The 136,158-nt window shown below is 41.7% G+C and overlaps 2 protein-coding genes across 5 annotated transcripts in view; one reads left to right on the forward strand and one right to left on the reverse strand.

The window, feature by feature from the left end:
* The first annotated feature begins 9,356 nt into the window (after positions 1–9,356).
* On the forward strand, positions 9,357–43,618 carry tmem114 (transmembrane protein 114). The gene is made up of 4 exons (XM_076266731.1): positions 9,357–9,609; positions 9,697–9,774; positions 37,579–37,716; positions 43,356–43,618. Exons 1-4 carry the CDS (start codon positions 9,357–9,359, stop codon positions 43,616–43,618), a joined length of 732 nt encoding a protein of 243 aa, XP_076122846.1.
* A 61,737-nt stretch (positions 43,619–105,355) lies between these two features.
* The window catches only part of rbfox1 (RNA binding fox-1 homolog 1), a 230,591-nt gene continuing 199,788 nt past the window's right edge, over positions 105,356–136,158 (reverse strand). For 3 of the 4 annotated variants that reach the window (XM_076266200.1, XM_076266197.1, XM_076266199.1), the window contains 9 exons: positions 135,694–135,747; positions 134,397–134,489; positions 132,098–132,158; positions 130,577–130,630; positions 125,340–125,472; positions 123,514–123,553; positions 117,968–118,032; positions 108,409–108,484; positions 105,356–107,411 (listed from right to left, as the gene is read on the reverse strand). In XM_076266200.1, the coding sequence (XP_076122315.1) occupies positions 107,289–107,411; positions 108,409–108,484; positions 117,968–118,032; positions 123,514–123,553; positions 125,340–125,472; positions 130,577–130,630; positions 132,098–132,158; positions 134,397–134,489; positions 135,694–135,747 (699 nt within the window). In that variant the 3' untranslated portion in view covers positions 105,356–107,288. Of the gene's footprint in view, positions 107,412–108,408; positions 108,485–111,705; positions 111,759–117,967; positions 118,033–123,513; positions 123,554–125,339; positions 125,473–130,576; positions 130,631–132,097; positions 132,159–134,396; positions 134,490–135,693; positions 135,748–136,158 lie in introns of all 4 variants that reach the window. The other variant, XM_076266198.1, reaches the window with a different exon arrangement.

Below are 136,158 nucleotides of genomic sequence, written 5' to 3' on the forward strand. Positions count from 1 at the left end.
AGCAGTGCAGTGGGGTGCTTCATTTCGTTAAGTGCCTTCTCATGTTGGATGTGGATCCTCCATGATTTGAAACCAGGTTTTTGCAGTACTTGCATTTAGCCTAAGAGTTTTGCTCTCCTGGTCAAAGTGCATCCACACATTGTTCATCTTTTTGGTGCTCATGTTCAGAAACTTTGATCTTATTTGACAGGGAGGGTAGCCTATATTATAATAATTAATTATTTGTTGTTGTTTTGTTAACAATAGAAAATTTGCCTAGGTCTAATGCTACTCTGCTACAATGTTTATTACCACTACTATATACTAATAGTAGGCTACTAGGAATCTATTCTAATAGGTATTATAGGCAGCTAATAGGCAACTAATATTATTAGCCTATTAATCATAGCTATATATATATATATATCTATCATGTTAGGTAGCCTAATATAATATCATATATAATATAATATAATATAATATAATATAATATAAAATAGCCTAATATAATAGCATCAAAACCTCCACCCACTCACGGAAAGAAAGCAGTTTGAGCCAGACTGTTTATTTATTGTCTTAACCTAGCCTAAGCAATTGACTTTCAATGTAGACATAGAAACAGGAACGTAGAAATGCCCTGCAGTGAATAAATTATTATTATTGTTATTATTATTACTACTACTACTACTACTACTATTCTCATTACGCCTATTATTATTATCACCTTGACACGAGTAGAAACTAGGCTACTTGCTCGTCTACAGATCCACTCATGACAATGTAGCCGGCTGATTCGACTGACTCGCACTCATAACAACATAATGTAACCGGTCCGCCCGGCTGATCCAAATGACCCAGGTAGGCTAGCCTACTCAAGGAACTCCATACAGAGCTTGCAATGTTTCGGACATTGCAACTGTCTTCGCGACCTAATTGCATTTTAAAGTAGGCTATGGGTGCAGAATATATGTTATTTCAGAAGTGAAAGCATGGCTTTTGTTGTGGATTTTCTTTTAACCTTGACGAGGAGTTACTCACTCCTCTAAAGATCCACTCATGACAACGTAGCCGGCTGATTCGTCTGACTCGCACTCATAACAACAACGTAACTGGCCCGCTTGGCTGATCCGACTGGCTAGCCTACTCCATACAGAGCTTGCAATGTTTCGGACTGTCTTCGCGAGCTAATTGAATTTTAAAGTAGGCTATGCGTACAGAATATATGTTATTTCAGAAGTGAACGCATGGCTTTTGTTGTGGATTTTCTTTTAACCTCGAGGAGGAGTTACTCACTCCTCTAAAGATCCACTCATGACAACGTAGCCGGCTGATTCGGCTGACTTGCACTCATAACAACGTAACCGGCCCGCCCTGCTGATCCAACTGACCCGGCTAGCCTGAGCAGCTCCATACAGAGCTTGCAATGTTTCGGACTGTCTTCGCGACCTAATTGCATTTAAAAGTAGGCTATGCCTACGTGTAGAACATTGTATGTTATTTCAGAAGTAAAAGAATGGCTTTTGTTGTGGATTTGCTTTTCCCCTTGACGAGGAGTTACTCGCTCGTCTACAGATCCACTCATGACAAAGTAGCCGGCTGATTCAGCTGACTCGCACTCATAACAACATAACGTAACCGCCCGGCCCAGCGATCCGATTAACCCGGGTATACAAATCAGCTCCATTAAGAGCGTGCAATGTTTCGGACTGTCTGCGCGACCTAATTGCATTTTAATATGCTACATCTATACACCAAATCTAAAGTATGCCTAGGCTACATGCAGAACATTGAATGTTATTTAAGAGGTGAAGAATGGCTTTTGTTGTGGAATTGCTTTTCACTTTGAGGAGGATACTCGCTCGTCTACAGCCACTCATGACAACGTAGCCGTAGCCGACTCGTACTCAATGTAGCCTAACCGGCCGGCTGATCCGACTAACCCGGCTCTGCGGGAAGTTAACCAGTTATCTCAGACTGCCTGCTCACTCAGTCGCTTGAGTTGATTTGTGGAGTTGTGGTTATCCTACCTACGAAATTGTTACATTTTTGGCAGCTATGATGGCTAGTAGGCTAGCTAATGTTGCAAGAGGTTTGTGTGTGGCGCTGTTTATCGTTTTAGATTGAATTGTAGTAGGACTCAACTGATCCGAGTTAATGATACTAGAGACTCGCGACTCATGGGTTAATTTAAAGATACGGGTGAAAGATCCGAGTGAATCACGACTCAAACAGGCGTAGCTGTAAGCATGAAGCATGAGGTTCACAACTAACTAGGCCTACTATCTAATCACACATTGAATTAATCTAACAACTCTTATATGTACTGTATAACAGAAAATAATCTTATTACCCAAGACTTCACTGAATTTCTTATGTTTAAAGAATGTTTAAAAGCTAGAACATGAAATGAATGAAAACACTTTTGGCTGAGAGAACAGCTATCTATACAAATTGAACACTTTTGGCTGAGAGAACAGCTATCTATAGCTGAGTGTGATGCGTTTCACAAGTTAGCTTTGCTACTAATTTGACAGCCTTTCCTCATGAACCTATATAACATTGAGCCTACTAAGTTAAGCTATGTAAGGGATAACGGCCGCCGAGGTGTCCTGTTATACGGAATTAATGGACGAGGGCGAGGGGCAAAAACTCCCCGACGCGCAGCGGAACTGGACACACCTCGAAGGCCGTTATCCCGCTTATCACCCGGTTGCCACTGTAAACACTGTAAACACGCGGTTCTGTTTAAAAAGAAGCTCACTAGTTCAGCTTGTTGTACAACTTTAGCATGGACAGTTAGCTTGTTTACAGTTGATTCCATTGTTGGGAAGCCTGCAACCAAAAGATTCTAGAGCGCTGCAACCGCCCTCCTACTATGGTTGTTATAGTTACCATTCATAAGCATTGATATGGAACGGTGTCCTGTTATTCAGAATTAAAGGCCACCTGCCAGCCAATCAGAAAAGAGTATTTCTTCTCTCCGGGTGATAATAGCTCATAATAATTTTCGGATTAGTAGGCTATTGAAATGTTGTGGTAGGCTATAAACCAGGCATCATGTTATTTCTAATTTTGTGTTAATGCTGTTTTAGCACTGATAATCGCGGATTCGCGGTGGTATTGAAGTGTTTTGTAACCTTCAGGAGTTCATTTCATTTGTAGACTATTGCTTTCACATTGGGCTCACCTTTCTTGGGAAAGAAGGCTGTTAACACTTGTTTTCCCTCATTTCTTTTTTTCTCCCTTTCTTGCCTCTCTTTTCTTTTCTGGGAACCGGATTTGGCTTTCTTAGACACCGTGACAGTCTGCATTGCCGCTTCGGCAGAATGAAGGCTAGGCCTACTTCAAAAATGCACCTAGCAGGGGAAGGCGGACTGAACCCTTTCGTGCAAGGGAGAGGGTGCCTGCCCTCAAACAATGTTGGCTTGGACACAATTTAATACATCAATCAACTGATGCATTTACCCGAAATATTTGCATCTATATTAGTTAATAACATTTATTAAGATCTTTAAATTAAGGAAATTATTTATTATTAAGGAAAATAAAATTCAACTCCTTAGGGGCCCTCCCCCCACTTGGGGCCCGGGTAATTTATTCCCACTTGTCCCCCCACTACGACGCCCTTGGTCGCCAGCATAGCCTATTGACAATTTATGTTGTAAATAGGCCTACCTTATAAGCCTACCTGTAGCTTAGGGAAGCTAACAGCTTTCTATTAGGATCTAGTTTGTTAGTTACAGTTTTGTCATAACTCCCTGATGCATTTTTGCATTTAGAATAGCCAGAGCGTGAACAATATCGGGTGCCTATGGACTAGGCTTGGTGAACCCAGCCTGATCTGCCCGCTATTTATTTTTTGATTTCTTAAAAGATTGAGCTTGGTCTGGTGAAAGCCAGACTAGCCATGGACCTCAGTTACACAATGCAAGGGAACATGAATCAGCCTATATTTGCACGAACAATAACGGACAACAGCTCTTCAACTTTGGCCCGTTAAAATGTGTATGAACAGTCTAGCGACGCATTTCATCAAGGCCCATTTGGACATGTCAGTTATTTGCACCACTGGTTAGATGTAAAACAGCATTTCGTTTCAGACTACTGTTACTTAATTTGTGCATTAACAATAACGTTTCAGACTACTGTTACTTAATTTGTGCATTGACAATAAAGTATTACATGAACTAAAGATGACTAAAATCGTATGTAGAAGAAACATTCACAAAAAAATCCATCCATCCAAAAATGACCTTTGTTTTTGATAGCTGTTGAAAACGGCATGGAACTGACAGAGATGTTTTTGTAAATAAATAAATAAATAAATAAATAAATAAATAAATAAATAAATAACATTATGCTGATACCTTTTGCTTTTCCCAAATACAATGTAGCCTACAGGTGTAAGTGACCTTTCATCAATCCAGTTGCAATGGATGAACTGTGATGAACTGCCCTACTTGTGATTGTTTAGAGATTTTAAAGGTTTTATAACAATGCTACATCTTCTTTGGCTATTCTACAATCTATTCACCTTTTCAGCACCAGTAGGCTACTTTCTGTGCAGCCGCACACACACACTCAGGCATGCCAAACAAGCATACACAAAAGTTTCAAGAGTGGGGGATGGAGTAAAATATGGAGACAAATTGAAGTGTGATTTATTTTCGCGGAACGGGTGTACAGGACTGAGCGGCGGTTATATTTTGTACCGCTATGCGGTAATATTATATATAATAATTTTTAGAATTTGTAAAAATCTATCTTCTGCCAGCAGGGGGTGCTGCAGCACCCTCAGCACCCCCCTTCCCGCACCCTTGATTTCAAATACAAAATACTATTTTGTAATTGAAACACTTAAAGCTAAAACTATCATTAACTTGTTCAGAAAATTGAAATAGTCTGGCGAGGTGTGGCCACAGGTTGGCACATTCCCGGGATGGACCTGCTGCGTCTTCATCCATTGTTTCGTCCATGGTTTCATCTCTTATCTAAATCTGACCATGGAGTTGACTTTGGCGGAAAGCTGAAGGTGACTGCTGATAGGCTGTCCCAATCAGTGGCGCCTGCACAATCCAAACACGTTTGAAAGGGAAACAACAAATTGAGGGTTTCCGAGATTTTTCTTTTTTCCTTTTTTTAAGAAGAAGTAACGGGTATTCACGGTTATGGATAGAAATGTAGTGGAGTAAAGAGTACAATATTTGCCTCTCAAATGTACTTGAGTAAAGTCATGAGTACTCCCCAAAAATGATACTCGAGTAAAGTACAGATCCCTTAAAATTGTATTCAAGTACTGTACTCAAGTAAATGTACTCCGTTACTGTCCGGCTCTGCTAATCATAAAGACACCTTTCTCAGCAACTTTTCTGTTCAATTAGCAGAATTGGCATTATGATCCACCCGACGTTTCCCTGGTCTACCCCGTTAAACTTCAGGCTCTCGTGTTTTGCTGAATGATATACTCAGCAGATCACCCTAGTAGATAACCAGAGATGGTAAGCACAATTGCATTAGCTTAAAGGAACCATATGTAAGATTGTGGCCAAAACTGGTACTGCAATCACTTTCAAATTACTGTAGAGCGGTGTATCCCCTCCCCCTCCCCCCTGACTCGAGGTTGCCAACCCGGATGCCAAAACACTACTGACTTTGTGATAAGTAGATAGGTAGAGGGTGGCGCATCAGGCCAAAACACAACATGACATGACAAAACACAACATCAACATCAGTTGAGGGCTGCAACTTTTTAAATGGCAATATCCTGGCTGGACTACTGTTGTCAGTGATATAAGTATTTGAAATGAACATGATATCTTAATGTCTAGTGACATATCAGGGCCATTTTATGATTAATTGAAATACATTTCTTACATATGGCTCCTTTAAAACTATCTAGTCGAGTATAGCCTAACCTAAAACTAGCTTAATTAAAATGCCACAGCCCATACTAATTTTTCTTTTAGAATATAGATATTAAGAGAATAAATCATTATGCAAATACTTTTACTTTTAATACTTAACCCTTTCAGACCCCACGTCCATTGGAATGGACATGACATATTTTTGGGTCTAGACCAATGAAAATCTGTGATTTCACCATTTTAATTATGCTTTGTAACTGATTGGATCCTGATGACCCAATCAGAATGCAGTTAGGGCCTGTAACTTGATCTGAGAGCACTTCAGACATCAGACAAGACAAGCATGGCTCTGAAGCTAGATAGGAACAGGAGTAAACACATTTTTCCCCTCATAAATATGAATTTATGTTTATGATAGCCTAACCAATTTGCACTCAGTATAATTTTAACCATTGCAGGTGATGATATTTGAAGTTAGTTTGAATATATTTCATAACAGTGTAGTACAGGATTTTTTCAAAGTTTAATGTCCATCCCAATGGACATCAGGTGTTGGGAGATGTTAGCCAACACTCATTTAGGCACTCACCAGGCAATGTTCTGACATATCCTCAAGACCCAAGCTATAATTTTGAATGCTTTTTTTATTTATTTCAGCTATTTTGGATGAATGTGCACTCATTTTACTAAAATGTGTCGTCATTTTTACTAAATCGTGCTCTCATTTTATTAGATTGTGCACTGAATTCAGTCAAATGTGTGCTCGGTTTACTAAATAGTGTGTCCATTTTGCTAAATGGTGGGCTCATTTAGTCAAATTGTGCTATTTTTTTGTAAAATGAGTGCACATTTTAGTACAATGAGTGCACTATTTACTAAAAAAGAGTGATTTAGTAGACGAGCACACTATGTAGTAAAACGAGTGCACAATTTAGGGTGCGTTCGTAAATTCAATCTGACACTGAAAATAGAATAGCTCTCTGAAGTTCAAAAAACTAGTTTATTACATTTTACATAACATTTTAATATATTGTGTGCACGTTTTAGTAAATTGTGCGTATGTTTACTAAATTTAGTAAAACGAGTGCACTATTTAGTATAACAAGCGCATGATTTAGCAATATGTGCACACAATTTAGTAAAATGAGCATACGTTTTCTGGATATATACCAAAAATATCTTGCAATGACTGCTCTAGGGTTCCGTACTAACCATATTACAATCTATTCTTGTTAGTATAACAGTACCCAGAGTACGCTCTGGATGCTCTGAGAGTGTGACACTTTGAATAAACGAACGATAATTCCACCCACGGTCCAAATTTATAGTTAAAAGTTTTAGAGTTGGCTCAGAGCGCTTGGAGTGGCAATTTACAAACGCACTCTTAGTAAAATAAGTGCATAATTCAGTAAAACAAGCGTATATTATCTTGATATACAAAAACAATCTTACAATGACATCTCCTGGGGGGTGTCATTGCAAGATTTTCTATGTATTGAGAAAACATACACTCGTTTTACTAAATCATGTGCTCGCTTTACTAAATTGTGCGCTAATTATACTAGATTGTGCACACATTTTTGTGTATTGTGCGTTTGTTTAACTACAGTACATAGTGTGTTCATTTTACTAAATCGTGCTCTCGTTTTATTAAAAAGTACACTTATTTTACTAAATTGTGTGCTCTTTTTACAAAAATTCAAATGAGAATGTGATGAAATAAAATGAGTGCAATTTAGCAAATGAGCCCACAATGTAGTAAAATAAACACACTGTTTAGTAAAACAAGCACACGATTTACAAAATTGAGTGCACAATTTAGTAAAATGAGCACATACACTTTAGTAAAGCACATTGTGTGGACGCAATCTGGCACATTAGTTAATGTGCATGTTTTGACCTGCTCATAGACAATAATAGATAATAGATAAAAAACATTTAGACACATGCAAACATCCAGTTCCAAATGTTTAAGTCATATGTGATTATTACTTTCAATACTATATGTAAAAACATAGTGTTTTTTCCCTAAGTCCTCATGTCATTTTACACCTATTTAGTCGAGGCGTCCATTGTAATGGACATTAAAAAACAGTAATAAAGACATGATTTATCAAATAATTATTTTTTCCCCTTTATTTCTACATTGGAGAGGAGTAAAAATCAGCTGAATAAATTTTTTTATGCTTAACAGAAAAAAATCAGGTCTGAAGGGGTTAAAGTACATTTAAAAGCAGGTACTTTTTACTTTTACTTAAAGGAACCATATGTAAGAAATGTATTTCAAGAAAGGCTAAACTTAGGCTACCTTTAGTTTGTTAAATGTAAAGCCTAGCTTAATGTTACCTTTCTTGCCCATCTGAAATAACTCCTAGCTTTGCTCCTTCCCTCCTTTCTGTTTTTGTTGTTTTCAAAAACCTGTTATATCCGCGAAACTTTCCCCCCACCGACCACGGACCATCCAAGGCATTCAAAAGTAACGCATTCTATTAGCTATTCCAGGCGTCATGTTTAATAAGCTGCCCTTTTTTTGATGAACACATACAGAGTTTATAAATGATATCCTTTAATTTCATGTTTCCATATCATTATGACCTGATTCGAAATTATGTATTTATTCATGAATTAATTACAAAAGATTTAAAATTTAATTTTACACCTGTCCGCCATAGCCCTTTTCATCTCGCGTACCCCCTAGAAGCAGCTCGTGTACCACCGGGGGTACGCGTACCACAGTTTGGGAATCCCTGGTCTACAGTAACATAAATTAATTTATTGTATGGCCCCCCATGAACGGAATTCCAAAAAACTTGGCGTGCATTCAAAGGATGTCATAATGATCCTACACTTCCAATTGCGTGCAGTTTTGACCATGTCAGGTCAGAGATACCTGCGATTACAACATCTCATTTTTGCTTTTTCATTTTTAACTAGGTGGCGCTATACATGAAATGAGTGGTTATGAGATGGGTTGACATGGCCCCTTAAGACCAACATACAAAAAAAGGTGGTCCTCCTAGGCCCTACAATTCTAGAGATATTCACAGAAAACTGTGTCCGCCCACCCTCCTTTCGGGGGTCCAGTCCAGCAGGGGAGTGACGGATCAAAACGTGGCGGTCATAATTATGGCAGTCAGCTTCACTGCGCGGCGGTTATAATTATGGCAGCATTTATTGTGGTTTTGTGCTCTATACCCTTTTGACACCCTGTATAAAATCCTGGATATGCCACTAATTATTGGACACGCACAGAATCATATTCACTAACAGTGAAATTCAGTTGAAATAAGGTGATGTACGCAATGAACATTCAATCAATTGTGAGTAGCCTAGTGTGTGTGTGTGTGTGTGTGCAAGAGGCAGAGTGAGAGAGGAAGAGAGAGAGAGAGAGAGATGAGTGGATCACATTGCCATCTCCTGGTTAAGATTGGTGACTGCGAGCGTTCCTAGATATTGTCGCCGCTCATCCAGGGAGGGACTACCAGATAGGCTGAGACCAGAGTAAATGCAGAGATGTACAGCAAGTGCTCCTTCAGATCCTCACTCTCACCTCCATCTCCTGCACGCCAGTGCAGAAAGCACAGAGCGATGAGGCTGTCCCTGAGATCTCTCATCAGATTTGTAGGAAGTGTCGGACTCCTGAGCTTTGTATGTCTTCTGGTGGCCATTGGAACAAATTTTTGGTATATAATCCATGTCTCCGAACAGAGGCACAACTCCTCTGTGTCTCTAAGCTCTCACACTGGACTGTGGAGGACTTGTAACTGTAAGTTCACATTCTATCTCTTTCTCATTCAAAACTGTGTTTTTTCTGTACAAAGTTGAATTCAGGGAATTCTTCATTTTTTTGCAGTTCAAAGCCAATGTTCATCATTGGTCAATCCCTTTAAAAATACTGGAAACTTCACATATTCAGAAAGAGAGATATTAAGTAAGTATTACCCTTTTTTCTGTTATCAATGTAAAATAATGTTAAAATGAATATGGCTATAGAACTGCTATGTTGATTACATTGTAGTTATGTTCTTTATAATAACTGGAAGCACAAAAATGCCATTGTAAAAAATATTCAAATGCCTACGAAATGTTATTCATAACTCATTTATTGTTGGCACATCAAAAGTGAAAATAGTGGTGCCTTGAAAGTATAATTATTTTGTTCAGAACATTATGAGGACTAGCTATACTGAATATAATTAAGCATTCAAACGACATAGCACTCTTGTGATTACCGGTACAAGTCTTCTTTTACTCTCAGAAATAGCATTCCTCAGTCCACTTTTTCAAACACATGATCACACTCAGTTTATCATAATACATTACTCAGAACAGTGAGCTGGAACAATACTATGGAATAGAGGTAGAGGGAAGAATCCATATAAATCCCATAAATCTATTTTCAGATATTGGTATCAGTTATGTATGTTGTAACAATGTGACTGTAATTTCAAAGTAAAGCTTTTCTTTAAAGATGAGGATATGTATGTCAAATTATGTCTGGTCAAACCTTGGCACTGTGCGTGCATTAGGAAGAGAAGATCCCACTAATGCAGTAAAGTTGTTCTAAGATTGTTGATAGCACATAGACAGCACAACCTTAATACATCCTGGGAGGAGGAAATGAGATGAAACATTTCATACAAATTGCTGACAATTGCCATTGCCAAATAAGACACATGAATCTGAGCTGTCTCCTCATAATGATGTCTGAAAATAACACACCAAACTACTGTCATTTACTGAGCCCAATGCGCGTTTGAGGCAGCCACGTTTCACATGGGGAGAGAGAAAAACCTGTGGTGAGTGGTGCACTCCTAGGGACCAGACAGTTACTCACTGAGCCATGAGATGAAGTGTGTCTAAACCTTCCTGCGCTTTGCTTCCTCTAGCGGAGCTCAGCAGAGAGACCTGCCCAGCTGATAATTTCTAGCTAATGAAGCCCAGATGCAGCTGTAACAATATTAGCCTGTCGGGAAAGTCTCTCGTCACCGGGTGTGTTTGCAATGCGAAGGAACCGTGCGCTGTCCATGGTCCTGGAGCACCAGCATCATCATTACATTGCACATGGGTGTTGAAAATTCATTTTTATTAGCAATTCATATTTCAGAGTATGGCTCAATGACTTAGGGTATGGGTTCAGAAATGGCAGTACTTAATAATGAATGCAATCACAAACTCAAATGACAGTTAGAGTTATTTTAGTTGCATGTTTGCGATAAGGTTTAGTGAATTAGAAAATAAAGAAACAATGAATAAACATGGTTATAGTTCATCATGACAGACTAAGGGCAAAAATAATTTAGACTTAGAAGTGAGGATAGTTAAAAAAAGGAATGAGCCATCAATATTAATTATTAACTTATGGACATGGAGGAAACACTGTGCGTTGATGAGGGTATGCAATCAATTGATTTAATGTCAAGGTTCACAGTAAACCAAAAAAAGTAGTGGTTAATCAAAATATAAAATCTCTACTGTTATGTTTTGATAAAGGTCATGTCACATGATTGCAATCTTGATTGGAAGTTCACCGCAATACTTTAAACCTATTACTCCTGAGACTTCAGATAGGAGAACTGTGCACTTTGTATGGTAAAACAAAAATAGGAAGACAAAGGTTAATGACATATCCAAAGGTAATTATAAACTATAATTGAGTTACTGTACATGAGGTTGACTTCAATCAATTTATTTGCTTTGTACTTAATGTTTTACCCAGAAGACACTATGCAAAATAGGTTAGATGCCTTCGTTCAAATATAGACCAGGTTGAAATCACAAAAATGTGCCCAAATAAAAATCCTCAGGTATTTTTGAGTAAGTTGGCAAATAGACTTAGCCCAGGCAGCAAATTAAATTAAACATTTGCTGAAGCTAGGGTACATCTAGATTTCTAGGCTAAAATAGACTATTCTAGGAGTATTTTTTATGCTGAATCCATTTTTGCTGTTTGTCAAGCTGTATCTCTTACTTGAAACTTAGTAGAGTGTAAAATCCAAGATGACCGCCTCATACACCAAAATGAGCAAATTTATTCATTGAGTATTTATTGAGTAAAGGAAACAAACTGATCAAGTTAGTCATTCTGTCTTACAATATTTCTGGTAAACACTGACCTTGAGTATGTCCACTGGTGGTTGGCGGCAGGGGCGGAGCTAAGTGGTGGCCAGGGGGGGCCACGGCCACCACTGGTCAAAGCTTGGCCACCCTGCTGGCCCCCCCAGCTCCGTTCAGTGAAAAGTAAAAAAAAAAGAATTGCTGCCGTTTTCGACAACACTTTGCAAAGCAGGGACTGAACCAATTACTGCACTCTATCTACGACCATTGGCCCAGTCAGGAAGTGTAGCCTACGGTTCTGATCACATCGTGAGTAGGCTAGGCCTAGTGCAGCAACAGCAGCAGCGGCAAGTCATCTGTTAAAAACACTTGACAGTAGACTAGGCTAGCCTACTACTTAACCTCAGTAACAGGTGAGTTGATGAGTTGGAACATTAATGCTAGATGTTAGAATGTGTCACGAATCATAGCCAAGTGAGCTGCGTTGGGCTGTCCTTGTTAGGTAACCTAGGCTCTGACATTGATGTGTGAGGCTGATCAAAAATAATCGGATGCCCGCGGGAACGCTGTTACAAGAATATTTCGATAAAATTCGGGTGAAATGCAAGCATATTAGGAACATATCTCCAGATGGCTCCAGGTAGGCTAATAGGGCCTAGCCTATACTTTATAAATACATAATTTGCTGACTGCGTGTGGTTCTTGCCATAGCTGGTCAGGCACAGGCAGGCTGCTTTGCCTGAATTCTTTGTTACATTGCTCCGGAACTGTTCATCGCAGCGAGATGAAACCTTAACTGCGTGACAGAGCAGAAGTGGGGCTTTCCAACGAGACTTAACACTTGTCTGTGCGAGCAAGTATGAAAATAAAAATAAATATCATGTAATTAAATAAAATTGATTTATATTTACAGTTCACCTGCGCACCCATTATACTCTCGTTTGAATTACTCGCGAACCCGTGATCGCATAGATATGGCAAGCATATCAGAAGAAAGAGGAGACACAGGGCTATCTATTGGTACCAAGGTTATCGTTCCATCTGGGCTATAACAGACAACGTGACTGCAAAATAAAATAATGTACAAGAACCAACGCTGCACACCCATTACTCGTTTGAATTAGGCCCTACTCACGAACCCGTGATATGGCACGCATGTCAGGTGAAAGAGGAGACACAGAGCCATCATTTGATACCAAGTGCATCCGTCTGGGTTATAAAACAGACGAAATAACATCAAAATAATAACTTCATAGCTCGACTTACCCCACGTTTTTGTGTGTTGTGGTGGCAAAGCATGTTCATAATCCAACGCTATCATGTGTTTCTCTATGGCAAAGCATGTTCATAATCCGGTTTTGAGATCCTAGCAAATTCCTGCATGGCATCCAATTCGAGACTCACATTGCATCCCAATTTATTCGACAAAGAAACACCTTTTTGCCTTCACTTTGTTCATGACAATGCAGTAAAAAGTTGTTTTAGAATCATCATGAGTGTACACACAGAACATGCAAACTCGGGTTCATGTCAGGTCAGATCAGTTCGTGTCACAGATATGGAGCGCAGAAAGGGCATTTTTCATTACTTTGTCAATGGCACTTACAATGACCAGGATAACTGCTTATAACTAAAGGTAGTGAGAATGGCCAAAAATAGAGTAGCCATAGGGCTAAATAAAAAAAATGGCCAATGATATTGCCAGATTCAGAACAGTCTGCCCTATGCACACATGTGCCAGCTTGCAGTGGTGAGATACATGTCAAAATATAAGAATTTTTATAATACACTATTTGTATTTTTATTATTTAAAAATCAAAATGAAATCAATGCAAGTATTAATACATGAAATAGTGGCAGATCTGGGTAGCCTAGACTCTGTTAAAAAACAATATATAGCATGTGTGTATGGCACTTACATTGACCAGGATAAATGTTTCTAAGGTAGTGAAAAAGCCCTTAAAACAGTCTAGGGATTTAAGGGTTAATTTCTTAATTCAGAGCCATGTTACTTACAGCCAAGTACTTGGAGTGGATATTATAAATAAATATAGTTTGGCCATCAGTATGAGATCAAATATATACATACAATATTTGTAGTATTTATTATTGTTCTTTGAGTTAACATCATTTGAATAAAACTGATTAAGTAAGGTGCATTATCATAATACTTTTTATTGGCGTTGACCTGGCATTTATGGAAAATATGTTGGAGTGGCCAACAAACTGACCTGTGTATCAGTGTTGGCTTTGCACAATTTATTGCCATTATTAAAATAGGCTGTCCTAATCTTCAAAACTTTTTGAGTAGTTTTCAAATAGTAGTTTTGATTCCCAAGTGCCACCCCAACAAAAAGTCTGGACCCAGCTGGCCCCCCCTATAAAAAAATCCTGGCTACGCCCCTGGTTGGCGGTAGACTTTCTGAAGCTTGGGACTGTACAAACAGGAGTTCCCTTGCCTTAATTGTTCACGCTGGGTGCGCGAATATACCTTGCACACAAATAATTCAGCATCTTACACAGTTTGGTCATCCAGTTCGCCTTGACCTATGCCTGTGAGCAGAATGATGATGTTCTTTGTACTTCATGGGTATAATTCCACGACTGGAAAATGTTTGTGTCGGTTCATGTCGTTCTTTGAATATAGAAATTATTTCTGATAAAAAATACGACGTGTACGATTTCCTGACATTTTAGATGTCATTTTGGAGTTTCACCAGAGCCCGTCTACGGAGAGCCTGGCAACTCCGTATTAAGTCCCATTGTACCGAATTTTGGTTGCAGTTCCACCAGAGTTCCACTGGGGGCGATCGCCATGAGTGCAAAATGAATGGGAGTCAATGGAGCTAGACGGCTAAATTTGTCTCTTTCACCTGATTGTCGTTGATAAATCTCATATTTGATTGTAGTTTGTATAACTTCAACATGTATAAAAGTTGAATGAACAAGTACTAATGTCCTTTTGGTTTCTTACAGGTTGGGTCGTTGTTGCCCATAACACGCTAGCATTGTGCTAATGAATGACGTCATCGACATGTTTGAAAGGCTTTTTAGAACAATTAAGTGACTTTAAAAAATATAATACTCAACCAAGTGTATTTTCTTTGCCTCCTCTTTCGAATACAATATTCAAATTACTTGAAAAAAATTATATCCTGAGAAAAGTGGATTTTGAGGGGTACAGCTCCATAGACCATTCATTCTGCACTCGTGGACGAGCGCCCTCATGTGGAACCACAGAAGGAACTGCAACCAGTTCAGAAACCGGACGTTTTCCAAGCGTGGAAGATCTCCCCTTATTAGACATTCTCTGGTTTCACATAAGAGATACAGCTTGGCAAACAGCAAAAATGGATTCAGCAGAATAATATAAAAACTCCTAATATGAAAACAGCACATGAATTAAATAAATAAACATTATAATGAACAATGAATGTTGCATGCACTGCCCTTCAGATATTTACAGTAATTTAAACCATTGCATTTATAGATGCCAAGAAATTAAAAAAGGTGTATTTTAAGTAACTGGAAATAACACTGGAATGAACTGTGTAACATTACAAGTAAAAAAGCCACAATTAGCAGATGGATGCATTAGTACTGACACACATAGGCCTACTCTAAGGGCTGAGCTACACCAGGCGCGTAACTGAAGCGTTCTGTTCGCGTTGCGTCTGCTGCAACAATTAGCTTCCATTATAATCAATGGAAGTAGCTACACCAGACGTGACAGTGGGGCGTATGTTCGAAAAAAATAGACCATTCATCTAAAATGGATTTTACGCGTCGCGAACGGAACGCTTCAGTTACGCGCCTGGTGTAGCTCATACCTAAGCATCCAAACAGTAAATTCTTCTAAATACCTTTATGAATGACCTTGTCACACTACCCTGTCACACTACCCAAAGATTACTTGCATTGTCTGGACCCTGTTTATAAACATACAGTCCAGTTCTTCCCATAGCAGATCAATCAGGTTAACATAATGTGACTGGGCAAATCATTACACACACTTCAGCTGACTGTTCTCAGATACTTATTCTATATAAAAGTACATGATCTCATACAATATACTAGTATTATTAATGAAAAAATATGAAATGAGATAGTATGATAAATTATATATTGCATCAAGTGCACTTGAACCTTGTTAATTGTTCATTGATGATGTTTCTGTAAAATCCTCTGGTGCATGTTTGATGAATTTTCCCTGAATTCGATACAGGTTACCAACTGGCCCTAGCCTGGGTGAACCAAGACAAACCTAATTAGTAATTTTGGATAAGGATTCCATTGATTTCTGAATCACCAAAAACCCAGCATCCAATCCCAATTGCTTATCCGGCATGGGGCGGGCTTTATATGATGACAGATAGAGCAGTGCATTCAACGCAACCAATGGCTGTGCTGATGGCGATAGGGTTGAATAGATATATGTGTATTTTCTTTAGAATTGAGTAAACAACTGCATTTAAAACCTAAAAGCACCAATTACCGACCCTTTCGTTCGAAAATTCTAAAACAACAATGTTTTTAATACTTCAAAATAACATTTGATAAATGAACCTTACATTTTTCAGTAGCCATAGGTGTGTAGATTTGAACAAAATCTGGTTTGGTTTGTACTGGGGCTTTTACTGCCTGAAATATCCGATTTACAGTAGTGCTGGCCTGGTGGGTCCCCTATTTCCGACCTTTCTCACGGCACATCAACGGTTAGACCGAGAATTCTCATCGCAAATCAAAATTCCACTGGAGCTCCAAGTCGATTTATACACGCAGTCTTACAACACTGTTTACAGCTCTTCGAGTCATGGTAAAATGTCATTTTTTGTACATAGCTAATTTAGATATACTTATGCTTGCGTTTCTTTAGGAATCCGCCGTCTTGGTTTGTATAGAAATTAATATTAAGTGACATACACGTAAGAGGTCGGAAATACAGGAAGGTCGCTAATAGGTGACGTTGCAATACGTTAACAAGAATAATGCACCAATTTAAGTTTAATTTCACTGCTGGTTATGCCCCTGGAAGTCGTAAAATAGAAAGTTCGGAAACTGGTGTCAATGGGATCCATTCCCAGACAGACCAGCAGAGCAAATTTAAATTTGCTAACAGGTTCATCTGGGTTCACCACTCAGGCTAAACTGGCCCTTCTCCAAATCGGTTCTAGATCATCCACTGCCCTCCACATGCTTCACAGTGGGTGTGATGCTGTAAATTAGCATCCTCTCATTGACTGTCTCACTGGCTGCTGATTGAACCAAGAAATGTCAATGCCATTTTACAGAGTTGTAGTAGTCCGAGAGTCCGAGACTCATTAGCTAAATTTAGAGACTCGTGACTTGACTTGGACTTGAGCACTGAATGACTTGAACTTGGACTCAGACTCGTGCATTCGCACTCGCGATGACTCGTGTCGTGGCAGATATTCAGACTCGGGCCAGAAATTAAGTCCAAACATCTTGCCCACAACGTAACAAAAATACACCATTATAAGTGCTGAAGTCAAAAACTTGTCCCAAAAAGAAGGCGCAAAAGTCCGGCAGAGTTCCGTGAAAAAATTCCTTTAATGACTACATAGCGCAAAGCCTGAGTGGATCGCACGATCGCACTCTCGAACAAAGGTAGAACTCTCTTACTTATACCCCTCCAAAATGCTGACACAACACTACCCCGAATGAACTTTTCACCTTAAGTTTATGGAAAGTTCAGGGGTGTACAGTATAGAGTGATCACAGGTCATACATTGTGCATGGGTTAAATATCGTTCACCCCCTGCACTCTCCTACTGGTTGTTATGAGTAGAGCTCGCCCTGTGTAAGCGTTATCTTGCAGCCTCAAGGCCGACTTTGGTTTCTTCAAAAGGCCTAGGCTAAGGCAGCATGAGACACAGTGCAACAAAATGAGACACAGGGCAGCAAACAGAGACATAGGGATACAGAGCGCACGTAGGGGGAATTCTGGTAGAATAGCTTCAGTATGTTAATAGTATTAGTTAAACTTGTTATTTAAAATGTTATAAGAGTATTATGGTTAGGAATAACTTCAGTGTATTACTTGATTATGATTAAGGTTATATGAATACATGCTTTACAGTTTCAAACTCGTTCTCTCATCATGATGTCTACAACTAGGATAATTTTATACAACACTCGACTTTTTTTGTAATATATCATAAGGCTATAATTGTAGTATGTCATTAGGCTATAATTTGCTATATGACGTGAGAAGCGAGGTTCCATTCATTCATTTTCATTTGGGGCGTGCCCTGCCGTGCTTCTGTCTGTTAATTTGCTGCAGGCTATTATCGGATCGAAAGAAAAATAAACTAAAAGTTTTCCCGATCAAGATATAGCATACTTCTTAATTTTGGTACCATAACATATAGAAGCATAACATTAAATTGCCTAGTAGAGTGTCCATGTAGCGTGTCAATGTACAGTAGGCCTACGTGTCTACGCAAGTGAAACTGACAAACTGAACCTCTCGTGGGTAGCCCAGAAACAACTATATTTAAAACCACGAATGAAGTGGATTACTGTTACTGTTCAAATGAGCGATTTGATAGCCTAATCCACTGCACGAATTAAAAGGAAATAGCAACTTGTTCTATTTCTAACAGATGAATATCGTAGCAAATAGTAGCCTATGGCGATGACAGCTTAAAAAAAAACATTTATTTTACTCATCTCGCTGAAATGAACGTAGAATGTGGCCTGTTGCGCAAAGAAATTAATTAGGCAGATTATCTACATCTCCGTTAACCGATACGATACGCTCTTGGGGGAAACCCTATTCAGGGCGATCACCCATCCAGGGCTTCGGGCCTATTAGGGAGCATTTTGAGGTGCCGCAGAATAGCGCCGTGGCGCACAAGACATTCCTGCCCTGGCGGGAGGCGATCTCCCATCCAGCCCCCCCACTAGCTCCGATGGCGGTAAATCGGGAGAGACAGAGGCGCAGACATCGCCTGCAGCAGCAGCAGTAGCCAAGATCGGCCGGTCAGTCCCAGAGGAATAGTTTCTGGAACGGTGCATCTAGCACTCAAGCATTTTCGCTGGCTAATCACAGGGCGTGGTGTGTTGGTGAGGTCAGAAAATACAGCGAGGGTAGCCTATATCAATCGCCAAGGCGGCATTTGCTCCCCGCAGCTATGTGGTTCGGCAAAAAGGTTGCTGTAATGGGCGAGGTGTCACCTCCTCTCAGTCCGCGCAGTTCATGTTCCGGAAGAACAGAACAGGGCGGCAGATATGCTCACGAGGGGCCCCCAATCACTAGCCTGGCTCCGCCCTCCTACGTACTTCCGCTCAATTTTCATTTTCCTTCAGTAAGTCGTCTGGGTCTGTGGTATATTCCCATCAGCAAACAGAAGGAGTAGCTGAGAACGATGACGTTGAGGTTGTGCGCTAGTTTGAGCATGACATACGTTATGACCAAATGTTAGCGATTGGTTATGGCAGATCCAGAGTGGCTCTGGGCAGATCCAATAGTTTTAAACTTCAGCAGAGTACCCGCATTCAAGGAAGTTAAAGCTTAGCTATGGAAAGTGGCCAGACTCTCTGTACATTATGAAATATGTACGAGAGTTAGATAGATAGATATATACTTTATTGATCCCCAGGGGAAATTCAAGTTTGGTAGAAACCAGGCTACCCTATCACATTGGGAGAGGAATCTTCACCCACAGGTGGTGGAGGGGTTGTGGCAGCGCTTCGGGAAAGCTCATGTCGATCTCTTTGCCTCGCGCGACACGATACACTGTGTGTGTAATATCCACCACGCTATACCACCCCGTGCTACCTATTACATGGTACTTACAAACCTATGCCGCCACCTAGTGACAGAACCGAGATAAACATTCCCAACTACTACAGTGTGAAGTGGTTTTCTCTGACCGAGAGCGATGCTCTGCTGGGAGTGGATGCTCTGGCACACGAATGGCCGAAGGCCTTGCTGTATGCTTTCCCCCCCAAAGGCATTGATCCCAGCGATGTTGGAGAGAGTGAGGAGAGGCAGGCACGAAGTGATTCTGATAGCCCCTCATTGGCCCGATCAGATTTGGTTTCCAGTTTGACCCTTGTCTGGTCTCAACTCCTTCATGGACAAGAAATTATGTTCAAGCACTTGTTTTGGCCTCGCACAAACAAGCATACATTTGTCACTGTCTGAAGCTTAGATCAAATAGAAGTGGTCAGACAGTACGGACAGGACCAGCAATAGCAAAATAAACTACAAAATCACTACAAAGTCAGAGTCCAATAGCAAAGGAAACCTCAGAGGTTGGCAAAACGATCTTTCTTAGAAAAAACGCCATGCCTGATATAAAGCTGAAAATCACCACCTCAGAATGAGATAATATGGGTAAACTAGACTGCATTTCCGGCGGGAACTGCGAAAGTGTGCTCGCCCTGGTCCGGTCACCAACGTGAGCAGACAGTGGCATATGCTATGCTGAACCCGGCTTGATCTAAGCGTTTTAACAGTGCCTTTCAGTGTTATTCAGTAGGCTATTCAACTAATTGGCATGCGGAGTGAATGCGGTTAGTTGGATTTTATCTGTGGCCTGCCTTCGAATTTAGCTTCTATGACTAAAATCAAATCAATAAAATAAAACAACAGCAGTGATTGGCTGCAAAAATAAATAATGTCACGCGTCTTGCGCATCTGAAACTGGGCTGTCAGGTAACCTACAGAATTGAAATTATGAAATATGACCAAGGCATTAAAATGCTGCTTGTTTGTCAGGATACTTTTTCACTGATTTATTTAAAAAATATGAGATATGAGTGTGAATGTTATATATTTCATCCCCTAATTCTGTTTTACTGGTTTATTTGACAAATAATCTATATGGATTTGCTCTATAAAGACCTTATGTCTGTTTGGGATTGTTTTGAGAGCCTATTGATGTATCTCAGAATAAAGGAATGTCCACAACATTAGTGATGTTTTTTTTGTGTGTGTGAATGTATTTTACTTAACTCAGTAGCTGGATACTCATGAACGCATGTCTTTAATAGCCACAATAGGAGTAATGTTAGCAACACCGTATTTTGAGTGGCTCATAACGACCCAGTAGGGATGTAACGATTACCGGTATAATGGTAAACCACGATAAAAATGTTGACGATAACAATTACCGTTTTCATTTCAAATATCATGATTATCACAGTTGATTACCGCGGTGTGGAAACCGTGTGTTTAATCCTTCCCAGCTTCATCCGAGCCTGCTTTTGACATACAGTAGGCCTGGTACAATGGAACAAAACTGGTACCCTACTGATTCTGTACAGTTCTGTACAGTCATTCGGATTAGGTTACACCTGATTTTAAAAGGCGGAACTTTTCCACCGCAAAATGTGCACTGTACCATGTAGCCACTCTGCGTCTTTTCATGTTCGCGTCCACATTAAATTATTTCCACTCACGTTATCAGTAGAATACAGTAGCCTAAAGTTTTATTTTGAACGTTCACTTTGGTCTCACTCATTGCATCCAAAAAACAGAAATAGCAAACTCCAAGTTATGGTAGGGTAAGTTACGCTATAGGCACATAGCCAATTAAACATGAAGAAAAAAGTGAACGGGACACTTTTTGAAACTATTTCAGCTTGTGTAGGCCTATCAGTGCTTTCTGAACATATTGAACACACTTTTAGAAATACTGTGATAATACCGAAAACCGTGATAATTTTGGTCACTATAACCGTGAGGTTAAATTTTCATACCGTTACATCCCTACGACCCAGTGGTACATTAATCCCATTCAGATTGCCACTTATCTGTGATGTAAGAGTTAGGTTTAAGGTCTGGGGCAGGGATTTGACATTCTGTGACTTCTTCATTGAGGGCTTGCTTAGCAGCACTGTCCGCTTTCTCATTTCCCCTCAGACCAACATGGCCTGGGACTCAGCAAAAAACTACACTCAAGTTCTGGTTCTTTAGACATTCTAGTTTATCAAGATCAGCTTTGGTTGTATACTTTTTGGGTGACATTATAGCCTACTGGAAAGATTTTGAATTGCAATTTAATTTAATGCAATTTACTTTTACGATTAAATAAAATGAATGTATCCCTCTCACCCATAGCTTTCTATTTATTCACAAATGTACATAGGCCTACTGTAATTACATTTATAGATAGTTATTCTACTGATCTTCATAGGCTACTATTCATCCTGCACATAGACTTATTCTTACTACTCTTATAATGTTGTTTCTGCACTACAATGACACTGTTACCACACTGCACATAGCTGTATGTTATGTACATATCTGTTATATATTTGTCGTATTGAATATCCATATTTATTCTGTTTTATTATATTCTGTTAATACACTGCATATATCTATATTATTCTTTCTACTATTATAATGTTACTGCTACATCTACATACATTATTCTACTTATTGTATGAGGTAGGCCTAACTGCTAATACACCGCACATATTTATATTTAATTCATATTACTCTAAACCACCTTCTGTAAATCAACTGTATACTACTATCTACATTGCACATTGCATGTATACTGTACATGCATCACAGCTAGATCTTTGGTTGCTATGAAGGCCAGTCGTTCTAAATGGATGGTTGCTATGGCCAAAGGCCAGTTCTATCTCTGCTGTTGTCAAGCGGGCATATCCTTGAATTCTGATTAACCATAACTTATTTGAAACATCTCTATTTTAGGCCTACTTAGCCTACTTCCATACAGTGGGTCCCATTAAGAAGTGGCCACTTCATTCGCGCTTATCGTGATTCACGCAGCAACATTATTAAATGAATCTGTCACCATGTGCCTATGCCTACATTTGCAAAGAGGAGAACATTTTAATTTGATTCACAATGAAACGTTACATTTAGGCTAATGTAAACGTTGATAATGAGTAGTCTAGTTTTGGTTGTTGGTGGTGGTGTTACTGCATCCCTTAGTTATGTAATGCAAAATTGTTCCCTCGCGATTGGAAGCTCCTGTAGACGCATTTCAAAACATCGCGACATAAAATTACACAAAAACTCTTTGTGAATCGGTCTTCGGTCTGAGTTAGGAGTCCTCGCGACTTCTTTTAAGCTATCACAGACTCAGGTGCTAGCCTACTTTTAGGGCTAAAATGCTTCCTAAATTACTCTTAGTAAAAAAAATAGGAGTCCTAAAGTTATGAGTGACGAAGTGCATCCATCTCATATCAAATGACCATGGCATTACGCTAAGAAACATAAATCCCATACATAGCAACAGCTCCTCCCTATGACATAGCTAGCCACACAAGAAATGAATGATGTTAAATCTCTGCTTAGCACTTAACACTTAATTATAATTTTTCTGAATCCTTAGAGTCATGTCGGTATTGTTTGTATTTTGTATCTCTGTTAATCCCCGATGCCACAGGATTAAAAGAAAAAAGATGGGGGGCGCTGTGGCGCAGCAGGCTACAGCGCCCGTACCATATATGGGTCCGAGTGCCTATGGGGACTCAGGTTCGAATCCGACCTGCGGTCATTTCCCGATCCCACCCCATCTTTCTCTCTCCCACTTGCTTCCTGTCACTCTCCACTGTCCTATCCAACTAAAGGCAAAAAAGCCCCCCCCCCCCACAAAAAAAAGATGATTTAGGCAGAAATGGCAGAAAAATTTGTGTGATTGAAAGTTTGAAGAGCTCCAGGGTCGGCTGTATTTGTCCAAAGTGTTCACAAAAGGGCTTGAATGAAAGCAAATATGTCTTTAACAAAGGCCAATAGCAAGATCAAAAATGTGTTTTTTCAATGGGGGAGGGTAATTTTAACAGCTGATAACACTAATTTAGCTGTGACTCCAGAAGGGTTATCAGACAAAAATGTTAACTACAGACATGTCAAAAAGTATAAGCAACTTTTGCCACCTTGAGTGGTACCGACATCTCATCTGGCCCATGGACTAAAACTGCGCTAAAATTGTGTAGGCTATTTAACAGCCAGAATGTTTTTAAATGCCCAGGGGAGGCCCTTTTATGATCCACACTCTTACAAAATAGGCCTACTCCAACGTCCATCTAGCTCTTGTGAAGTCTACAACACTGCCTACAGAGTACAATTGTCAGCAGTCAATAACAGCATAGTGTGACTTAATGGCCTGTGTGATTGGGATGTGGATTGCTCATTTATTATGAGTAGGCCTATAGGCTATGGTATGGTATTCTCTCCGATATAATAAATACAACACATTGGGTTTAGCAAGAAATTTGGCAATACTACTTTCACACAAGTGATGGCACCCCTGCATGGAGACAGAAGATTGTCCGTTTTGCTTTTAAGGATTTCATCTGCAATGGGAAAAAATGGAACGACATGTAGGCTATGCTTACTTTAGTGCTGGACTTAGACTCGACTTTATCAATAGGGACTCGACTCTGACTTGACTCGGATGAGTAGTGGACTCGACTCGGACTTGACTTGGAATTTTTTTTTAATGACTTGGACTTGACTCGGACTTGAACACTGGGGACTCGAACCTGGACTCGGACTCGAGGCATAGTGATTTGACTACAAAACTGCCATTTTATTTACATTCAAAAGTTGATCAAATTGCTGCATAGTGAAAAAAGCAAGAAGACTATGAGGGTTGTTATACAATTCCATTATAATAATTTGTCACATTATCTGATCTGAACATTATATTTTGCATGATTATGACTGGGAATAATAGTAGAGTGATAACTCTCATATAGCAGAAAGCCCCAAATGCAATTTTTACACACTGTATGCTCCATCGCGAAGTGCTTGTGGCTAAAATAATTATTAGGATTAGCTTAATGTATTTTTTTTATATTTGCCGTAGTATTGTCGATGGGTTTAATAACACATCAAGGGGGTCCTTGGCCAGAACCTAGTGGTATTTGGGGGGGGGCTTGTCATGGAAAAGTTTGGGAACCCCTGCTATAATCCATAGCAACATAGATTATATATTATACAGTATATATCCATAGATTATACAGTATATGCTATAATATGCTATATTATAGATACTATAATTGGCTAAACATGATGAGAGCATGGATAACCCTTTCAAAATCATTAAAGGAATACGCCACCCCTAGGTGAAATTGGGTCTCTCCCCGCAGTCCCTAGAGTTGGATGAGTGAGCCAAAGCGTTTTATAGCCGACCCAGCCATTGTCCTAATCTAGAAATGGCCCGGTTAGCTTTAGCTTAGCGTAGTCGCTGTAATCCGGCGCTGTACAGGTTACGAGAAATAATTATAAAAAATCTTGAGTTATTTGTTTCACTTTTGCAACGACATGTTAGCTGGCAGCGCCGGATTACAGCGACTACGCTAAGCTAAAGCTAACCGGGCCATTTCTAGATTAGGACAATGGCTGGGTCGGCTATAAAACGCTTTGGCTCACTCATCCAACTCTAGGGACTGCGGGGAGAGACCCAATTTCACCTAGGGGTGGCGTATTTCTTTAAAAGATTGTTTTTTTACTTTTTCAATTTATTACAAACTCCAACTGAAAGAAGTTAGATTTAATCACAGAGTCTGTCGGTTCTTATACGCAGAAGCCGCATCAGAAGGGTCAGAGAAGTCGCCTGTTTGCCAAGTGCTATTACTATTGCACGCTATCTTTATTGGGTCTGCTGTTTACACTCTCAATAGGCAATCATTCTCCTAAGGGGGGGTTAGGAGAAAACAGTCAGAATGCAAAAGAATAAGAGAGGATTTATTTCTGAGACAACACTTTTCTAAAAGGAATTTGGGAGGCTTTGAACACAGTGGTCTAGGAAGGAGGAGAGGAAGTGTTGAATTAACCCAAAATTGTGTGATTCCACCTAGATGGGAAATTACTTGCCAGTAATCAGACTAACTCTAAAAAGGGAAGCAAGTATGAACTCTAGCTTGCTTGCTTAAAATATCTGCATAACTTCATAATAGATCAATTATGTACAGTATACCCTCCAGAATTATTGGCACCTCTGCTAAAGTTGACTATAAACCGGTATAAAAAGTAATATGTTGGTGATTTATTGTAATCTCACAATGAGTTTGTTTTAGTTAAAAATATGCATTTTTTATGAGATTTTCCTCAAAATACTATTTCTCAAAATAAATTTGCTTCCCTTCAGTCAACTTTAGCAGAGGTGCCAATAATTCTGGAGGGTACTGTAGGCTTTAAGAATAGATTTAAGTAAGGGTAAGGTGTTGATTGAAATGTGAAGAGCAGCAGGGTGTTGCCAGTGGTGGGTCTTGGGTAGAATCAGAGGATACTGAACATCACCCGCTGTAATTGAGTCCTAAAGCACCCTGCTGTGCCTTCAGGAGTGGGTGTGAATGAGAATTGTCAGCTGGTATCACTGACTCTTTCCTATTGAATGTCAGTTTGAATGCAGGTCTGTCAAAATAGTTACATCAGTGCAGTTCAAAAGCTAATGTTTGCGTTCAGTCATAGGCAGTTGGCTCATATGCCACTGCCTCTTCCTGTGCATTCATGTGTACTCTGTCATTGGAGGTTCTCACAGATGTTCTCTGAATGTGACTTGGCTTGGTGGGAATATTTCAGAGGCATTCAAGTGTGTGTTTGTGTGTGTGTGTGTGTGTGGTACCAATAGATTGACTGTGTGATGAACTGTCAGAGAGTGGCAAAGGGTAGAATGATAGTTTCTTTTTTAGGCGGTATTGTACATCTCTGGAAATGACCACATTCTGCCCTCTTGGTCATTTATTTTGTCTTGGAAACACAACTGAGGCCCACTATCAGGTCTTGTGAATCTGTATCTCAAAGTAGATCAATATAGAATGAAATATGAGTACTTTAGACCATTATTTGCCAGGTATGCTCATGCATTTTGTAAAATGCCCTAAGGAAACTCCCATAGAACTTTTGGTTATCCAAAATGCATACTGACAATAAAAGGCCTACTGTGTGGCAACCTCTTGGTGTAGAAGCATAATCCTGGTCTCAACTGAAAGGTAACACTTTGAGGTTTCTTGTAGACTATTTGGAATGTATGTCAGGGGTTCTGAGAATATAGAATGACTACACAAAATATGGAATGATTACACAAAAGTCTCTATTTTAGCATTTTCTTTGTTGGTTCAATGGATGTGTATAATATGGGACTATACATATGCACAACTAAGTAAGGGATAATGTATAGAATGTATAGAAGTCATATGCATATACACATATACATATGCACAACTAAGTAAGTGATATGAAATACCTGAAGAAGAAGCACAAACTCTGTTGCCATTGACAGCGGTAATTATATGTTTGCAGCGGTAATTACATGAAAATATTTTACCGTAGAACTTTGGGAAAGCCCATTCAAGTCAATGGAGCGTTGTACTTGCCTTGCGAAGAGCCGTGTAATAGTATTGGATAAAACAACATGAATGTTCAATTTCTAGGGATTCCTGTGAATATTTCAATACGCAATATGCTGCATCTACTTATTGCTAAGGGATATACTGTACACTGCAGATAGAAAATAGGGAAGCACCAAAGGCGGAGGAGGGGGAGGACATAGTAAGATTAATCTGACAATGTAAAGCACTATACAGATTGTACATGAAAAAGGTTGTCATAATGGATTCCCAAGAGTTTCCAAGCTTTTAAATTGTGTATAATATTACTATGCTACAAAGCAATATGGTGCATACAATTGATTTAGAATGCTGGGGGGAGGTGGGGGGCACTGCACTTGTCCCGCGGGACACCCGCAGTGTCTGACTTTAAAAGGCATCATCTGACAGAATTCCTGTAGCTTCTGTTAATTCACATGGAAGGATGGAGAAATATACATATAGATCTTGTCAGTCTGTTCCCAGAAGATATCCGGTTGAAATGTTCAAAACCAACGCAGATACTTTGAAATAGAAATGATTCAGACTTAAGAACAGAGTAATGTTCTACAAAATGTTGACTTTTAAACTTATTCTTAAATATGTGTTTGTCTTCAAGTTACCATTTAGCTCAATGTTGTTTTCTGTGCCACCGGAAATTCCTTGGGAACGTACATGTTTGTTTATGCAGTTGAAAGGGTCTATAGATGAGCACATTATTGCAAATTATTTATGGAAATAGTCTGCTTCCTCGCTGATTAATCTAATATATGTTTTAGGTTAGAAATCCGAAATCTCTTGAAACTCCTGCTTTTAGAGTGCTTTTACCACAGTTTGTATGACGGGGAACAATTAGAAATGTGTGGTGCACTCTTAAAACGAATGTGTTAGAAACAACACAAACTGTTGTCCCTATCTGGACATAGAGATGTGTTAAAAACAACACAGGTTGTGTTATTTTCAACACATTCGTTTTAAGAGTGTACAACAGTATAACAAAAGCAATGTGTTGCAAACAACGCAAACTGTGTTGTCCCTATCTGGACATAGAGATGTGTTAAAAAAAACAACACAAGTTGTGTTATTTTCAACACATTCATTTTAAGAGTGTGGTCACCTTTTCAACCAGTGGATTGTACTGTAGTCTAAAGTGGGTTTTAATGTGCACTCAATCACATAGGCTGCTTCACATACACGAACAGCTGCACTGTCAATGGATTGTTTTCCTCAAATACTTCTCCTTTTTTCTCCAAGCACGCTTTGGGTGATTATGACCAAACACTACTTGGCATGTCGGTATTTCGAGTGAGCACGAGAAAGAAAGAACAGTATAAGTATATAAGTATATATACTCTTTTGATTCCGTGAGGGAAATTTGGTCTCTGCATTTATCCCAATCCGTGAATTAGTGAAATACACACAGTGTACACACAGTGAGGTGAAGCACAAACTAATCCCGGTGCAGTGAGCTGCCTGCATCAACAGCGGCGCTCGGGGAGCAGTGTGGGGTTAGGTGCCTTGCTCAAGGGAACTTCAGCCGTGCCTACTGGTCGGGGTTCGAACCGGAATTCACAATTGATGTGGCAGTTTCAAAAGGCAGAATAAAAGTGATGTGGTCGATTCTACAAAGCATTGCCCACCTCTGCCCATGCTGAGGGGGGTTGTCAGGAGCACTGACCTCTTCTCTTTACACTATGCAGACCTGTCATCTGCCAGAATTTTTCAGGTGACTCTGCAGTTGTGGGATGTTAAACTGGTGGACAACTTTGTGGTGAGGTGTGGAAATAACTAACCACCTTAAATGTGACTAAGACTAAGAAGTAAGGAGATGGTAGTGGACTTGAGAGTGATTAAGCAACTCTCTTCTATGTCCAGTGTTACAAAACACTCCAAACACCTGCTTTTTGTGGAGTGTTGGGGTATTGTGTGTAGACTGATGAGGAAAAAAATGAATTGAATCTATTTTAAGATGAGTCTGAAACAAAACAAAATGTGGAAAACTTGAAAGGGTCTGAAAACGTTCCGGTTGCAATGTACACCGCAAATTATGGTCGACATAAAACTACTGTTCTATAATAGCACTGCTAGTGACATAGCAAGAGGCTAACAACCATATAATTAATGTTAGCCTATTTCATTACATGTAGGCCTACTGTATATAGACTAATATATTAGGCCTACTCATAAACAGACGCAATAGATGCATCTTTTGCTCGTTTCTCCTCTCCTTTGCTCTTTTTTCTTACCTGATGGCTTTAACAAATAGGAGCTTATTAGAAATGTATGCTATTCCTGAAGCACAAAATAGGAGCTTTCAGTCCATTGCCTCCCAGTCCTAATTGTAACATGTGCTCGATCGATGAGATGAGTAATGTGCAGAAGCAGAGCCTCAGGTGGATTACTGTATGTGCAGCTTGGTTGCTTGATAGAGCCAAGCCTGTTGTTACAGAAGCGGTGGGTTTTGAAGTTGTCCATTAAAAAACTAGTTGTACCGCATAGTGTGTGTGTGTGTATTCACTTGTTAGTGTGTGGGGGGATAATGGGGTGTGTGTGTGTGTGTGTTCATATGCGTGCTTGTGTGTGTGCATGCCTCTGAGTGTGTTTTTGTATGTGTGCCTGCATGTGTGTGTGTGTGTGCGCGCATGCGTGTGTATGTGTGTGCAGGGGCGTTGGACTGGGGGGGGGGGGAAGTGGGACTGATTACTAGGGCCCCAAGGGGGAAGAGGGCCCTTGAAAAGTCTCAAAAATATATTTTATTTTTCCTGAATATTTTCATTTCAAAATTAAATGCCATTTTGAATGTAAGAGTGTATTTGCTGAATAACTTGGTTGATTGACTGACTGAATTTTGTAAAGGTCACACTCACCCCTTGCTAAAGCGCAAAATGGTTTATTCTGCCTGCAGGATTATAGGTAGGCTATTCACAGTGATGCCAGTAACGCGTTACTTAGTAACGCGTTAGTCTATTTGTACCACTTTTTTCAGTAACGAGTAATCTAACGCGCTACTATTTACAAACCAGTAATCAGATTAAAGTTACTTATCTAAGTTACTGTGCGTTACTATTTTTGTCATTTTCCTTAATAAAAAGATATATTCTTTGCTTTCTTCTTGTCTTGGGGATTAATGTCATGTAGGCTATGTTCACGTTTTCAGCATGAGGACAATTCACGTGCAGCGACACAAACGAAAACAACAATGGAGGGAGAGAGAGAGAGATGCACATTTCATCAGTCATTACTTTGAGTTTGTGTCAGCTAAACATGACAACATTAAGGTACATTGTACATTCTGTGCTGGCGACAAAGTGCTGTCTAGCTAGACATCCCAAGTCTCCCGAACTTTTGGGAGTCTCCCACATATTGATAGCGGCTTCCTGACGCCCGCAAATTACATAAAATCTCCCGGAACCTAGAGCGAACAAGAGCACGCAAGCCAGACCGGACTTCAAATCAAAGATTCTAGAATCTTTGCTTCAAATCGCGTGTGCATAGCTTAATGCGCACACAAAGGAGAGGGAGAGAGAGAGAGGAGTGGTGCGTTTCTGCCTGAAGCGCATCCAAGACAGAGAGCATCCTGGTCTGTTTTGCTAAATCAACCAATCCGTTTTCAGTGCTTATATCTCTTTTCTCCCAAACATAATTAATCAGTTCAGTCAGTGTATCTAGGAACAGAAGCGTCATGGCAGCGTCAGTGCCCCTCAAAAAGGAAGATTTAAGACCCATTTCACATCAGACTACACAAAAGCGTACCCAATTGTCTCAAAAGATTAAAACATAATGATAATCTTGCACACTGCACTGTTTGTAACAGCAACTTTAGCATTGCTCACGGCGGGTTAAATGATTGCAAAAGACTTGTTGAGGTGAGTTTAACAAGTGTAATTTCATTTGCATATTACTCAGGCCTATAGGCTACAAGATGGCTAGTTGCCAAGGCTACATGAAAAAAAATCTACATATTTTACTATAACAATTTCTATCAATAGGCCTTCCTTATTTGGTGTACTTAGACATTATTGAACAAACATCTGAATTTCAGTATCTAAGTAGGTTAGGTTGGGATGTCTGCTATACATTGCTGTTAAAATGCACTTCCAGTATAGTGAGTATTAAAACCGGTTATCATTTTTATGTTGAGGCGTTGGGGGTGTTGTCGGCAGCTGCTGAAAGTAACTAATAAAGTAACTTGTAATCTAACATAGTTACTTTTAAAATCAAGTAATCAGTAAAGTAACTAAGTTACCTTTTAAAGGAGTAATCAGTAATCAGTAATCAGATTACTTTTTCAAGGTAACTGTGGCAACACTGGCTATTCACTTTTTATTGTTGTCAAATTGATGAAGATGTTTTTTTAAGTTGCTTGTATTTTGTCTATTTGCAAGTGTAAATGTGGCGAGGATTATATACTCTCCATACTCTCTATGGTCGACATAAAACTACTGTTGTATAATAGCACTGCTAGTGACATAGCGAGAGGCTAACAACCATTTAATTAATGTTAGCCTATTTCATTACATGTAGGCCTACTGTATATAGACTAATAGATTAGGCCTACTGATAAACAGACGCAATAGATGCATCTTTTGCTTGTTTCTCCTCTCTCCTCTTTTGCTTTGCTCTTTTTTCCTACCTGATGGCTTTAACAAATAGGAGCTTATTAGGAATATAAAATCATCTTTTGGAAATTGATCTTAATGCCTGAAGTAAAAAAAGAGGAAAATATCCAACCTTTAAGGACACCAATTTTCTTTGTGAATGAATAATGTATAATAAATAAATAAATAAATGTTCTTCCTTAAAATACAGGGGTCATAAATATTGGCACCCCTATGTTAAATTCCAATAGAGGCAGGCAGATTTTTATTTTTAAAGGCCAGTTATTTCATGGAGTTTTCTTCAAAGTGGTTGTATGCACGTCCCACCTCACTGAGGCCTTGATGCCTGATGAAGACCCTGGTAGGTCGAAACGTTAAAAACGTTATGTTTTTACCTCAATAAATTTAGTTCTTCTGGGAGATTGCAGTGTGCAGCTCTTCTTTCCCAGTTATTTCATGGATCCAGGATACTATGCATCCTGATAAAGTTCCCTTGGCCTTTGGAATTAAAATAGCCCCACATCATCACATACCCTTCACCATACCTAGAGATTGGCATGGTTTTATTTCAGTTAGCCTGGTTTGATTTGCATTGAGCTCAATAAGCATCACACACACACACACACACACACACGTTTCATGCTTAGGAGTTTAACAGGTGTCACCATTGGCCTACATTATTCAAAGCTGCAGTTGCTCAGGAGCTACTCTAGTGATGTTGTCTATGTGAAGAGATCAAACTCCCTATAGATTTGCTTAAAATTGTGTTATGAAAAATGGTTGAATACCAGAAGGCTGTATTGTAATATGCTATAATCAATGAATGTAATATATTTTAAGTCTCAATTTACCAACACGGACCCCATAGCATTTTAGGAGGTCCAGAATTATTTTCTGTCATAGTGCCCACATTTCTAACAGCGCGTGTATGCGTGTAAGTGTGTGCGTGCCTGTGTGTGTTCATTGGACCACGTCTGCTAACACAAAAGCGTTTCGGACTGATGACGGCTTAGGCAGAAACACGCTTGTGTTAGCAGACATGGTCCAATAAAAAAATTATAAGCATTAGCCTATGAGAAAAAGCTTGGGAGTGTTTTTTCACATTATGGGCCCTATCATGACATTCTAAAGTGCATCGTCACTCGTCAAAAGTCTATTCAAATTTAGTAGGATGTCCAGTTCACATTGGGAGGGGTTTCGTTCTCAAAAGTGGAGCGCATGGCGTAACAAGGTGTTCCTAGGTCTTTTAATCAGTCATATAGGTGTGTTTGGGGCGTAACATCATTTTAAACCAATGAGAATGGCGATATGTCAAATAAATGCATCGGTATTTTGGCATTCAAAGGCGCATTTGAAGGAGGCTGCTTGCGAGACCGTATGGAATAGTCTTTCTTAAACCATGCTTTACTAAAACCTAGCATAGCCTTCACGCATTTGCACTCGTCTATTATTTAAACTCATTGGCAAAGTGAAACTAACTTCACCAAGGAGTCAGTCAACGACAAGACAGTTATATGCAGTTACTTTCACTATTGACTGACAATGGGTTACCATCGAAAACATAGGCTGGAAAAAGCAACACTTATCCTAATGTTGCTCAAATGACTGAATAAAACAACATTTATCCTGCAGAGGAGTTGCTTATATCTCGTGCGTCTTCAGCTGTGCTCCATACGTGTCTCTCGCCTCTCCCCTAATCACTTTTAACCGTCATTACCAATTTGCAAATGATGGTGAATAACTACTCATCATGAGATGTACAGTATTTTGTAATATCTTTATTCTAATTATGTTTCCCATTGTAATCGTGCAATTTGTAATGCTTTGCATGGACGTGCGCTGGTGTGCGTTCATGAATGATATAAGGATGGTGCGTGCACCTGCCAATATGACTGTTGACATGCGCTCTTAAAATAGCATATGAACAACTCGCCATTGACTTCTGACAGGTTTAGGTGGTGTATGATAGCGATTTTTAGACAACGCGCTAGGTCCCTCCCTAGGTTGTTAATTGCCACACCCCTGGGCGCAATGCTTAAAAAATAAACACTCAAAATAACTAATTCAACTTCGCGCCGGTGAATAACGAACTTTACGCCATGCGCTGGTGACCCAAAATACAGCCCTATGTTGTTAAGAGGAAAAACTAATCAACCTGCTATATCTTCCCCTAACATCCCCTGCTACCCCAGCACAAACAAAGACTTCTCTCAAACTTATAGTGCTGCTGAACAAAAACTTAAAGGAGGTGATCTTTCATGATGAGAGCCTGCACTGCTGTAGCTGAGAGTGAGGAGAGTGCTTTTTGCTGAACTCAGGTCACCTCTAATTGCCATCAAAGTGTTCCCTTCCATTGTTGAGGAGAAAAGTACACCCTGCTTCCATAATATTTTTGAAGAATGGGGTAAGGCAGCCATCTCCAACAAATAGGAGCTTATTAAAAATATGCTATTCCTGAGGCACAAAATTGGACTTTCAGCCCATTGCCTCCCAGTCCTAATTGTAACATTTGTGAAGCAGAGCCTCAGGTGGATTTTGTGCAGCTTAGCTTGATAGAGCCAAGCCTGTTCAGAAGCAATCCATTGTCAGTAGCTAAATTAATAGGGACTTAATATTGCAAGCAGAGTACTGTATGTATGATGTATGTGAGTGATAACAGTGAATATGTGTGTGTGGGCGGGAGGGGAGTGGAGCAGTGACTGTGTGTGTGGGTAGGTGGGGGCAGTGTGCTGTAAGTATGTAGAGGATGTGTGTTGGAGAAGATCCTGAAGACAATGTGCTGTGTATGTAGGGAGGGGGGGGGCAGTGTGCAGAAAGTATGTAGAGGAGGCTTACTGTAGCAAGCAGTCTGCTGTATGTATGTGAGGTGATGACAGTGATGATGTAAGTGTGTGTGTTTTTTGTGTGTGTGTTGGGGATGGGGGTGGGGGGGGGGGGGGCAGAAAGGCTAGGCAATCAAGGACATGGGTAGATAGATGGAGGAGAAATTAAAAAAAAAAGTTCTATGGAGATGTGCAAAAGTTGGAGAAAGTCAGATATGTGTGTGTGTGTGTGTGTGTGTTTTGACGTGTGATGAAATAAGAAAATCAATAAAAGGTCTGTAGCATATAGAGAGGGATGTAAAATTGCTAAAAGTCATGCAGGTGTGTGTGTGTGTGTAGGGGGGGGGGGGGGTCATGAGTGCTGAGGAGTGAATGAGTGCAAAGTCAGTATAGTGTGAGTTCAGAGTTGGGAAATGTTTGAGAGTGCTGAGGAGTGAATGTGTGCAAAGTCGGTATAGTGTGAGTTCAGAGTTCGGATGGCCTGGGGATAAAAACTTCTCCTGAGTCTCTCAGTTCTGGCTTTGTGATTACATAGGCGTCTTCTTGATTTCAGCGGTAGGAATAATCCATTGTTAGGATGAGAAGAAGCCTTCAGAATCTTTTGGGCTCTTAGGAGTACTCTTCTGGAATAGATATCTTGTAGAGCAGGGAGTGCCAAACTCCACTCCAGTGCCAAAAAGACAGAACATGGTCAAGCAAATAATTTTTGTTTCATAAAAATGTATTTGTTTTATGATGTAACCTTTGCAGATGATTTCTCATCTTTTGCTACTGGGAATGTCTAACCGTTCCAGGATACACAAATACGGGTCAGCTTAATGTAGGCTACAGTAGTTTACCTCCCAGCGTTAAACTCAGTGATTACGAATACTTCACAACTTGTATAGTAAAGTGACATTCGATGTAGACTTCATAAGATATTCATGAAATATTTACAAAGGCTGGAGACATTAAATGAATGGTATCCAGGTTACACAAATACGGGTCAGCTGAATGGCTAGTTTACCTTTGCGATTGTTGGACTTTTATTTTGACAAGTTGTCGTCATTCTGTCTTCCACATTCATGAAAGGTTTGGTATGAATGTCTCATGAAACAGTCATGAATGCTTTATGTGCAGTTTATGACAGCTGCTATGAATGTGTTATGAATTCACCCGTCAAGTAAAGTGCTACCAATTGATTTATTAATTAAAAAAAATGAAACATGATATGAAATATGCTTATAGATACATAGATAAATATGTTTATAGATATATTTCCTTCCTCTGTGAAAAAAAGGACAAAAAGTCTTGTTGTTGTTGAAGTTTAGCAGTTATAACTTTTCTTAGTTGGTGTTGTTTTTGTTTGTGTGTCTGCTTTGGCAACACTATACCACATGGTCATGCCAATAAAGCTCTTTTTGAATTTGAATTTGAATTTGAGAGAGAGAGAGAAAGTCAAGTCAAGTACAATCCACCTACACATGTCCAGGCAATTAACATGAATGAGGAGTTTGGGTATTGGTGATCATTTTTAAAATATTCACTTTAAAGTGACCTACCTCTCTGAACAGACAATAAAGCCATCACATTTCATCGCACATTGGGTACGTTATAGCCTCGGTGACACCAATTGAGATTGAGAGTGGGTCTGGAAAAAGTACAACTTCCAGCATGGGCGTTACTAGCAGTGAAATTAAACTCTTACCAAATTTCAGATGTGCAGCAATCTTGTAAACAAAGGTCATCATAGTACTTTAAAATGATTAAAATTATGCAGATGATATGGCACTAGTAGGTCTGTTTCACAAGGATGACAGTATCTGACTATGTTAAACATGTTTTTAAGCTAGAACAGTGGTGTAAGACCAGCTCACTTTTACTCAATGCAGGCAAAACAAAGGAACTAATTCTTAATCAAACAGGTGCTCCAACACCACTGATATTAAACAATCAAACTGTTGAAATTGTTAACTGTTTTAAGTATTTGAGAACATACATTGATGATAAGCTGAACTTCACTGAAAATGCTGATGCTATATGCAAAAAGGCCAGCCAAAGACTTTTAATTAGGAAATTAAAGGGATTTGGAGTCAGCTGTAATATTCTTGAGAGGACATATGTCAGTTTAATAGAGAGCGCCCTTTACCTATAACATTTCTGTCTGGTATGGTCACTTGACTTTACACAATAAGAACAAGCTGTCCAGAATTGTTAAAATGGCAGGGAAAATCATAGGGCGACCTAAAAAAAACACCAGATAATCTACACAGCACTGCAGTACACAGAAAAACCATGAACATACTAAATGATGATACCCACCCCCTCCACTCTAAAAAATATATACAAAAACTCTTTTATTCCAAATGCAATTACCATGGTCAACAACAAACAATGGAAAAGCTAGACAGAAGTAGCCAAGAGCACTAAATAGGCTGAAACTGGTGCTTTCTGCCTTGTTTCTGATGTGTATGCATGTGTGTGTGGGCTAGAGAGAGGAGGTACATGTGATGTGCTGTGTCAATCCTGTGGATATATGTCTATGTGTAATGGAATTAATGTGTCTACTCTATGTTTCCTATGTGTTTTACACTACTCTTACCAGTGACCAAAGATAATACCTGAAACCAAAGATAATTTTCATGCAGGCATGATAATAATAAAGTATATTCTATTCTATTCTATTGCTAAATATTTGTAATTTGGCCATTTATCATTGTGATAAATAACCAAATGGTGATTTTAAAATACCTCTTTTAACTGAACTTCACTATTATATGGGTATGTCATCTAAGCTGTATTATTTAATAAGATTGATAGAAAAATAACAATAGTTTGAGTGCAGACAATCTAAAACTCTAGCGTTGTAGAAGGCATGTTGTGAAGAAAGCAGCGGTGCTAACGAGGGGAATCGAAAACGTGGCCATGATCTGCTCTCTCTCTCTGTTCCTGCAGACCTGCACGTCACGTTCCTGGTGCTGCTGCCTCTGAGTGTTATCATCATGATGGTGAGCGCCGTGCTCGGCATCGTCAACCTGTTGGCGCGGGCACAATGGCTCCTGGTGGTGACGGGGATCTTGCTAATGTTTGGCGGTAAGCTTTCTTCACCTCTGACACTACCCCTCCTCCTCCCCATCCACAGATCTAATGGCTCCACAGATCTTACTGAGCTAGTGTTCACATTAGAGAGGGGTCAGTGACTGGTACCCAGTGCGGCAATCAATATCTTCCCTATATTTTTGTTCTGCAGGAAGGACTGTCACACTGATTTAAAATCATGAGCCCAACACAAAGTCCAATGCAGTACTGATACCGTGCTGAAGGCCGGTATTATTTTGAGCTTTCAATCAATCTGGTATGTCAAGCGCACACTTATTTGTCAATTGCAGGGACCAGCTATGCTTGTAGTTCAATACTAGGCCTACCATTTCACTCACAGATCACAAAACAATGATAGGCTACAATGGATAAGATCTCAAGACAGTGTAAGGCTCATGAAGACCATGGTAATATCACTGAAAACCACTCAACAGCACACAAGTTATTATGCTTGACATCTGACTGACTGACTGACTGTACAAGGATACAAGGAGTTTTAAATCATAGTAAAATGATGTGTGTGTGTAAGTGTGTAAGGGCCGTGTGACACAGATCATGCTAAAAGAAGTAAATGATAATGGATGACACGGCGTTCGGTTCACAGAAATAAATGCATGTTGGAGGTTGTAAAACGGCCTTGACATGCAGCGGAATACAATCCCGATTCCAAAAAAGTTGGGACATGGTACAAATTGTAAATAAAAACGGAATGCAATAATTTCCTAATCTCAAAAACCTATATTGTATTCAGAATAGAACATAGACAACATATCAAATGTTGAAAGTGAAACATTTTGTGCCACCACTTGTGCATAGTGCCCAGAATTTGGTGCTACGCCCCTGCTATTCTGGCAACGTCTCGTTTCATAATTTGATTGCATTTTTGTCCGCTTTTCATCACATTATTATGACCATTATTTTGCACGCTAAAATCTGATTCATCACAGGTAAACACAATAAAGAATGGGAACGTAAATTGGATTATGTATTCTAAGTTGTAATTCCTCTGTATGTCCTGTTGGTGACCTCAGTGAGAAGTACTGTTAAGACGCTCTTAGCCGGTAACGAATACTCTGGAGCACTCGTAGATCTACGAGTGTTTTCACGACGCTCTTAAGCTACGATGGTTTCGGGAAACAGTCGGCAAATCTTAAGACGTTCGTAAGAGGGACTTTACGACGCTCTTAGGCTTAAGATGCTTTCGGGGAACTGGGGCCCAGTCAGTCAATGCTAGCTTGAAGTTGTGTTGGAGTTGGTGGCTTTGGTGAAGATGTCTGGATCGGCATCTATGTGAAAACTGTAATTTGTCTTTGGTTGCCTGCTAGTTTAGTCTGACTTTTTATCTCTCTGAGTTTTGTGGAAATTATTGGTGAAATCAGACCATCAGACATTCTAAAATAGCCAACAAGCATTAGGGCACATAGATATACGGCAATACATCTGGTGACTTTTTAATAGCATGGTGGTGTGCTGTGACATTTTTTAAAAATAATTTTCTGTTGAGACCTTTTCTCATAGTGTAGGCCTACCGCGAAATAGCCTACGTTTGGCCAACACTGTAGGATAGCCTACTGTAGTTCCACGTGAGTAATCAGAGCAGCGCGGCACCTAACAGTTGCACTGTAACGTTAACGTTAGAGCTACAGCTAAATAGGAGAGCCATAGTCTCAGGGACGGATCATGGCTTGTGCCAAGTGTGCACGTACACAGGGGCCCTCAGCCAATGGGGGCCCTCGGATTAAAAAAAAAAATTGCCTTCTGTTAATTTGCGGCACAACTGAATGATGTTATAGAACCGCCGAAAAATAAACTAAATGTTTTCCTGATCAATAAATAATTCTTAATTCATAAAATATAGAGGCATAATATTAGGTTGAAGTGGTACAGACTATGAGTGCTCATTCAATGTGTATGCGTTTAACGTGAAATGTCTCCATGCAAGGTAGTGTCAAGCAGCAGTGAAGTGAAAACCTTATCATGCAGGTAGCCAATGTCACCTGAGTCAGACAGAAAACGGGCCCTGCTTGCTCTGTTAAAGTTTGTATGCCCCTTCCAAACTGCGTTAAAAGGGTATATTTAACAGCCAGAATTTCAAAATTTTCCCGGGGGAGACACCCCCGAACCCCCTGTAATATGATCAGCAGCACCACCTCTCACAAAATACTATCAACGTCCCTGCTACCGGTCCGTCAGAAATATGACAACTGTTGTCCGGTCCGTTTAATGAAAAATGTTGGGAACCCCTGCTGTAGACTGTTTGGACAGCAAAGGGAGATTACAGCCTAATAATAAAAACAGCTGCTGGAATTCATTTCTGTGTGGGCCTGTTATAATATATGACATAATGTAATGTAAATCATAAACTAATGTAAATCATTGTGTGAAATTGTGCACCAGCCTGCACAGCGACAGCAAAGAGAGACGCGCTGGCTGCACGCGCATGTCGCGGTCAGGGGGAGGGGGGGCCTTTTTTGATATTGTGCCATATTTGTTTAATCCGTCCCTGCATAGTCTGAAGCAAGTTTGCTGATGTCAGATTAAACTACTTAATGGTTTGGACACATCATTGTAGACCGGTGGCAGTGCTATATGTGCGTGCGAGTCATGAACATAAATTAGGCAACCGATAGCCTAAATATTTCAAAGTAGTCTGCACAAACCCATACTTGAGTACACTTGGTGTTCACTTTCAATATGGCATGCACTAAATTGCATGTCTTTACTGGACAGCAGCAGGCAGCAGTTTATAATGTACTTGTGAATATGGGTGGTAAATAAATAGCCTAGCAGCCTACTTTGCTGCTGAGGATGATCTGTTAACCAATAAGCAATCGGAGCATTAATTGTTTGTGTAACGAAGATTCTAGTGCTACACAGACTCGCGTAAGAGAGAGAAAACTATTCCCCCCACCATGAAATGCTGGGAAATTGCACACATTTTAACGCTGAAATGTAAAAAATCACGCCCCCCTATTATTATTTTTGTCAAAAAATAGTAATCATTGAAGGCCTAACCACTGAACGCACGGTTCGCCACTGATGTAGTGTACAGTCACTAAATGTACACATATTAAGTTATTGTATGGTCCCCCATGAACGGAATTCCACGAAATTTGGCATGCATTCAGAGAGTGTCGTAATGATCCTACACCTACAGTTTCGTTTTGACCATGTCAGCCAGAGATACCTGTGATTACCTCATTTTTGCTTTTTCATTTTTAACTAGGTGGCGCTACACATCAAAGGAGTAGTTATGGGATGGGTTGACATGGCTCCTTAAGACCAACATACAAAAATAAAATGTGGTCCTCCTAGGCCCTACGGTTCTCAAGATATTTATAGAAAATTATGTCTGCCCTACCCTCCTTTCGGGGGTCCTGTCCAGCGGGTGGTCTGATTGGCTATTAGCTTTTTGGGACATTCCAGGATTTTGGTACATTTCAGGGGTGCCCACTTCTGAAAAATTGATCTTCAATTTGATCATTTTTAGTCATATATTTATTAACTACAGGTAATAGACTATCAAAAAGTTTGATTCGTCAAGCTCAGGTATCGAAGCAGTTTTTTTACATTAAATGCTATGCTTGGTATGCAACTTAAAGTAACAGGGTTGTGAGTAACAGGGTTGCAAATCTAGGTTAAGTTGTGGTTTACCCCAGGAACAGATGCTAACTGTACAATTTAGCTATGTATACAAGATTAAGGACAAACATGGTTATATAAGTATATAAAGTAAATTTTGACTCTACTCAATATTAGTCGTACAATATGAGTAACAGAGTTGCGTTCACTGAGTGACACACGCAACTTGGACAAACATATTTGGAAAAAAATCCTGACAATTGTTAGAGCACTTCCCTTTGGTCTTGCCATGTGGGCAGAAAATGTCCTTGTGTTGTAACTTCCTTTGTGCCAGTAGACAAATATTTTTAACTCTTCCTTATGGTAACAGGGTTGCGCGCATGTTGTGGGACACAACTTAATAGCATAAAAACTGTAACATGCAATACAATGTAGATCAAAGAAACTGTTTTCATGAGTAAAGGAGATGAATATCAACAATATACAAGAGGAAGTAATTTATTTAGAGCTTATTTTAATTGTTAAATTTGGCAAAGGAGTTGGTCACCCAATGTGTGGGACAAGAGAAAATTGCCATTTTTTGAGGTGGTCCAAAGGTATTCGGTCTTTTGAATAATATCTAAGGAGCTTATTTTTCCACCAAATTTTACAGTTTGTCTTATAACAAGTACATTATTCACAAAAAATAGTCATTTAGATATTTTGGATATGTACATTTGAGATTTAAGTGGTGGGACAGGAAATGTACCAAAATCCTGGAATGTCCCTTTTATCGTTCTGAAAATCGATCTGAAAGTAATCTCCAACGATATCGTTCTTCATGTCATTATCGTTATAGTTTATGTGTGAACGTCGTCATTCATATTAAGGAGAACAATATTTATTTATAGTTATTGTTATCGTTCTTGGTGTGAATGGGCCTTAAGAACCTCTCAATGTAGCCTCCTTGATAGTATAGTATAGTATAGTATAGTATAGTATAGTATATACTCTTTTGATCCCGTGAGGGAAATTTGGTCTCTGCATTTATCCCAATCCGTGAATTAGTGAAACACACTCAGCACACACTAATCACGGTGCAGTGAGCTGCCTGCAACAACAGCGGCGCTCGGGGAGCAGTGAGGGGTTAGGTGCCTTGTTCAAGGGCACTTCAGCCGTGGTCGGCGTTCGAACCGGCAACCCTCCGGTTAAAAGTCCGAAGCGCTAACCAGTAGGCCACGGCTGCAGTATTGATGACGGGCCTATCAATACTGCTGGTGCCACATCCCCAGAGGAATAGGCATACTTAACAAGGCGATGCCTGACTCAACTCAAATGCCACCAAGTCAGGACGGAAATAATGCCACCCCAATTCCCCCGCCCAGCCAGAACACTACTTTAAATAACTTACAAGGAATACATTGACGTTATAGTCATCAAGGACATAGATCACACCTCTCTACAGTAGACCGTGAGTCGTTAAGGACCAACTCAGAGGACAAGCAAACTTGTCAATATTGGACATCGGGACATACCAGCGTAAGGGCAGTGTGAAACTGAGGCTGCCTATGTGTGTACTCATGTGTGGTTTTGCCTTTTCTACTTCAAAGTATGCACTGTTATCCAGAGCTGGAAATACCAAAATTGAAGTGACTCACAGATCTCAGTGCAATGTATTGAGCAAACACTGTTATCTAAAGTAAATTACGAAACAATATACTTTCATTACCAAAAAGAGGATGGGGGTATAACATGCACATTATAAGCTGATATAAGAAAGACAGAACAAATATATTTTCAAGTAACTCTTGAAGGTTTTACACTGAGGGACCAAAAAAATATTTTAAAAAGCCCTCTTCTGCTGCAGTGAGCTGGAAATGCCAAGCACGGTTCCTAGTGAAGGAAGCTATTGGTCCATTAGGGAGCATTAGGCCTTGAAAGCCATAGGTGACTTCTGACCTGGCCACTGCTAATGAAAGCATGAAAGCATTAATGGCTTGATCTTAAAGGGACTGTAATGGTGTAATGGTTACATTACTCTTTCTTTACCTGCGTCCATGTTTGTGTTGTAGCCCTGGTGACCATGTGCGGCGTGTGCGTCTATGTGGCCTACTGCGCCGCGGCCTACAGGGAGGCGATTAGGCTCCTCCTGTCCACCGGCGCCGATGGCTCCAAGTCCCTCGAGGATGGCATTGACATCCGCTTCGGCTGGTCTCTGGCCCTTGCCTGCGTGTCTCTTGTGGGTGAAGCCCTCACCGGTGCCGCCTTCCTGGCCACTGCCTGGATGCTGAGCCACCAGAGGACGGGAGAGGACCAGGGCATCGAAATCAAATAACCACCAATCAAATCAAAGATGACACGCCATCATCTGAACATTCGATTAGACCAAATGGCTCCTGTCTGTCTGGCAATGCCAGATACGGACCTCAGCCCTAAAGGCAACCCCAAGGACAGCAAAGAAGAAACTCCATTATGTGGGATTTCAGCAAGGTACACAAATGAAGCCCTGGGTCACATACTGTAAATAGATTCTGAACTTTTTCTGGATATAGCAACTCCGGCGTCATAGCTCTTGGGCATTTCATGTATCTGTTAGCGCAGCTCCAAGGAGGCTACAGAGATTAATGATATGGGTGTTGGGAGAGGTGTAAACACTCCACTGCTGGGCCCTTACACAAACACACATTCTGTCAGTGCATGCACATGCAGTCACATGGTGTTACACAGACACATGAATACAAACACACACACAAACACAGACACACACGCTTAAACAGACACACACACACACACACTTACACATAGACACATCACACGCATACTCATATATTCACACATGCACCCATACACACATATGTACATACATATGTATTCGGTTTTATGACAATACATTCACGACTTTCAAATATGTAATATTCATGACATGTCACCGGCACCCTAAAATGTACTTGATGTTCATGTCACATTAGTGTAATACAAAAACAACAGATTGTGATATTTCTGGAATGTTAATTACAGTTTAATAAGATGAGTACCTCTTCAATTAGAGAGGTCAACCAAATGGATCAGGATGTACTTGATGTTCATGTCACATTAGTGTAATACAAAAACAACAGATTGTGATATTTCTGGAATGTTAATTACAGTTTAACTCATTGAATGCCAAGCTGTTTTCGGAAGCTTTGTCCTAGAGTGCCAGCAATCTAGACCATTGTTGATGATCTTTGTACAGCCACTGCATATTCTGTGTTATAGCTATGAACACATACAATGGCTCGTTTAAAAGGTGAGACATTAAGCTCTCAGTGGGTGCAAACCGTGTATTTCTACACGCCTCTGTTCCTGAGAAATCCCAAACTAAACAGTGGCTAGTTTTCATCAAAATCGCTGTTTTTTTCTAGAAATGGAGATAAAACGTCTTTCATGAAATATGAAGTGTTGCCTGTAAACTTTCCGGGAAGTGATCAGCGAGACCTGGCGAGACTGCCACCTAGTGATAGACCCACGAAAATGGCCTGGTTTTGAGCTGACGTGCAAGCGTCACTGATTCGACCCAAAGCGGCAACCGAGTTATGATAAAATGTCCAGATAAAATGTCCAGATTGTGCATTTTCATGAGTTTTCGATCGTCATATATTTCATTTCCATTCATCACAGAGTTCCCAAAATCACATATTAGGTGTGTTAGAGTGTCTAGTTTCGTAATTTAAAAAAAAAAGAGCTAAAAACGTAATATTACGTTTTTGGCACTCAACGCATGGGAAGGAAAAACGTAATATTACGTTTTTGGCACTCAATGAGTTAATAAGATGAGTGCCTCTTGAATTAGAGAGGTCTACCAAATGGATCAGGATGTACTTGATGTTCATGTCACATTAGTGTTATATTATATTATGATATTTCTGGAATGTTAATTACAGTTTAATAAGATGAGTGCCTCTTGAATTAGCGAGGTCTACCAAATGGATCAGGAGTTTGGAATGGGCTGAATTCCTGAATTTTTGGTCAACGATTCCCAGGACACCGAAACACCAGGGCACATGAAACTTGGTGGGCATGTAGACCCACTAGACTTTTACGGTAAAATTTAGTTTGGTCCCCAATTATAATGGCCGATGAATAATTTTAAATTCAGTAAAGGAAACCCTGCATATTGATCCTTCTTTAGGCTGCCTTTCCAGTATAGCTTATGGTTTTATAGCTTTGTGGCTTGTGTATTCATGGTAGGATGATTTTCATGTGAAATGTATTCCCATTTCTTCTTGAAGTCAAAATAATCATTGGGCAGCTGTGGCCTACTGGTTAGCGATTCGGACTTGTAACCGGAGGGTTGTCGGTTCGAACCCTGACAATTAGGCACGGCTGAAGTGCCCTTGAGCAAGGCACCTAACCCCTCACTGCTCCCCGAGCGCCGCTGTTGTTGCAGGCAGCTCACTGCGCCGGGATTAGTGTGTGCTTCACCTCAGTGTGTTCACTGTGTGCTGAGTGTGTTTCACTAATTCACGGATTGGGATAAATGCAGAGACCAAATTTCCCTCACGGGATCAAAAGAGTATATATACTTACTTATACTTAAATCTGAGTATGTTTATAGGACATGCTTGTTTTTTACTGCAGGGACGTTAATCTTACACCAGCTTAATGTTATGTCCTTAGGTAAAACTAACCTTAGGAGGATAACTCCGGTATTTAGCACTTTTGAGTCCCTTTTCTGGTTTGTTTTGGATGAACTAGAGTTCCGGAGCAAAAACAACCTAGGGTCTGAGAGAAGACTTTTACCGGAGCAACACAGATGTATAAACTTCAGATTTTATTTTAAAGGAATTATCCGGAGTAAAATGCACTTTAGATCGATTTTCGGATGATTGGGGGTACATACGTTGAGTTGACATCAAAATTATGTAATTCGGATGTGTTTTGAGAAAGTTCGATAGTACCGTTTTCAGTCACAACTCGTAGCCTGGAAGTGAGCGGGGCATTTCAATTGCGCCGCTACAAAACGCTATTTTTATACCTCTTCTACAGTTCCAAACAACATAACACTTACGTGGTAGTGAGTAGAGGGTCCCTAAAGCCAAACCGAAGTATCCCGAGGTCTTTATGTGGTCGAATAGAGAGTCCAGAATGAATTTCATCAAGCCAGTACCTTTCCGGAAATTGCCGCCACCTTCAGGGGAAAGTCCGTAGGAGTCTTATTGCTGTGTAACACGCTCTGGAAATTCACAATTTCGTCGCCGTTTAAAAAAAAAAACATAGTCCAGTCCATACAACTTCATTTCAATTTCGAAAGAAATACTGTACTATGTTTTAAAAAAAAAAAAAAAAAAAACGGCGACGAAATTGTGAATTTCCAGAGCGTGTTACAACACACTCAGCAATAAGACTCCTACGGACTTTCCCCTGAAGGTGGCGGCAATTTCCGGAAAGGTACTGGCTTGATGAAATTCATTCTGGACTCTCTATTCGACCACATAAAGACCTCGGGATACTTCGGTTTGGCTCTAGGGACCCTCTACTCACTACCACGTAAGTGTTATGTTGTTTGGAACTGTAGAAGAGGTATAAAAATAGCGTTTTGTAGCGGTGCAATTGAAATGCCCCGCTCACTTCCAGGCTACGAGTTGTGACTGAAAACGGTACTATCGAACTTTCTCAAAACACATCCGAATGACATAATTTTGATGTCAACTCAACGTATGTACCCCCAATTATCCGAAAATCGATCTAAAGTGCATTTTACTCCGGATAATTCCTTTAAATGCCAACATAAGGGACTAACGTTTCGACGTTCTGCCACGTCTTCGTCAGAGTCTAGTATTTCGACAACCTAGGGTCTATTTCCAGAAGCTAAAAGGTTCAAACAGTTGTTTGAGAACATAATTACGTTAATTGGTGCAGTTTTGAGCAAGGCTGTCGTTTGCATTAACACCAAATTGTCTTACAATGCAAGTACAAAGGGCATAGACACTTCAAAAACAAACTATGTCTACAGACAAATCGAAGTATTGTAAACACTGAAAGTGTTTCGAAAGGTTATAAAAAATTTATTTTCTGAAGGGTGTGTTTGGGTCTCCTTATCAATGTTAATATTGATACTAGCCTATGTCACAGATTAGTATTCATGCATTTGTTTGAACGCAGATGGCTACTCTTCTATATACATTCATCGACTGTGGTTTGCACTGCATTCGTTAATCGACTTGTTAGGCCTTTCCTTCAAGATGGCAGCAACAGGAAGACAGCTAAGGTAGGCTAAAAAACACACCCCTCCGAAAATAACATTTTTATAACCTTTCGAAACCCTTACAAAGTTTACAATACTTTGATTTTTCTGTACAGAACCTCACCACACTACCTCAGATGTGTCATTCTATTTTAAACATTGTCAGTGGTGTAAAATAGAGTTTCTTTTTGACGTGTGTCTATGCCCTTTGCATAGCCTCAGCATAATAATATATGCTTTCTGGCAGTCTTTTAGGACCAAGAGATCAACATTAAATCAGACACCTCAGAGCAGCCCATCATATCACCATAGAATAAATTCAGGCCCCAGTGTCTCCAAGGATCAACCGTTACATGTGGTAGAGACGGTAGAAGAAACAAATATTTTCTTTGAGATAAGAAAGCCTTGTGACTACAAGTGTTTGCTTTGTCAGCGATCCCTTTGGCTGCAGAGATTGCCTCCAGGGAGGTTTCTTTCCGGAACTTGCTGTAGGTCCTTTTTAAATATTTAACACATTTCAGTTCCACCTCTCATAGGAAACACACCAGGATTCAAATAATGAATTCAGATACATTTTGTGAGCTCTAAGAAAAAAAATAATCGACTTGAAAAAGGTGATGCGTGCACAAGCTTCAATTAATATTCAAGGTTTGTGAGGCACAAAGGTTGAACCTACTCTAGGGAATACACACACACACTCACTCTCTCTCTCACACAGCCTCGCTTCACACGATTGACAGAGCACACCTAATTTAACAAATTGAGGAGCTTCATAATTACAACGGTTTCTATCTGTGCTGCATTCATAGGTATTGTACTACTAATGCAACATGTGGTGATTATCCTTGTCAGCCTGATGTGTAGCCTATAAGTATGATTTCGCAGGGGGCAGGGGGGATCAATACTTAGGCTACACATCAGGCTGATTGAGAAACTGTCTGACAAGGATAATCACCACCTGTTGCAGGAGTTTCTGAGTGACGCACCTTTGGTTACCTGACTTGTTCTTATCAAAAAGCCTACAGTTGTGGAGCAGTCCAAAGAATAGCGATTAAGCACACATTTGGTTCCATAGACGTCACAGCTCTGACAACCCTTTGAAGGTATAATGAAAAAGATGACGTGGCTATTATGGGCACGTACACATCAAATGAAAAACAAACCAGGGCAACAGCTGTTTCAACATTAATCGCTTAATTGTCTACCTCTTCCGGCTTCAGGTAGATAATACAATTGACCCTTGATTGCCACAGTTTTAGTGCTGTAGAGGTAGATATATAGATAGATAGATAGATAGATACTTTATTCATCCTGAAAGAAATTTTAGGTATCCAGTAAAGCTTATACAACCATAACACAACAAACACACATACACACATATCGCACATACATAAAAATCACTCAGGTCTGGTATGAACTGATGCATGCATTGACCATGATGAGGTGCTATAGAGTTTGTGCAATGGTGGTAGTGCAAAAGTGAACAGTGCAGGGAATGACAGTGTAATAACTTTGCTTGTTATTAAATATTAACTACAGTATGACTATGAAAAGACAAGAATGTAAACATAATAGAATTGCTTAACAAACAAGAAAAATAATATACTTTCTAGTTCCAGAGTCTGGGGGCTGCTACGGCAAAGGCTCTGTCCCCCTTGGTTTTTAGCCTGGACCTGGGCAAAGATAATTAATGCGTATCAAGATGGGTCATCCTAGTTCATGTCTATGAGGGCAAAGTGGAGTTCAGTCAGAGACGGGCTCTGGTTCAGTCCCCGCCTGCACAGGGGCGTGTCACTGACGTATGACTGACGTTTAAACGCCTCGGTTCCACGCCAGACAAAAGCCGGAGTACAAAACAAACTTGGTGTACACCTTCATTAATGTTGATTTTCTCCCGACTGGAAGGTTATACTGTCACGACATTCTCCTGAAATGGGGAGGAGGGTTTGGAGATCATGATAACGTGTCCGAAATGTGCATCCATTGCTTAGAAAAATAAGGCTTTGACAAATTCTGGGAAATTCTTGGATTCTGCCATAGACCTCAATGTTAAAAAGGGAGACCGATCACTGCATAAATGGGGGATAGTGGCCCCCTCTCGTGCGGGGCGTGTACTACTGCTACCCTATTTGCATACATTTCCAGGGACAGGAAATGGCCTCTCAGGAAGTATCTTCGTAATCAACCATCTTTGACCTGGGCACTTTTAACAGCAATTGGTCAGCTGACCGTAGTGCTCTGGAGGGGATGTGGTGGTGGAGAAGATCAGATAGGTACGTGGGGGCCAGACCATGGAGGGATTTGTAGACAGTCAGTAGAAGTTTAAAATCAAACTGGGGACAAACTATTGATTATTTCTTACCATAGTAGAGTGAATATTAAATCATCAGTTGCATGAGTGGGATTCAGAGGCAATGAATTAATTTCAAAGTTCACGTCGCAAAACACGCTCCATCCATCAACGAGAACGTGTACAGAGACAGAAGACAGCATCACAGTATGAATATTCAAGTCTTGTGTGACCTGGTTTAGCCCATGATGCATTTATTTTGCGAAATTCTTCTCTGTGGCAGAAAATGACCCAGTTGGCTGATGAACATACCTGGCTGGTTGTGTGTGTGTTTATTTGCGTGTGCCTGCTTGTGTGTGTCTTTATGTGTGTGCGTTTTTATGTGTGTGTGTGTATGCGTGTGAGTCTGTACATGCGTACCTGTGTGTGTGCATCTGCGTACGTATGCCTACAAATCTACTGTGTGTGTATGTAGATAGATAGATAGATAGATACTTTATTGATCCCCAAGGGGAAATTCAAGGGTCTCAGTAGCATACAGACATCACACACAACATGCACTTACAGCAGAAATGGTAAACATAAGTAAGTATAAACATATTACTAAACTCCACTGTACAATAAAGACAGTAGAAGATAAGAAAGATAAGAAAACTAATGTGTGTTTAGTATGTGTTTGTGTGTTTATGCGTGTGTGTGTGCATACCTCTGTGTGTGTGTCTGTGCTTTTGTGTGTGTTTATGTGTGTGCGCATTTATTTGTGTGTGTGTGCCTGCATGTACATGTATCTTTATGTGTGTGTTTGTGTCTGTTCATGAATGTGTGTGTGTACATTCATAGTCTACAGTACAGTCACTAAATGTACACATATAGTGCATACAGACATCCCAAGTCTCCCGCATATTGATAGCGGCTCCCTGACGCCCGCAAATTAGATAAAATCTCCTGGAATCTAGAGCAAGCGATCAAGAGCGCGCACGCGAGAGGGAGACCTAAAATCGCGTGTGCATCTGAGTGTAGCGCGCACACGACAGGGGAGAGAGAGAGGGGTGGCGAGTGTGTGTCTGAGAGCATCCTGATTGGCCTGTTTCGCTAAATCAACCAATCAGTTTTCGGTGTAGGCGGGCTTTTAATCTCTTTTCTCCCGAAGTAAATCAGTTCCGTGTATCACGGCTGAGTCAGTGCAGAGTCACCCCCAAAAAAGGAAAATGTAAGACATTTCAAAGTGTACCCTTGTTTATAAGAGTAAAAAATAATGATAGGCCTAGTCTTGCACGATGCACTGTTTGTAACAGTGTTAGCATTGCCCATGGTGGGTTAAATGATTGCAAAAAACATGTTGAGGTGAGTCTAGTGTCAATTCATGTGCATATTATTCAGGCCTATACTAGCTGGCTAGTTGCCAAGGCTACATGAAAAGACCAAACTGCAAGATCTACATATTTTATTTTCACAATTACAGTACATGCGTGTAAGTAGAAATATAATATTATATGTAATAATATGTAATTATAACAAATATAATATTATATGTAAATCAGTTTTATAGCCCAAGTATACTTGTATATACAAGGAATTTGGTCTCTGCATTTATCCCATCCATGAATTAGTGAACACACAGTGAGGTGAAGCACACAATGAGCACACATGAGGTGAAGCACAAACTAGTGTTCACTTGCTAAAGTGGCCCTCGGGGAGCAGTGAGGGGTCAGGTGCCTTGCTCAAGGGCACTTCAACTGTGGTTGTGGGCATGGGAGAGCAGTGCTCTTCAACCATATTCTAGTCAGAATATGAGCCTGATACTGCTCCATTGGGACGTAATTATGGGGCGTTTTTCAACCGATACAGGGGGGGAATGCCTCTGCACTCAATTGGATAGACCTAACCAATCAGAGCAACAAAATAGCTTACCGTGAGGTGTAGGAAGAAAACACACGAACCATCCTTCTCCTGTTGAACAGTGATATGCTACAAACATGTTAAACAGCTGGGAAAGGCTGTCGCAAATCCCTCGAACAGGTGGTCAATCAGAGATTTCAAACGAACAAGGGAACATGTCGCAATGCAACAGCGCTGTTTTCCCTTGATGAAAGTGAAACAACGAGTTTTCCCACATCTCAACTTTGGCCAAAGTTTTCAGAAATAATCATTTTCAGTGATACAATCTCATTAGCCTAAATAATATGAATTTTCAATATGGAGTCTTAAAAGCCCTGTATCCTTCTAGCCACAGCGTTTTTGTTTCAAACATAAGCCTAATCTAAGTGTGCTCAGATGACGTGATAGACCAGGCGCTGTTGCTCACCTGTCCATCATCGTAAAGCCTGATTTGATTTCCACTGGCCAGATTGCCTATCTAAGGGTTGTCATCGACGAGTACTTGTGTTTCCCAAGGCAAGCTTTTCCTGATAACCTATTGAAGCCAAGACATCACTATGTTAGCCAGTATATACAGCTAATAGTCCGGTTTGGACCATTCATTTGAGGACCTTAAGATTCGAGAGCAAACATAGCTACTTCAAGCAATGCGCCAGGAAACTTTAAGAACTTGTGTGCAACACTTGCAGAGAGGCATCAGCTCCTTCAAGCTTATTTACATTGCGGGAAATCTCTTTCCACCAGCTGTGATTGAGCTGTAGAGTGGCCGCTTTTGAACCCAGACTGATTTGGATCCAGAAGGTTGTTCTGTGAAAGGAAATCAGAGACCTGTTTGGAGACTGCTCGTTCAATGCCTTTGGATAAGACAAGGCAGGAGTGAGACAGAACGCTGTTGGAAATGTGAAAGGTTAGCGAAGCATTGATCACATGTGTGATAGCTGGTGCGATGGTCGGGCTAATGGACTGAAGTAGGCTCGTAGGTTGAGTAGCGATTCGAAGGTTGAGAAAAGTTTTCGAGTGTCTGTAGCGCTGTTGATTTTGTCATTGTAGAAAGCCGTCTTAGTAGCAGTGATGCTGGCTGAGAACGAGGTTAGGAGTGTCTGGTAGTTTTTTGAGGTCATCAGTTAGTTTGGATTTGTGCCATTTGATTTGGATTTGAGCAGTTAAGTTCGTCCATAAAGTCGGTAGGCAGATGACCAGCACGTAGAGTTTTGCTGGGGCAGTGGTATTCAAATGAGACATATGTTTGACAAATGTACATATTCATTTATTGTACGGGAATCGTTGACAAAATCACTGAAGGAAAAAAAAAATCCGGAAGAAAAAAACTGACTAAACCGCCACAAGAGCCTGCAAAAGTCAGTAATTGTGAGAATATGAACTAAACTAGAGGTGTTGAACACATGTAGTGCTATTGCCATCAAGTGGCTGAAAAAAATCATAGCAGCTAAAACTACACTACACATGTTGAGGAACAGCATCACTGTTGAGAGTGTGCCCGGTCTATTGTTTTGTCTTGTCATTAAAGACCTGTCTAAAGACAATTTATAAAGGAAAGATTTGCTTCATAAAGAAGTACAGTTCCCAACGAGAAAACACACCCTCTTAAATAACTTAAATATTTTTTTTCACATCAAAAACATTTATTTTCACGGTTTAAATTTAAATGTATAAGGTGGCCATGCTGGCTAGAATCAACTTTACATTGTGTGTGTGTGTGTGTATGTGCCTGCATGTGTGTGTGTGTATGTGCCTGCATGTGTGTGCGTGTATTTTTATGTGCTCGTGTTGTGCGTGTGTTCATGAGTGCGTGTGTGTGTGTGCATGCGTAGTGTACAGTCACTTAATGTACACATATCTAAGACGCGAGAAATTATATAGCCTCGGAAACATAGAGACGTCTAGCTATAGGCTATCCTCGCTTGAAAGAGCTTGTGTGGACAAATAGGGTGAAGAGTTAAATGGCAATGATATTATTACATACTCGTTAATCTGACTCCATTTGATTAATAATTTGTATCACCAATCAATTACCAAGTAACTAGTTTATCAGCTATGGAGGAGAATGGCATGGCACACTACGAGAATTGAAGATATATTGGTAGGCAAATGAACAATTTATTAGGCATTAAGCCTTAAAGGTAAATGTAACCAATAACACTTCAGTTAAAGGTAAAAGTAAAGTCATATGTTCTACTGTAACAAATTAGCAATTGGTAACAAAGAAAACTTAACCAATTCACAGAGGTAAACTTGACAAGTTAGAGATTACAGATACACCAGATAAAACAATACAAACCCAGAGATAGGGAAAGGGGGAGAGAGAAAGAGAGAGACAGAGAGAGGGGGAAAAGAGAGAGACCCAGAGAAGAGGTCCAAGATGGAAAAGAAGAAGCCAAGATGGAAAAGAAGCCAAGATGGAAAAGAAAGCCTCGAGGAGGACAAGAGCCTCCACTTATATCATTCACTTGGGCCACCCCGACTCATCAGAGCCTTTGTTGTCTGAGGTGGATGGGTGTGGCCCAGGTGGATATCATAACTTTATGCTACAGTGTAATTCTTAGTCTACAACTATGCACAGATACATTCAATTGTAACGAAACCATGATCAGACTGTTGCCCACATTACAAGTATTAATTCAAGACCAAACATGAATGTATTATTCACAACATATTTACAGAGCAATACTGTATGATAATGAGGTTGGCCTATCTCACCATAAGACATCAAGTAGGCCCAGGACTGAGTTACCTCTCAGTAGAGGGGCCAGAACAAGGAGCAAATGGTCACTTTATGCATGAGCGGGTGTTGGGGATCTTTGGCCATGGCCAGCTAAAACAATACAGATCAAACACAGGTATCCACACATGTAAATTGAATGCAAAAGGCATCATGGTCCCCCATGAATGGAATTCCATGACACTTGGCATGCATTCAGAGAGTTCCATAATGATCCTACACCTACAATTCCGTGCAGTTTTGACCATGTCATGCCAGAGATAGTGTACCTGCAATTACAACACCTCGTTTTTACTTTTTCATTTTTGACTTGGTGGCGCTATAGATCATATGAGTGTTTATGGGATGGGTTGACATGGCCCCCTCAAGACCAACATACAAAAAAATGTGGTCCTCCTAGGCCCTGCGGTTCTCGAGATAATAACAGAAGACTGTGTCCGCCCTACCATCCATGCCCACTAAGTTTTGTGTACCCTGGTCTTTCAGTGTCCCGGGAATTGTTGACACAAAATCACTAAAGAAAAAAAAAATCTGGAAGAGAAAAATATATGGTCATAATAAGGTGAAGAGCCTGCAAAAGTCAGAGTAATTGTGAGAATATTAACTAAACTTGAGGCATCAGGTCAGGTGTTGAAACACATATGTAGTGCTATTGCCATCTAGTGGCTGAAAAAAATCATAGCAGCTAAAACTACACCACATGCAGTAAAGCATCACTGTTGAGGGTGTATCCGGTCAATTATTTTGTCTTGTCATTAAAGACCTGTCTAAAGACAATTTATAAATACCAGAAAGTTCCAGAATTATGACTTGAATAGAAGTTAGTTAGTTATTAACAAATAATTGATATTTTTTTTAGAATACTTTGAGCACTGATGCAGTCAGCAGAGGCCTCTGAAATTGTTTGCAGGTAGGCCTACTATACATTTCAATCCGTTTTCGATGGCAAACGCGAAACAGCGCCAAAACAACCACCAGTGGATAAAAAGGGCATTACATGTGTACTGTTAAGACCCGCCATAGAGAATAAATGGGGGAAATTACGGAGGTTATAGTTTGACGATGTCGTACTCCCGTGCGGGCTGGATCCTATATACCACGGACATGTTTTGGGGGGCCACCTGCGCATCAATTCAGTGTCCTGCCTCGAGCAATGGACTTACAGACAGTAACAAACAGTAATGGCAAGTATTTGCTGAGCTTAAACCTGTAAGACTGCAAGACCTGTAAGTATTTATTTGAAAAAAATATGTAATAGCTTGACGAGCCAGACCCTAGGAACTCACCATTGGCAGTGCTCAATGCGAGGGGCGGGATAAACGGTTGTCTTTCAAATTCCCTCTGCACGCAATAGGATAGATAGTGTTATGTTCTCTTAGTAAATACTTACTTACGACCCGAGTGGAGGGTGGCTATTTGATTCAACTGAATAAACACTTAAACACTATGAAACGACCAGACAAACAACTCTTACGTCTTCTCTCAGGCTTTTACTGAACATCCAACTATAGAACGTTACACAGACATGAGTAATCAATCACCCTGGCGGTGATGTAACTAGACATACATAATAGAACACAGAGGGTGTGTTCGAAACGGGTAAAGTTGCTGCCTTTTAAGATATCTAACTGGGGAGCAAGGCAGCAAGTGCGGTTCGAAACCGAAAAAACAAATTCTGCTGCCTTTTAAGATATCTTAGAATTCCCAAATAACGGTCATTTTTGAAGGCAGCATTAGACATTCTCTGGCAGCATGGATGCACACTTCATGCTCCCTCCTACCCATAATCCCTTGGGCAACGTCTGAAACAGCTGTGAAAGGTAAACAAACATGGCGGATGACATCGGTAATGGCTGCTGAATCTGTTTAAAATGTAATTTGTGTGACCTTATTTTGCTTAGATTTGTAGATTACAGATTAGAAATAAACAATTTACTATCTGATTATGCCATTGTTGTAACCATTAATAGCGTCTGGTCTGATATATCTGCCGGCCGTAAAACTAATTTATACCGTTAGCCTGCTAGCTTACGTAAGCTAATTTAGTTTAAAGAAGCCCTATGCAAGTCTGGTCATTCCATCGCTGTTTCTGGGTTTTCGCCTGATTTTGGCTAGCATTTTTCACGACATAGCTCCCCCTGCAGCTTCGGTAGCAAGTGACTGCTACACTAAACCCCCACTAGCTAGCGAGCTAGCCATCAAGAAACCAAGCTAAACACATACAGGGCTCACAATAAAACGGTCGAGCAAACACATTGTTCAAGAGACTATCAAACCACATTACAAAAACGAAGTTCACCCAAGGGTAGGCTACTTACAATTTCAGCAGCAACAAAGCCAAGTCGGAGTCCGTTTTGCAGTCTTCTTAGAAACTACAATCTTACTACATTTTCAAGGCCTTCCGCCGAGTCACATCCGGATTTCTTCGGTCCGAGACCAGAAAGTTGCATATTCGGTTTTTCCACGGAGAAGCACTAGGGGGAGACGAAGCACCCACCAAACGACCCAAAAAGTGTTGTAGAACCATCAGAACGACTCTCAACCTGCATAATTAAGGTCATTTTTGCTAAAATTGTTGCATAGGGCCTCTTTAACGTCAGGCCTTTGCTAACATCATACCGTAGTGTCAACCAAAGATTCTAGAGTGCTACGCTCATTTTTAAAAGATGCATTTAATCCAAAGTCATGTCTAGTGAGACAGCTCTCTATGTAGGGAGGGAGGCAGTAGGCAGCTGTCTCCCGTTTCGAACACACCCAGAGTGTCTATTCTGAATCCACCACATCCCCCTTTTTCAAGCAGAGAACAGGGCATAGAGGTTAAACCATACTTACTCAATTGCATACTTTTAAAATCACATCAATATTCAACATACACTCAAATCTTACTCATTCAGTATCAAAATACACTTCTATGTAAATCATACACATTCAGTATCATTCGATTCTTCTTATGGTAAGTATTCCTTATCTTTAGAAATAAATAGAAACATTTCATACTGCAATCAAGGGTTACTCATTTCAAACATTCATCGGCCTCCAGTGAAACTTACTAGGCAATTAAAACATTTCTCTGCATCCTGCAAGTAAAACATCAAAACATTCAATAATACAACAATAACATAAAATCATTCAATGTAAAACCTGTGTAGAAACATTCAGTGTAATACATGTGCCTCTGTATTCTTTTTTTTTTTTCATTGTCTCATTTCTTTCTTTCTCTCATTTTTTATTTTTTTTTGGGACACACGTTTAAGACTGAAATGTTAGTCTTTTGATACCTCCATCACAAAGTCCTTGAACCTGGTAGGGCGTATCACTGCTCTACCACTTCTGGTGTGGCGCACAGAGGAGTCGTCTGCTTCAGCCGGAGGATCTTGCGATGGCGGGTCAGCTGGCATTCGTAGGTGACGCCTATTCCTTCTGAAGATCTGTCCTGTCTGTGTTTGCACGGTGTAAGACCGTGGCTTAGACCTCTTGTGTAGCACAAGAGCAGGTTCCCAACCACGCCGTGTGCTCATGTGCACTGTGGAACCCTGGGCCAGCTCTGGAAGTGGCTTGGTGTGACGGTTGTTGTGGTGCTGCTGACGGGATTGCAGATCTTGTAGTCGGGTGTGTATGTGTGTGCGTGGACTGCTGCAATAAAGCAGTGGAGCATGGAAGTGTGCTCCTCAGGACCCTTCCCATCAGCATCTGTGCAGGTGACTCGTTCAGACCTGTCACTGGCGTGTTTCTCAGTGACAGTAGCACAAGATGTGGGTCTGTACCCGTTTGCAGTGCTTTCTTCAGGGCATGTTTCACAGTCTTAACAGTCCTTTCTGCAAGTCCATTCGACTTTGGGTACCCTGGGCTAGAGTGTGTGAGTGTGAACCCCCATGCTGCAGCGAACGCCTTTATTTCGTAGCTGCCGAATGGAACATTGTCACTAACAATTTGCTTTGGGATACCATGTCTGGCGAAAACAGATTTCATCTTCTGTATCACCGTGTGTGCCGATTTGTTTGGAATGTTCAGCACTTCAGGGAATTTGGTTAAGTAGTCTACTAACAACAGATAGGACTGACCTCTCAGCTTGAAGATGTCGGTGCCTACCTTCATCCAAGGCAGCTCAGGAATGTCGTGCGCGATGATTGGCTCCCTCTGATGTTGTGGCTGCAGCTGCTGGCATGGCCCACACTTCTCAATCATGCACTCGATGTCACGAGCCAGTAGAGGGCTCTTCTTGCCTTGGCCTTTGTGTGTTGGATGCCTTGGTGAGCGAGGTGTAGCTTCTCCAAGATGACGTGTTTGAAGCTCTGGGGAATGATGATCTTGTCCCCCACCATCATGATGCCGTTCTCTGTGCAGATGTTGTGCCTCATTGGCCAGTAGCTGTGCAGGTTGTTGTCTACGCTGCGTCTCTTTCTTGGCCAGCCCTTGTCAAGTGTCTCACGCAAAGCCTGTAGCACGGGATCTGCTGCCGTTGCTTCCTTCAGCTGATTGAGAGTCTCTGTGCTCAGCGCATCTGTGGCTTGCAGGGTGTGCACAACCTTCTCGTCACACAGGTCGTCGATGTCGTCTGTCTCTTTGTTATCAGTTGCACGAGACAGCGTGTCCGCGATGTACATGTGCTTTCCTGGTGTGTAGGAGATGTTAAGATCATACTTTTGGAGTTGTAGCAGCATTCGTTGCAGTCGGGCCGGTGCTTTGGACAGCTGTTTCTTCACGATGATCTCTAGTGGCTTGTGATCTGACTGCACTGCTACCGTCTTGCCGTATATGTACTGGTAGAACTTCTTGGTTGCAAAGACTATCGCGAGTAACTCTTTCTCTATCTGTGCATACCTTTGCTCGGTTTCAGTGAGTGCTCTGGAAGCGTAGCACAGAGGGCGACCTGCTTGAAGAAGACACGCTACCCAGTCCATCTTTCGACAAGTCTGCTTGTATGGTCAGTGGGAGCCTGTGATCGTAGAACTTCAACACAGGTGCTTTGGTGAGGGCGGCCTTCCAAGCTCTCCAATGCAGCACTGTGATGCGCGCTCCACTGCCACACATCATCTTTCCGTAGCAGCTGTCTCAGAGGTGCTGTGAGTGTAGCTTCGTGGGGTATGTACTGTGCCAAGTATTTTGTCATACCAAGCAGTCGCTGCAGGCCTGGCGTGTCAACTGGAGGTGGCATGTTGGTGATTGCCTTGATCTTGCCGTCGTCAGGTCTGTGTCCCTCTGTGGTGATGATGTGACCCATGTACCTCACAGTGTTGACCTTGTACTGAATCTTGTCGCCGTTGAATCTCACATTGGCCTCTCGTGCTCTCGCCATGACTTTGCTCAGGATCTCGTCGTGTTCTTTTTCTGATGATGCAGCGATGATCATGTCGTCTGCGATCACGTGTACACCTGGGATGTCACCGAAAGTCTCATGGTTCTTCTGCTGGAACACCTCGCTCGCCGACTTGATGCCAAATGGGAGCCGAAGGAAGCGATATCGGCCCCATGGTGTGTTGAATGTACACAGCTTCGACGATGGTTCATTCAGCTTGATCTGCCAGTAGCCGTACTTTTCATCCAGGATGCTGAAGATGGTCTTTCCTGCAAGGTTGCTGCGCACGTCTTCAGGAGTGGGGATGGAGTAGTGCTGCCGCTTTATCACCATGTTGAGGTCACGAGGGTCCAAACACACCCTCAGCGCACCGTTCTTCTTCTCTGTGACGACTAAACTGTTCACCCACTCTGTTGGCTCTGTTACAGGTGTTATTACTGAGCGTTGTACCAGGTCTTGTAATGTCTCTTTCAGCTTGTCACGAATGGCGAGGGGAATGTTTCTGCACCCGTGGACCACTGGCGTGACTGATGAATCGATGTGGATGTGATGGACGCCGGGAAACTCACCTAGCCCCTTGAAGATGTCTGGATGCATCTCTAGCAGCTCTTCTCTGGTGACTGCAGGCTTTGTGGCGACTGTCTCGATCCTCCTCACCAGCTGTAGATCTTCACACGCTGCTCTGCCGAGGATGGGCATGTCTGATTGAGGTGACACGTAGAACTGCAGGGTGGCTTCTGTCTCGGCAGTCCGGCACTTCACCGACATGACACCTGCTGGGATGAGACGAGCGCCCCCGAACGCGACCAACACGGTGGACGTAGGCTTGACAGGCGGTGGACTTCGCATCTTCTTCACCACTGACAAAGGTAACACGTTTGCCTCTGCCCCCGTGTCCAGTTTGAATTTTACTGCTGCGCCGCCAACCGTGGCGTTTGTGTACCAGGCGTTGTCTTCAGCCTTGCTGCCTATGGCGTGTACACCCGCACTTGCGATCGTCCCGATGTATATGGACTCAAGCTCAGTCTCTATGTTGTGTACTGTCTTTGTTTTGGTCTTGCTGCTGGTGCCGGCGCTGTTAGCTCGACAAACTTTGGCGAAGTGGTTAGCCTTTCCACAGCTGTTACACACCACTCCGTACGCTGGGCACTGACGTGGATTATGTCTTCTCCCGCACCTACGACAGTCTCCCGTTGCCCTTTTCTTCTCGCTCTTGTTGTCACTTGATCGCTTCTGCCCTGTGCCCCTCTTTCAGTGTATGGCATCTATTTGGCTATCGTGACTGTGAGCCGCAGTCCCTTGCATCGCCTGTATGTGTGTCTTGGCTAATTCCGTAGCCCTACACTATTCTAAAGCTCGAGTTAACGTCAAGTCAGTTTCCCGCAAAAGTCTTTCCTTGAGATGACAGTTCTGTATGCTAAACACTAATTTGTCTCTAAGCATATCCCGTTCACTTATGCCAAACTCGCAGTCTTTACTTTTCTGTTTCAGCTCAGTCACAAACTTGTCAACTGAAATACCTTCTGTCATTGGATGTGTCCAGAATTGGTGCCGCTCGAAAACGATGTTTTTCTGTGGGCTACAGTAGTCCCAGAATGCCATTAGCACGTCCTCCATCGTCTCGTTCTCTCCATCCACCAGGCTAACGGTGAGTGTGTTCGCATCTTCGCCTATGGTGTGAAGTAGAATGTCGATTTTGACTTCTTCGGGCTTGTCCAATGAACCTGTTGCCGTCATGTACAGTTGGAATCTCTGTTCCCATCAACGCCAATTTTCAGCCAGATTGCCGGTCAGAAGAAGAGGTGACGGTGGCTTGAATTGCTCCATCTTCCGCGAGCCGTCAACTAGCCGTTCCCGCCACTATTCTAGTCAGAAACTCTTCAACAAATATTTCGGTTTAAGTGTCTCAGTTCCGCTATTCTGACACCATGTTATGTTCTCTTAGTAAATACTTACTTACGACCCGAGTGGAGGGTGGCTATTTGATTCAACTGAATAAACACTTAAACACTATATAATAAATGAAACGACCGGACAAACAACTCTTATGTCTTCTCTCAGGCTTTTACTGAACATCCAACTATAGAACGTTACACAGACATGAGTAATCAATCACCCTGGCGGTGATGGTAACTAGACATACATAATAGAACACAGAGTGTCTATTCTGAATCCACCACAGATAGTACTACAACTCATGAGTCCCATGCGTTTTCCCACCAGCGGAGCTAGTTGGCTGCTAGCAGGGCCGGCAGAAGGCAATCCTGCGCCCCCATGTTCATAGACTGTGTGCCACTTTCGACTGTGTGCTACCTTCGCAGAAGCCCCTGGCTGCAGCGTGCAGATCTGGGCTGGTTTCAATGTGGGGGAGCTCAACATTGCTACTTTCCAGCGCTACTGGACCGCATGGGAAAAATAAAAAAAATGTTGCGGGACAATTGCGACCAGGCCTGATGGAAAAATGGTAGCCTACAATTAAGCAATTAGGCTTTTCACGTAACATAAACATATTTTTTATTTATGGCTATTTATTTTTATTACAGGCTATTATACAGAAATCGGACTACTTATTATGACCGCCGCGCAGCGAAGCGGCGGTCTTATAGGTTTAGTCAGAATTTTTTCTTTTTTGCATGCCCAAATTTCCGTCAAAGATTCCCGGGACACTGAAAGACCGGGGTACACGAAACTTGGTGGGCATGTAACCCCACATGGATAGCATGGAACCATCGTTTTTGTTTTGATCTGTAGCCCCCCCGCTGGACTGCACCCCCCGAAAGGAGGGTAGGGCAGACACAGTTTTCTGTGAATATCTCGAGAACCGTAAGGTTTAGGAGGACCATTTTTTTTGTATGTTGATCTCAAGGGGCCATGTCAACCCATTCCATAACCACTCATTTCATGTATAGCGCCACCTAGTTAAACACAAAAAAGTAAAAATGAGGTGTTGAAATCGCAGGTATCTGTGACCTAACATAGTCAAAACTGCACGAAATTGGAAGTGTAGGATCATTATGACACCCTCTGAATGCACGCCAAGTTTCGTGGAATTCCGTTCATGGGGGGCCACACAATAAATTAATTTATGTTACTATACACCAACTGGCCTGTAGGTGGCCGGAGACAGTTTTCTGTGAATATCTCGAGAACCGTAGGGCCTAGGAGGTCCACCTTTTTTTTGTATGTTGGTCTTAAGGGGGCATGTCAACCCATCCCATTACCACTTATTTCATGTATAGCGCCACCTAGTTAAAAATTAAAAAGCAAAAAATTAGGTGTTTTCATCACAATATCTCTGGCTGAAAAGTTAAAAACTGCACGAAATTAAACGTGTAGGATCATTATGACACCCTCCGAATGCATGCCAAGTTGTGTGTACTTTCGTTCATGGGGGGCCTTACAATAAAATAATTTATGTGTACATTTAGTGACGTACACCAACAAGGATTCCTGGGACACTGAAAGACCGGGGTACACAAAACTTGGTGGGCATGTACCCCCACATGGATAGCATGGAACTGTCATTTTTCGTTTTGATCTGTAGCCCCCCCGCTGGACTGGACCCCCCGAAAGGAGGGTAGGGCAGACACAGTTCTCTGTGAATATCTTAGAACTGTAGGGCCTAGGATGACCATTTTTTTCCGTATGTTTGCCTCCAGGGGTCATGTTAACCCATTTCATGTTCACACATGTGCACAAACAGATACACACACACACACACATACATTCACAGTAATCATACGTATGACACATACTCACACAGTAGACATATGTACGCTTGCATGCACAGGCACATACGCAGGCACACACACAAGCACGCACACACACACACACACACATAACATAAACATAACACAAACAATCAAGAATTTCTCAGAATTATGGCTAGGCAAGATGGAGGTGGGGTTGTATAAAATGAATTTTACATGTGAAATCTATGAACTAATCATGTTTTGGTACTTGTTGTCTAGCAGATACCAATGAGAATTGAGTGTGGATAATGCAATTTAGTGAGACAGTTAGAATCATATAGGCCTTTCAGCGTGATTTCTTTTTGTGGAAAAAATGTGCTGGACTGGGCGGCGGTCATATTTTGTACCGCTCTGCGGTACATCTAGTTTAATATGATGCTGTCTGTTAGGTGTGCATTTAAACATGACATTAGGAACGCACTTCGAGTGTCGCTGTCTCATATCACCCCGCGATAGGACCATCTTATTGCGGGGTCTCGTGGTGAGATTCAGATTTTACCTTATTACATTGTCGTCCCTCTGCTACGTTCCACTGCTAGCAACCTGACGATTCAGGCTGAAGATCAGCACCCATACGCGGGAGAAAGGTTTTTCAACCTGTGCACTTTTCTGTATTCTGCAGCACTTTGAATGTCTCATTCATGACTGTTATTTAACCAATATCACTGAAAATGAATTACTGCTCCCGCATTTAAAGGGACACCAGGCAACGTTTTTGTGTTAATTACTCATCTTCGTAAGTCGGTATATGATTAAATGACTCATTACAGGGCGAATCAAGACTCTCTTGCCCGCCCCTACTGCCTGTAGGAAGAATATCCCGCTTGCAAGTTCAGTGTATCGTACCCACCGACCGAACCAGGATCAGTTTACATCCTGCATACAGCACAGAGGCAGGCTAACGAAGCGCTAGCGATTGTTGCAAACGTGTGTATAATGGCAGAGCCAGCGAAGAAGCAGCGAAAACCCTTGACAGAAGATGCAAAGAAAAGGAAAAGAGCTTCAGACCGAGCGAGGGGGAGTTTTGTAGAGAAAAAGCATCAAGCTTGCCTGGTGTCCCTTTAAACCGTCATTATTTGACAATCAATGTGTTTTCAATGTTGTAGTCTATAGCTTACCACGCTGTGGTGCCCCTGGTAGTTTGGCGCCCAGGGCAATTGCCCAGAATGCCCATGCCTTCACCCGGCCCTGGCTACTACTGTAGTTAATCAAATTTTTGCCAACTTGAAAAAAGCTTAACTCGCCAGCAGCTCTTTGTTTTCAAGTAGTAGGGGAATTCATGAAAAACCGCCTGGCCTGATCGAAGTTTGATTCTTCCAGCTTGCAAGCCAATGGAGTTACCTACTACCCTGGCTGCGTCTAGATTTCTAGGCTAATGTAATAATAGAAAAATCTGTCCACTCTGTTAGAGACAAACTCTCTAAATTATATTTTAGCAAATGTGATATTTTTTTAATTGTGCCTCCCCTTTTGTTTCCGACGGCCTTGACATTTAAAACGAGACATTGAGAACTTTGAGAAAGCACTGGTAGTTTATTTACAAGACGATTTATACAGACAGTACCTTGAGTACGTTTACCGTTCGCCACCATCTTGAATTTAGTCAGTAGCAGCAACTGGAATCCATGCATTTCCACAGAATTATTTTTGGAATCTGATCCCTTATCATACCTGTTCATTCATACTCGTCGCTTGACTTATCGTGACTAATTTCAAGATGGCGGCGAACGGCGATCACAATGGGCTAATTAACTTGATTTGCAACAAGTATCTGTATCAACTTCCAGCTGCTCAACTAGGCCCCATCAAAAAGCCAGTTAAACTGATTGCACCTGTATCAAATGATTTCTGCTCAATTAGGCCAACTCTCTCTGTGTATCTCCATTCTACAAGGATATAAGGCATATTCCATCCAACTTTCTATCCATTCATCCTCTTCAAACCATTCACTCATCCACCCATTAAACTATCCCATCAACATCCATTAAACAATCTGCCTATCAACATCCATTACACTATCTACATTTAACTTTTAAACTATATACTCTGTTCAACTATTTCCTCTGCCCACAACCGTTTCAAAATAAATGTCCTCACTACAATAATTCACTATTAAATCATTTAACTAAATCATTTAAAGTACTCAACTAACTAGAGGTGGATTTTGTTGTTTGCTCTCATGACACAGTTTGCGTCGTTCAGTTCGCCAAGATGATTCGTTGTGAATGGTTCGTTCTTTCGCATTACCGGTAGCCTACAACGTAGTTCAGCAGTGAATCATGGAATGCATCTCAGCTCCTCGTTTGTGAAAACGGTCAACACAACACTGTAATTGTAGCGGCAAATATAGCTGCAACTTCATGATTATGTGTACTTTTAGACAAAACAGCAGTAGCTAATGTGTTCATTCACCTTGACATTAAATTGACATATTGAAGGTAAATAGAGTAGACTACGGCTAGATCAGCTAATTTCTTTTTTAAAAATGTGTTCATTCATAAAGGAACAAAGACTCAGTAGGCTATGCCGACAAACATGTTTAAAGGCTTGGTAGAAAGATTATATTGATGAAAAGGTCCCCATTTTGCCTAGGCTACAGAGCCATAATCACTCTGCTTTTTCTGCTTCACTCTGCCAAGAACGAGTGACTGACTTAACGAGAACGACAGACCGAAGTGAAACAGGTGGGGGTCTTGGCGTGAGAACGAACGAACGAACGAACGAGACAGATTGAAGAGACATTTATTAACCTGGCATGACAGAAAATACAAAGACAGCATGCATTTACCATTAGACAGATATTTAAATGTAAATGCCAATATTGAAATGCAAAATGGAATTGTTAATGTAAACCATTATCGTTATTTTTTATCGTATGCTCTCCCACTAGTCTCACTAGCCCATTTGTTTTTTTCCCCCATGGAAACGGTACAGAAACGGTACAGAAACAATACAGACAACAGCATACGATTGGTTTGGCTCTCACCTTAGGAAGCTGGGCCATAGGCATTCACAGCAGCACTAGGTCAGTGTGATTTAGCGACGAATGAAAGAACGAACAAGAACTGGAAAGGCGAACCAGTTCAGGTCGTTCATTTTAAAGGAATTTAAAGTTCAAAGGAACTAGTTCGTTCACGACCGACCCACCTCTACAACTAACTGTTCAGCCATTTCAACTGTCAGTTGTTATCCACTATGACTCCTGCCAACTGTTTCCTCTGCCCGCAACTGTTTCCAAATAAAAGTTTGTTTTGCATTTTATGTTAATATACAGTATGTTTTGCATTTTCATGCACTGGTAATTTCCTCGAAATTACATTTTCTAGTTTTTTTATGTTCCCCGCTCAGGGTTAGGGTCCTATGTTCCCCGGTCTCATACAAAGCAGGTACATAGGAACGCTCCCACTGGGGGGAGGGGTGCTGTCTAAAGAGAAACTGGTTCTGGCTTTTATGGAGGTGTGAACACTTGAGCCCAACACTGCCATTACTGACAGCACCAAACTGTTATGGAATGCTGCTTCAGAGAATTTGTCAGGTTGTCAACAACTTGTCGTAGTTAGTGTAATATTTGACATCCTGCCTGTATTTATGATGTGCACTCATTCTGGGATATTGTTTATTTACCCCTCCATCACTACAGCTATGTGTCCCTTTGGACACACTTTGTGGCGGTAGAATTCGCAGACCCTGTAGAAGTACGGCATGCAGGCAGGTGATTGCATGCTGGCCATTGACATACTGCTCTCTGGGAATAATTACAGGAAGATTGCCTTTCTGTTCAAGTTCATGCAAATGGGGATGGTGGCTGAGCCTACCTTTTTCATGATTCAAAACGCCTACTGCTTTAACCCAGTCGAACAGTTGTGGCAAAAGATAAGAGCTGATGTTCTAACCCAGTGGTTCTCAAACTGTGGTAGGCAGACTCCTAGTGGTACTCCGGGAGTCTCCAAGATTTTTTTTTATGATATAATCCCTTCAAATTATATAAAAATATACATAATTCAAAATCCTTAACCACACAATCACTGAAGTTAAATTTAAACTATTCTTTGTCTTTCATGAAAAAAGTCGGACTATATTATATATTAGCCAATTGAGAGTGAGGAGTCACGTGCCGATTTGGGTTGATTTGGGCGGGGTCTGAGCCGGTCGGCCATGACGGTAGGAGACGCTATCGGTTGCCAGGGGCAATGCCTTCAGAACTTCACAGAGGCACGACTAAACATTCCAGAGCTCTTTAATGTTTGTGCATTTATTATTTCGGCGGGACAGAGACGGATCTACGAATACGAGAAAGAAAAGAAAGAAAGTAAAGCAATGCAAAAAGAGAAGGCGAAAAAAAGGGACCTTACAGGAACAAGCTCACACCAAGCGCAAAACAGCGGTATTTGGAGAAGCTCTCAGGCATCCAAAATATCGACCCATCCGAGCTCCCTGCAGCGGAATGGCAGAGACCTGGACCATTTACCTCCATGCACATATATGGACATTGTGAATTATCTTGTTTTTGGTGTAAGTTACTACACAATGCAGGAGTTTAAAAGCCACAAGTCTTTGGAAAGTTACGAGGCTTTCTGCTGTGTGGCTGGGTGCAGGACTTGGCCATCTACAAGCCTCCAGGTGCTGAAAACAGAGTTGTACTGGCAAAGGTAAGTTTCTTCACATGCGTATTCCATTGTTCCTATGTTTTCCATATGTATCGTGTGAAGTACTGGAGCAGTTTTTAATGCAGCAGTGACTTCCAGGCATGATAAAACAGTGCGGAATTGCGAGAACCTTCTCTACTACCGCGTTAACAGGAATCCTGCCAACATGGAGGAGAGGGTGAGGAGCCCGTGAGATACCGTGATATCGAGGGGAGTGGCTCTGTACCATGACGACAACACTCTCAATTAGAGCCAATAGGCCAAGGCTAGTTAAAGGAAAATTCTGGTATTTAGCACTTTGAGTCTCTTTTCTGGTTTGTTTGGGATGAACTAGAGTGGTGGACACTGAAATTTTGACGATTGGTCCTGTCTCGACTTTTCTGACTCGTTTTGAAACGCCTTTGACTACTTCAGAGTGGCTGTCTACAGGCATGCACAAATATGTCCTTAAAGGAATATTTGGAAAAATCTTCATTTTGCGTCATTGTCGGAGGAAGTGTGTGTGTGTGTGGGGGGGGGGGGTTCTGTTGAGATCACAGATCAGTGCCAGTGCAATTGACTTCACTGGCGGAGACCTGCAGAAAACATGGCCGAAGGTAGGCCCTACCGAATACGCAGACGGATGCAATATGGAAGATTGGGATTTTGAAGAAGTTATGGTAGAAACGGATGTTCGTGGCTATCTTTATGAGCCACAAAATAGCGACGAGCAGCTGAGGGCTATGGAGGAACAGGAGGCGGCTGAAGCTGCTGCCACAACAGCCAAGGCAGACAACCTGCCTGCCGCAGACGAGGAGCCCGACGAGGGGCGGATTGGTGGTGCCGGTGCTCTCACTGTGCGCCAATGGTCTGTCTGCTGCCGAGAATTCCAGCGGTGCAAATTTATTCTCGACGAAATCACGGAATCGGAAGATGACACGGACATGTGTGTTGTTGATCACCTGAGTTTCGCACCCCATATGGATAGTGGTGTCCTGGAGACCTACTTTAGAATACCTAAGGTCAACTGGAAACGGCAGCCAAAGGCTACAGGGCCAAATGGACGTCTTTATGTAAAGTAAGTTTATTTTCTTTGTTACTATGTCAAGGAGTAAGCTTGCTATCGTGGCATGTTCATTGCACAAATAGCTTGCAGTTATGCTAGCTACTGTGGCACGCTAGGCTAAAAGACCATCACTCACTTTGTGCTCAATGTTTTGTCCAGACAATTTCCCCTAACAGCCTACCGGCACTTTCTTGAGTGGGTCCTACAAGGATAAAGATTGGGCAGAGGTCGTCATGTCGTGTTACTTGCTTGTGTCGTGCTGGCTATCCGCCAGAAATACCCAGCTCCAGACGGCCAGTACTGCGGGCACCAAGAAGCGGAGGATGCTCAGGAGGAGCTATAGTTTCATTGTTTGTATGTAGTCATTCAACAGTTGTATTGTTTGTATATAGTTATTTAATTAAATGCTTAAAATTTACATTGTTGTAGTTCTTTCTTAGTAGTGTTGCTCCAAGTGTATTTGAGTTATTGAACGACCAACATTTCAAAACTGGAACTACCTAGCTACTGTTGACAAAGATAACAGAATGGTGGTCATACCTATAATTTCTATAAATGATGAAGTATTACAAGTATACATTGCATTATAAGTTTGTTGCATATCAGTTACCTCCTTCCAAGTTTATGATGCTAAACCTTGTTAAAGGCAGACAGGAAAGCAGGAGGGACATTTTGTTTTTAATTCACAAAAAAAGAATTGTGAAAGAATTGTGTCATGAACATCAAAACACACAAACAAAATTATCCACACTATAAAAAGAGGTATTGACCCTGTGATTGAGTATGTATAGTAAGGTGCTCAATGGCAGTGCAAACAGATAAGGCAGTGCAAGGATAAGATCAAAAGACCATATAAGACAAAGACATAAGACATGGTAATATTACAAAATATTTGGGAGGAATGGGTTAATGTACAGTGGGCAGTGCTTCGACTTGGCCTGCTTCCCTCGCGGTCCGTGCACAGGATCACGCGACTTTAATTTGTATTTTTTCAGTGACGCTGGACGCAACGACGCTGCAACAACCGGCAGAGGTCTCAAGTGAGCAGGGTGTCTCTAAAAAGAAATGGAACTAGAAAACCCTACACAGACTTCACTACAGACTTTAGCAGACTGGTTTAGAAATAATTTAATAGCCAGAAATATGCCTGCCCTGCCCTAATAAAGAAATATTTGGTTAACGGCGAGTGATCCCGTTTGCAGCCGTAGAAGAAACGCAGGACAAATTAAACATTCTGGTTTTCTCCAAGTGCAACGATAGACAGGCATCATTTGGACAAAATATAGAGCATTAACCTCCGTTGCTCAGCCAAATGCCTTCCTGTTACGTCCTGGTATCACGGAGTTATAGTCCATGAGCCACAGGTCCAAAAAGGGGCGTGTCACTACCACTTGGGGGGGCAAATTCTCACTATATTTTTCTGAAAGCTACATATCTCTGGAGTATAAAATAGTATGATAGCAAGTTGGATCTTGTAGCTTTGTGGCTGTACAGGCCTTCAAAGTTGACCTCTGATTTGAAAAAAGGAAATTTTTTGTTAGTTAGTTTTTGTTAAACCACTCATAAGAGCCCAGAAAAGAATTCAAACCTCATTATTACTGATGCATATGTGGTGTTTGATGTTGGCATACATATTTTGAATCATTATGTGATTTTGCCCTTCATTTTGGTTGATAAAATTCAAGATTTATGTGTAATAATGAGCAATTCTACGTTTTCAGAGACACAACGTGTTGCAGCACTAATTGAAATGCCCACTACCTCATTAATCAATGTATTTATACCTTCCTACCTCCCAGCAGTGACTTGAAATACAAATGATTACAAAGGTCTGCATTGCTATGCTATTTACTATTTGTAAATGTACTATTTGGAAACACCCCAAAAATCAGTGAATTAGTATTTTATTGAAACTACCCATAAGAGATATTCCAAGAGATCAAAACATCATGATTACCAATCACATATTACCTTTACATTCAAGGAATACCATATGAAAATTGTTCACATCACCACATGTACCCAGCTTAACATAAATATTATAATTTTATAATGCCCAGGGCACATGAAATACATACAGTAATTTCCTGTGTATTAGCCGTATTGTGTATAAGCCACAGGACAGTGTTTTATGCAAGTTAAAAGAAACAAAACCATATACCATATTAACTGACCCTGTGTATTAACCTCATAGCTGAAGAAATTTTGCAAAATCAATGTAAAAGCTGCAGCTAATAGTTGGGAAATTATGGTAATTGCATCACAGGTGCTAAAATGATCTACATTATAGATTTCAGTTGTACCTTTGACTAGTAAGAATGTGGGAATGAGATGTAGATGAACTGGTTGGTGAAAATATTCATATTTTACACATTGTTATCATTATGTACAATTATTATTATTATTATTATTATCATCATACTTAAAATTGTCTTTCATCTGATGTTAAAATCATTTCCATTGAAAAGAAATCATAACTATTTTCCAAGACTTGATCTACAAGTACATACATTTACAACAATTGAATCAATCCATTTTCAGAGGAACATGAGTTAATTTGCATATCTACAGCAGGCAAAGCAACACAAGAGGTTAGGGATGATCTGATTCAGGCTCATACTACAGGCAAAGATCATGACATAGAGGCTGGAGTCAGATACACCTAAGCACAAATTCCATGATACATTGACAAAGCAAAAATTAAAGACATTTACGAGTCAAAAAAGAAAATACAGGCACATGGCAAGGCCATCATGTTAAAGACTGGACATGAGAAGTCTTTTGTCACCCTCTTGGACCTTAACCATGGTCATTGGCGACACCTGAGGGGACCCCAAGGAAAACCTCTAAAGCAGCACTTGCAAAGCATTTGCAGAAACTTGCATCACTATCAGATAATCTTCCAGATGAATATAATACAGCAACAATCATTGATGGAATGTCTCTGGTCCAGAAGGTCAATAACAATGTCTCAACTTATGCAGACATTGCTGCTGCTATTGATAGCATGATCCGTAAAGAGGCAAAGCAGAGGCAGATATTTTTTTAGATTAAATTAGATTAGATTTAACTTTATTGTCATTGTGCAGAGAACAAGTACAGAGACAACAAAATGCAGTTTGCGTCTAACCAGAAGTGCAAAAAAGCAGAAAAGTGTAATGTGATATACACAGTATAGGCAGGTGGTGCATAGACAGGACAAGAAATATAGTGCAGTGTAGACAGTAGTATACAGTTGTTTTGCAGAAGGTGGTTTAGAGTAGCATAAATTAAATATAAATATGTGCAGTGTATTAGCAGTTACCTTATAAGAGCAGAATAAATATGGCTATGTACTGTAATATGAACAATGTATGAACAACATGTACAGGTATGTGCAATGTAGTGGCGGTACCATTATAGTAGTAAGAACAATATAGATATATGCAGTGTATTAACAGAATATATTACAGAAAAACTGAATAAATATGGATATTTAGTATGAACCATATAGACAGATATGTACAGTACGTACAGTATATACAGCTGTGTGGAGTGTGGTAACAGTACCATTGTAGTGCAGAAACAGTAAATAGATGGATGGGATAGATGGGTGGGATAGGGTAGTGCAGTTGTGTGTGTGTGTGTGTGTGTGGGGGGGGGATGTCCGCCTCCTTGTTGTACCTGTCAAGGTTGCCATGGTCGTGGACACCTCAACAGGCACAGGCAAGGAGGCATCAGGCGGGGGCGGGGCAGGGGGTGATGGGGGCTTAGTTCGTTGGATGTCACCGGGATGCAGAGCTAGAGTTCAGTAGGGTGACAGCCGCAGGAAAGAAGCTTCCTCTGAACCTGCTGGTTTGGATGCGGAGAGACCTGTAACGCCTCCCGGAGGAGAGTGGGGTGAACAGTCTGTGGTTGGGGTGAGAACAGTCTTTGATGATGCGCGCCTTACGCAAGCATCGCTTGCCCTGGATGGCCTCGATGGAGGGGAGTGAGGAACTGGTGATGTGTTGGGCAGTTTTCACCACCCTCTGCAGTGCTTTCCGGTCGTGGGCAGAGCAGTTGCCATACCAAACTGTGACACAGTTGGTGAGGATGCTCTCGATGTTGCAGCGGTAGACGTTCACCAGGATCTGAGGAGACAGATGGACCTCAGAAAGAAGAGACGCTGGTGAGCCTTTTTGATCAGGGTAGAGGTGTTGAGGGTCCAAGAGAGGTCCTCAGAGATGTGGACACCCAGAAACTTGAAGCTGGTGACATGCTCCACCTCAGTCCTGTTGATGAGAATGGGTGTGTGTGTGCTAGCTTTAGACTTCCTGAAGTCCACAATGAGCTCTTTGGTCTTCTTGGTGTTGAGAGTCAGGTTGTTATCAGAGCACCACCATGTTAGGTGCTGGACCTCCTCCCTGTAGGCCATCTCATCGTTTTTGCTGATGAGCCCAATCACTGTAGTGCCATCTGCAAACCTGACAATGGTGTTAGAGCCATGTACAGGTGTGCAGTCGTAGGTGAAGAGGGAGTAGAGGAGAGGGCTCAGCACACATCCCTGTGGTACACTGGTGTTCGATGGTTGAGGAGGTGCGATTATCTAACCTACCAGACTGAGGTCTGTTGGTTAGGAAGTCCAGAATCCATAAGTTTGTTTTTTCTTTTATCACATACACATATATTGGTAGATGTTTTTTCTTTACCTTGACATGTTTCGACGTATACTTCCGTCTTCATCAGAAGGTCACACGGTGGAGTAGTGTGACGCGTTTTTATCAGCTGATGTTGTTACGGAGGTGTGATCCACCTGTCAGTTTTTTGACAGGTGGACCACACCTCCTGCATGCCAGAGTCAACCGATACCACCGCTGGATAAAGGAGGCGATTGAAATAAAAAAGCGGAGCCTAAAGACGATGAACAGAGATCAAAGTCAAAGTCAAAGTCAGCTTTATTGTCAATTTCTTCACATGTTCCAGACATACAAAGAGATCGAAATTACGTTTCTCACTATCCCACGGTGGAGACAAGACATATTTTACCAATTTTAAGTCCACAGACAAACATAACATTCAAGTAAACAAAAAGTAAGTAAATAAGTAAATAAGAGGGCACATATAATGAAAAAATAAGAGCAGCAAAAAATGGTTGAAATTGTGCATAGACAGTCAATAAAATAAAATACTAGTGCAAAGTCAGGCCAATAAGAGGCTGAGGTAGTTCTGTTTGACCTAAGTAAGAAATAAAGTGGCATAGTGGTGCAAGTTATGTAAGAGCAGCAGAAGTGTTCTTCTCGCACCTCCTCACAACTCACAAAAGTAAAGCAGATAGAAAGAACTCGCGCAAATCTAGCCTACAACAGCAGACAGCTTCATGCGCGGGGGAGAGATCGCGCGCGCACACACGCACGCACGCACGCACGCACAGGTGCTTTTTATGATTGTTGGCTTCTGATGGTATCTTGCTAATTCACTGAACTGCATTAGGTGACACAAATCGTATTGCCTTTATCTTATAACTCCTTGTCTAAGCGACTACCAGGCCTATGGTTTTTAAAAGTCAGATGTTCCCTGACAAAGACATTCGAAAATTAAGAATGTTTATTGACTTGAAAAATACACAAATTTTTGCAAACTCCCTTCATTCAACCCTTGAAGACATCGCGGTCTGGTGCGCTATGTAGATCGTTTCTCGTACCATTTAATTTCTCAGAATTTAGGTCTACTAGGCCTACAATAACGTCATCACCAAATACATCTTTTATTTTTAGTTGATCAACCACAAAGAGTAGCATAGGCCTACTGTGCACAGTGCACTGACGACTGTAGCAGCCCAAGGTAACCAGTTGTTGTAGATGAGAGGCAACCCCTTGTTTCAGATAGCCTAGACAACATGTTACCTGGGTGTTGCCTACGTTATTAATTAATGGTAGCCTACATAGTTAATTGATTCGCGTAACATATTAGTTGGCTCAAAGAGTAGGGAATCAGGATGGAGAGTCACGCGTGTGTTGCTTTTGCGGGATCGAATCCAGTTTAATAGTTTTCAAAACATATTTTTTTACATGTCTTTTGTCCGAGTGGCTGTAATGTAGCCGAGTGCTCATGGCGTATGAAAAGCGACTTCAAACCACCTAAAACAACTTGTTTGTGAATGTCTGACAACTGCTGCAGCGCATGCACGCACAAAGAAACCAGTAGGTGGAGAAACCAGAAGGCACACAACACCGGAACGATTTTAAGGCTATTTCGCATAGGCTACTCAATGGTGCTATTTCACACGCATTATAGCGACCCCCACTCACCTGGGTTAGGTGGAAGGTGTTAATAGACGATTGGCGTAGCCTACGGTGGACTAGGGCTGTCAAAATTGCTCAAAAATGACATTCGAATATCCCCTCTAAAATAAACACATGTATTCGAATATATTGGAAAATCTAGGCTATATTATTTGCGCATTATGTTAGTGACGCGCATCATGTCATCTGTTTTTAACTTTTTGTATGGTTATTGCTTGACGGGGGATCCCAAGCAGCTTTCAGCCATAAGGCATTTCCTAATTTACCCGACACTGATATTCAAAATGTTGAAACTATTTCGGCATAGCCTATAAGCAGTTTAATTAAATGTAATGTTAGTTGTAAACAAACGGGCTACTTGGTGAGGCTTGGCCTCACAGATGCGCTCGTGCCTTAAATGGCAATACAAATCTTCACGATAGGCACGATAGGCCTATTAACTGACCGCCCGATTCACATTGGCTGGGGGGCAGGGGGGGCCATCAAACATTTGTTCCCAAGGGTCTATGAATTGTTAATCCGGCCCTGCCCCCAACGAACGCAACTTTCCACCTCTGAGACAGCTTTAAAGAAGTCTAGAGGACTCCTAACTCACTAAGACCTAGTTACTGTAGGCTGCACAAACCACAGGCCTTTTTTTGGGCAAGCCTGCATTCGAGGCAGACCTTCTGTTGAAGAATTTTATATAAATCCTGCGCTAACAGTAATCCTCCTACCCCCCGCTACCACAGCTGTGGATAGGGTGGCATGCTCACGCTTTATGTCTCCTTCTTGCAAACTAGGCCTATAGCCCAACCATTTACGTCTTGCCAGATATGCCTTCATATCTTTGGGCTTCATTCAGCATTTTGTTCTTCCACTGGATATGACTCTTCTACATTTGCTGCCTGCTGCATCCTTTCTGTTTGTATTGTTTAGAACATTTTTGACGTCTTGAGTTAATGCATTAAACATTGTTTGCTGGTAACCAGCCACAAATAGCCTACAGATTCTTGCGTGCGTACATTCTCTATTCTCTCCAAAATGTGCCCGTTCTATAGGCTGGCCAAGTGCGTAATTCTGCGGCATAAAGCAGATGTATTTGTTTATTGTACAGAAAAATAAAAATAACCTGTCAAGCAGTCAATTGACTACATTGCAGTCAATAAGTAGGGCAAATTACGAAACCAAAACATGGGGCATAGTTGTCTAAGCCTCTGCTGTGAGGCCAAACCCATGAACAAAGACGCATTGATATCGGCAAGAGTTTTTTTTGGCGAAACAAGCTCACAGCCGAACGAGTCATAGCACTGAAGGGAGAGGCAACTGGCATGTGATCTCCCCACGGGCCAATGGATGTACAAGTTTTCTCCTGTGCCTACGATATTTAATCCAGTGTTTTGTCAAGTTGGAAAATGTTATTCGTTTTAACGAATTTGTATGATAGTACCCTATACAAAAAGTACTTCATACTATCTTAATTGCTTTATACTCAATACTTGACCAATTGCTATTGCATTTGTCTATTGAAAGTGAGAATGTGGCATGTGATCTACTGTGTAGGCTTCATAAAATAAAATAAACAGATTGCTAATGGCCTACAAGCTGATCTGGGGTGCGTTTCCCGTACAACTACGGAGGTTAGCTTTTTACTAACAGGATGCATCGTTCAACTAACCAACATGTCAAACATCCCAAAACTGTCGTACTTACATAGTACTGTAAGTTTGGACCATGATAGTTTCCAAACTTCAGTAGTCTGGACTAAAGTGGCACCTGCACATACTTCTGTGGGCCGGTAAGGCCGGCAGATGACAGCCGCCGTTGCATAGCAGTTACCAGTCCCCTGTCCAAGAGTTCGAATCTGGGTTAAGATTTTGACAACAATATTGACATCGTTGTTTACCTAAGTTTATCTTTTGTGCAGATCATATTATCAAAATCAGAATCAGCCTTCTTGGCTTGCTTAAACTAACAAGGACCCCCCCCCCCCCTCCATGAAAATCAAAGGCTACATATTCTCAGCTGACTCGTCAAAAAGTGCGCACCACCTTATTATTATCTGCAGGTGTGTGACTTTTACTTACGTGCACATGGCTGCAAATTTACTTTTAATTTATGTATTTTCGGCCTTAGGCATTTTAAAATATGGATGTATGGTGGTTAGAAGTGTAAATATCAATTAGAAACCTAAATATATTTATAATTATTAATTTGCAAACAAATAACTGGCGTCAGTGACGTCTTTGACATGAAGATACCTGGAACTTTGCTTCTACTAGCATTCTACCACAGGTCGAGAGGTGTAGTTGTAACTACACAACTTTACGATAGTGGTTGCAAACGTTCGTTGCTACTATGGTTTTGGGAAACACTATCGTAGTGTAACGATGCATTGGACTATGTAAGTTCCAAATATGAATGTAATTCTGCGGCATAAAGCAGATGTATTTGTTTATTGTACAGAAAAATAAAAAAATGACATGTCAAGCAGTCAATTGACTACATTGCAGTTAAGAAGTAGGGCAAATTAATTTACGAAATAAAAACGTGGGTCGTCTAAGCCTCTATAGCGTAGCCTGTTAAAAACGTCACAGAAGCCTACCCAAGGCTACAGATTAATTCTGAACAGTTATTTCTCTACTGGCTCAATTATCACACCACTGTTTTGATTTGCGTAGTTACCCCAACACTGACAATAATGTAGACAGCAAATTTCGATTTTCGTTACCACCGTGTAGTCAAGCCTTAAGCCATACCCAAGTAGAGCGATGTACAGTGGCAGAGCGACGCACAGTGGCTGAAAGTGGTACTAAAGCTTCACGCCTCGTAATGCGCGACTGAAGTGGCCATTTGAAAGCGATGCCCACTATAGAGCTGACGTCTCAGCTGCAACATCATCATTCAAGAGCCGCTTCTTTCTTTGGCGGCTTTGGGACAGGGGCAATATTAGGTGGCAAAGGAGGTTGTGGTTGGGTGAGTGAGGCGGTTGAGTCCTTGAATGTTATGTTTGGGTTGCATCTGTTTTCTATGACCTTCTCAATTAGTGTCTGGATGAACTTGGTGGTGTGTGGCTTATAGATTTTCTTGACTATCTATTGCAGTGGTTCTCAACCTTTTTTGAGCAAACGCCCCCCTGACCTTACTTTGATCCTCTGCCCCCCCCCCCCCCCACAATAAAAAAAAAACCTACACCCCTGGGCTATAGGCCACTCACACTCATGCTATATTGCTTAAATAAAAAAACGAGCCCATTTCTGTGCTGTTTTGGTTTCTTCTGGAATTATAAGAAAATGTCCCTATGAGCCTATTTTATTATTAAGCAGATTTAGCCCACTGTTAGAAGCAATAGGAGACTGGTTGGGTAAAAAAAAAACATGTAAAAATTGATGTAATTTGCATTGTACTGTCGGCACTTTTTCTTGCTATCCGCCATGTTCGTTTGTGTTGTTTTATTAAAGATGAAAACGTCACAGTAAATTGTGTACATTTTTATTGGTTATTGAACTGTTAAGCCGCAAACTTGGGTTATGTTTATCAGCATTACTATAGAGATGACGATAGCTGGGGCTGGGGGGACATGAGTCCGGGCGTGTGCAGGCCCGAACTGCACTGTATGACCACTGAGCATAGATAAACAGTAAAAGTACTAATAGTAGTAATTAAGTAGTAAAAGTACTATAGTACTAATTAAACATGTTCAATAGGATATGTTCAAAACATGTGGGTTAAAAGGGTGTCAGTTATGTTTGAAGAGGGCCATCTTCTGAAGATCTTTCAAAAGCCTTTTATCAAAGACGAGCGACGTCAGGTCCTGATATGCCACCGAGTCCTTCTTCAGCCACATCTTCTTCTGCTCCTCATCTGTTAGAGGAGCATGGTCACAGTGATGCCGCTTTCCATCCGTCTCAGTCCATCGGTTTTCATTGACCACATGGTATGGAATGCACTTCCACCTGTTTTGTAGTGCCTTTCATCTGTTTCACCAACTTCAAGGGTACTGGCACTGGTATCAAGGCCAGAGGGGTATTCCAGAAAGGAGGTTTAACAAACACTGAGATAAAACTTAACCTCTGGGTTGTCTGAACCTATGGCGACTAAACCTGAGCTGTCGGTTCCAAAACACCGGTTACCAGTTAGTTCAATCAACCCTGTGTTAGATAACCTAGAGTTGTGCGCGTTCACGGCGAACTTATAAAGGCATCACCTATTGAGAGTCGAAACCATGAGTGAAACCGGCGAAAGGAAGAGCACCGTATTTTTCAGAAGCGGAGTAGTCGAGGCTTACGAGGGGGAGAGAACTGTAATAACAAAAAAAGAGCAATACTTAAGCGCCTGCGTCCGAGACCTTGCTTGGCAGAGAATAGCCTAACTGACCGTGTCACAGATTGAGTGGGCCATAGAATTCTTTGAGAATCCCAAATGTGATTTTCTATTTTAACGCGGGTCCTGCGGCTGTGGGTCAAGTTAAACTTTTGTGCTCCATCATCGGAAGGGTGAACGTCGGAAGTCATGGGTAGCCTATTGGACACATTTCGGTGCACATTTGGAAAATTTAATAAGTGATGCTGACCTGCCAGTTGGTGAAACTACACTTTAATGATCCTCGTGGGTTTGTGTCCAGGAAAACGAATGAAGTTGCGCAGGAACTGCTTTAGCGCAAGGCAAACTTTACGCACCGACCGACAGCTTGCCGATATGCTCTGCGTCTCCAACACTACAAAAACTCCCAGTCGGAGAGCGCGTGTAGTTTTTTCCCCTCAGTCATCTACTTCCTGAATTTTTGGTCAACGATACCCGGGACACCGAAACACCGGTGCACCTGAAAGGGTCTGTAGCCCCACTAGACTTTTACGGAAAAATTTTGTTTCGTCCCCGGGGGCCACCCCACCCCCCCACCCCGGGCCCCCCGAAACCCCAAAAATGCAGTTTTTCCTAAATAACTACCTGAACCGTGGCACCGAGGATGAAGACATTTTTATGGTCTGTTGGTCTCAAGGGCCCACGTCAACCTAGCCCATAATCACTCATTTGTGATTTGCACCCTCCCCAGTAAAAAATGAAAATGCAATATCATTCTGCTTTAATCGCCCCTCTCTGCACCAAATTTTATGTGTATGATTAACCTGACATTCTCTGGGGGTATGCCAAGTTTCGTAGAATTTCATCCATGGGGGGGTCTAAAAAAATTAAGTTATGTGTACATTTAGTGACTGTACACTCATTGGCCTGTAGATGGTGGTGCACACATATACACATGCACACACACACACACAGGCACGCACATACCATCAGTATCGGCAATTACAACGGGCGATACATAATTATAAATTATATATATATTACATATATAAAAAAAAAAAAGGAAAACCAAATATTCATCCTAATAATTTGGCTGCATTTCCAGTTTTGGCGTCACATAGTCGTTTGTCCACCAGATGGCGCATCGTTGCAGTGAGACATAATTTTGTTGGAAGTTAATCTAAAATGGGTTGGAAAAACACTACCAGTGTTGCCAATTTAGCGACTTTGTCGCTAGATTTAGCGACTTTTGGCCGTCTCTGGCGACTGAAAAGTGTATCTAGCGACTGACAACAAATCTGGCGACTTTTTCGTGTGTCTGGCGACTTTTGTTTTCTCTTTGCGTTATCCTTCGGCTTGCCCAGGCTGACTGCAGCAGCAGCTTAAAGCGTGAGAAAAATCTTCTCGCAAAGATGACAAACTCCCCTCTCTTGCCTGTTTCGTTAGTGAATTACATCGAATTTGCCCAAAGCGTTGCCCCATGATTATAAAAGAAATGACTGGCCTATATAGTATCAGCCCATTTTATTACAAGGAAGTAGATGTTCTATAGATCTAAGCTCAGACAACGCTCATTGGAAGGTGCAGCAACTTCGGGTGAAATTACAACAAGAGAGTCAACGAGACGAGAGCAATGACATGTTGACAGGGAAACAGGGACACGCTTGCCAGCATCGTTCAACAATTGAACAAAGGATGCAGCCTAGGCTACAACTTCATTCACAAGCAGCAGATAGTTAATCAAACATACATGTTAGAAAAACCTAGCATTCGTTTAGGCTATGTAGCCTAGGCCTAGCTTCAATGTTGTCAATGCAAGTTGATGCAGGACTGTCGGCTGAGTTAAAAAACATAATAATTCTATCGGTCTGTCCGAGTGACATTTAAGCCTATATTATATACTACATATATCCAAAATATAGCCATTACCGTAAGGGTACATTGCGTGTAGGCTACCCTATGGTCACATTATAATCAGACTTCAAGCAGTGCAAAGCAGATGCAGCAATGAATAGGTTGGAAACAGTGTTGCGCGGTCTGCCCGAAATTAAGCGGTCACCCGCGGTTATGAGTCATAAACAAAATATTTTAATGATATTCGGGTCATTTGCGGGCGGGTCAGTTAAAATTAATTAAATATATATTTTCTACAAATAGGCCTACTTAAAATATCACGAGAAAGCTAGCATCAATACAGTAAAGCATCAATACAGTAAAGTCAACAGTAAAGAAGCAAGACACGAGTTAAAATAATAAAGACACCCCTTCAGGAAAAGCGATATAGGCTATGGTTATGGTCTAGGCCTACTTCTTGCGAAGCCATTTAAAAGTATGACAGCCAAAACGGGCAGCCTGCAGGAATAAATGTTATGGCACAGACTACACAGCCATATCTACCGGTATGTATAGGTTCGCGCATGCATAAAAGTTACCTTAGTTCGTTGTGTTTGTGACTTTAAACAGTGGATGTGCTTTAGTAAAGCTTTGTGTTTCATTCAGCATTATAAACCAGTTCTTACGCTAACGTTTTGACCAGCAATGTATCTCTCTTGCCTACCTCGCCTCACCATTTCTGTTTTCGAAAGAAAGATGTATGTCCATGGCCTTCAAATCTTATCCTAGTGTTCTTATCCTTTGTGCGTTGCGTGCGTGCTTGCGCTCTTATTCTCATTCTTTCTCCTGCGCAAACATTATGTCCTGCATGCTTACTGCGTGTAGTTCTACTGCATCAAGTTTCGTAAATAAATTAGTTTGTTTTTACAGAAATGGCCTACTGTCACACTGCATGCAGCCTATAACCAAAAGCACACATTTTGTAAATAAGCGGGTCGGATCGCGGGTCGGGTATAATTTTGTCCTAATTAATATTCGCGGTCCGAGTTGCGGTCGGGTTGATTAAAATATCGGGCGACCGCGGGCCGCTTGTGACCAAACCCGCGCAACACTGGTTGGAAATGACTTTTCAGCCACCTGATGCTAGTGTAGTCTCTAGATGATAGGCTACAGAAAGTAAAGTGTAGCCTATCAATACATATACAAGTATATTAAATCAAATATATTTAAACTAGGCTCTTAAAGTTGCCTATATGAGTAGGAGAAAAGCAAACAGGAGTAAAAGGGAATTAAAGGGCCATCACCGTTTTTTTTTTGTTTTTTTTTTGGGGGGGGGGGGGTACGACGTGCTGACGTAATTAATATGCAAATTAGCGCGTGACGTCATCTAGCGACATTTAGCGACTTTTGGAGCTGGCTTTAGCTACTTTTCATTCGAAATAGTTGGCAACACTGGACACTACGCTTCCTACAAGGACAATAGTTTACCGCAGAGAACGTCTAATAAGAGTAGGATGATTTCTGCTTGACATGTAATTCCCATTTGTTCTTGAAGCCGAAATAAATCTGAGAATGTTTATCGAACATGCTTGGTTTTTACTGCAGGTAGGCTACGTTAATCTTAAATTATTAATAGCCTAGAGTAGGTAGGCTATTACCGTTAGCATGCTAACGGTAACATTATTTTACCTACTCTAGGCTATTACCGTTAGCATGCTAACGGTAACATTATTTTACCTACTCTAGGCTATTAATAACTTAAGATTAACGTAGCCTACCTGGTTGAGTGATGGAGGCCAATTTGATTATTGATGTATTTGTAGAAAACCATAAATGCGGTTATTTATAGGCTACCAAGAAAATTGATAACAGCACTAATTGCATCTTTCGACTCATGCTTATGACCATAACCTAGGCTACTAACAGGAGCTAACTGAGTTAGCCACAACACATTCTCTACGTCAGCGGTTCCCAAACTTTTTTCCCCGCGGACCACCTTCTACATCCTGACTCGGCTCGCGTACCCCCACCATCCAACACATAAAAAAGTAACTCATTCTATTGACGCATTCCAGGCATCGTTGTTTAATTAGCCGCCCTACATGATAACATAATCAAAATGTGCAACTGGTCTATGACCTCATTAGAACCACATTAGAATGGTTAGGTAGCATCTCACTGCAGACCACTGTGGCTTTGGGCAGTCTGTCTCCCAATCCATCATACTTTCGCTTTCTTCGCGCAGTCTTTTCTGTCTCGTTCTTTCTTTTATCCCCCTGCGCTCCATCTCCACCTTCATTAGTCTGCCCCCCATCCCATTCCACAGTTACCTGTGTCCTGCTCTGTTTCTCTCGCTTCTCCTCTTCGCTCGCTTTAATTAGGCCTTTTGGACAGTGTCCCTGTTTTTAGTCAGTTTTCCATGTTTACGCAGCCTTCTACCTAGCCTATACTTCAACGAAACTAACGCGCCAGATATTCTGGCTGCCCGCAGGAAATCACGTGTCTATTGTGTGTAGCTTATTTTTTTAATTATAACATACCCTATTATAGAGTTTACAAATGATTTCCTTTAATTTCATGTTTCCATATCATTATAACCCGATTCGAAATTATGTATTATTTATGAATGAATTAGAGTTTTAATTAAGTAATCATTTTTAACTCCTTTCCGCCATTGCCCTTTTCATCTCGCGTACCCCCTAGTGGCAGCTCGCGTACCACCGGGGGCACGCGTACCACAGTTTGGGAATCCCTGCTCTACGTGATGGTTTTGTAATGGAAAATATTAGGGCTGTAACGATTTACGATTTGAAACCGAAATCGCTACATTCATATCCACGATACTGTGTCGCGGTGTGAAAATGCAGAATCGCGACACACCCTTTCTAGTGTTTCACGCAGTGCTTTGCAGCTTATGCGGCCGCAAAAGCAACCCACAACTCCCGCTTTACTTATCGGTAGCCTACGTGTCCAAAAACAAACAAATAAATAAATAATTATTTCATACCTCTCCTTGCTTTCATTGTAGACTATGTGTGCAACTTTACCAAACAGAAGTAAACCCCCTCTCCTTGCCCCACTCTCTCTCGCGCTCCCTCCCTCTCACTCTCCCTCCCTCCCTCTCCTGCTCAATGAACACTCGCGACTTAAATAAAACATTCACAATCGTGAAAGCAAGGACACATAGACGACTAGCTAAATTACTATTAAATCCGCTTAGCATCATTAGCATGCTGCACATATTTGTTTAAAACTCTTGCATTGAAGTTGACTGATCATCTCAATACCAACGTTTCCAAAAAGGGCCTGTCCCAAGGAGAACAAGTATTACCTTGAAACTTAAACACACATGGGGAAACTGAACAGTCCAATCAGTAGACTATGATAGGCTAAACTATATGTTACTTTGTTTACAATATTTCCAGGCTTCAACCAGACAGCTGAATTAAAGAGGTAGAGTTGTAATAAAAAAATAGTAGGCCTAGGCTATAGGCTAATCTGCATAAAGTGTGCCGTCATAAATATCAGTCATTCAGAAAAATATTTTTATATCAGGATATAAAATAATAGATATATTATATTGTAATCCTCTGGTGTTCTAAGGGAGGCTATTAAAATGTTATTTAAAAAAAAAATTCTAGCCCCCCCCCCCTCCCAAAAAAAAAAGAAAAGAAAAAAAAAGAAAAATCGAGATTCGTATCGAACCGTGGGTCAAAAATCGTGATACAAACCGAATCGTGAGGTTGGTGTATCGTTACAGCCCTAGAAAATATAGGCTACCTGAAAGATAACCTGTCTATGATGCATCCTAAACACCGGGCTGGTAGCCTGGCGGGCCATCCTATATCATTGAAATGTATAGTCTGGCATCGAATCATTCACCTCGCTTAATCTAAGGGGCGGGCAGAGAATTGTCTTTCAAACTGCCTAGGCATGCAATAGGCCAGCGCTACAACCATATCCGTATCCGGTAGGCAAAACGGCAAATACATCCTTCTTCGAAAGGAATGACTTAAGTGCATTGTGTTGCTCAACTTTCAAAGAAAAGCACAAGTCCAACTCCTCCAAAGTTAACGCCAACGCCGATTCAAACAACCGCTCTTCGTTCGCCATAGCCACCTTCCTTGTTGTTCACCTTCACAGGACTGTCGTTATCCGGTTAAGCCCGCCTTAAGACTCTCTAACGAAACAGAGCGCTGTGATAGGAGAACATCCACGGTGTTAAGCCAATAGAAATCCCTATGGTTTGCTACTAGACGTACAGGCTGAGCAAATTAATTTGCCGCAGCTAGGGTGCGTCTAGATTTCTAGGCTACCGGGCTGGGACATTTAGCTCAAAGTCTCAAAAAGCATCCGAGTCAACGTTCATTCCCAAACACCCATATAGGCTACTTCAATCCTCTATTTTCAAAGGTGATTCAAGTAAGGAAGAGCATGGCTCAAAGTAAAGTAACTATGACTGAAACTACATAAATTCGTCGCAATGTAGATTTATTAACGCACCCGTGATCTATTCTACATCACCATTTAAACCAAATGTTTTAGAGCGCACGTTGAGAGATGTATCCAGGGCAGGGCTGTACCTACACCTATTTGTTGCACGTGCTACAAAAATCATTCTTTGCGATGGATGATTTAGTAGCCTACCAACGTTACACCGGTCCGATACAGTTTTGCCTGTGGCTATACCGTGAGACAGACGTTTTTTGTTTGTTCGAAGTGCGTGTTTAGGGTGTGAGAGGGGAGTGGATGTGCTTTGATTCCAGCTTGGTAGTAGTAGTCTATGCGATTAAACACGTGTGTGTGAAGTATCTAAACCAGGGATTCCCAAACTGTGGTACGCGAGCTGCCACTAGGGGGTACGCGAGATGAAAAGGGCAATGGCGGAAAGGAGTTAAATGATTAATTAATTTACTCTTACTCTTAATTAACTCTAATTAATTCATAAATAATACATAATTTCGAATCGGGTTATAATGATATGGAAACGTGAAATTAAAGGAAATCATTTGTAAACTCTATAATAGGGTATGTTATAATTAAAAAAATAAGCTACACACAATAGACACGTGATTTCCTGCGGGCAGCCAGAATATCTGGCGCGTTAGTTTCGTTGAAGTATAGGCTAGGTAGAAGGCTGCGTAAACATGGAAAACTGACTAAAAACAGGGACACTGTCCAAAAGGCCTATTTAAAGCGAGCGAAGAGGAGAAGCGAGAGAAACAGAGCAGGACACAGGTAACTGTGGAATGGGATGGGGGGCAGACTAATGAAGGTGGAGATGGAGCGCAGGGGGATAAAAGAAACAGACAGAAACGAGACAGAAAAGACTGCGCGAAGAAAGCGAAAGTATGATGGATTGGGAGACAGACTGCCCAAAGCCACAGTGGTCTGCAGTGAGATGCTACCTAACCATTCTAATGTGGTTCTCCACTGTTTTTTGTAACGTGAGAGCTCATAGACCAGCTGCACATTTTGATTATGTCATCATGTAGGGCGGCTAATTAAACAACGATGCCTGGAATGCGTCAATAGAATGAGTTGCATGGCTATCTCAATCGCAAAATTAAACAATATTTCTATCGGGCGCCTACCATAGACTAGGCTGGGTGAACTCAACCTGATCTGCCGGCGATTCCTTTTCGATTTCTTAAAAGATTGAGCTTGGTCTGGCGAAAGCCAGACTAACCATGGACCTCATAGTTGCTAAATGCAAGGGAACATGAATCAGCATATTATTTGCACAAACAATAACGGACAGTAAGCTCTTCAACTTGGCCCGTTAAAATGTGTATGAACAGTCTAGCAACGCATTTCATGAAGGTCCTTTTGGACATGTCAGCTATTTGCACCACTGGGTAAAACGGCATTTTGTTTTAGACTACTGGTATTTCATTTGTGCATTGACAATAAAGCTGAATATCATATGAACTAGATGACTAAACTTATGCATATGTAGAAGAAGAAACATTCACAAAAATCCATGACATGACCTCTCTTCTTGATAGCTGTTGAAAACTGCATGGAACTGACAGGGATTGTTTTGTTTAATAATAAATAAATAAATACATTATGCTGCTACCTTCTGCTTTTCCCAAATACAATGTAGCCTACAGGTGTACCTTTCATCAGTCCAGTTGCAATGGATGGACTGTGATGAACTGCCCTACTTGTGATTGTTTAGATATTTTAAAGGTTTTATAACAATGCTACAAATTTTTTGGCAAGTGCTACAAATCTGTTCACCTTTGCAGCGCCAGTAGGCTACTTTGCAAAGTACACATTCCAAACAAGCATACACAAACGTTTCAAGAGTGGGGGATGGAGTAGAAGATGGAGACAAATTAATTAATACGATTTATTTTCGCAGAATGGATGTACAGGACTGAGCGGTGGTCATATTTTGTACCGCTATGCGCTACATCTAGTTTTCGAGCTTTCTGGAACTAAAGGTTTACCGTTTACTCTGGGTTTACATACCCAGTTCAGTTCAGAGCCTATGTTACCATAGTTACTTACATAGCCTGATCATTTTTGAGCTTTCTGGAACTGAAATGCCAGGTTTACCGCTAACTCTGGGTTAACATACCCAGTTAAGCCAGTAAACCTGCTTTCTGGAATACCCCCCGGGTGTACTTGGGCATGGTGACTATAAAACAAACAAAGGGTTTCTTTTAAAACTATATTCTACTAATTTAAATCAGACAGTAGTCTTAGATATACTAGAGATAGGTGTAGCGGTGAAATAAGAGGTGGGTAGGCTAAACTGCAGTAAGGAAAAGCGCTACTGGATGTTTTAAAAAAAATAAATACATAAGACATTCAGAATATATGATAATGGTGAAGATTACTGTTTACTAGTGGTATGGCTACTAGTAGATAGTTCCATGAGTGCATACACTATTAGGAAGTGCATTGAATGTATTGAGTGCTGGATAAACTCTATCAAGAGGTGGATAAACTATTTCTGAAATTCAGTGGTGGGTAAACTGCGTTTACTTGCGATTAGCCTCCACTGCAGCCATGATTAGAAATAATATTATGTAGGCCAGCGGTCCCCAACTACCGGGCCGTGGGACATTCCTAACCGGGCCGTAGCCTACGACATGAGTTTAAAAAATGCATGCAAACTAAACTAAATTTAATTCGCAATAATGTCACGTTTTTACATGGCATAGGCCTCTATGCAGTCGTTTGATTGCACGCATGTTTGCATTTTGCAAGGTCTATTTTCTTACGTCTGTCTGTCCCGCCTTCAACACTTTACATTTTGTCTTCAGCGCTGCGCAGCCTCAGTCAGCTCACTTAACTTGATCAGTTCTTGGCAAACTAGTGTCACACGAAGTTAGCCTTGTGAAGCTTTTGAAGCTTCTTCCTGATTGTATCGCAAAATGATCCGAAGCATCAAAGCATCGAAGACAACACAGTGACATCTGGTGGTCAGCAGAAATGACAGCGGCTATGAATTCGACACGCCCGAACGAAGCTTACAACATGAACATGAAGGACAGAATGGACACATGACATGAGATGACTGAAAATTAAATAAATTAATTAGAACTAGGGTATAATGTTTGAATATAGCCTAGTGTGTTCAGCGTTTGAATGTATGTGTGTTCAGTCGGTTTTAACAAACTGCAGCATGAAATGCAGCCGTCTGCTATGTGGCAATATCAATTTACTTTAAATAAATAAAGTGTAGGCCTTATCCAATGAACTGTCATAGCCTACTCATAACCAAGAGGCATTATTTAGGTAGTGTGTTTTAGAACTAAACAGGCCGTTGTTAGAAATAAATAGTTCATGAACATCCATTCTTGCCGTATGCCTACGATACAGTAGAGGTAGCGATGAGGACGATAAATCTGGCGACGTGGGTTCAATCCCCGTGAGTCACTTTACGAGGAATTTTTATTAGGCTTATGCAATAACAAAAAATATTTGAAATTTGACTTCAAAACTTTAAAAAGTTCTTCAGCAACAATGATTGCTGAGTAACTAAGACACGTGACACAGGTTTTGTTAAATTACAGCAGTAGGCTACAGAGAATACAGCAGTGTTGCTCCTGTTGGGTATCAGCGCAGCAGCAAACTTTCGAAACCAGCAAAACCCTTCGGTGACGTTCGAAGCTTCGGACGTCACCAGTCACGTGCTTATTCCAATTTGATACAACCTCCAACACACCATGTCGAAACAATTTGCACAAGCTTCGGTGCCTCAGTGTCGAATGTCCCATCACTACTAATCCGATCAACTTTCTTGTCCATGCATGGTTCGAATCCCAGCTAGATCGCTAGTATTATTTTTTTCCATTCAGTATGTGTCATATTTGTGGATAATGCTTAAACGGACATGTATTAGACCTACAGTGGCGATGTTTTCAGCGATATCCGTTATATTGTCTCACTTGCAAACACTTCGTGAAAATGTAGCCTAAACCTGCACTATCGGAGGCAGAGCAGATTAAGAAGTAGGCAGGGTCTTGTTGAATATTCACTGATTTTATGCAAATATCACCAGTTAACCTGCTCACCTATAGGCCTACAGGCTACAGAATTATGGCTTGCATCAGGTATAATATAGCCCACTGGCATAGCATAATTTACTGTCACTGAGCCTACCAAATCTGCATGACCCTTTATCAACAGTAGGACATGTCATTCATTAAAGAGTATAACTAAAAATGGCATTTTCAAGGTGATAAGCTATGTAGCCTAAATACTTTGCATGGGAAGCGAACCTGTGAACACGCAAGAATATAATTCCTTTCCCATGCTATCTCGCTATGTGTTACACCATTACAGTGTAAATAACACAGAGTAGCGAGATTCCTCGAGCCACACCATGGGCGGACTGGCCATCTGGCATACCGGGCATTTTCCCGGTGGGCCGACGCACCTTTTGGGCCGATAAAATATGCCATATATATAATTTAATCATTCATGGCCAATGATCGGCCCAAAGGAAGGACAATCAGCGGCCCATTGGTTACATTTCCATATTGACACTTGACTGATCCAATAACAGCTCACGTCAGGCCCCACCCCTCGCATTTTGGCTCAGAGCCAGGATTCTGTGAGCGCATCAAAAGTTAGTCAAAATTGCCTACACGAAATTGCGGCGGGTGCCGGTAGTGATAATAGTGCAATATTGCAAGTAGGCTAGCATATTTTAACATGTTGAAGTTCGTTGAGTTTGAACGAGGATGTAAGTAGGGCTGCACGATATTAGGAAAACATGCGATATGCGATAACATTATTGAGTACTGCGATAACGATATAACTTGCGATATTTAAATATTTAATGTTTTTCTCCATTCTACTTGCTGCTAACAGACTGTAGGGTTGGGGGGGGGGGGGGTAAATGTATAATTACAGAAATAAATGTATAATTTTCTACATAAACAATATAAATATACTGCTCAAAAAAATTAAGGGGACACTTCAATCATACACTGGATTGGTGCTCTGACACTGTTTGGTTCAAGAAAAACTTTTAAGGCGAGTGTTTTATTTTGCAAGAACTGGCAGACATTCTAATGTAGTTTGAGAATGGAGAGAAGGGTGGAAGGGTTTTAACAATTGTGAAAAACTGTAAGTGTTCCTTTAATTTTTTTGAGCAGTATATTAGGCCTATGTAGCCTAGGCTTTATATGGCCTGATGAAAGTGGACAGCTAAGATACTGACTAGGCCAGTGGTTCCCAAACTTTTAACAGGCATGTACCCTGAGACATTATGATCTTCCGGAGTACCCCCAACACCACCAATTGTTCACAAGTTTTTTTTTTAATTGTTTTATTAATATTTATTTGTATCACTTTTGTCGAGAATAGTGAATAGGATCCTAAACATATGATAGAAATCTCATCAATAGTCAACATATGATAGGCCTACAAATGTGCTGAATATAATGATTTTAAATAGATCTGCACCTAATCTCACACACAATCGTCTTGTTGAATGCAGTGATCTTACCTGCTAGTGCTCGTCTTTGCCTTGTAACTGGAGATTTAACTCATTGAGCTTTCCAAATATATCGCTAAGATAGGCCAGCTTAGTCAAGAAATGTTCATTAGTGAACGTGCTTGCAGATTCAAACATGCGCTCTTCCTCCAAGAAGAGGCGACTCGGAGCTCAAACACGCGACAGCACTTTACCTCGGGAAAGCCACCTTGCCTCGCTGTGAAACAGTACAGCCTTTTCGTCAGCTCCCATCTCCTCTCAAAGTGCGGAGAATAGACAGGCTTTTAAGGGCCGGGTCTTGATGAAATTCACCACTCTCACAACCTCGTTCAAAATCTCATTCAGGTCGGGACTAACTAAGCTGCCTTGACACGAGCGCTTCCCTATGAATAACACAGTGCGTCCATTGCGCATCGGGTGCTACCTGGGCCTAGTCTACAGATAAAAAAAATAAATTTAAAAAACTCCTGTTTTTCACGTCAGTTAATGCGGAGAATTTTTTTTAATGTGCAGTGCAAATGCGGAAGTTACGTTACGTGGGATAGAGAAAACGTTTGAAAAGGCATACGACTTAGATCTTTTTTCGCGTACCCCCTGAAATCAGTCCACGTACCCCTGGGGGTAGGCGTACGCCAGTTTGACAACCGTGGGACTAGGCTATCGAAGTTGTGTGGAAGATGTGCTCCAAGAAAATCCTCGTAAAAGACGGATAGACAGCCAATCTGAATACTTAAGCACTAACCAGTCTTCGCTGGGCCTAGCAAAAAAGCTAGGCCTACTTAAGCTATATCGCGGCGGTCACTCATCTAAAATCTTAAAGAGCAGTTTGCAGGTTGAATTTATAACTGAATTAATGCTGAATCTTGTCTAGCCCAGTCTGTAACCTCATACGCTGCACATCCCACGTTATTAGGCTACCGGCATGCCGACTACGAGGGCAGCGGAAAGTGAAAGTATTGGCTGCGATCGCACAGTCCAAGCTAATGAAGTAGGCTAGGCTAAACAACTTTTACAAATAACGAATGCTGATTACCTCTCTGCTGCTGTCTGGCGCTTTTGCTAAATGCAAATCATGAAATACAAGCCTTACAGTGAAAGATAGATAGGCTATCTTCTGATCCTATAACAGGGTGATTCTCCAACTATGGTACTTTTTCTGTCCTTGACATATATTTAAAAAAATAAAAAACATTTCCACTTTTTTATTTTTTTTACACTTACTACATATTTAGGGGAACCTATATATAAAAAATCATTGTTCAATTATGTTGTTTTTTATAAAATATAAGACATTTTATATGCGTTTACTATTTTGCCTCTGTCCCTAGGCCAGACTTTGGGTCTTCGACCTTATCTCACTTAAAATCTAATACTGATATAATTTTAAATTCAAACAGAAAGTATGCATTATAACCCAATTCATTCAAATCTACTATTTGTTTTTATATTTCTTTTCGATTTGGCATATTTTAAACATGTTAAACACTTGTCCCTTGGGTTCACCGTCATTTCCACACCTCTGCATAAAATGCAATACCAGGCTCAGTATTCTAGATTTGTATACTCAGTAACCATAGCAACTGATACTCCAGAGGGATCCACATGGCTGAATGAAAGAATGATCCCAGCAGAGGTTAATACATAGGAGATATATCAAGGTAAATATGAGAAATACCGCGAGTATGTTTATTGTACGTCATTTCTGAACCGCTCATAATTCATTCCGATGGGGAAAATTCTGGATTTTTACAATTTCATTAGGTGTAATTTGAGATTATTTAATGCTAACTCTAAAACTAACACTAACAGGCTAGTCAAACATGAGATATTAGAGGGAAAGTGGGAAAATGTCATTTCCACGACCATCTTTTCCACATCTGTCTCCATGGTAGTGATAGGTAGACAGGTTGGCTTGTCGAGTGAGAAATATTTCCATATAACAGACGTGCTTTTCCTTTAGTCACCAATTCCTCTTCACCTAAGTGTAGCCTACCTCGCTTGACTCACTATCTTCAGCCATCACGATTTAGCTCCTGCCTCAACACCTAAAACACCACACACCTAAACTGGTCGGGGACGGGCTTCTAGGGCAGCGTGACAGCATCGGTTTGGTAAAATATGTTGACATTCCGAATGTGAATACATCATAGACTGTAGGCCATGGAATGCGCACGGCACAGAAAATGTATCAAAATTTATCGAAAATTAAGAAATCTTTGCGGTATGTCCATCGCAAGCTTTGATATCGCGATAACATAGATTTTAGATATATTGTGCAGCTTAAATATTCCATACATTTTTAAAACATTCCCTATAAACCCACCCACGACATCAAACACTCAATCATAGCGATTACCCCTACCAAGTTTCCCCAGCACACACACACGCGCAAACAAACAAACAAACATAGAACACCGTTAAAACAATCGTCAAAACTTCCCTCCATCCAGCAGTCGCCAAGACCCTCCCGTGGGTTGCAAACACAGTCCGTGGGCACCGGCGTCCCGAATGGCCACAAAAATAGTCCAAAAAACACACAAATGCACCGCCTAAATCCACAGCAAAGCGTCCCGCGTTGATTACTCCAAAGTCTTATAATTGCTAATTTCAAAAGCCCCAACTTTCATTCCCCGTACAAGCAATTAACAATGTCTGCTCCGCAAAAAAACAGCCCGCTGCTCAGCCCTTTTCTGACAAAGCAGCACTCGACTCTTAAAACAACTCACTGTCCAGGTGTCCCTCATTCAATTACTCAGTCAAACCCTCATCTCATGAACAGGTGGTCTTGCGTAACTGCATTCATCGTCAAAGTCATCACAATATGGTAATGATAACGTAAGGCCGTGCTTTGATTAACAAATAGCGCAACTTAAATGTTCTAAATGAGTGAACTAAAAGAGTGTCAAATCGATGTTAATTGTTGGTCAGATTGATCAGTTTCCGTCAGACGCCCAAAATTCAACATCGATAGCATGAATGGTGGTTGGTCTCTCAAAGTAGAGCGTCGAAAGGGTTCTATCTTGGGTTATCATGGTAAAGATGGGCTAAAAGACTGTAGACTGACGGAAATGTAGGCTACAAAACATCAAGTCATATTCATGCACAAGCCAACTAAGCTATATATACAGTAACCTATACGATAGGCTACTGGAATACATTAAAGATAATTAGTTAACGTAGCTATAATGTTCCAAAATGTACCAGCAATGTAGGTAGGTAGTATAGCCTACAGGAATAAAATATTTCCAGCAACAGCCCTGTTTATTTCATGTTGTTTCAGTTGTCCTACAATGATTAACGTCTACAGTACGACAATCTAGGTTATTTAGCTCTTTACACATAGGCTTCAGTAACTGTTTGGTGCTGCTGTCAGTTGAGCATTGTATAGTTTAAATGTAGCCTATTGAATAATTTGAAATGATAATTTGAATTCAAGCAGAAACTCTTCTTTAATAATTGCTTGTATAGCCTAGGCTACTTGAATATGGAGATCGATCATGTGCTCCATGGCTACCTCTGATCAGTCAGATCATCCAATCCATCCAAAAGGCCTACATCACTTTCAGTTCTCCATAACATTTGGAAATATATGCATATTTAAGGGTAATGCAAAGATTTTGTATTTAATTTGGTGTGCCCGACCGATTTGAGGGCCGCTTGGGCCAAATATGCCAGGGCCGATTTTTGGTCCCAGTCCGCCCCTGAGCCACACGCATGTCAAGTGAAAACATTTTAAGTCGCATAATCTTAATACATTCTTTAGAGCTAGTGAATGTGTAAATCTATGCTTGGTAACACTGTCGGAAAAAAAACAACATTTTTATTTCTATTTTTGAAGTTGTAGGCTACAGGTGACGAAAGCACAGGTTGACGGAACCATCTTTTTGGACTCGTTTTCCGACTGATTGTTTTTATTTTTGCAACACAGCTTAATTTAGCTTGAAAGTTAACCTGCTACCAGAGCCCGTCTACGGAGTGCCTGGCCACTCCGTATTAAAGGAATTATCCGGAGTAAAATGCACTTTAGATCAATTTACGGATGATTGGGAGTACATACGTTGAGTTGACATCAAAATCATGTCGGATGTGTTTTGAAAAAGGTTGATTTTACCGTTTTTAGTCAAAACTCGTTAGCCTGGAAGTGACCCGGGCATGTCATTTCGCTGCTACAAAACACTATTTTTATACCTCTTCTACAGCATTACACTTACGTGGTAGTGAGTAGAGGGTCCCTAAGGCCAAACCGAAGTATCCCGAGGTCTTTATGTGGTCGGATAGAGAGTCCAGAATGAATTTCATCAAGCCAGTACCTTTCCGGAAATGTTGCTGCTGCAGCTGCCATCTTCGATTGCCGAGTGTGGAGTAACACGCTCTGGAAATTCACAATTTCGTCGCCGTTTTTTTTTTTTTTAAAACATTGTCCTAGCCTAGAAATCTAGACGCACCCTAGCGGCGGCAAATTAATTTGCTCAACCTGTACGTCTAGTATCGAACCATAGGAATTTCTATTGGCTTAACACCGTGGATGTTCTCCAATCACAGCGCTCTATTTCGTTAGAGAGTCTTAAGGCGGGCTTAACAGGATAACGACATCCTGCGATGGTGAACAACAAGGAAGGTGGCTATGGCGAACGAAGATCGGTTGTTTGAATCGGCGTTGGCGTCAACTTTGGAGGAGTTGGACTTGTGCTTTTCTTTGAAAGTAGAGCAACACAATGCACTTAAGTCATTCCTTTCGAAGAAGGATGTATTTGCCGTTTTGCCGACCGGATACGGATATGGTCGTAGCGCTGGCCTATTGCATGCCTAGGCAGTTTGAAAGACAATTCTCTGCCCGCCCCTTGGATTAAGCAGGTGAATGATTCGATTCCAGACTATACATTTCAATGATATAGGATGGCCCGCCAGGCTAACATTGTCCAGTATTTCTTTCGAAATTGAAATGAAGTTGTATGCAACAGCAAACCCTAGCTTACTAACAGGTTGGAATTTTGAAATGTCACGTGACGTGATGTCTCGCGTGAGGCGTAGCCAGAAAGATACAAGCACTGACCGGCCCTTACAAACAACAACTGCACAACTTCAACTGACAAAATGCAGTTTTCTGAGTATCAAAACTGTAGTTCTCAAAAAAATGTTTGCAGTTAATATGCAGGAAATGCTATATTTTGGACATGACTGCATTGCACTACATACTACTACAGTTTCTACCTTTACACTACTACAGAGATGCAATATTTTGGACTTGAAAATATGATCGCACTGCACTGTACTTCAGAAAAAAACTGCAGTGTTTTTGTAAGGGGGAGGCCAAGAACTCAGGTTTACACCTGCAAGAAAGCACACCGACAATCTAGAATTAAAAAAAAGAAATCTGCACCATAGGCCCAGCAGTGTCCCACTAACACAAACAAGTGGAGAGTCCAATCCATTCACCAAGCCCTGGTGTAGTGTGAGCCTTCATGACACCGCAAGCCCCCCGACACTCCTCACCTCACAGCTGCCTCCACCGCAAACAAAATAAAATTCCAATCAATACCTCTTGAAAGGTGTTTTTTATCAGGGGCTAAACATAAGTGGCTCGGAGTGATCTGCATATTTACAGAGCTGGGAAAGAGTAGCCCACAGGTGCCAAGCTGCTGCTGCTGCTGCCGCACTGACATTTTGACAGAGAAAGCCATAAACAAACAGCGCAAACAAACGCAAACGAGTGGTGAGCAAAAACAAGGGGGTTGGGGGGGGGGTGTTGTTGGAGAATAGCGAAAGTGAGCATCCCCCTGCAATGCAAGGATCCGTGAGCGTGTGTTCTCCACGCACCGGCGTCAATTACTGGGAACAGTTTGCAAATAAACAGAGCCAACACTCCTCATAAATTGCCAGTGTAATTAAGCAGTGCAGATGCATGGAGAATGGAGCTTGGGGGGAAGGAGGGGGAGGAGGGAGGAAGGGAGGGGTGAAGAGAAGAGCGGAAAGCAGAGGAGAGAGTTGCAGGCAGGCATTATTTATCCCGCACAGTGAGTAGAGCCGCTGACAAGGTGGAGCTGATTAAATATTAAAGAGGAGCATATGGGAAGTGCTGGGCTGGTGCAAGAGAGGCAGTAAGAGTGGGGAGGGGGGGGATTATGCAGGGCAAGATGGAGACAGAAGCAGAGAAAGCAAGAAGAGGGGATTTGGAGAACCGGAAGAGTGAGATGCAAAAAAAAAAAAACGCATGCTGGTCATGTTGAGGAGAGAGAGAGAGAGAGAAACAAATGGTGCAGTGTGGAAGAGAGGGGAACAAGACAGAAACAAGGTGCAGGGTGGAGAGAGTGAATATACAGCAGGCAAGATGGAGAGAGAGAGAAGGATAGAAAATCCCTGGGAGTGTGTGAGCGAGAGAACACTGCAGCGGTGAGAAGCCGAAGGGAAGAGTGAGCAGAGGAGCAAACAGAGAGAAAGGTGCGCGGGGTTGGGAGCAAGGAGCAAAGAGGGAAAAAAGAAAGATCACTGCTGTGTCAAAGTGGTGCAGACCTGCATGTCAGCTGCATACGAATGGCGCCAGGGGTCTTGTGCAGGCACATTTGGACACGGCATTCCGCAGTAGAACTGTAACTGATGTGATTGAGGCTGAAGTGGAGAAGCAGCAGAGGCAAAAAAAGGAGAGAAAGAGAAAGAGAGAGAAAGAGAGAGAGAGAGAGAGAGGGAGAGAGAGGGGGAGAGAGAGAGAGAGAGAGAGAGAGAGAGAGAGAGAGAGAGAGAAAGAGAGAGAGAGAGAGAGAGAGAGAAAGAGAGAGAAAGAGAGAGAGAGAGAGGGAGAGAGAGAGAGAGAGAGAGAGAGAGAGAGAGAGAGAGAGAGAAAGAGAGAGAGAGAGAGAGGAAGAGCTGCCCCCATTCTCTCAGCCTATTGTCGCCATGAATGGTCCAAATGTACTGCGTGCCATCCCAACACAGTGCTGCAGAGGTCCATGAAATATTTATAGTAGGCAGGCATGTGGCTTGTGAACTAGTAGCTTCCAGTGCCCATCAATTCTCAGTGTGTTCTTTAACAACGACATTGCTGTGGACTTTTCCGGTTTTGTATACAGTATTTATGAGTAATATGTTATATTAACAATAACTGCTGGTAAACACGGTTAGTTATGTAACCAAAATGAGATATACAGAAACACCAATAAGGAGTTTCTTTGGATGTCAGTATGGGTTTCTGAAACAAAGAGGCCAACATCAAAGCAGTGTTTTGAATTGGTTGGTTAACAACAGGGCCCTGACTTTCAACCAGCAGGGGGAGCTAGAACACAAGACATCATATCATAACCTCTATCGGAGGGACTGCCACTGCATACCAGCAACGGTTTGTTTTATTTTTTTTCACAGATGTGACCCGAGTTTCAAATGAAGGGTAGTTAAGTAGAAATCTGTGGGGTGTCTATATACAAAAATATTTTCAAAGTGCACAAATTGTTAAGGCATTTGCCAAGAGCATGCTTTCAAAAAGCAACCAGTACAGATGGATAGACGGATCTCTAAATCCGCCATAATAAGCTGTTGAGTTTTTTTTTTTTTCCTGTGAGTAAGCCCGGGAGCATTTCTCTCAGCATCCGTTTGGCTTTCTCCCCTGTCAGAGAGGCCACTGCCATAGTCTTTAAATCTGATCCCCCTATAATTGTGTTGTTGTACATCTCTAAAGAAAACCCTCTACCCAGTCATTAAAAATACCCTAATTATTTTTTTTACTATTTTGACAACTAACATTACAATGTTGTTGTACTGTAGATTTTTGTTGTTGATGTTTTCTGTATATTCTCGTGCATTTTTACTTTTGACTTTGGAAGAGGCTAAAATTACATTTTTATCTTGTAGAACTGTACTGCAGCAAAGAACTATATCCCTTCCTTTCCTTTCCAGTTATAAAGGTAAACACATGCTGGGTCTATTCATAATGCACCCAGTGTGAAATAAGCCTCTTTATAGTCACTATATATCATTTTAGAGGGGAATGTGAGGGAACTTGAGGCCAGCATATATTTCCTCATGGTGTGATTTGGCCTCATGTACTGACCAGACTACTGGTAGAAAGCCCCATCTTGGGCAAACAAAAATAACGTGCTCACATTAAGCCAGATATTGCAATCAGTGCAATACAACAGCACTCTTGCCATCAACTTTCTCTCGCTTACATAACACCAGTTTAACGACTTGCGATGAGAGCGAGAGAGAAAGAGAGAGAGAGACTAACTGAAGAGTCTGCCTTGGAGTCGAGAGATTAGCAAACATCAACGTCAACATTGAGGAGTGGCGTTGTACATACTGTACCTTGGAGAACAGTCATTAAGATGATGAACAGGAGCTTCATATATCCAGCAGAACATGCTGCTTGCTCAGTACAACTGAGAGAAGCTTCCCAACCTATGTTAGCAATTGAGAAAATCCTGGCTGGATATTCTCAGCCCACTCATTAAGTGAGCAAGCTGAACATGGATATGAATGATGCAAGGCCTGTGCAGTCCCAGGACTACCATTCTATACCTCCAGGTTTTTATTGACACATGATGCAATTATATTTCCCAGACTTCCCGGTAGATGTGCTGTGCAGTCTGGGATTTATTTACAATGGCGTAGTGCCATATAGATTTTAAGGCTGTTCTGTCAAATTCAAACAAAATAGATACGATTTTGACCATGGACTTGTAGGGCAAGATTGATCTTATAACTGACCAATCTGTAGTCTTTGTGTTTTAAAAACACAGATATTGTTAAATTAATTTTGAAACAGTCAGATTTAACAGATTTATTATGTTTCAATGTGCAAACCCAACAAACTAACAGTTTCTAACATGTTTTTCTTTCTGTTGACTGTAATTGTGTGTCATCAAAATAGTTTTGTTTCAGAGAACTTTCTGTTTGAAAATATTTTTCTGCTTATGTTCAGTATCAAACCAAACCTTATAAACCTAAAAAATGTATATAGAATAAGCAGGTTTTGCTCAGCAGATTAGGTTACTGATTGGAATAAGCACAAGCTGAAATAAAGTGATGATGCTGCTCAACCATCCAAAAGAGTGTGTAGTAGACGTTACAATACAGTATATTATTTTAGTCAGAAATAACACTGGACATCGTACCCACATTGGTAATCAATTTGATGTCAACTTAACAGAACCCTATTTCCAGCACCATTGTACCTGCTCGTTGCTACTTGTCTTTGTCATTATGATACTCTGACTATATGTAAGAGAGCACCATGCGTGCACCTTCCATTTTTCAATAGTTTTATAATGATCTTTCAGCATCAGCTTATACAGACATGCCACAGTGTTTTCTTCCAAGAACCACTTAATTTTGATTCATGTTATGCATGATGTACTTAAGAACATTTAATCTGTGAATGGGCTTTTAAAACAACCCTATCTTATTGTTGCATATTACTTCATTAAAATTTTAAATCTAGACCTAACATCTTCTAATAATAACAATGTATCAAGTCTTGAGTTCAGAGCTATTATATTTTATAAGGATACTTAGAATTAAGGCCAATTTTCTTTGTCTGAAGTTTATTTCTGTAGCCTACAGGCTTGTGGTTTGCTTTTGTACTTTGATGTTTGATACCCTTACCAAAGTAAAGATGTCATAATTCTGCCCTTGGCAATGAGAGTAGTAAGGCCAATAGACTACAAGACACTGTCTTGCTTGCAGAGGAGTCTGTCTGACAAAGCCTGCACTGCAAGTGCATGTTCACTTAGTACTGCGCACAGCTAATGGTGCAATACCTATCATCTTTGAGAGTATGTTCAGTTGTAACACACACACACACACACACACCTTGATTCTTAAGCATTGTTTCCTGAGAATATTCAGTATTCTTCAGTGCCCGCCACGACGAGCAGGTTTTCGTGACAGATGAGGTGCCAACAGCAAGCTAGCTCCTAAGCTGATTGGAGGAGACAGTCACGCACTTTTCCTGTGTGTTTGGCTGGGTGGTGGCAGCGGCGGTGGTTGGCGGGAGCTGATGAGTCACATGTTAGCTGTGGGGAAGATGAGATGGAGGTGGGGTGGGGTGGGGTGGGGGAACGGCACGGGAGGCTCCAGGAACGCCACCCAAGGAGGCTCAGCCGCCTCAGTGGCTGTCTAGCTGAAGCACTGTGAAGAGCATCGAGTGGCTTGTTGTGCTCGCCATTGACTCTCAGCAGCACGGCCTAGAATGGGGTTTGAAAACTTGAGAACTCTGTCCTTGCATGTTCTTAAATACTTAGCTGGACTTTTATACTGTACATAGCGTAGAACACAAACTTAACCCATAATGTAAAATTACCATTTGAACTTGGGAGTAATGGCTGTAATTCCATACATAGTTTATTCTAGTGCCTAAAGAAAATAATATGCACTATTGCATTATGATATGCAAAATTGCATTATATTATTATACTGCGATGATTAGCATATATAGATATAGTACTACTGACTGATTGCAAGAACCTTTTATCATATAAGGAGCATTTGCTAATCACTTTGCACTGACTGAGCAATGAATTCCTCACAAATAATAAATTAGATAGATAAATATTTTAGGTTCTTCTGATAAACACACAGCATTTTAGCTGCGATTTTATTTTGTCTCAGGAAAGGCCCTATGGGTACATGTAGAGAAAGCTGCGCAAAAATATGTAAACAATCCAAAGTTAATGTTCACCTGGTGCCTTGTCTCAAGGCCAGGTGTGACACGTCTATTATTATCATCAGTATCTCCACAGGTGAGAGAAGCACGAGTGCTGGCTTAGTGATGCATGGCTTAAGCCATGGACCTGTCTAAAAGGACTCTGCCTCAGTTCTGTCTGCATAGCTCCTACCATACTATGGAACATGTGGCCCTCCTAACCATTCATACTTTACTCAAACTCTAGGCATTCTCCCTCTATGTGCATGGATTGCTAACTGGGGACATGCATTGCTAGTTACATCAAATAAGTGATGAATAATACTATAGCTAAGGATGATTACAAGTGCCTCTGATGTTCACCTGGTGCTAGCATACTAGTGCTTTGTATAATGTTCTCCGAGACATAAAAAAGAGCAGGGAAGCATGGGGAGGGAAGGCATTTGTGGCTCACAGACCAATAAGACCACCTAGACCACCTTATCTCTCAGCTGCAGAATGTTCCAGAACACAGTAAAATATCAGTAAGAGAGTAAGAGTAGCCTACTAAGCAGAGAAAAACACATCTGCATGTGAAGTTTTGTATGCGCAATTAATTCTTTAAAAATCTCTTCTACATTAGCATAAATGATTAGATTAGTTTAAACTCCATTGTCATTGAGCAGAGTACACTTACAGCGCCAATAAAATGCAGTGACTTGCAGTATACTTACACTGCACCCTCAGTCTCTCTGCATACTACCATCTGCTAAATGAGTATATGCAAAAGTTGATGTTTTGCATATACTACGCAAGCGGAGAAGTAAAGGCGTGAGAGGTGAGAAGCTGGAGGCCTGAGTGTCCAGACGCTGCCCGGTCTCCAAGGCCTGTTCACAGATTACTCTGCGTGACTTTACAGAATTGAATGGTTTCTCATGACTGCGCACACAGTAAGTCCCAACGTCACAAAGTGTGCTGTGGCAAGAAGCGGGATTTTATACAGAGATGAAATGTCATTCCGGTAAAAATAATTAACAGAGAGGGGGGGGAAAAATCCACCAATTACGGTAATGTTCCCGCTTAGTCTTGACTTCATTCAGAGGAGTATGCGACCATGACAGACACATTAAAAATATCAATACTTCTGGTTGCATGACATTTATGCAGATCTATATGAAATGAGATTAATCACTCAGACCTTTTCCTCAACTGATGTAGATGATGTGAATGCCTGAGTAGCCGCGACTCGAGGGCAGGCGACGAAAGAACGAGAAACAGAGAGAGAGAGAAAGAAAGAAACAAAAATGTTGAGAAGTTTAATAAACACTGAGTGCTACTGACACATGTGATTTGTGAGTCTGGGACTGGTGTGTGTGTTTTTTTTTTTTTTTTTGGGGGGGGGGATGAAAAAGGCAGGCAGCCATCCTTACTCTGAGGTCCCTCTGCATGATAATCAATCCAGCTCCATTCAGTGAATCACATAGAGCAAAGAGACTGGAATTACTTTATTTAATACTTGATTTAATTCCGACACATACATCATATCAGCAGCGCGGGGTGTGCTGAGTAAGAGGGGAGGGGCTGGTGGAGAGAGCACATTTAGATGGGAGGATATGAGCCCAGTGTATGTGTATGTGTGTGTGTGTGTATCAGGGTGGTATGGGTCTGTCTGTGTGTATGGTGTGTGTGTGTGTGTGTATCAGGGTGGTATGGGTCTCTGTGTGTGGGTGTAATTTGTGCATACAATCACTCATGATGTGTGACTAAAAGTACGTCTGCAAGATGGACCTTGCCTCTCCACGTAGACTGGACTCGCCTGAAATCTGAGAAGAAAGCCCATTTTTTCAAATAATGGAATTAATAACCATTTTTAAATTATAGTCTCTGACATGTGACCCCAGATCTGTTAATTATTGATCACCCTCTTCTGTGAAGACGAGTTGTAATTACCAAGCATAATGTGAGTCCTCCATCACATTTAAACATTTATACTGCTTATCTTTCCCGAATAACCCCTGGCTAAGTTTTTCTAATTAGACTGATCAAATCGAGGCTGAGAGGTAATTTCGTCTTTTTCTTCAATTAGGGCTATCTGTGTTATACATATTTTATGAAATTCAAATATACCTTCGTGAACTGTTTCAGTCGTAATTAACATCTACCTCTTTCACACACACACACACACACACACACAGGACCACCCTCCCCAGCACCTTTTAGAAAAGAGGGGATTTTGTCCGGCATCTGGGTTTGTGTGTGTTTAGCACACTGGTTTAGGTTTGAGTCATTGTTAGGTCTGTCAGACACTCAGACACACACACACACACAAAAATGAAAGTAAACTTCCAGAAGGAAAAATACTTTGTGCGGATTATGAAAAAGGTAAAATGCTTAAGCTCCTCACTCATTATCTCCTCACACGTGCCACCAAAAAGACAGTTGAATCACACCTTCAATAGCCTCCTCCCCATCATACACTGCCAGCTGCCGACAACACTTGAAAAATCACTGCTTACGGTTCATCCTCATCTAGTCATTTCAGTTTTTGTAAAACCAAGTCTGATGTTATGAAGCTCTAGGACACCAGTGCAGCAGCATTGCTAAGGAGTTTTGCTTGAAAACTAATCTGCTGAAAAGGCAGGCAAGGTAAGGTAAAAAACCTTACAAACACCACCAGAAGTATGACCTGATAAAAGGCCTGCTACCATGGTAACTTATGTTTTTTGGTGATATAGTAGGCAACACAGAGCACAAAACTACACAGTGCTTAGCCTAGGCAGCTGGAATGACAGGTGTGATATCTGCCCTCCACATGTCCATATACCATGAACATTCATTTGAAGAGGATACCAGTAGTTGCCTATAAAAAGAAACATGCTTCAAAAAGTGGCAAATTATGGCACACTGTCCCCTTAAAGCTGAGGCATTGTGTCGTCACTGGAACAGCAACATCAGTCTTTCTGTCTCGAAAGCAGTTGGAGCCCATTTCAGACTGAGCTCCATGAGTGTGTTAGTCCTTCAAAACATCAATTTGATTTGACTCCTATAGATACAATCATTTTCTTTAGGCTTTATGTTCTTAAATGCAATTTCACTCCATGAAATCATATTATGGCAAAAGTACCCTCCATCAAAATGCTATAACCTTCCCTCTGCAACATAGCACTCCATGAAGAGGACAGTGAGAAGTCAAACGAAGTCAAACAACATATAGAAAGAGTGTAGAAGAAAACAGGCAACCACGAATTCCTCTTATCTTGAAACTTGAAACTTTATTGATGGTTATTGTTAAGCGGATCAAAGTGCATGCACATACAATGACAAGGAGAAGCCCTGTTCACAACACATATTCAAAGCAGAAATTGTATAGTAGTGTCACAGCAGTGGGTAAGATATTTTTGCCAAGTTGTGTGATGTAACACACACAGTACACAGGAGGTTATTTGCAGCTGGATAAATTGAAGCTGCCTGATCTTTGTTATTTTATGGTTTTAATTTTTTTTATAAATACAAAAAAATGAGATACGTGACAAACACCTCTAATTAGGTATACTTGTAAACAACATGAAGGGAAGTCTTTTGCGTACGCACAGCCAAGCTGCAACTCTTCAAGGACACCTTGACAGCTTGTTTGTGTAGCACTTGTAAATGACAGATTTATCATTATTTCATATTTACATATAGATATCTTTTTTTCACAAGTCATATATTTCTCATTTGTCTTGATAATCAAACAGTTTTCAAAGTGTAAAGGCTGTGTCCTAGAAAATAATATTACAAAGGATGTCACATTATAAATGATATCAAAACTAAACATTTAAAGGAAGCCAAACAAAAGAAAACAGTCAACATAATGTTCCACAAGCTGAGAAGCGATGAAAAATTGCAGGTTGTATGTGCAAAATAGTAAAGTTGACAAAAATACTATGATCATATCTACATAATGATTGCATTACTTGTAAAGTGTTGATATAAATCTGAGTATGATTCCATAAAAAATGAGACACCTTTCTCTAACAGTTGGTCTACTACACTAAATCTAAAACATTTTACAGTTGTGTATTCGTATAAGAGAACATTTGCACTGCACAGCTCATGTTTAATACACTGTTGTTTTTTCACTTTCATCTGGTACAAATAATCATAGTTTCAATACCTTTGAAAAAAAAGAAAAGAAAAAATAGAAACGGTGCTATTGTCACCGTATTTCTTATTATTCTTTTTTAATATCTCCCATAATATAAAAGTCAGCAATTATATCAATCAATATACTGGAAGTAATATAAAAAGAAGATTTCGTGGTTGGCCTAAAACTAGTAGGGGTTTGACCTACGGACTAGAGTATAGTTAACCAGTAAAATACTGCCATGGTGATTTTTTTTCAGGGAGTTTTTTTTTCTTTTTTACTTCTACTTGTCTCTATGTAAAATCTGACTATACACATTTAACACCCCAGGAACATAACCTTTGGCTTAGACTAATGAATGATATAACACAGCTTATATTATCGATACAACAGCTGGCCCCTTCTCCTTGGCTGCCCGTCTTCCTATCATTGATGAAACTACACCCAGACTCTCAGGACAACTACGGTTCTCTACCTCCTTCTAGAGACTTCTATATATCCATCATGGTCCCCCTACCCACCCCGACCCGACAGTAAAGAAACCAGAAGAGAGGAAACAAAAGCGATGTCAAGAAAAGCAAGAGAGAAAATAACAAAACAAAACAAAACAAAACACTTGACTACTGTAGTCACTTACACTCTTACAAAATATGATAACCCCAAGTGACTTAATATTTATCATACATAATTCATTTACATGATAAAGCCCTAACAATTTGTATTCTCACTTTTGTTTAATTCATTTTTTAACTTCTTTTTTAAAATCTAGCAGCTTTCTAGATCACCACAGAAACCTCTACAGCCAACAATCTATGTAATCTTTAGAAATTAAAAACCCACAATATTAAAATACACAGCACAAAATATCTGAGGTATAGATGAAAAATATCCGTTTTTTTCCTTCTCTCTTAAGAGATGCTAAAACGATGCACTACAGCGTGTACTGCAATACCCAGGCCTCTGAAATATTCTCTCTTTTCCCCCCAAAGGAAGATTTTCATAGTGTTTTTGTTTTTGAATAGATTATTTTTTCTTTTTTTTCCTCTTTTGTTTTTGTTTTTAATATGGCGCGAAACGGCTATATCCACCTCGATATATACTAGCCTGTAATGAAGAAAGAACAAGGCCGACATCATCCGCATGGCTCCTGGTCTTGGCATCAGTCAGGGGTGCAAATGCATTCTGGGAGGCGAGAGGGAGAGAGAGAGGGAAAAAAGACAGAGCCATGGATTTGCGTGACTTTAATGGCCGTGGTGCGAACCCTGCAGGCTTTCCCATTATGGTTCTGTACATACCCCCGGACACGAAAACCAACCAATCAGCAGCCGTCATGCAGCAAGCATACCAAGACACCGCATGCCAGGAGGAAACTCAAGCCACGCAAGAGTGAGACGGGGTCGGGGGGAAGAAATGACAACACGTTATTAAAATGGAAAAACAAAATTCACAAATGCTTGCTTTCGTAGGCCATAATGCATTTAAAACAAATGTACAAACACATACACAAACACACAAATAATACAATATGGCAGAGGTATACCACAAAGAAGATTGCTGAGACCATGCAGTGTGTTGATGGAGACTCCTTTAAAATGCCAGTGAAAAGCTAAAGCTTCAACCTCCCTGCCCCTGCTGAAGCTTTTTTACCCCCCCCATCTCTCTTTCTCTCTGACACCCACACACGCACACACACACACACACATCCTTTTAGCTGTTGCTACAGCACCACTTAGGTGATGGATTTAATTATCAAAATGACTAATTATTCCATTAAAGGGAGTGCTCGGCTAGGTGATATTCACAAAATTAGAAATATAATAACTAACATGCACTACACTGCCAAGAAATTAAGGCATTTATCACGTTTACTGTGAGGATTAATGTGGCATTTCAGCTGCCGTTAGCACAAGAGACAAATTCAATTATGTTTAAGTGAGAGGATGTCAGCTGTGCTAAAATCCATACAGAGGGAAAGGGGGAGTACAAAAATGAAAGAAAAAAGAGGAAAAAATTAACAAAAAAGAATTAAAGCAATTTTGAAGCGCATACAGAGAAACAAACGCAACAAAATGACCAGAGGGACTGACATAAAATTAATAGAAAGAGTAAGACAAAAATATGTACAAGACGCGGGGATGCTGCAGTTTATTATTATTATCTTATTTTTTTTATAACTCACCATGGCACCAACGCTGTATGTTGCTGCTGGAGCAAGTGTGTGGTTGTAGGGGTCGGCAGCATAAACTCGTCCGTAACTGTGAAAACAGGAGACGTGACAGTTAGGACACACACATATAGATTAACACACATAATTACTCTTAAGCACTCTCCCTTACACATACCACCCCTCAACGTGTCAGTATCAACTGCAGAAAAACAAACAAACAAACAAACAAACATAAAAAATGACGGCAACACAACAACCACAACAGAAAAGCAACCAGGGAAACACAGCTGCTTGATCGCTGCCACGACAACGATGTTAAAATACAGCAAATACTGATGACCCACATGTAAATGATCTCGAGTGTTTCTAAAAAAAATGTTTTTTTTAAATAATCTAACAAAAATAAATAAAAAAAAAAAAAAAAAAAAAACACAAATAAACATTGACACTGAAATGAAATCATTGAGGAAAGAGCCCCGCATGGTTCCGCTGTCATGCCACTGTGAACACAGGACATCACTAGTCCTGTTTTACACAGGACATCACTAGTCCTGTTTTGAAGGGCCGCTTGTGCAAGAAATTACAAGACACTCAGGAGCAGGGGAAAAAAGGTCACCGCTTGCTCTAATAATGTCCACAATTATTGATGTGCAGTTCTCTAGTTGTGAGGATGGCAACAGTCTCAGAGAGGCAGAACTGTCTGTACCAAGTTTGTTGGGTTTAATATAGTCTGTTGTTTGACATTGAAAATAAATGTGTGTATACATGGGTCAGAATTGGTCAAAATTTATTTGTTTGCAATGTAATAACTCTTGCACAAAATAGCCCTTCAATTAGAGGTTGAATTACTGAACACAATTCATGGGAATAGTAAGTACCACAAAAAAGCATATTCCACAGCAAACATAGTAAATTAATAACAGAAAAAAGAGTCAAGGAACAAAAAATTGTGAGGTTAAAGGAACATTATATATGTTGGGAAAGGTATGCCCTCATTGTCATTGAACAGCTGCATGCATGCAAGCAGCCTAGCATTTTTTTACTATTCCATTTTGCTCCTCCACACACACCTAAGGTGTTACAGGAGGGAGCTGCATCAGTCAAATGCTCCACCTACTCCGCTATTTTGATAACTACATGATCTGACGGCTCGTACGCTTATTGGGACGATGTTTCAGATGTTAAGATCAGTGGGTGGGGCTCTTCTCACGAGAGGTTTGTCTCATCTCCTGTCTAAGCCCGTGGCCTTTTTAAACTCTCCGACAGACTGACTGACTGACTGACTGGCTGAGAGCTGTGAGCTCCCGGCTCCCAGAAGGCCGAGCGGTGAAATAACCTGGATTATCTGCTCCTCCGAGCCTTGTTATGCATGCATGGTGTTTCTGGACCAGATAAGAGCCAATCAGAGAGCAGGAGCACAGCCTATAAATGAGGTGATTTGCATATTCACTCACCCCCCCCCCCCCTCCCACACACACCCACCCACCCCCTTGAGATTAAGAAGTTAATCCACAGCAGATTAGTTTGGGCATTGTTATGCGCTGTACAGTTTGTCTGTCTTCACATTTCATTGGCCTGCCAGTATTATTTTTTCTTCTTTGATTTTTGAGTTTGACCTGTGTTATCTCTGTTTAGAGAGGCTACTTTTAATGACAGCACTGTTAGTTAGACCCAAGACAGACAAACAGTGTGTCTAGAGGGGGGAATTGATTTTAAAGAAGTGATTAAAAAATATTCACTTCGGTTTTAATCACTTTTTTGACAACAGCATTAGACTTATGTGTCAATGAACAACTGGCTCTTTGGTAGGTAGTTTGATTAGAATGAAGATCAGCAGCATTTAGACCCTGATACAAAGGAGTGGGAAAAGTGGTGATAACTCAAGAGAGCAATTTCTCAGGAATAGTTTTCTTGAAGAATAGTGCTGGCTCTGTTTGGGTAATGATCAAGTGCTATTCTACTCTACAGGTTAATACATTTCAGGCGCTACCACCATAACGTCATGCATTCCTGATGAGCGGGGAACGTCTGGTCAACTGCCCTGCCAGCTCATTCTATTTCTACATATGTGTACAGGTTCAGGGAGGTATTCAGCATTGGCTGGTCCCTCAAACAAGCTGGAGAGGCTTTAATCCTTCATTGACTACCTTGAAGAATTAGTGACATTTTGTGACTCGTTTCTCGAATTTCTTACACACCCATGTAGGTGGGTGTTTGTGTTACTCACGCTGGTACTATTGAATTCAATTTCATTTCTCGTTTATTAATCCTGATTAGTTGAACACGAAACACACCCACCCATTGAATTACAGATTCCCAAACGTATTTTACAAAGAAATGGCTAATGTCTGTAAGTATAGGCCTTAGGCCTGAATGGCAATCTGCTTAGCATATTCATCTTTACTCTTAAAAGGACTCTGTCACAAAATCAATAGGCAGATGGACAGGTCCATTTTCCCTTCTCTATATGCAATGGTAGGGGCAAATCACAAATCACATTCACAACTAAAGTCATTCCTAAGATCTAGCCATCTACAGCCAATGTGCAAGACATCGTACACCCAATCAGCAATTGTTTCACAATAACGAGACACTCACTACATACATACATACATACATACATTCACATACATATACATACACTGTATGCACACACCCATACACTCGCACAAAATAAAAACAAATCCAATGGAGATGCCCAGATAAACAAACTATAAATAAAATAAAATAGGTGAACAGAGAGAAGGCGCAACAGTCTCGATCAAATAAAAAATGAGGGGATATACACAATGAGAGAAACAAAAAAACAGACAGACAGACAAACACAGGGACAGAAAAACCAGACAGGTTCCAAGCGTGTGTCAGTGGATTTATCTTTCTCTGTCAGGAACGCATGCCCCTTCCAAAGCAATGCCAGAGATAAGAGGAGGGAAAAAAAACCAACCAAACAAAACAAAACAAAAAAACCCAGAACGAACGATGAGAGGATGAGTGCAATGCCTGCCAGCTATCCTCATGCATGTACTCCAACAATACTTCAGTTTTAAGAAGCATTCATGAACGCAATAGAAGAGAAAAAAGTAACATCTACTTATACGCGCCCTCAAACAAAGAGAAAACAGCGCTGCACAGACGCCATCTATCTGGTGCACAATAATAATAGTAATAATCATAATAATAATAAAGAAATAATAGAGACTGTATATATATATATATATATGCTTGCTCCCCTTGAGGGGAAGCATCATAAAACGGTGTGGGTGATTCAGTTTATTCACTTTTTTGGTTCATATTTATTTTTTATTTTACCTGAAGAGGTGTTACAAGAAATTTCATCTGCTGCAACGAAGACGAAATGATTTCTGCAAGAGAAGATAAAATTCACAATACCGCTTGCTGACTGGCTGCTGGTGAGGGGGGAGGAGGAGGAGGTCGGGGAGGAGGGGGGAGAGGAGAGGAGAGGAAAGGAGGGAGAAGGGTGTTTTTTTTGTGGTAGATGGGGTTTCAGTTCACAGGCAACAGAACCACAGCTCCAAGTGCAGACTCACACGGACGACAATGGAAGGGGCTGAATGGGGAGCATACTCATGCTGGTTAAGGACATGAAGGCAATGAAAATGAGAGCGAGAGAGAGAGACAGAGAAGAAGAAGAGGATGAGAAGGAAGAGTCAAATAAAAATAGAAAGAACATAAAAGAAACAGAACAAACTAATAATAAAATAAAGTCACAGATGAGATTAAAAACCAGAAGATATGCACAGTGCAGAGCACACATGAGTAGTAAGCTGGTTCATCCCGCTGACTATGGGCCGATTCAATGGGAACTACCTGCTCTCAAGGGTTTCAGCTGGAAAATCTCAATGTACTGTAGTTCATTTTTCGACACATGAAAACCTGAATAAATGTCCCATATGTTTGCACAATGCATGCATGCTATAAAGTTATGGTCATCTATGGCTTGCTATTTCACAGTAGGTAGTATGTCTAAACCCAGACCACTTCAGTAATGACACGAGACAGAAATAATTGGCCAAGGCCTATTAAATGTAATAATGTAGCGTTTCTTAACGGGTGAAATGGCAAATGTTTAGGCCTATACATTACAGCGGAGAGACATCAGTAAAGCGCCTTGCCTGAAATACCTACAAGCACAACAAAACTACATCAACCAAAACTTACTTCAAATTCTGTAGCACGTCACCACCCCCATAACTCATATACGTCTATTACTGGCACCCATTATATTTTTTTCCCCAGAATAAACCAAGGCTGCGACAAATGGACTGTAGACTTTTTTAAAATGCATATCCTGGCAAACAGTTCAGTGCATGTAATGTATACATCTGCATCCACCACTTCTACGGCTACTTGCTACTTACTCCCAGTAGAAATAAAATTGCGAGACACTTCTGATGGAATATGTGCATACTTGAAATGCTGTATGTGATGTGATTCTTACAGTAGCTGCTGGGTAAACAAACTACACTCCCCTCCACTGCGTCATTCAGTCAGAGTAATTTTTCGGGGTTGAGTGAATGACTGCACAGGTGTGATAAATGATATGTCATGCCCTGATCTTATGTCTAATTAGAGGCATAGGTTGTCAGCCATATTACCACCCTCCCCCTGCCTGTTTAATTGCAGCTTGCAGCTATATTTAATAACTTAATGAATCATTCATTCCCGCAAAGCACTCAGATTGAATCGGCCCTCTTAATTAAGTTAGGTGGCGGCTTGTTTGGTAACACAGTTTCGAATTCGACATGACAGTATTGACCCCCGCAACATGTCTACTCTACGGAGGTAAACAGAATGCACTCATGCAATGTAATTTCCCATGCATCTTACGGTGCGGTTTCTACACCCACCACTACACCACACAAACAGGACCAATGAGCGCAAAGACCTACAGCATACACACTAAACACAAGGCTCACTGGCAGCACACACGTGTAGGGTACACACACACACACACACACACACACACACACACACATGTTCTGATCACATTGTTATACAGTATGTGTAATTGTCAGAAGAACTACAAAGGCATGCACTTCATGGACACATCTAATGCGATTGAAATGTCATGTTTTTTTTGGTCAAAAAACACAATACCAAATGACATTACAATCAATATATTATCACAGTTTCCTGCATTAAAAACTATACCAACAGCCCAGATTAGGTTGGTTTATGTACATCCTAAAATGGCAAACCTCAGCTTATAAGAGAAAGTTAATATAGGTGAAGGTCGACATTTGTTTTTCATAAAACCTTCAGGGAGCATTGCATCTGTTTAGCAGAGAGATGTTGTGCGATTACTGCTGCCTAGTGATAGAAGATCAGTGTCAAAAAGGCTTTGGCGCCATTAACAATTCAACAGGGATGAGCTTAGGTTCAGAAATCACTTAAGCATGAAAACAAACAACGCATAACACTACAGTCCTGCGAATCAGTTCAATAAATCTGTTTATAAACCTGTAATTGTGTCTGTCGTTTCAAAAAATAAAATAAATATAAAACAGTAACCAGACCGATCCAGTAATCCAGCAGGAGAACCCCCAACCACCACCACTGTCACCCCCTCAGAGTTTGTCACAGAGACAGCTGGTCTCTTAGCCTGAAGGCTACGATACTTTTTGGTCCAAAGAGCAGACGGCTGCAACCTGACTTCACATGCATGCAGCACTCGTGTCTACCCCCCTTCCCACACACACACACTCACAACCAGAACTAGTGGCCGAGTGAGAGAGGGGGACAAAAGCATAGGTCAGCAAGACACATGCACTTGAAAGGTGTACAATGTGTGTGTTACATGTTTGTCTGTCTGGGTAAGTACAATTTTAAAGGAGGGACACATTGAGTCCAAAAAGTGTACTTTATTGCTTGTTTACTTTACCAAAAAGTGTACTTTATTGCTGGTTTACTTTACCAAAAAGTGTACTTTATTGATTGTGTGTGTGTGTGTGTGTGTGTGTGTGTGTGTGTGTGTGTATGTGTGTATGTGTGTGGTGTGTGTCTGTTTGTGTGTGTGTGTGTGTGTGCATGTGTGTGTGTGTGTGTGTGTGTGCATGTGTGTGTCTGTCTGTGTGTGTGCGCACGCGTGCACAGGGCCATGTCTGTGCGTGTTGGGCCTAGGAGTTGTGTTGCCGGGACTTCTGCCTGGTGCTAATCCATCTGTCCCTGGCCCTGTAGCAGTCCAGATGGACCGAAAGACAGAGCACTCTGACTATCACAGAAAGAAACGAAGAGAGAGACGAGAGAGAGAGAGAGAGAGAAAGGGGGGAGGGAGAGACTGCAGTGGAGGTCAACCTCCAGCCACACCAAGCCTCCCTGTAGTAGTGTTCGCCTCCCACAGCCCCACAGATAAAAAGTGAACGCGAGAACTCGGCAGAAGCTGCAGGTACTCGTCTCTCTCCCCACAGGCTTCGGCCTCACCAGATGGTGTTAGCCAGCGGACGGACTCTGGGCTGGAGTCAGGGGAGGGGGGAGAGGGAAGGGGGGGGGGGGGGGGGGGTTAGGTGGGTTGGTTGGAGATGGACACCCAGTGGGCTTGCTGGTAGTGTGGGCATCTGATGGGAGGTAATGTGGGGTAGAGGGTTATACCTCTGGTGTCCATACCAAAGCCTTGCTCTACTCAGCTCTGTTACGTGAAAAGGCATTGGAGCCCCTTGCTATCCTTAACGGGGAATTCGACAAGTCCGACAATCGCTTTTCAAATGCAAGTTGACCGAATTAGTTGGGCATTCCATTTTCCCGTTTTTTAAAGAATCTGTAATGATTAACAGAAATTTAAACTATGCACGTAGTTGACGCGTAGGGCAATAAATCATTTTCACTCTGGTGAAATCTTAAGTAGAGCCTCTCAAAACAGTTTCCTTGAAAAATGAATTATAAATTGCTAACGACCACCCTCTAAAAGTTTCATGAAATTATATTATCACATATACAGACTAATTTCGTACAAATTATTCATATGCCATTAATAATTCTATTATTAAAACAAAAGAGGAAAAAAATGTTTAAAAAATGCTTGAGTTCGCAATACCAATTTGTTGCTCTCTTTGTTATGAGCCTACAACCTCCACAAGCTAATCTTAGCAGAATTTATTATGATGGCGTTCTTATATCGGTGCATTTCTTAAAGGATTAGTAAGTTTGTGCTAATACAGATCTGTTTTACAAATAACATGAATGTAACCAATGCAGATAGGCAAGCAAGAGCTCACTGTCACAGCGTTATTAAGGCTGAAGCTTACTCCAGCTAATGCGGCAGGATGTCACTCAAACGTACGCTCCTGTTTAGGCCATCCAAAGTAAATGACATCTCAAGTACAGTGGAGATGGAGAGAGAGAAAAAGAGAGAGAAAGAGAGGCGTTTGCTTCTCCTGCACAAATGGCTAAGTTAAGACTTTTAACTACATTTCCATGTTGACATTCAAATCACAGGTTCGTTTGGCACAAATCACTGTTAAGGACACAGCATAGATGACATCTAGTCATTTTACGTTGAAGTGTGTTATTTGACAGCAGTCCTACAAAGCTAAGGTCACAGGAAGTACTGTATGTCCTCAGCAAAGATAGTCCTTTGTTTGTCAACACAGATAGATGTACCTTCTTTGCCAGCTATGATAATGTAATCAATATCATTCAGTAAATTTATCGACTGTTTTAAACGATTGTGCTGAACCTGTCAAAATACTGTGTACGACAGGTTTCTCTTTCACTCTTATCATTTCCAATCTGCACACATTGCAAAACATGCTTCCTGGGTGAGGCTTTGAAAACACAAGACTCTCCTGGCCCAAACCAATAAAGTGTCTGAGGAGCAGCACGCCTGGTCTGTAAACAGCAGTGCTCGGTCATCCAGTTATGGTTAGAATATGAAGAGCAGAAAAAAACTGTTCCTACAATTAAAAGCCCTTTGGATGGAAGAGCAGGATATGAGACATGAAACTTTCTCATTGATTTTTCTGCAACATGCTGACCTTTGAGGTCTTTGTCATGATAGACCCCTGCATCTCCCTCTGTCCAAGTTAGGAACATTATTGTACAACAGTGCTTTTGAGGGACGCACCGCCAAGACCAGTGACCATACATCTTAAGACACTTTATCAGTGTAGGCCTGGTCTCCTCCTATAGCTAACCAATTACACAACAACACATTAGGCAGACATTGGGTAATGACCACACACCAAGCGCCATTCCACTCTCATTCCACAGACCTCATGGCCAGAGCTCTGTACAGGAGCATGCAGGAGAAACCCAGTGAATGATCAAAGTTGCAGGAATTATAAGCAACTGGCACTACCACTTCATCATGTCTGTGTGTGTGTGTGTGTGTGTGTGTGAGAGAGAGAGTGTGGGTGTGTGTGTGTCCTCCACAATACCTCTAATTGCATGCTTCGGGACAGAGGGACTCACCACAAACTGTCATTAGTGAACAGCTAAGCTCTTTTGTCATGCTTTTTTTTTTGCCAGTCCTACTGCTATTTTATCTAGGTAGGGGTGGTGGGGTTGGGTGGGGTGGGGGTAGGTAGGTGGGTGTTTCGCTGGCTCTGCAGGCAGTGTTTAATATGGGTTGAGTGTGTGGTTTCCAGAGAAAGGGGGGAGTGGGGGGGGGGGGGGGGTACAAGGAAATGAAATTGAGAAACGCATACATGTCAAACTGAAAATATAAACTCAGATATTAGAGAGAGGAGGAGGAGGAAGGGCAGAGAGAGAGAGAGAGACAGAACCCGGGCTAGAGGAGATTTCATGTTTTCCATCTCCTCCAGTCTTACATCTCCAAGCACTATCAAGTCCCCAATCCCCCCACCCCACCCACCACTCCACACACACACACTGCGCCCCCCCCCCCCACCCCCCACATCTTGTTTAATTCCCCAGTTACTGTCGCGGCGGCCATTCCAGCACGCTGCTCTTCAGCCATTACATTTGCGCTGACATCTCATTTGATTTAATTTGCCAATTACTGCGGTGGGCACCATGATAGTCCCCATCCGCATTGGAGGAAAAGGGAATTAGTCTAATAAATCAGAATGGCCTTTAGTGCCCGACACTGACTGGGATTGAAGGGAAGAGTTGACCTCAAAGGCGAGTGTGGGTGTTTCTGGTGTGTATTTGTACACGCGTTTGTTGTGTGTGTTTGCATATTTTTTTGCAAATTGGTACTGCATGTGGATGTGTGTGAGTGTGTATGTTTCATACGTGTGTGACTGTGTGTCTGTGTATGCGTCTATGGGTGTGATTTTGTGCATGTGTCTGTGTGTATTCCTCTGTGTGTGTGTGTGTGTGTGTGTGTATGTGTGTGTATGTGTGTGTGTGTGTGTGTGTGTGTGTGTGTGTGTGTGTGTGTGTATGTGTGTGTGAAACCCTGCATGTTCCAGTGTGTGAGTGAGTGTGTGTGCATGTCTCTAGATGTGTGTGTGTGTGTGTGTGTGTGTCTGTGTGTGCGGTGCGTAAAGTGTATGGGCTCTTGTGCATTGCGGGCAGTAAAACAGAGCCAGCTCAGGGGTCCAGTGAGGTCATGTCATTTGAGATGTGCGAGCAGTGGACTGTGTCTTACCTGTCACTGTAGGCAGCCGCAGTGGCAGTAGCAGGCTGGGCATATCTGTAGGCAGCATAACCACCCTGAGACACACACACACACACACACACACACACACACACACACACACACACACACACATACACACACACACAAACAGAAATGCAAAAAAATACTTTTGCTTAAACCGCTTGACTCACACTTCAAAAGCATGTACTTTTGTTTTTATAGCCTTTTCCTTTTATGTCTTATGACAGATAATAACAGTTGCCGAGAGTGGGTGTATGTGTGTGTGTGTGTGTGTGTGTGTGTGTGTGTGTGTGTCTGTGTGTATTTGGGTGTCTGCGTGTGTGCATGAGTGTTCAAGCCTTTCTGTATAAAATTACACAGCTGGAAGTCACTGCAATGTGACAGCCATTCTTATCAATAATGGTGGATATTACAGCTAATTGACTACCAGAAAGCTTCATTTGTGCCACATGTGTCGACAAAGCACACATATCATAAACACAAACATTAATTACAACCTGTGTGATGATAAAATCATAATAATAATAATACTCAACACAACACAAATACATATTCTAATACTGACATAATCTGCCAAAGCATATTCACACACAATGCTGTGCTTTTTGGCTGTAGATTAATTATGCATTGCAGTCATACTACACAGAAATGTGTGTTTTTTTTTGTCTGCTTCTTGTCTCTTTTTTTGTCGTTATTGTTGTTGTGGCTGCTAACGATGAATGCAAATCGCAACATGTGTAATAGCAACATCAGCTGTTCAATTAAGCAAACAGGCCAAACAAACGGGCAACTGGCACAGCACCATGTGCAGCCATGCATCCATTATCAAACTGTGAAAGCGGCGGGGCTCCGCGATTGGTGAACCATGCTGGTATGGCAGCCATTCCACACCACTACCACCACCGCCAATCCCCCCCCCCCGCGCTGGAGTAGTATGGAGCTTCTCCACAGCAGACGGCTGAGAGCTGAGCGCACTCTGACTGAGGCATGCTGATCTCTTGGTCCCCTGGGCCTGTGATCATCCCCATCCACATCCACATCCACATCCTCATCCACCTCCTCATCCTCATCCACCTCCACATCCCCATCCACATCCACATCCTCATCCACCTCCACATCCCCATCCACATCCTCATCCACCTCCACATCCACATCCCCATCCACCTCCACATCCCCATCCTCATCCACCTCCATATCCACATCCCCATCCTCATCCACATCCCCATCCACATCCTCATCCACCTCCACATCCACATCCCCATCCACATCCTCATCCACCTCCACATCCACATCCCCATCCACATCCTCATCCACCTCCACATCCCCATCCTCATCCACCTCCACATCCCCATCCACCTCCACATCCCCATCCTCATCCACCTCCACATCCACATCCCCATCCTCATCCACATCCCCATCCCCATCCTCATCCACCTCCACATCCCCATCCACCTCCACATCCACCTCCACATCCACATCCACATCCCCATCCTCATCCACCTCCACATCCCCATCCCCATCCACATCCCCATCCACCTCCACATCCACATCCCCATCCTCATCCTCATCCACCTCCACATCCCCATCCACCTCCACATCCACATCCCCATCCTCATCCCCATCCACCTCACCCTCCAGCTTCCTCTGCCTGTAGTCTTACCACTCCCATCACTCCCTACATCTCTCTCTCTCTCTTTCTGTCTTTCTGTCTGTCTCTGTGTGCCTCTCTCTCTCTTTGTCTCTCTGTGGCTTGATGTACTGTATACCCCCCCACCCCTCTCTCTCTCTGCCCACCTCTCTCTTCATCTCTCTATCTCCATCACTCTCTCTCTCTATGCCCACCTCTCTCTTCATCTCTCTATCTCCATCACTCTCTCTCTCTATGCCCACCTCTCTCTTCATCTCTCTATCTCCATCACTCTCTCTCTCTATGCCCACCTCTCTCTTCATCTCTCTATCTCCATCACTCTCTCTTTCTCTGCCCACCTCTCTCTTCATCTCTCTATCTCCATCACTCTCTCTCTATGCCCACCTCTCTCTTCATCTCTCTATCTCCATCACTCTCTCTTTCTCTGCCCACCTCTCTTCATCTCTCTATATCCATCACTCTCTCTCTCTATGCCCACCTCTCTCTTCATCTCTCTATCTCCATCACTCTCTCTCTCTATGCCCACCTCTCTCTTCATCTCTCTATCTCCATCACTCTCTCTTTCTCTGCCCACCTCTCTCTTCATCTCTCTATCTCCATCACTCTCTCTCTCTATGCCCACCTCTCTTCATCTCTCTATCTCCATCACTCTCGGCCTCCCTCTTCTCACTGTAAATGGGATTCCCCTCCTTGATGACTCACAAGATAATTCAATAACCCCTCCCCCCCTCCACCAGCACATCAGCCCTGTCCTCTTCTCCTCCTCCCACGCTTTAGCGAGCCATCTCATTTGCACTGGCCGGAGGACCCAGCAGACACTGACCTCCACCCATCCTGCCAGACTGGCGCGCACACACACGCACACACACACTTACACACAAACACACATGCACACACACGCACACGCACACGCACAAAAATATGATACATATATATGCACATTCATTATACATACACTCATATGAATATGATGCATACACATCTCCAGCATACATATGAAGACGCACAAACATGACAGACATGCACACACACACACACACACACACGCACACACACACACACACCCAGACACACACACACACACCCATATCACCGATAGAGTCATTATGTTTTAGAGTGGGCGATGATATGATGATGGCCCTGTAGAGTGACAGCAGGGGAGATGAAGCTGCCTCCTTAGTCACCAGTGACTGGGCCTCCTCTCCTCTCCTCCCCTTTCCTCTCCTCTCCTCCCCTTTCCTCTCCTCTCTTTCCCTCTCCTCCCCTCCACTCCCCTCTCCTTTCCTCTCCTCCCCTTTCCTCTCCTCTCTTCCCCTCTCCTCCCCTCCCCTCTCCTCTCCTTCCCTCTCCTCCCCTCCACTCCCCTCTCCTCTCCTTTCCTCTCCTCCCCTCTCCTCTCCACCCCGCCACCACCATGCCCTGACCACAGGGAGCCCACGGGCATCTGCATGTCCTGAAAGCTCCATTAGGCCTGGTCAACTAACCTCAGTGAAGCTGACAGGGTGTGCAGGTGTGGTGGCGAGGGGGGAGAGAGAGAAAAAGAGAGGGAGAGAGAGAGGGAGGGAAAGAGGGAGGGAGGGAGAGAGAGGGAAGCGGTCTGGGCTCTAACGTGCAAATGCACATCTGGAGAACCCTCATAATTTATCATTATGAGGCAGGGAGGAGAGGAGTGGGGGAGGGGGGGACAGAGAAAAAGAAAAGAGAGAGAGAGAGAGGAGAGGAATACAACTAGCTGGTGATTGTGCCCATCTATCTGAAGAGCACGAGGACAGCCATGGTACACTGTGGCCATCAGAGCGGATGGTTTGTTTATAAACAGCCTGTGTGTGCTTGTTTTCACACAGCACGCCCGTGTACTGTATGTGTGTGTGTGTGTGTTTTGAAATCCACACTGACCACCGAATGACCTCGGGTGTAGCAGGTAAGGATGGGTTGAAGAGTCGACAGTGTGATTCTCGACTAAACCGTCTCTCTAACCACTTCTTCCCACGCACAAGCGCCCCATCTATATTTACCCATAATTATTCCAAATGTCATAGCAACCACTATCTCACGCGCACTCATTGTTACCTACTTGATAGCAATCTCAAATGCGTGTTGTGCGTTGTCTTCGCATTAGCTTGCAATTGAACGTTTAATTTGACAGTACACTCTGGAACGTGGCAGTGATACTTTCTTTCTTTCTTTCATTCTTTTTTTTTTAAAGATGGGCTTTTAGCGTCAACTCTCTCATTTCCACACCTATCTGGGTGCTCCTAATGGGGTGTCGTAGTCATATTGGACACGCTAGCATATTTAATCTCTCCTGCTCTGTGCGTGGAGTTTAATCTAACACACGTTCTGTCGCCGCTTTAATTTCACAGTGCTTCTTCCTCTTCTTCTTCTCTTTTTTTTGGAGCGAGGGAGCAGCACAATGGCACGCACGGTTGCAACTCTGTGTGTGGCGTGTATTCAATTTGGGTTCCCGTCTCACTTGTGCCGTAGCGTGTCGTGCGCGCCTGTGTGTGTGTTTGTGTGTGTGTGTGTGTGTGTGTGTGTGTGTGTGTGTGTGTGTGTGTGCCGACTCCCCGGCTTTAGCAAGCATCAGTCTATTTTATGCTAGCGTGGCTTCATTTTACGCGGCCCCCTCGTCCCAACATTTACTAAATTTACCAAACCGCTCCACAAATGATGCTTTGTAATAAATATAAATACAGTCCTAGCGCTGGTTTTCTAATGAATATTAAATGATCTTATCACGGTGCGGTGATCAATCGTAGCCACTGTGGCATCAGGCTAATGGCGGGAGCACAGAGAGATCCCATCCCGCCATTTCCACACACATTTGTCACCCTGCGCAATTTGTTTCGTCCCAGAGGAGGCGGATTGCGAGGATACATCAGGCCCCGTCAGTCTCGATGGGATCTCACTTTCGGTGCGGAGAGGGAAAATAGCACAAACACACATACACACACACACACACACACACACACACACACACACAGTCATAGACACAGTCACAGACACAGACACAGACATAAGCAAACACAGATGGGTTATAATAATGTTGCAGTCCTTCTCGCATTCACTCATCGACCCAATTCACCTACCTGCAACTATGCAGACATGCACGCCACACCACACCAACACACATCTAACACCTCTCCCCTTTATTTCTCCCACACCACACCAACACACATCTAATACCTCTCCCCTTTATTTCTCCTACACCAACACACATCTAACACCTCTCTCCTTTATTTCTCCTACACCAACACACATCTAACACCTCTCTCCTTTATTTCTCCTACACCAACACACATCTAACACCTCTCTCCTTTATTTCTCCTACACCAACACACATCTAACACCTCTACTCCTTTCTGGTTTCTGCAGCAGCTGTTCTCTCCTCTGTCTGCCATGCAGCTGATTCTCAGCTAGACTCCCTGTACTCTCTCACTCTCTCTCTCACACACACACACCTTGGTTTCTCCCTCGAGCAAGCTCTTTCACACATAACAGCCTCTGTCTGGATTCTCATTACAAAAGCACAGCGGTGGGACAGCTGATCCTATCAGCTGCAGTGCTTACTCTCTCCACTCTGTCAGTCTGAAGCGAAGGGCTGAGGCCACGGAGCGGGAACGCTGGGGGAATACACTGCAGGGGCTTTGGCCAACACTATAAGCCCAACGCAAAAATATATAGGACAATGACAGGAAGGTCTGCAATAAATTGGGTTGTGAAATATATAGGTAGAGATATTTTAGGTATAATGTTAATTGATAGGCTGAAATGTGCAGTGAAATACAAAATGGATTTGTGTTGTTTTGCGTCATAACAAAAGATAGGTGTGAGTGTGAGGGTTTGATATTTAAGGATGGGGCATGCAGCTTCAGGTAATACTTACATAAATATCTGCACCGTAAAAGCCGTCCTGGTATACGACACTGGAGCAGACACACAAACAAACACACAAAAAAATACATTCATGTTAGTATGCTTGTTCACATTCAAGTGCAAGTCAACTACATCGAGCCCCATCCCATTCATCAGTGAAACACACACACACACACACACACACACACACACACACACACACACACACACACACACACACACACACACACACACAGCTGTAAGGGGAGCAGGCTACAGTATAGAAGTGTGGGCTCTCATCACTTTACTAGGTAAGGAGGCTGGGGAGCCACTGGAGCAGATGGGCCTCCCCAATCCCCCAATTATACATCACATTAACATACTCTCCTATTCCCCCACTTTAATGCCACGCCACAGCACAGCTCGCTCTGCACGCTCCACCGCAGAGACAATGCACAGTGTGTGTGTGTCTGTGTGTGTGTGTGTTAGATAGTGAAACACAGGCTATTGTAGAGGAAAAGAGGTTGGGTAGATATAAATATAGGTGGATTGTATATATATATATATCAATAGTTTGATGGAATCAATAGGTAGACGATTGGGAAAATTGCAGAAAACATGGATGGCTGGATGGATGAATGAATGGATGGGTGGATGGATTATCTGTAGCTGAGATAAAGGGACAGACAGACATAGATAGATAGATAGATAGATAGATAGATAAATAGATAGATAGATAGATTGATGTATATGGTATGTGTATTGTATAGCCTATTCTTTAGTTAGAATGTCAACAGTTGCTGGGTCCTGCTTCAGTGTACCTCATAACATTTTGTGCCAGAGAGCATTTGTACATTGTGATCACACATATTTTGTTACTTTCACTGTGATCTCAGAATGAAGTATTGATTTAATGACAGCCTCTGGCGTAGCACTCTCAAAAACACGCCGGAGAATTTCCTCCACAATGCGAGGTTTCATTTTGCGTCATCTCATTTGAGCGAAGACAGCCGAATGCGCCGTTCGTTCGTCCGCCGCAATAAGACAGAATTAATAATGCAACGCACAGCTGTCAGGGGGGCAATTGAAATACTTGAACAACGTTAATGAAAAACAATCTGTGATGTACATATCTTGCTGTCACTCCAGCAGATGCACCTCACCGCTTGGCAGTCTAGACTTTTTTTTTTTTGGGGGGGGGGGGGGGGGGGGCGGGCTAGCTTCTGTGTGCGAACAAATAATAAAAAGCTAATACCCCAGGCCAAGCCTTCTTGAACAGCACCGCTCGCAGACACAAACACGAAAATGGACCAAATAATGGGAAATCATCTTTTGGTTGCTTGGCGCCTCTCCTCTATCTCCTGTTACCATTCATCCTGCCTGCGCATTTACATAGCATGTGACATTAAAAATGCTTAAAGCCACCGACCATGACAGTGCAAATTACAGTCATTTCTCATAGCAGTGTGCGCAAGGTGCACATCTCCAGGCGTTCTGATTGGCCACATGCTGTGCCGGGTTTCTGTGCAGGGGAAGGCAGTCGCATGCAGTCCCCATTAAAAAGTGTTCAGAAAGACAGCAAGAGACGGAAAGAGAGAGAGAGAGAGAGAGAGAGAGAGAGCAACCAAGGAGGAAAATGAAAGGAAAGGAAATGATAGAAACAGAACGACAAAGATGAGAGGGGATAGATAGACAAAGTGAAAAATTAAATTCGAGTTGAAACAATGCGACAGAGAGGGTTAAAGAAAGAGAGAGAAGGATGGGAGAGAGAGTGAGAGAGAAAAGAACAACAATGGGAAGAGAGAGAGAGGGAGAAAGAGATGGATGGGGAGCGAATGGGAGTGTGGTGTGACTCACCCTCCATAGGCAGGGATGTGGGGGGGAGGTGCAGCCGCCCTGAACGTGTTGTAGACAGTACGCCCTCTTCCCCTTAAGTGTGCTCCTCTGTACGCCGCCGCCGCCGTGGCTGCTGGGTAAGGAAAGCCTGGCACTGCACACAAACACACACACACACACACACACACACACACACACACACACACACACACACACAGAAAAAGAGAGATAAATAAACATGTGTTGGTGTAAAGAGTTTGTGTCAACCCTCAAGCTAATCAGCAAGGCAGAGTAACTGCCCAAGAATGTCAGACCAACTTTCAATTGGTTCCAACGTTCAAATTCCCCTTGATTTCTCTGAGTCTGACTGGCCATTTTACGGCGAGGAGAGGAAAGAGCAGAAGTAATTGATTGCACCCCATCCAGCAAAATGTCATTTGAAAAAATAAGTTGTGGAATGACAGGGCAGTAAAATCAACCTGTCATCAACCACTGTTCAAAAGATGAACACGTGGGTCACCCTTGAGAGAGTACATCAATTTGCCTTTTAAATTTGGGGACCAACACAGTAAAAATAAAACAGCTTCCCTTTGAACAAAGACACTGTTCTTTCGATGTGATTTATGTATATGAATATACAGTAACTGCTGAATATTTCATATTAGCTCAGCAAATGATGATACACACACAGGTGGTCCTATCTATGCATGCTTATTGTAATGAGGCATTCTCATTGATGTCTGCCCCCGCCCCCTCCCACACACACACACATAAGGGCCTAAAGCCGGGAGCTTTGAAAAGGAAAATAAGTCGTACATTGTTGCTAACATATCATTAATCTTAACAGGCCAATGGTTGCTGGAAATGACTTGTAAGAGGCTTAATTTGAGTGTAGTGTGTGAGTTGGGGTGAGGGAAGAATAGGCAGCGGTTTCCTTCTTTAATTATACAGCTTTTAAAAATGAGATCTAATAAAAAGGTAATGGAAACATTGAATCATTCATTTGGCTAATGAAAAATTGAGAGTTGTGGGAGCTGTGGAGAGAGAGAAGGGTCCTAGTAAAGGTGAGTCGCAATAATTGTTCCATTTCATCCTTTTGTCACCTTGATATCGTCGGAGCTGCTTGGTGGCTGGTGGCTGAGATCAACGCCACAGAAAAACACAATGGGGAATGGCAGTGTTGTGGCCACAGGCCCCGGAAACAGAAGTGAAAAATCACCAGCAGTAGATTCTGTTTCTTTCTCTCTCTCTTTCTTCCCCTCCGTAACTGGAAAGTGATCTGACAGCCAGGTTTGAAACATGATCCGCTCACTTTTGCATATTTGGCGAACGCAGCCTTTGATATGTAGAATGGCCCACACAGGAAAAATAAACACATGCCGATATATCTACCATGAATATTTACAGTATAAACAACTTAGATCATGCTCTTTCATTTCAAATGTTGGAAGTGAGGGTAGGTGGCAGGGGGGTGGGGGGGGGGGCAGGGATAGGGAAAGGGAAAGCTCACTGTGGATGACGAAGGGGGTGTGCTTGTGTGTGTGTGTGTGTGTGTAAGTGGAGAAAGAGGGTGGGGGTGGGGTGGTGGGGGTCATTGGTGCTGCAGTACTCTGCTCTAGCCATGCATTGGATGACAAATTGTGTGCGTGTGTGCGGCGGGGGTATGAGCGAGTGAGTCGGTTTTTATTGCTGCGCGAGAGCGATTACGCCAGAGCAGATGCTCCCACCAACAGGAGGCTGCCTCCACATCACAGCCATAAAAGTGTACAACTGCTTTGTGGCCTAATCATTTCTGTCGTTGGCGTGGAGCTGCAAGCTTTTGGGGGGTGGGGTGGGCTGAGCTGGGGTGGGGGTACCCAGGAAGATGTGGATGCTGGTTGGGGGGTTGATAGTCCCATGCTTCATAAACATTGTTGGGGGGCTTTACAGTGGCAAATGTCTCTCCGTATGCCCAGTTCATAAAACGCCAGCACGCTTTATGCTCTATAAAATGCTTTTCTGGGTTACTTGAAGTGTTTGATACAGGGTGAAATTACAGCAAGAACCTCCCAATTATGACAAATTAGCTTTGGTGTGGTGCGGAAAATGGGGCCCCAGAAATGGAAGTGTTCGAATTTCCCACTGTCCAAAAGCCCCAGACAAAAGAAAGACAAATTGAAGAATGTGTAAAAATTAATCAGGACACTGGTTTCAAGTAATTGCCCAAATATCTTTTTTGACTCATTAGCAAAGAGAAAGGCAAAGAACGTCTCTTCGTCCTCCCCTTCTTATTTACACTTCTCACCATTTGTGTGAGATATTTTTTTAGCCAATTTAGCCATTTTCTATGCTCTCTCTTTTCCCTTCCCACTCTCATTCTGTGTCTCTTTAAAGTGCTGCAGTTGGTTAATAGCGAACAGAAACTTTCTCCTTTCACCGTTCCATCATTAGTTGCTTTGTAATCCCAGCGCGCTTTATCACACTGCGAACAGAGTGTTCAAGTGCATTAAAAAAGACACTTAATTAATGTACATGTTTAATCATCTCCTTACACATGTCCAGGTCATTTCTCATTGTTCTTCTCCTCCATGCAATCTCCCCTGCTCACATCACAATGGAGGGAATGACCAGAGGATGTTTCAGGGGCTTTCTTCTTTTCAATATGCTCCTCTTTCGTACTTTTCTCTCGCTCTCTTTCTCTCTCTCTCTCACACACACACCCACACATAAAATCAGTGTTCTGCCCGCCCCCCCCTCACTCCACCTCACCCACCCATCCTATTTAATTAAAACACAAATAAATTTCTTTCGATTTATTTTTTGTGAGAGTGCTTGAAACAAGTGTGCTGTTCGAGTGAATGAAACAGCTTGGGACTCCTCAACAAAACTCAGCACTTTTAAAACGACATAAAGAGTTTGCAACGAAAGAGTGAGATTTTCTCATTAAAAAGTGCTAGATATATGTAGCATGACCGCCGCATATGTTACAGCTGTCTTTAATGGTTCGACATAAACACACCCAAACTGTGCAAATTACAAAGAGGGAAGCAAGATTGCTCAACAACGAGTTATGTGATTTTCTAGCTTGCTGCATATGCAAATTCACACTGTAATGAGTTTTGTCGAAGTGGCATTACAAAGAGGGTGTAGAATGCTATTACTTTTTTTTTCAATCATTTTATGGCAATTTGCAATGCGAGTAGTGTGGCTCTACATCTTGACACACAGCACTTTATGTTTGCTACATATACGTAAAGTCAGTGAGTTTTTGATTGCATAATACGTTTTCCAAAATGCCTGGCTGCAGACGAAGCCTATAGTAGATGCGACATGCTGCAATGAGCAGTCCTTTAGATTTCCCATTGAGGGGGAAGTCCAGCTCCATTTCTATAATCCATTTGGTGCAAATTGGTCCAAGTCTAATTTCCAGCCCATCTCCTAATCTCTCTGAGACACAACACTTAATCAGAGATCAGGTAGCGGGCAGCAGGCAGCTCTGCTCTGCTCTGGCGCAGTTCTCCTGATAGCTTTCATTTCCACCCGTGCAGGACCCCATTAATGAACATCAAACACGTCTTAAATCAACCGCCCTGCCTCAGGTGAGACAAAGTTCAAGTGGTCGCTCTGGCCGCTTCGCCTCGCCTCGCCTGACGCCTCACCCCCCCATGATTCAGAAGCGCGGGCGAATCGACACAAACACCGCAGCCGTACTCCATTCCCACCTCCTGATACACGTACTTATCTCCGATTCATTCCCTTGATTTACTATCGCTTTTGAAGTGTGACAGCCAAACTGCAAGCGTTGACGATTGCTTAAATGCAGACACAGGCGTTTTAACCCCGATCTCCCAGTCTGATCGGGGTGTGTGTGTGTGCGTGTGTGCAACTTGTCAATATCTATTTTTAGATGTTACCTAAACACAATCATCAGAGGCATTTAGCAGATTCAGCACAATCAGAGCCTGTTAACGACACTCTAATTATAAATGGGGGGGGGGGGGGGGGGCTGCAGTCCAAAACCCCTAAATGTAAGCCTGCTAATGGGTTGTGGGCAGTTTGGAGACTTGAAAGGTGAGACGAAAGCAAATCAATAATGAGCCATTTTGTAATTAACAGAATGTGCACTGAATTAGGAAAACGCCTGTCCGGAGAAATTGAAAATATTGATTTTAATTCACAAAATATATTTCATCCCTTTGATGCCCTTGTGAGGACAGACAATTAGGGCTAGATTTCAGCAGTTTTCTTTCCCTCCGCCCACAGAGTTCCCATTATCATAAAATTTCAATATTTTTCACCGTAATGTGCGAAGGTTAGTAATGATGGTTGAAGGAAGGTCAGGCCAAGAGATGGCCAAAGGTTGACAATGAGACACACAAAGAGAATGACACCAAAAAAGGATACGCTCTTCCCTTCCATCCCTTCTTTTTCTGTTTTTCAATCCCTCCCTTCCCACAATCCTCTCGGCCTGAAGCCCCCCCCCTCCCTCAAGGCTGGTAGGCGAGTGGGATCACAGAGACCGTTTGTGCTTTGTGTTTTTTTGGGTTGTGCCAGTGCGTTGGGACAGCGGGCCCTCTTGCCAATCACCAGTGCCGGATCTGCACATTGTGCGAGAGGAGTGGAGGCCTCTGGGTGATTGGAATAATCAGTCTCTGGCTGCCAGAGCGCCAGTCGTTAGAGCCACGGCCAGCAGCTCCTCAGGAGGAGACCAAAAGATTGAGGTCACTCCATAATGTACCTCCTCGGTCCCACAACACGAGTCTGTTTAATGATAACCTCCTTTAAAATAGCCTTTAATTAGGCATTTCTTTATCTCAGTCTTTTTATGGTCCCATTTCCTTTCCAGAGAGTAGGCTCATGTTTTTTGTAAAAGTAATTTATTTTTAGATTCTGGCATTGCTTAAGTTAGGGTTTCAATAGCATACTACTTGTCAGTTGCTGGTCTATTGAGGCTGAATCCTTAGGCAAAGCAAATTTAAATTTACATTATCTGATTAAAAAGTAAATACTGTTTTCATGAGACTGTTAGCCAAATAACCTCTACAGCCGTGCTCTCCAACTTGTCAGCAGTTTTACAAAGTAATATGGTCTGAACTGCTAAGATCAATATAACAGTCCATTAAGCACATGATTAGTCACCACACGATTACATGTAATAGATAATGCCAATTTGATTACATAAAGTGAAGGTTCAAATCTAATTTACCAACACAAAAATCGGAAACATAAAAACATGAACATGAATAACTCCTCATGATCATACACCACTATAAACCTACCTGCATAGAATTCTGGACTGTAGACCGCACCCACAACTGGATTCAGCTTCCAGCCTGGACACACACACACACACACACACACACACACACACGGAAAAAAGGGAGACAGAAAAAAACATAGGAGTGTTAAATCTCATCTCTCCGAGCCCTCTCTCATTTTTTCCTATTCCCTGGGATTTCCATCTGATCTGGTCGGGGGTTAGCGATGTTGAAATCATGGCTAACTAAGGGCCCGGTCCGCGTGCGGCAGCGCCGGCTTAATGATGCCGGCTGAGGGGCAGGCCGGAGCGAAGCGGCCTGTCATGCCGCGGCGGGATGAGGAGGAGAGCCGTCTGACAGATCTCTCTCAAACTCTAACTTCTACAAATGGCCTGTCAGTATAAGCTTCGTCTGAGAGGGGGAGACAGAGAGAGGGAGAGAGAGGGAGAGAGAGAAGGAGAGAGAGGGAGTAGAGGAGGGGGGGGGGGGGGAGCAGTAGCAAGGGCTAGAGCAAGGGAGTGCGAGACAAGAGAGCTCAAACAGAATGAGAAGAGACAGAGAGAGAAAGAGAGATAGAGAGAGAGAGAGAGAGAAAGAGAGAGAGAGAAAGAGAGAGCAGTAGCGACTGAGCAAGGGAGTGCGAGACAAGAGAGCTCAAACAGAATGAGAAGAGACGCAAAAAGAGAGAGGCAGATCACGATGGAGAGAGTGAAGGAGAGAGGGAGAGCCCGAAAGGGAGAGAACAAGAGATGTGAGATGATTGGGAAAAAAGCCTCTGAGACATATTGGCAGTCGAAAGGTTGTTGCAGTTTGCATCTTTATATCAAACTTTAAAACATTTCAGTGGGGAGGGGAAATTACAGAGAGAGAGAGAGAGAGAGAGAGAGAGAGGGGGGGAAGGGTGATAGATAGAGGGCAGCAGAAGAGAGGAGAAAAAGCAGGCAAGCGCACTCTGCTCACAACAATTAAAAACTTTGCGGGCGTCGTGCAGAGAGACACGCGCGGGGGAGCGGGACGTGGGCCAGCGGCCGACTCGGCAGGTTAATCACACTCGGCAGACGCTGCCACCACTGCCCACCATGCCTGCTGCGGCACTCTGAGAAGGGGGGCGGGCGCTGGGGGTGATGGCAGACACGTCTCGGCCTTGTGGAGACAGCTGACTGGACAGAGGTCAAAGGTCAAGCTGAAGGGGGCACAGGGAAGGGGCAACAATGTCCCCTCCCCGGTCATCTGGCACAGTCGCACATCTCCGCTCCAGTGAAAGTGCCCTTCCCGAAATAAAATATGCCTGTCACTCAAATGAAAGCCCCGCTGAGGACAGCTTTTGCTAAAATGTTCCTTTCCTTAAAACAGCTGAACTTACCAAAAAATATTTTCTTTAAGAGTTGTGAAAGGCAAAGAGGGCCGTGACTAGCTACACCAGGATATTTTATTTATCTTTCCTTATTTAGGATGACGTTTCAAAAATGATATTAGTGAGATAAACCTCAATGTGCATGATTAACAGGTTTGCATTCTGAGCATGTTTGATCTGTGACTTACCATTTGCATATGGGTTCACTGTCTTCTTATTTGTCATTACTCGAGCTGTTGCATTGTTAACCTAAGCACAGAAAAGAGTGTATCAGTACAAGTCGCACTGGCACAGATGGATAATATAAATATTTTGAAATAAATGCATGCATTCATATCACTATGTTATGTGTAAAAGCATTTACGCAATTACGACTACCATCATAACAAACAAATCAATTTCACTTAAAACAAATCTCATACATAAATACTAAAAGGACATACAAAGCAAATAAAGATATTTGCAATAATTTCATTTGAGAGATTGTTTTCAGCATGCTTTGTCATCTGATGATCAGTTTAAAAAGAAAGAGAGTGGAGTAACGAAAAAACACACAAAATGCACTCAACAAACGAAAAGCTTCTCATATATGAAAGGGCATGCAGTGGAGGAGGGGGAGGAACGACTCGGTTAACGGAAAAGGCGAAAAAAATAAAGAAAATGTCAAAGGAGAAAAAAGGGCAGACAACATTGGCATTGTGCAACATACAGTAACAGATCTTCAGAAGTACCATTGGAAAAAAAGCAACACTTAGCATTCAAACACTCGTAACAGGAGCCTTTCGTATCATCGCAAGAATCAGAACCAAAGAACGACAACCCAGGAAAAGAAAAAATCAAACCAAAATAGAGGAACCAAATGAAATCATTCCAGCTTTTCGAACGACAGCTAACAAAAGCAATAAAAGAGGGTGCATTATTTCATACACAGTAACGAAGTTAACAGTCTGAGTAAAATGTGCAACGAGTCAATCCAGTCCAAGTCAGTGTCTCTCACGCAGCTAAACGGACACTTAAAAAGTACAACGCGCACCAAGAGAAATAGCATCAAGAAAAAACAAAACAAAATAAAACTGAACAAGTCCAAAAAAAATTAGAGAAAAGAAAGATAACCACGTGGTATCAGCGCGTAAAATTACGTGACATGGCAGATGGATTGCTCCACTTACCATTCCAGCCACCCCGCATGTGTATGTATTGTTACCATGGTTACTGAGAGTTTGGTGAGGGCTCTACATGCTATCATTGGAAAAGGGGGAGGAGGGGGGGAGGAAACGAGAAGGCAAAATATGCAAAAGCTTACTAAGAGGCTGCACCGAGTCAAAACCCCAGAGAACGCGAGTGATTCCGGTACGGACCCGGCCCTCATCCAGCACAGAGTCGGCCTCGCAAAAGACCCAGCGCCGGACTGGGGGCCGGACTCGCCTCGGAGTCCCCCACGTGCCTGGGACGGGAATCACTCTACAACAAAGTCTCTCTGAGAAGCTACAGACAGTGTTGAGTGGGAGTCAGTGGTGACACTCAGACACTTTTTTTGCTGTTGTTTTTCTGGACTAACGAGAGCACATATGCTCCGTCTTTTTTCTTTCTTCATTTTATGCAACACAGATAACAACTTTTTTTCCCTCCTTCATTCTCCGCCTCATTTCTTTCTCTCTCTCTCTTTTTTCTCTCCTTGGTAGGAGGAATGTGAGTCAGATTGCAGTCTGGGATGGCCCTGAGCGGGTCAAGCTTAAGAGTTTTTTGGAGGAGCCACACAGCTCTCTCTGTGATCACAGCTTCCCCGGCGCATCCCTACCGTCCCAATTAACGCTTTTGCTGGATTTAGTGTGCTTAGTTTCAAGCCACCGCATATCCCTCGTCAACCCTGCAATAAGGTCACTAGCCATCACCAGACAATCCCAATGAGTGTGCTGTGTTTGCCTTGCCAAAGTTACTGCACCCTTTTTAGCTCACTAAGCCAAAGTATGCACTTCAAAACACAAGATAACTGAATTAAATGCCAACTCAATTAAAACAAAAACAATAAGATAATAAGAACACAATTCCACATTAAATAAAAACATAATTCTAACCCAATCCTGGATGGAATCATATTTTGTGCACATATCACAGTCACAGCAGTCAAACTTGGCACATGTCTATGAGTATATACGATGAAATCAAACTGAAAAAGTGGAGAGAGGGAGAGAGATGAGGGAGGGAAGGGGGGTGGTTGCACAAGAACAGAAATCAGTGATGCACCTGGAGATGGGTGAAATGAGAGTGAAGCAGACATGGACGTGAACGAACCGAAATAGAAAGAGAGAGAGAGAAAGAGAGAGATAGACAGAACGCAAATAATAAAAACACACATACACACATACATACATACATACAAACATACATACAAACATACACACATACAAACAAAAAACAAACAAACAAACTGCAGAAAGAATAGTTTTTTCTTTTGTCTTGAGAAGGGAAAATATATGTTACATGCACCTCTATTTTACGGCCTTCTACCACGGTGCCATGTAATTTCTCCCTCGCCCTGTCCGCATCTGCACTACTTTCGAAAGTTACGAAACCAAACCCCTGCATGCAGGTGGGAAAGGGAGGAGAACAACATGCACATTATTAATTCAAGTCATCCACCATGAAAAACAAACAAAAACAATAATTAAAAGATCCACTTGGTAAGCTCTACCTCACTTCCATTCTCTTACATAACACTGAAGTAGCGTGTCGCTTCATTTACAGATCTTGTGTTTTTTCCTGCACCATGCAAGCATTGAGATGTGCAATAAATAAAGCCATTACGTAGGTGTGAATATTTGAAAACAAATGCCAAAAAAAGAGACTTCTAACTAAGTGAGGAAAAAAGTTTCATAGGCACGCTAATCAATTGTAGCAATAAAACAAACGTGACATGAAAACATCATTTCCAGAAAAGGAAAAGTAATTTAAAGTAAAATACCTTTAACAGGTCATAACAGAAGAAATTAAATCTACCAAAAAAATGGAACCAAAATAAATGTTGTAATTTCACACTGCTCACAATAACAAAATCCCATAACGCTTAAAGGAACCATGAATTAAAGCACTTTGTTAACATGCATTGTTATTTCCCCAGCTGTAACAGTGGATCATTTATTCTCAAATTAAGATTTTTTTTTTGTGCAGAGGATTGACGATAGATGCCATTGCAGTGAATTACACTGCAATTATGTTATTCATTAGAGATGTTCCTTCATGCAACAGTAGGGATACATGAATTATGATTTGACAGTGGAAGTCTCAGATTTAACTTTTTTTCCACAAACATGACATGTTAACCGCACAGCTTCTAATTAAGTCAAAGGGCATCATTATCAAGCATTAGGAAACAATGACAAGTGTCAAACAGATTTCCACACTGATTGTATAAGTTAACACTCACAATGAACTTTAATGTTCTTCTGTGAGAGACAGCTGAGAGTGGAATCTGGGTCATCTGACTATAATTTAAACGGACTTACAAATTACCCCAAGTGCTTATTACACATACACACATTTTTTATATATAAACCAGGCACAATATAAAACACCCTATGTATTGCTTAAAAAGTAATACTTTCAGTGGGTTTGATTGCTCTTTCATGGAAGTGTCTTTCTAAAGCAACAACATCTACAGTTAAAAAGGCAAGCAGTCTAAGTTGTAATACATTTACTGAAATACTGCATGTTCCTCACTATTCTCACATTTATGTCTAAAAAAGACAAAGAGAAAAAATAGAATGAAAGAAATTCAATCACATACCTTCGAGCCCCGCTCATTAAAAATGATCTCAACATCTAAGATTTTACCAAATTGCTGCAAAGAGAAGAGACACAGACCATGATTAAAAGAAAACAGCCGTAAACAGATGGTTATCTCACTTAAGTGCAATACAGATTATATCGGCCTTACAATAGTCTCCTGGTCCAACGAATCAATAGTTCTCAGTTTCATCATTTTCACTATGTGTTTGGCTGTGTAGGCCACTGATATGTGCACACAACTTCATTTGACCTCTTCTAGGGCATTGCTACTCTCTATACTACTTCAACAAGAGGCTCTCACAGCTTAATGAGTCCATGATGACAAAAAGATTAAGGAATCAGCTTTCAGGGAGCTCTATAGCTGATGCCATGTAGCACACGTACGTGAGTGTTTACCCAGTGTATATACTTTATGTATGAAGAGTTTAGATGCAAAAGGCGCTAAATGCCTCCTTTATAAAAA

This window comes from Alosa pseudoharengus, unplaced genomic scaffold (genome assembly GCF_046254945.1).
Source record: "Alosa pseudoharengus isolate Yale_2024_CS ecotype anadromous, Long Island Sound unplaced genomic scaffold, YU_APseudo_1.1 YU_APseudo_1.1_scf_4, whole genome shotgun sequence".
Classification (NCBI taxonomy): domain Eukaryota; kingdom Metazoa; phylum Chordata; class Actinopteri; order Clupeiformes; family Clupeidae; genus Alosa; species Alosa pseudoharengus.

Coding starts and splice junctions, on each gene's coding strand:
- tmem114 (XM_076266731.1), top strand. CDS start 9,357: ATGTACAGCAAGTGCTCCTTCAGATCCTCACTCTCACCTCCATCTCCT. Junction 9,775..37,578: donor TTCAGAAAGAGAGATATTAA/GTAAGTATTACC, acceptor CTGTTCCTGCAG/ACCTGCACGTCACGTTCCTG. Junction 37,717..43,355: donor GATCTTGCTAATGTTTGGCG/GTAAGCTTTCTT, acceptor TTTGTGTTGTAG/CCCTGGTGACCATGTGCGGC.